The sequence below is a fragment of the Ahaetulla prasina genome, chromosome 7 (genome assembly GCF_028640845.1).
Source record: "Ahaetulla prasina isolate Xishuangbanna chromosome 7, ASM2864084v1, whole genome shotgun sequence".
Classification (NCBI taxonomy): Eukaryota; Metazoa; Chordata; class Lepidosauria; order Squamata; family Colubridae; genus Ahaetulla; species Ahaetulla prasina.
Window position 1 is genome coordinate 82755816 of NC_080545.1, and position 144179 is coordinate 82899994.

At 41.9% G+C, this 144179-nt stretch overlaps 1 protein-coding gene across 1 annotated transcript; it reads right to left on the reverse strand.

Annotated features, from left to right (window-relative positions):
* Window positions 1-9335: 9335 nt before the first annotated feature.
* Window positions 9336-87388, reverse strand: LOC131201699 (sodium- and chloride-dependent betaine transporter-like). Its single transcript, XM_058189799.1, has 15 exons — window positions 87277-87388; window positions 83570-83781; window positions 75960-76094; window positions 71814-71954; window positions 62767-62845; window positions 60008-60140; window positions 53519-53653; window positions 46231-46334; window positions 45102-45226; window positions 43979-44091; window positions 41899-42036; window positions 39428-39530; window positions 30153-30253; window positions 24388-24558; window positions 9336-15750 (listed from the first exon to the last, which is right to left on the reverse strand). The coding sequence occupies exons 1-15, from the start codon at window positions 87351-87353 to the stop codon at window positions 15601-15603; spliced, it is 1917 nt and encodes a 638-aa protein (XP_058045782.1). The 5' UTR covers window positions 87354-87388; the 3' UTR covers window positions 9336-15600.
* Between the last annotated feature and the right edge of the window lie 56791 nt (window positions 87389-144179).

Consider the following 144179-nt stretch of genomic DNA (forward strand, 5'->3'; position numbering starts at 1 on the left):
GATAGTACTTGGTATCCTCCCTCTCCTTCATTTCCATAGACATAGGCCCCTCAGGTCTCTTAGTCGCAACCTCCACCTGCTGCTAAAGTCAAGTTAAAGCCATTATTTCCCTAACAAACTGAGGCAACATGTAATGATTTGAACTGAGCTTGTTTTGATCTATCCAGACCCTTCCTTTCTTGAGACATCAGGTCAGCATCTGGTATAGACTGAGGCAGTGGTGGAATTCAAATTTTTTTACTACTGGTTCTGTGGGCGTGGCTTGGTGGGCGTGGCAAGGAAAGGATACTGCAAAATCTCCATTCTCACCCCACTCTGGGGTCACCCAGAGGTGGTATTTGCCGGTTCTCCAAACTACTCAAAATTTCCGCTACCGGTTCTCCAGAACCTGTCAGAACCTGCTGGATTTCACCCCTGGACTGGGAAGTGTTGATGGATAGCTGATTATCATTGTTGTAATAATAATAATACCTCACTCCAAACAGATGAACTACATTTCCCAGCATTTATGTTAACTTGGGATTCTACAAGGCATTAAAACAACATCAGAAAGCAAAGAAGATAAGCATGGTGGGAAGAGAAGGAAAGACTGTTGATTAATAAGGGTATATTCCATGTGGCTTTCTGGACAATTACAGCTTCTGCTATGTAGTCCCAAAGATCCTTTTTCAAGAGGCAATTGGACTTTCTTGGGGTTTTTTTGAAGACGTTTCACTTCTCATCCAAGAAGCTTCTTCAGCTCTGACCGGATGACTGAATGGTGGGGAATAGAATCCAATCAGAGCTGAAGAAGCTTCTTAGATGAGAAATGAAACGTCTTCAAAGAAAAACAAGAAAGTCCAGTTGCCTGTTGAAAAAACACCTTTGGGACAACCATGACCTGAGTGACTGAGAAGCTCCATAGACCAGGGGTGTGTCAAACTCAATTTCATTGAGGGCCACATCACGATTGGGTTTGACCTTGGAGGGCCGGGTGGGGGTGTGGCCATGGTGGGCGTGACATGGAACCGCACCTCCACAGACATGGTTTTATAAACTTATAAAAATAGGGAGGCATACATTTCTGTGATTTTGTTTTTTTAATACTTATTTGATCTACTTGATCACCTTATGACAGAGAGAGAGAGAGACCAGATCAAGAAACTGACTCCATAGGAAGACTGGAACTATAAATTATTGACATAAGCTAGTAACAGAATCCTGAAAGCCTGAAAGGTAAAATATTTTACTTTTCTTCCCTTTTATAACCTTCTGAATCAAGGAAGGCCGCCTGCAGTACACTGAAGGCCCCATTTTGGGCCTGAATGACCTCCTGAACCATTCCAGAGGCCCCATTTTAGGCCTGGAAGGCCTCCTGGATGACTCTGGAGGCCAAAAGTGGTTGCAGGAGGCAGGGGTGAAATGCTCCGGTTCAGACCGGATCAGGCGATCCGGTAGCGATGGAGGGAGGGTAGTTCAGAGAACCGGTAGCAAAAGTCTCTGCCCTCCCCCCGGCCCATGCCTACTCAATCGCCCGGTCCCCACTTGCCTACTTGGCAGCTTGCTGCTTCTTTCGGGCTCACTCCTGCCTTGCTTCAGCTGCTGCAATCAATTGCATCAGCTAGCAGCTCAATCTGCCTGCCTGCAATCCATCTCATCGATAAGCAACTCAATCTGCCTGCCTTGTCCCTTTAGTTGGGTAAGTAACTGGGTGGGGGGAGTTTTAAAAATAGTTAATTCGGTTTTTTTAAAAGAGTTTTTTTTTTAGACATAGCAATTTAAAGTTAAGGAAGTATTTAGCTGCTTTTCTATAAAATATAAATTAAATTAAATTAAATTAAATAATAAAATATTTGTGCAGCTTTCTGAGATTTGGTGTGTTTGTGTAGTGTTTCACTCTAACTACACAAACACATAAAATCTCATAAAGCTGTATGTGGCATTTTGTGTATGTGTGTGAGTCAGTTGTGTTGTGTGTGTGTAAAGTGTGAAAGTTGGGTTTTGAGCTTTTTGTGGCAGTGTGAGGTTCCTGCTTGTTGCAGGGGCCATTTTGGGTGAAGTGCAGCTGTTTTTACATTGTGTGTGAGTCAGTTGTGTTGTGTTGTATTGTGTTTTGTGTGTGTGTAAAGTGTGAAAGTTGAGTTTTGAGCTTTTTGTGGCTGTGTGAGGCTTCTGCTTGTTGCAGGGGCCATTTTGGGTGAAGTGCAGCTGCTTTTACATTGTGTGTGAGTCAGTTGTGTTGTGTTGTATTGTGTGTAAAGTATGAAAGTTGGTTTTTAGTACCTCTTATTGTTTTGTGTACTTTGTTTATTATTTTTATTATTTATTGTTATTGGCCATGCCCACCCGGTCACCTGACCACCAAGCCACGCCCACCAATTAAGCCATGCCCACAGAACCGGTAGGGAAAATATTTAGATTTCACTCCTGGTGGGGGGGAGCACCCCACCAACACCCCATTTTTGCTAGCAGAGGCACCATGGGCCGGTCCTTTGCTATTTCCATACCAGCTCCACAGGTCAGTTCTAAGTACCCCGCGGGTCGGATCCAGCCTGCGGGCCTTGAGTTTGATACCCCTGCCATAGACACTTCCACTATGTAATGGTTTCATTTTTTTTAAGGATGTGTTACGTATACATTATAGTTTCACAGGCATATGAAAAGCTTTAAGCAAACATCAGGCTGGCCTTAATTCACAGACTGAGCAAAATAAAAGAAAGGTGAAAGAACTGCTGGAGTAAAGAAGGAACAAGGGCTAGGAACTTGACACTACTGGGAAGAGTGTTAAGAAATCAGAGCAGGGTAACACATGATGGAAAACGTTACAGCTGAAAACGGCTCATGGGCCAGCTGGCAGGAAATGAGCATTAGTTTCTAGAATCATGATTTCATCTCCCTCGGGAGTTATTGCTGCCAATGGAATTGGACACTTGGACATCACTTTGCCGTCAGTTTATGAGCCATGCGTCAATCCTTTGGCAGGACGGCTGCTCAAATGACCTGTAGGTGCATCTGATACCTCTGCCTGGAGTAACAGCACCCTTGCTTGCTTCCTCCCTCCCTCTCTCCCTTCTGTTCTATTCTTATTTCTTCCAAAACGGGAGGGAGACTTTTTAAACATTTTACTCCCATTGCAAAGTAACCTCTATTTATAGTGCCAGACCAGTCACACATGCTTGTAACGCCAACAGTGGTATATTTCAATCAACTGAATCCTGTCCTAACATGTCCATGAGAGTGGAGTAATTAAGAAAGTGAAAATGCACGGACATCTTACTTTCTTACAATGCTTCTATCTGAGAGCGCTATGCTGAAGAACAAAACAAAGGAACTGCAGACAGAGAGCAGTATCCTGACCTGGGTCATAAATCAATATTTTAGTAAAAATGACTGAAAATATTCCTGCATCCCTACTGCCAGAAAAGTGGATGGGAAGACTTCTGGATTTCGTAATCCTTGGTACTGTGTGAGCTTGGTTGTTTGCAGATGTTTTATTACTTGACTAGGTTACATCATCAATCCACCAATTCTGGATTTGGAAGATAATGCCCTACCTTAAATTGTATACTGCTCCCTTCTCCAACCCAAAGAATATAAGATTCTGATGTGTGACCCACATCTGTTAGATAGAGATAAATAGAGAGATGAGAGAGAGAGAGAGAGAGAAACAGAGAGAGAGAGAGAGAGAGTGATGATAGAGATATCTATCATCTATTTATATCTATCTATCTATCTATCTATCTATCTATCTATCTATCTATCTATCTATCATCTATCCATCCATCCATCTGTATCATCTTGTGGACTATCATCTATCCATCCATCTCTATCATCTATCATCTATCATCTATCATCTATCATCTATCCATCTATCATCCATCCATCCATCTATCATCATCCATCTATCATCCATCCATCCATCTCTATCATCTATCCATCCATCCATCCATCTCTATCATCTATCATCCATCCATCCATCCATCCATCATCTATCATCCATCTATCATCCATCCATCATCTATCCATCCATCATCTATCATCTATCTATCCATCCATCTATCATCTATCTATCATCATCTATCCATCCATCTCTATCATCTATCCATCCATCTCTATCATCTATCCATCCATCCATCTGTATCATCTTGTGGACTATCATCTATCCATCCATCTCTATCATCTATCATCTATCATCTATCCATCCATCCATCTCTATCATCTATCAACTTGTGGACTATCATCTATCCATCCATCTTTATCATCTATCATCTATCAACTATCCATCCATCTCTATCATCTATCATCTTGTGGACTATCATCTATCCATCCATCTCTATCATCTATCATCTTGTGGACTATCATCTATCCATCCATCTCTATCATCTATCGTCTATCATCCATCTATAGATCTTAGGCAACAAAGCAACCATGGCTCTTTTCTTATTAAAGAGAATTATCAGCGCTTCTTAAAAAATATATAGATTTTGCTAGTGAGAACATTGTTGTGTGGTCCAATCTTGTAAATTGGTTTAGGCCCATGGGGCTCTGATTCCCCATTCCTCATTTTTAAAAAAACCTGAGGCCTTCTTCTTTCTTCTTCAATTTACTTCTGGACTTCGTTGTGATGAAGATATTTTGAATGAAGTCAAAGTGTTGATAAAAAAGATAGGCATAAAAGATTAATTTCAGCAAAAATGAGGCCACTTATTGTAAGTACTTTTCCCGGCCTCCTGTTTTGTATTCTGTAGATAGGAAGAGAACATGGCATAGCACTTAGTAGTGGTGGGACTGAAGCTTGTTATAGCAAGGGCAAAAATATGTGGTTTAGTTCTCCTGAGACAGTGCATCCATCTAGATTGCAAATGAGCAAAGCCCAATGCCTGCTAAGTCTATATTCATATTTTCTCCCCTAAAGCCAAAGATGCAGTCCAAGGAACAGCTGTAAGTAACTTTAAAGTGAGATATTGCTAACCTGCTGCTGCTCCAAAGTAGGAGTCTCCAACCGTGGCAACTTTAAAACTTGAGGACTTCAACTCCCAGAATTTGCTGGCTGAGGAATTCTGGGGGTTGAAGTCCACAAGTCTTAAAGTTGCCAAGGTTGGAGACCCCAAAGCTCCAAAGGACTCAACATTAGATTCATTATTTAGGTGAGTGCTAGCTGGCTAGAATGACTGGCTTATACCCCTCTGCAATCAGGAGGCTATTTGTTTAACTGGCCAAGTAATGAATTGCTAGTCATTTTATTAATTCTACATCTTCATTTTAGTCGAGTGGACTCTCATTTATATCTCCACAGGATGGAAAAAAAAAGAGTTCACCTGAAAAGATCTCAAAACTTGGCAAGATGCATAATTCTCTACCCCATTATGACAGTTTCTCAGAACTATTTATTTATTTATTTTATTAGATTTTTATATCGCCCTTCTCCCGAAGGACTCAGGGCGGTGTACAGCCGAATAAAACCCACAATATACACATTAAAACAAGATTAAAACCGAACATATTACAAAAGACGGCCGGAATTTAAACCAATTTAAAACCCTAAAATATAAATAGCCCCAATTAAAAATTTAATAAAACTTTTAAGCCAGTCCCGCTTGAATAAATAGGTGCGTTTTCAGCTCACGGCGAAAAGTCCGAAGATCAGACACTTGACATAAACCAGGGGGAAGTTCGTTCCAAAGCATAGGAGCTCCAACAGAGAAGGCCCTACCCCTGGGGGCCGCCAGCTGACATTGCTTGGCGGACGGCACCCTGAGAAGGCCCTCTCTGTGTGAGCGTACGGGTCGGTGGGAGGCATAAGGTAACAGCAGGCGGTCCCGTAAGTACCCGGGCCCTAAGCCATGGAGCACTTTAAAGGTGGTAACCAAAATCTTAAAGCGCACCCGAAAGACCACAGGGAGCCAGTGCAGACTGCGCAGGAGTGGTGTTACATGGGAGCAATGAGTTGCTCCCATTATTACCCGCGCAGCTGCATTCTGGACTAGCTGCAGCCTCCGGGTGCACTTCAAGGGCAGCCCCATGTAGAGAGCATTGCAATAATCCAAACGGGAAGTGACAAGAGCATGAGTGACCGTGCATAAGGCATCCCGGTCAAGGAAGGGGCGCAACTGGCGAACCAAGCATACTTGGTGAAAGGCCCTCCTGGAGACGGCCGCCAAATGATCGTCGAACGACAGCCGCCCATCCAAGAGGACACCCAAGTTGCGCATCCTTTCCGTTGGGGCCAGTAACTCGCCCCCAACAGTCAGCTGCGGTTGCAGCTGACTGTACCAGGGTGCCGGCATCCACAGCCATTCCGTCTTGGAGGGATTGAGCTTGAGTCTGTTTCTCCCCATCCAGACCCATACGGCTTCCAGACACCGGGACAGCACTTCGACAGCTTCGTTGGGGTGGTCCGGGGTGGAAAAGTACAGCTGCGTGTCATCAGCGTACAGATGGTAACTCACCCCGAAACCACTAATGACCTCACCCAGCGGCTTCATGTAGATGTTGAACAGGAGGGGCGAGAGAATCGACCCCTGAGGCACCCCACAAGTGAGGCGCCTCGCGGTCAATCTCTGCCCCCCTGTCAACACCGTCTGCGACCGGTCGGAGAGATAGGAGGAGAACCACCGATAAACGGTGCCTCCCACTCCCAAACTCCCCAACCGGTGCAGCAAGATACCATGGTCGATGGTATCGAAAGCCGCTGAGAGATCTAATAGGACCAGGGCAGAGGAACAACCCCTATCCCTGGCCCTCCAGAGGTCATCCACCAATGCGACCAAAGCTGTCTCCGTGCTATGTCCGGACCGGAAGCCGGACTGGAACGGGTCTAGATAGACAGCTTCATCCAGGTACCGGGGAAGCTGCCATGCAACCACACTCTCTACAACCTTCGCCACAAAGCGAAGGTTGGAGACTGGACGATAATTTCCCAAAATAGCTGGGTCCAGGGAAGGCTTCTTGAGGAGGAGTCTCACCACTGCCTCTTTCAAGGCAGCGGGGAAAACCCCTTCCAACAATGAAGCATTTATAATTCCCCGGAGCCAGCCTCGTGTCACTTCCTGAGTAGCCAGCACCAGCCAGGAAGGACTAACTAACCCAGCCAGCTTCCTCTTTGCTGAGCTACAGAAAAGGTTCTTTTTCATCTCCACTACAGATGGTCAGATGGGTATGTGTGTTTTTTTTTTAAGCAGGTGGCCCACGAGGTCCCATTCGATAGTTGTTTCTCTAGACCAGGGTGTCAAATTCAATTTTATTGAGGGCCGAATTAGGGTTGTGTTTGACCTCGAGGGGCTGGGTTGGGCGTGGCCAGCTCGACATCACTTGTGTCGGGGATGCCTGTGGAGACCCAAGCACTCTGCCACCAAAAACGGGCTCCCGAGCTCTGTTTCCGGCTGTGACCGACTCCTGCAACTCTCTGCCAGAGAAAACAGAGCTCAGGAGGTCTGCACATGGCCTTCTCGAGCTCCATTTTTGCTGACAGAGGCACCGTGGACCAGTCCTTCACTGTTTCCAGGGCGGCCCCGCCGGCCAGATCTAAGCACCCCTTGGGCCAGATCCAAGCCAATGGGCCTTGAGTTTGACACCCCTGCTCTAGACTGATATACTTTCTGGAAAATCTATTTCTTCTTGGCTCCAGATCAACATCTCTAGACAGACTGGAACATTTTGTGATAAACTTTCACAAGCCAGCAGACTTCTGTAAACCTTTGACACTGTGCCATACTTAATTTGGTGGTTCCTAAGAGCTAGTTTGGAGCAGAGGTTAAGGCATCAGCTAGAAACCTGAAGACCATCAGTTTTAGTCACACTTTAGACATGAAAGTCACTTGGGTGACCTTAGGCCAGGGGTGTCCAAACTTAGCAACTTTAAGACTTGTGGACTTCAACTCCCAGAATTCCTCAGCCAGCCAAAAAGCCAAACCAGAACTGGGCATGAAGAGATAGAGCCAAAATGCAGCTAAATTGTTTTTAAGTGCTGTTGTGTTTATATGTGGCTTTTTCAGCTCAGAAAATGGGCAACCTGAGCAGATTCTTAGCTGTGAAACTGCAGTACCATGACTGGCCACACGGGACAGCAGTTTTTCACATTCTATTGCGTTGCAGAGACTTGCAACTGCGTAGAGCAGGGGTCTCCAACCTTGGCAACATTAAGACTTGTGGACTTCAACTCCCTGAATTCTTCAGCCAGCTTTGCTGGCTGAGGAGTTCTGGGAATTGAAGTCCACAAGTCTTAAAATTGCCAAGTTTGGAGATCCCTGCCTTAGGCTATTTGCTCTCACAGACCTAGAAAGCAGATAATGGTAAACCACTTCCAAAAATGTTGGTAAGGATACTGATGACTTGTCTAGACAGTCATCAGGAGTCAAAAATTGACTCAAAAGTAGAGAAAAAAACACTACTCAGGTATTACTCTTCAGCTATCTAATAGGAGAACAACAATGACAAGTTGACAGGAACTAGAGGTGTCAATCCAAAATGAACTGATCGATCAAGGATGGAGTGTGAGAACAGAATGCAAAACTCCACCAAAGAGGCACCAAACCTCAAAGCTGTTCCCAAAATATCAAAAACAAATGCTATTCGACGCTGATGGATTGGTCAAGGGGGAACGGCCAGGGAGATGGGCAAAATGCAGGTTTTGTGGGAATATTTAGATCCAGCTTTGCTTATGCTGTAACTGCTTGAACTTAGTAAAAGTGAACCTTTTCACTTCACCAATGGAGTGAATTCTGAGTTCCTAAGAATCCCAAGTTTCGTGGATTCCTGACACACTGCTTTATGTGGCTTTCCACGTGTGATGAGCTAGAAAAACAAAACCCTCTACAAGTATAAAAATAAACTCTCTCCTTTATGAAGGCAGAGATTGACAATAGGAGACACCGATCGATACCTATGTTCCCCAACCCAGCAAGGAAGAGTTGATGTTATTTTCCTTTAAAGTGCTTTTAAGATTCAGCTGCGTTGTGCCCTGGTTCCCCAGGCTGAGTCCCTGCTTCTTTGATAATTGCTATGGTGAGCAACGAAGCATAAAGCAAGATAAACATTCATTGCAGATGGGGAAAAGCAATAACACCAAAAAAAAAAAAAAAAAGAGTCCTTTTTGTGGGTCATCATAATTTGATGGATTCTGGACAAAATGCAATGTGATCTGCATTCTGATCCAATACTTTGCCACCCAGAAAGGAGAATATGAATTCTAATTTACCTCAGAGTTGGCTAGCAAAATTCTCCCATTTTGCAATGCTAGTCTTCTGGGATAGAAACTAGGAATTTTCAGGCGTTCCTTTGGCGCCCATCTCCTTTCTGAACGTTTTTATAAAGGTGATGCTAACATTAATATATATATATATATGGGAATCCAGAACATGACAAAACAGTTTTCTGTGAAATTCTTTATTTTCACAATTGCTTCTGGTCTCCACATCAGCATTCTTTGAAAATAAACACGATTGAGAGATACAGCCTAGTTTTCTGTTTGGAACAAGGCTGGACAGCAAAAAATGTTTTCATCAGTTTCCCCCCATCCCTTCCACAAAAATACATGTTGTGTGAATTTTCATACATACAGATTTTGGCCCGCATTTGTTACATGAAGTTTCAGATTTTTATGATTAGCATGACTTTCATAGTTTTTAACAGATCATAGGCACTAAAATATTTCTCATAACTTTCATTTATGTCTTTAGTATCAGCATGGCTACCTTGTTGGCACAATATTATTTATCTGAGCTGTAGCACATAATAATGGCCAAGGAGCATGTACCTCTAGTTTATTTCTAGTGAAAGCAGAATGCTCTCACTTTAAAATTTATTAGCCCATTTCCGGCTCTACCAGCATCTGTGCAGAGGTTGAAGGCCAATTATAGATCTACTCTATCAATAATTTTAGCTGCCCCCAACAAATCATAGCAAAGTGACTAATTTTGATGAGGCAACAAATCAGCTGAGGAGTTCACCTAACCTTTTGTAATCGCCAAAGGTTCTCAAGTTGTGAAAATGAAGCACGTTCAATATCCAAGTTTATGGCTCAAAAGCTTCAGTGCCATCAGCTACTAATTAATTACCACATTTCTTTCTTAGCCACAGATCAGTTTCTGACTTCCAGAAGAACCCACACTAAAAGAAATTTCAACCATTGCCTTCATAAATGGGACTTTTCGAAATGGGACATAAAAGGAAATGGGACTGTATCTTATGTACAAAGAATTAGCACCTATACATAATGCACACTCATGAAATATAGCTCAAGATACTCAGAAAGGAGGAAGCTAACATAGTTTCCATGGAAGGTATTTTGGAGAAATTTCTCAATCGTGATCATCTCCCATTTAAATACAGAGGCAATGTTAATAGATGAGGGGCATTCACATTGAAATGAGCATCATGAATTATACAGAGGTTCTCTTTGGATGCAGTGAACTGACCAATTGGAATGGATTGGAAGATAATTACAGATGGAAGGTTGGTTGACTTCCAGACCTGGACCAAACTGGGATAGAAGCCATTCACTTGCTAAATATCTGCAAGTCAAAATATTGTGGCAGGCCAGAAGTAGGGCTAATAAAAAATAAATAAATAGTAAATTGGTAACTTTACATGGATTATCTTATTTGCATGAAGACGCTGAAGACAAGAATGTTTCTTATGATTTTGCTTCATAGTGGACAATTTGGAATGTATAAGTTACATAGTACATATGTGATATGTCATTAGTTCATATTTTCACACAGACAAATCTGTTTTTTCTTTCCAGTCAATATGCCAAATGAAACTGCTACCCATTGCCATTTACAGTTTTCCATATTCTACAATGCAGTTCTGTTTTTGTTTTGTTTTATAAAAAAGGCATCGAAAATGCACATAGCATGATACAGGGCATACAAAAATGCATATTTTGGTGAACATGCATGGCAAATATAAAGATCTTTTTTTAATAAAATGTGTGCTTATTAGACAAAATTTGTAAAATGCATTACATTACAATACAAAAGATGTATTGTTTTCATTGATTTTTTTTAAAAAAAATCAAAGGATCAGAAACACAATATAGCATTAAATCAGAAAAATTAAAAATTGGAAGAAACCAAAGCGTATTAATTTGGTCTGACAGGAGGAATCCTCTGCACGAAAAATGTCTGTGAAAGGAATGTTGATGGGAAAGAGTTCCTATCTCAATCATAAAATTTCTATCGAATGAATGAATGAATGACAGTCATAAGGTCACCATGCACCTATACTCATTAAAATCCCTTTCCTCCTTCCAAGTAAACTAATACGTAGTTTACAAAGCACATTGATCAAGGATTATAGATAATGGAGATTAATACAGAAAATACCCAAGTTATTCTGGACTTTGGAGGTCTAGTCCAATCACCTGCTCAAGCAGGAGACTTTATACCATTCGGGACAAATGGCTGTCCAATCTCTTCTTCTTTTTTTTTTAATTTGCATTTATATCCTGCCCTTCTCCAAAGACTCAGGGCGGCTTACACTATGTTAGCAATAGTCTTCATCCTATTTGTATATTTATATACAAAGTCAACTTATTGCCCCCAACAATCTGGGTCCTCATTTTACCTACCTTATAAAGGATGGAAGGCTGAGTCAACCTTGGGCCTGGTGGCACTAGAACCTGCAGTAATTGCAAGCAGCTGTGTTAATAACAGACTGCATTAGTCTGTTGAGCCACAAGAGGCCCCTTAAAAACCTCCAGGGATGAAGCACCCACAACTTCTGAAGGCAAGCCATTCCATCCATTAATTGTTTTCACTGACAGAAAATGTCTCCTTAATTCTAGGTTGGAACTCTCTCTCTCTCTCTCTGATAAGCTTCCATCCCTTGCTTCTTGTCCTGCTTTCAGGACCTTTGGAGAATAGGTCAACCCCTTCTTCTCTGTGGACAGCCCTGAAATATTGGAAGATTACTAGAGTCCATCTAGTTCTCAGAGACCCCAATTGCCTGAGTAGGTTTCGTTGAAATGTTCTCTTTTTGGTTGATGAAGCAGATAGCTCAAGTTTACAAACATAGCCATGATACATCTGTGAATGAATCTTAATATGTTCAATTAGACTTAGCTCTATCCTCATCTCACTGAACATGCAATGGAAGCAACACCAGATGTGCGGGTACATATAAATAAATGGAAACAGTAGGACAGGGACGGTAGGCATGCTGGTGCGCTTATGCATGCCTCCTTAGGGACCTCTTAAGAAATGTGAAAGGTCCACGGTAGACAGTTTAGAGAGGGGGTTAGAGAGACTAACAACAGGATCAGGTAGAGTGTTCCAGACATTTACTACTTATTGCAGAAGTCATATTTCCTACAATCAAGATTAGAGCGAATTACATTTAGTTTGAATCTATTGTTAGCCCTTATGTTATTACGGTTGAAATTAAAGTACTCATTCACAGGCAGGACAAGATTATGGTAAATAATCTTGTGTACTAAGCTTAGGTCGGAATGTAGATAGCGTAATTCAAGGCCATCCAGGCCTAAAATTTCAAGCCTGGTGGTATAGGGAATTTTATTTCAGACAGAGGATTTGAGTACTCATCTAGTAAAATATCTCTGAGGTGAGGTTTCTTTTATCCCATTTCTATGACCACTTTATTCAGCCCTTTTTTCTAATCTTAGATCCTCCCGTTAGTCAGTCTGGACTTCCAGTTATAATAGTTATTAAACTGGCATAACATTCTGGCAGTTGTAGTCCCTAGACATGAGATAACACTTCTGGCTATGGAAGGAGGAAGCTAGGGCAAAGAGAAGTTACACTTGAAAGAAGGCATTGTGGAATACTTTGCCAGGTTAGAAACTCTTTAGGGCAGTCAAATTCAAGTCCTGGGGGCTGAATCTGGCCTGCGGGGTGCTTAGATCTGGCCCACAGAGCCACCCTGGAAATAGTGAAGGACTGGCCTGAGGAGCCTGTGCCAATGAAAATGGCGCTCGTAAGGGCCACGCATGGCCTTCCCAAACTCCGTTTTTGCTGGCAGAGGGTTGCAGGAGGCCATCTCAGGTGATAACAGAGCTTGCAAGGGCCATGTGTGCCCGCCCCCCCGCAAGCTCTGTTTTTGCAGACAGAGGGTTGCAGGAGGCCATCGCAGCTGAAAACGGAGCTCGGGAGCCCATTTTCACTGGCAGAGCGCTCGGGCCTCCACAGGCCACCACTCGCCCCCAACACGAGTGACATCATGCTGGCCACACCCATCCTGGCCAACCCCGCCTCAGCCCTCCCCGGGGTCAAACGCAACCCTGATGCAGCATTCAATGAAATTGAGTTTGACACCCCTACTTTAGGGCAAATGTGGACTGGGAAAAGTTAATTATTCTTCAGAAACTTGTTGTGGGCTATTGTGTGTGATAAAAATCAAACCCAGCAAATTATTGTGAAATGCCTTGATTTTTTTTTCTTTCAAGGGCAGGAAATCCTCAATTTACAACAGTTCATTCAGTGACCGTTCAAAGTCGCAACGACACTGAAAAAAGTGACTTATGACAGTTTTTCACGCTTGCAACTGTTGCAGCATCCCCATTGGTCACGTGATCAAAGCTCAGGCACTTGGCAACCGATTCATAGTTATGATGGCTGCAGTGCCCTGGGATCATGTGATCTTCTTTTGTAACCTCCTGACAAGTAAAGACAACGGGGAACCGAGATTCCCTTAACAACTGTGTTACTAACTTAACAACGGCAACTACTAGGGCAAGAAAAGATGTAAAACCGGGCAAAACTCACTTAACAAATGGTTTCACTTAGCAAATTAGAAATTTTGGGCTCAATTGTGGTTGTAAGTCAAGGACTACCTTTACCACGGGTGTCAAGCTTGCCGCGTCTCATTGCTGTCATGTGACATTTTGCGACGTTTTCCCCTTTCGCGGAGCTGCGGTGGGCGTGGTCTGCACGTGATGCATCTGGCCCACAGCTGCCAGTTTGACACCCCTGATCGGTTCGATATACTTACTCTCAGATAAGGAATATAACATTTAATTTCATCTCAACTAAAGCTTAAAGGGAGATCTTAGTTCCATGTTTCTCCTGCAGTCTGAAATAGCATCGTGCAATCTGATAACAATAGAAAATTTCCTGCTTTGGGCTATATTATTTAAAGGTAGGCTGGAAGCAGGGCTGTCAGTGGCAATCCAAATGGGGACTACAAGCACACTCATGAAGCCCCACCCCTTTTTTTTACATGCATCACTTGTGCAACACATGTAAAAAGGGGGGCAAGGCTTTAATTATACAATTAAGGTCATCGTTTTGACTTTTTTTTATACCTTACAGAAACACCTCTGCTGAAAAGTCAAATTCACAAGCACTATTACAGCAAGGGACAATGACTTCAATAGTACATACAGATTCTTGGAAGCTGCATTGCTTGGGACACAGGGCATTTCTGAAAGCAGATGCAGAGAAACAAAGAATTCTGTCAATTTGTAGGAGTACTAAAATGCCATGGGAGAAATTCTGAGGACGTTTGTGCTGCATAAGAGCATATTAAATTGTCTTTTAAAAACAAATAGAGCAGTTACATAAGAAATAAAGGCAGGCAAACCAGCTCACTCTGCACAACTTGCGTTCTTCCGGCTGATTGTAAGTTGCATTTCTTATTTTTTTTACTTTTGCATTATAAATCATATGCAAGTTTTTGATCTCTGTGCCAAGATAGGTGTCCAGGAGTGGGTCATTCTCAAGTTGATGATTTCTTATGTGTTTCCCACACACACTAAGGCAATTTTGGCATTTCCTTTTTACAGCATTTCCCATGCGAGTCACATTTTTTTTGTTCTAGTTTTCCAACCACTCAAGGATGCCACACGGAGCAGTGTCAGATGAGGTATATTCAAACTGAAAGACTGTCAGTCTTTCAGTGCCAATCTTTTCTCCAAAAGATAAAGGAGAGAATGTGAAGGCAGTATCTCACAAAATTATTTTGCTTCCAATTCGCCACTTTACTCTCCTCTGGGCTGTCACCAGTCGGAGAGGTTGTTCAATCAACTTTAATTTAGAAAGTCAAAATAGATGGGTATGATGTTTGTTGAAAGAAGCCCTCACCTGTAGCAGATTTATGTAAACCATTGAGAACAATAGAAAAAAAAAAGTAATCCATCAAACTTGTCCAAGACGTATTCATCCTGCTGTCACAGAGTACACTTTTGGCTAATCTCAGAGGTTCCTGGATTAGGTTTTTTTTTTCACAGAACTGTTAACCATTTGTATCAAAGAGTGGAGGTAGCAGTGGAAGAATGATTAAAGAAAGGATGAGTCAGCTTCAACAGGATGAGTTTTCAGGTAACCTGATCGTGCTGCGTACTTAATTCTTGCAAACAGAACACAACACCATTCAAGGATAGAGAGTGCATATGCAGCATTCACAAGTGATAGCTCCATTCTCCAACCATGTCAAGGAGAAGGGTTTCGTGGAGATCTTGAGCTGTGATCCTCACCGCGATGGTTTTACAGGTCCTCTTGTGCTGATGGAAAAACAAGGGTTGGTTCTTTTCCATCCAGTGATCCGTTCTTAGAAATTGCTGACATCTTAAGAGAATAAGGAAGACCTCAGAAGAAACTCAGCCTGGATATAAGCAGAAGTCTTCAGAAATATGAAGAGAGTCTTCCAGAATGTCAGGAAGCCCTAGAAGTTGGTTTCCGTCCCTGTCTTGCCAAGCACGTCCTTGACTGGATGCTGGGATCCCATTTCAGGACATTCCCAACCAGAAGTGCCCATCAGATGCTTCTTTGGCTGGGGCAAGTCTTCTGATGGAGTAGTGAGCTGGCATAAGCGCTGTGGAAAGACAAGGAAAATGGCAGGCAGTATCTCTGTTAATTAAACGATCAAGCAAATCGACACCCAAATTAATCTGCCTCAGTTGGGGTGGATAAAGGCAGTCCAAAAGCCCATCTATGAAATTTTCATAAGGCACGTTTATTGGAACATACATTTAAAAGAGCAGACTGGAAATGGCTTAATGTTTTGTGCTATTTTGCTTTTAGGTTCACTGCTTGTTGACGTATGATAGCACACAATAAAAATCCCAGCAATGCTTACAGTGGGGATGTTTTTAATAGATTGCATACTTACAAAAGCATGGGATTAGGAAGGAAAACACACTCATTTGTTGTGGCAATTAGAGATGAGAATTTTGCTTCCATTAAGGCGTTCGGGTTTTTATTTTCCAATCTTAAATTTGTTTTGTCCCATTCCTATAAGAATTTGCTTCTTTGCTTTTAAGTTCTCATGAGAATATGCACATTGTCACTGTCATTTCTCCAGTATGTGCACGTTCATGCAATTATGGCTAACTAGATATTTTTATATTCAATTTTTAATCAGAAAAATACATTATAAAGTATGCAATATCGTTGTTTTTGGTTCATATATTGGTTTGAGCCGTGTAAATTAGATAAACATGCATTTAAACTAGCTATTCTTCCATACCCATGAGGGGAAAGGTTTCATAAGTCAGACGCCTATGTGAATAGTTCTGTCTCTAATAGCTTTATAATAATTGACAACTTCATCTTTCCTCTCCGTAATGGTCTCATGAATAAACTAAACATAGTTTCACAACCTGGAGACTCACACAGGCCATAGATAGGGCTTCATTTGGCCTTCAACTTCACTTTGAAAGCCCTCTGCAAAAATTGAGCTAAGACTCCTGAAAAATGCTATAGATTTATTCCCTGCTGGAGCCACTCATTCAGAACTTCCATTATCTGCTTCTGTAGTTCACCCAACGCTAGTCATTTGAGAAATGAGTGTATGAAGATTATCATAAAGTGTTGCATGAAGTCATCAGTTTTTTTCTGAGTACCATCTGTTCTTAATGCTCTAACAGTGTCAGCGAACCAATGGCACGTGTGCCAAAAACGGCACACAAAACCATCCCGCAAAGAATGTGCGGCCTCACTGGCTCCTCTTCCACATTCCTGTGATCACACGTGCGCCGGTCAGCTGGCTGTTGCATGCACGGGAGTGGCAGAACCCGGAAGAGTGGCGTTCCATCACACATGCGCAGGCCGGCACCTGACATTCCGGGTTGACGTTGTGTGCATGCGCGATAGCCAGCTGTTCAATGGGCGCGCGTCTATGCTGGTATCTGGATGTTCGGGCGCGACTTGCGCATGCGCGATGGAATGCCACTCTTCCGAGTATCAGCACTCGCGAGCGAAGGCCAACAGGGTCAGTACATATCTCGCGGAATGGTTTCACGTGCCAAAGGCCAGCATTCGGGCACGTCAAATGTTCGCCATAACTGTTCTAATACAACTATGGTACTACAAGAATAGAATCTCCTCAGTTCATCATGAAGATGGAAGGGGAGACACTGTTTCTATCATGGAAACTAGCATAAATAGTAAATAAAATTAATGAAACCATTTTTTTTCCAGTGAGTTGCTCAACAATCAAGATGCCCCCACTCAAATTCAGAGGTACTTGTGCAACTCTGGCTTGCTCATTTAGATTGCTACCCATCCAGTTTTCTCTACGTAGAAGAACAAAACATTGTCCTCTCCTTACTAAGGTTAACTTAAGAGCTCTTAGTTTCCACAGCTCCTGATGTTTTCTAAGATACTCTCCTTACATTCAGATGGGAGGTTTTATCATGTGAGAAGTTGCCAAACGGATGTGATTAGGCCACCTCCGCCGCAAATTGCTGTACTCCAGGAGTTGTATGCACTGAACAGTATGGCTGCTCTCTAGAGTGTTTCAAAATCATTTTTGTAAAATGATTATGTTCTCTTGAACGGTTGCACAAATGGAAATATTAGTAGTTATAGTATTTATATTATTTGTTTACAGCACCCAACAGGAGCCCTATAATCAAATCCACTGGCGGGGTGACTAATATGTTTTTTAAGGTACTTAGATAGTAGAACGTTCATAAACCAAATGTTGGTTTGAAGAGTAAAACTGGGGCTGGCTGTGCTTTTCCCTGTGGAAGTAATTTTAAAAGTTTCTAATTCTGGTAATATTAATTAACAGATTTTCTCACTATATTGTTCCGTATCTCTACTTTTCTATTAAATAATGTGGAAAATTTACTCTAGGTCAAATGGAATTTTTTGTTTTGTTTTAATTATTATGTAATAACTGATGCTTTTAACATTTGCTCCAGCTGTTTGTGTTAATTATATTCTGAGTTGTTTGTTTTTGCCTTTGGCAATAACAATAAGCTGAATTGCAAAAAGCAGCCGCAATGTAAATTATTTTTGCCTTCATCTTCTTCATTTAAGTCTTGTTACAGTCTATTACATTAAGCTCAATTCAGACTCAAGTCATTCTGTTCCACATTCAGATTGAAAGGATTCTACCCTCGATTTAATGCAATGTGGTTTTCCCCATTGCAATCCATAATATACATTTGCAGAGCTAAATACGATGGCGAATACCTCTCCCTAGCACTTAGAGTTATATAGCACTTAGACTTATATACCACTTTACAATGCTTTACAGCTCTCTCTAAGCGGTTTTACAGAGTCAGCATATTGCCCCCCAACAATCTGGGTTCTCATTTTACCCACCTTGGAAGGATAGAAGTCTGAATCAGAGGTGGGTTTCAGCAGGTTCTCACCAGTTCTGGAGAACCGGTAACGGAAATTTTGAGTAGTTCGGAGAACCGGTAGTAAAAATTCTGATTTTTTTTATTTATTTGCATTTATATCCCACCCTTCTCCGAAGACTCAGGGCGGCTTACACTATATCAAGCAATAGTCTTCATCCATTTGTATATTTATATACAAAGTCAACTTATTGCCCCCAACAATCTGGGTCCTCATTTTACCTTCCTTATAAAGGATGGAAGGCTGAGTCAACCTTGGGCCTGGTGGGACTTGAACCTGCAGTAATTGCAAGCAGCTGCTGTTAATAACAGACTGTCTTAGCAGTCTGAGCCACTCATTGGCCCCACCCCCATCTATTCTCTGTCTCCCAAGGCTCAGCTATTCAGGAGGAAATGGGGACTTTGCAGTAACCTTCCCCTGGATTGGGGAGGGAAAGGAGATTTTACAGTATCCTTCCCCTGCCATGTCCACCAAGCCATGCCACGCCCACCAAGCTACACCCACAGAACTGGTAGTAAAAAAATTTGAAACCTACCACTGCTCTGAGTCAACCTTGACCCTGGTGGGATTTGAACTACCAAACTGCAGGCAGCTGGCAGTCAGCAGAATTAGCCTGCAGTACTGCACTCTAACCACTGCGCCACTAAGGCTTTCCCTGATAGGCAACCTAAGGTAAACTCCACATGCTGGATTGATCTTATTTTTTTTAAAAAAAGAAGAGCACAAGTTTTTTCTAGATTAGACTTCCTCAGTATTGTCTAGATGAAGAATTTGAAATACTCAGCATTCACGACCCGATGTAACAGTTGCTGAGATTTTGAGAGATGAAGTCCACATGGCTGAAGGATGGCTCAGGTTGGCAGTTAAAAAGTAACTTAAAAATGACTCCCAATACTAAGGTGCTACCTCAGAGGAATATCTGCAATCTATCACCATCTTATAATGACTCCATAATCCCTTACGGGGTGGAGTCTGGGCAACTGAATGGAGGTAGCAGAGTGTTTAATGGCCAGATTCCCTTCCTGTCACCAATGCGGAGTTTTGTTTAGCAGATCTATTCTCACTGTTCATAGAGAGAGAAATGTCAGCCTCTACCTAGGATCGAACTCACTGCCTCCTGATTGTGAGGCAGGAGCTCCAGTTCTAGGCCACCGCACCACTCCTAAGAATATCTGCAATCTATGTAACATGTAAACAAACAAATGAAGGTGATTTCAAAGGAAATGGCTAGTAATTACATCCTGGTAACTCTATTATTTCTTTCAGGCTTAGGCTCCAAATGATAGAAATGTAGAAACTAAGGTTCATAATACAGGAACTACAACAGGAGTAACTCTGGCATATGCACACGTGCACACAAATTATTTGTGTCAAATAAGTGGACAGAAGTGAGAACTAATGGACCTTAGAGCAGGGTGTCCAAACTTAGCAACTTTAAGACTTGTAGACTTTAAGACCCAGAATTCCCCAGCCAGCAAGACTGGCTGCAGAATTCTGGGAGTTGAAGTCCACATACCTTAAAGCTGTCAAGGCTAGAACCCTTAGAAGGAAAGATTTGAGTTAAATTGGCAAGAGCTGGTTTTCCTTTTATTTAACAATAAAAGCAACAACCCAGGTAGCTTTTGAATCAAGCCTATAAATCAAACTGCTGAAAAGAAGATTATTTTAAATATCCGTAAGTGATATGTGAGCTGTCACCTCAGAACAAATTTCTAATCTACAAACACATGAATTATGTCTGCATATATTCTGGTTGACCTTCAGTTTCTGACAAAATGTCAGGTAGAACTTTCAAACTCAAAGAAACTGATTTTTTGGTTTAAGATGGACTCACGCACACATTCAGCATAAATCCCATTGAATTTCGTGGGATTTCAGTTTGTGCAATCTTCTTGCAGCAGCTAACTAGGTGTTCCACTATTTCTTCAGCTTCTTTCGGGAAGATTTGCTGTCTGCTTATCATTATTGTGTTTTTAATATTTTAATTAAAAACATAAAAAGAAGATTAAAAACTAGCAAGAACTAATACAAAGTAAGAAAAAAAGGAGGAAAGAAGCCAAAAGTATATAAAAAAAAGAATGAAAAGTAATAGAAAAAGACCATTTCTGATTTCCTTTGCAGTGGTTATAACTACAGATACAAAATTACCTCTTACTTTATGATTACAAAAAAAAAACCCTACTCTTTTTCCTACAATCCATTTAATCTATCTATGGACCACAAATCATAAGATCAAATGTTTCTGTTTCATGCAAAAAGTCTATACTATAAGAGGGAATCCTGTAAGAGGTTTCCAGTCAGCAGTATATATAGATATTGTCTTTTCACTAATCAAGGAAGCCTACCGTCCCTGTTATACTTTTACCTGTTATCTTATATATGATTGACAAAATAAATAAATAAATAAAATAAAATAAATTTAACCATCTCTGCAAATTCCATCCTCTTCAGCAATTGTTAATCTTGGCTCCTTTTGATCTTACCATATTTTGCTTCAAACTTCACTTCCTTTCTTTTGCTCTCTTTGTCTCATGTTATCCACCTGAGGTGGCTATTAAACCAGGGCTGGCATATAATGTCATTTGTTATTACATCAATATCGTTAATCAGTAAATAAAGGTCCTGGGGACATGGCATCACCTTTCTAAAGTCTTGGGGATGGCATTGCTGCAAAAGTTCATTTCAGGACTTGTGTGGGATTTCCCAGCCTTTTGAACTGGATTACAATTCAAATTATTCCACTAAGATAAATGTCCATTTCCATGAAAGTATTGAGTTCTAGTGTTCTCCTCTATTGTCATTCCATAATCTACATGTATCAGTAAAGAAACATCTACCAACAAGAAGAAATGGCTGCGTTTACACACTGGCTTTTGCCATGGCTTATTTTAATCATGGTTTGTGGAAACACAAATCCAGGACTTTTTCAGTGGTTAGATCAATTATAGTAGTTGAACATGTAAAATTAAACTCTCATGAACGCGTTATTTATAATGCTAAAACCAAACAATTCACATAATGGAGCAGTGTGATTTGTGAATTCGACCTATAGTTATTGCAACATACTATATTAACCATAGTTATAACCCGAAGCAAGTTTTGAATTTTACAGGCACTTCTTAGTTTGCTCAGTGCCTCAGTCTTCTGCGGTAGAGCAACAATTATAACTATGAGTGTCATTTAGACAGTATAACAATCCATGGTTGGCAGTGACTGGTTCTGATTTGTTATCATTTGCACAACGTTAAGTTTCTAACTTAGAAGAGAAAAAACGCATAGCTAGAAGAAATAAAGAAGAAATAAAAATTGCATTTTGTCAGTTTGAAAAAGGATTGGGGGTGTGAAATATTTCTTAAGGGTTTGGGGATTATTTCTCCATTCTGTCTTTCTTTATTTACACATATTTTCCACTTGATTTGATCAGTACAATGACAGTAAGGATTCCGAACAAGAGGCAGACAAACTAGATATGTTTAAAATACACAAACAGCCTTTCTAGAGAAGTCTTCGATGCACTAAGGCAGGGGTGTCAAACTTGCATCGTCACGGCGGTCTCACATGACATATCGCAAACTTCCCCCCCCCCTTTGCTAAACTGGGTGTGGGCGTGGCCAGCGCATGATGCATCCGGGCTGTGGGCTGCAAGTTTGACACCCCTGCACTAAGGGTGACAATTATCAGTAACCAAAATTGTATCTTCTACAATTATCAGTAACCAAATTTGCTTTTGTTAGTTCTTTCATGTATCAGAAGGCATTTGACTTTCTTCCATTGTAATGATGCACCAACCCAGCTTTCATGGTGTGGATTTACTTTAGGGCTTATGTTATCATGGAAAAACAATTATCCTAGGATACAGAATACATCTTTTTCAGTAATACAAACTGAAAGAACCTGTCAGCTCTATCTCTTAGGAACAATCATGTAAAATAACTAAACAAGGTTCTGTAACTTCAGAGAAATTCTGTTCTTATTACCTCTTTGACAGATCCTTTGGTTTTCAGGAAGCTGAATATAATGTAGGACGGTATGCAGATCATAGAGGACAAGGCCAACACCCAACCTACTGCAGTCCCCCACGGAGGATATTCATAAACATTGTTGTATTTGAGCGGTTGGTATCTAATGAGTGAAAACAGGAAGGTAGCCTGAGGATGACAAGAACAGACAGCATGACAGCTATGCAGTAGTGAATTAGAAGCATCTGTAAGAGATAATTAAGGAAAAGAAAAAGTGCATTTAATCAAGGACTTTCAGCATGACCTTTTTCCGCTCTGAGTAAACAGAGTCTATAGTGAACTCCAATCATATCGGCAAAAATTGAGTTGGTTATTAGGATCTGCTAAGTGACTGTTGGCTTCAGCTCAGACTTGGGCTTTAGGTTTCCATTTCCATTTTTGCTTTCCATCCCCGAGAATACGAAGTCCTCGACTTATGACCACAACTGAGCCCAAAAATTTCTGTTGTTAAGTGAGACATTTGCTGAGTTAGTTTTGCCCCCTTTAATGACCTTTCTTGCCACAGTGATTAAGTGAATCACCACAGTTGATAAGTTAGTAACACGGTCATTAAGTGAATCTGGCTTCCTCATTGACTAGCACTGATGATACGTGGTTTGGGTAATGAAACGTCTGTAAGAAAACAAGCAAGCTGGAAGAGCACCAAGCCCGCCTCCTTCATTGACTTTGCCTGTCAGATGGTCACAAGATGTGATCACATGACCTTGGGACACAGCCACGCTCATGAGCCAATTGCCAAGCATGAGAATTTTGATCACATGACCATGGGGATGCTGCAATGCTCACAAGTGTGAAAAATGGCCATACATCACTTTTTCAGTGGTTAGATCAATTATAGTAGTTGAACATGTAAAATTAAACTCTCATGAACGCGTTACTTATAATGCTAAAACCAAACAATTCACATAATGGAGCAGTGTGATTTGTGAATTCGACCAATGATTACCTATAGTTATTGCAACATACTATATTAACCATAGTTATAACCCGAAGCAAGTTTTGAATTTTACAGGCACTTCTTAGTTTGCTCAGTGCTTCAGTCTTCTGCGGTAGAGCAACAATTATAACTATGAGTGTCATTTAGACAGTCCATGGTTGGCAGTGACTGGTTCTGATTTGTTATCATTTGCACAACGTTAAGTTTCTAACTTAGAAGAGAAAAAACGCATAGCTAGAAGAAATAAAGAAGAAATAAAAATTGCATTTTGTCAGTTTGAAAAAGGATTGGGGGTGTGAAATATTTCTTAAGGGTTTGGGGATTATTTCTCCATTCTGTCTTTCTTTATTTGCACATATTTTCCACTTGATTTGATCAGTACAATGACAGTAAGGATTCCGAACAAGAGGCAGACAAACTAGATATGTTTAAAATACACAAACAGCCTTTCTAGAGAAGTCTTCGATGCACTAAGGTGTCAAACTTGCATCGTCACGGCGGTCTCACATAACATATCGCAAACTCCCCCCCCTTTGCTAAACTGGGTGTGGGCGTGGCCAGCGCATGATGCATCCGGGCTGCTGGCTGCAAGTTTGACACCCCTGCACTAAGGGTGACGTCTTCTACAATTATCAGTAACCAAATTTGCTTTTGTTAGTTCTTTCATGTATCAGAAGGCATCTGACTTTCTTCCATTGTAATGATGCACCAACCCAGCTTTCATGGTGTGGATTTACTTCAGGGCTTATGTTATCATGGAAAAACAATTATCCTAGGATACAGAATACATCTTTTTCAGTAATACAAACTGAAAGAACCTGTCAGCTCTATCTCTTAGGAACAATCATGTAAAATAACTAAACAAGGTTCTGTGACTTCAGAGAAATTCTGTTCTTATTACCTCTTTGACAGATCCTTTGGTTTTCAGGAAGCTGAATATAATGTAGGACGGTATGCAGATCATAGAGGACAAGGCCAACACCCAACCTACTGCAGTCCCCCACGGAGGATATTCATAAACATTGTTGTATTTGAGCGGTTGGTATCTAATGAGTGAAAACAGGAAGGTAGCCTGAGGATGACAAGAACAGACAGCATGACAGCTATGCAGTAGTGAATTAGAAGCATCTGTAAGAGATAATTAAGGAAAAGAAAAAGTGCATTTAATCAAGGACTTTCAGCATGACCTTTTTCCGCTCTGAGTAAACAGAGTCTATAGTGAACTCCAATCATATCGGCAAAAATTGAGTTGGTTATTAGGATCTGCTAAGTGACTGTTGGCTTCAGCTCAGACTTGGGCTTTAGGTTTCCATTTCCATTTTTGCTTTCCATCCCCGAGAATACGAAGTCCTCGACTTATGACCACAACTGAGCCCAAAAATTTCTGTTGTTAAGTGAGACATTTGCTGAGTTAGTTTTGCCCCCTTTAATGACCTTTCTTGCCACAGTGATTAAGTGAATCACCACAGTTGATAAGTTAGTAACACGGTCATTAAGTGAATCTGGCTTCCTTATTGACTAGCACTGATGATACGTGGTTTGGGTAATGAAACGTCTGTAAGAAAACAAGCAAGCTGGAAGAGCACCAAGCCCCGCCTCCTTCATTGACTTTGCCTGTCAGATGGTCACAAAATGTGATCACATGACCTTGGGACACAGCCACGCTCATGAGCCAATTGCCAAGCATGAGAATTTTGATCACATGACCATGGGGATGCTGCAATGCTCACAAGTGTGAAAAATGGCCATACATCACTTTTTTCAGTGCCGTTGTAAGTGGTCACTAAGTGAATGGCTGTAACTCAAGGAGTCTTTACAGCTGGAATGGTTATATTAATCCAGAGTGCCATGTATGATTTCTTGGGCAGTTCAGCAGAACATATTCATTTTGACTCCACAACACTTTCCATACAGGGCAGTGGTGGGTTTCTACCGGTTCTCCCCGGTTCGAGCAAACCAGTAGTGGCAGCGGCAGGAGGCTCCGCCCACCCACCCAGACGTCATCACAGACGCTCTGCACATGAGCAGAAGGTTCTGTGTATGCACAGAAGTGCCGCGTGCGAGCGCTCACAGTTTCAAACCGGTAGCGAAGGAAAGTGAAACCCACGAGTGATACAGGGATGGATTTGATTGAGAAAGGGAAGGTTGCTGTATTTTCCCTTCAAAACCCCTGATGGCCTGTCATTAAGCCTGGCAAGAATGAAGGCTGTACTGTGAAGGAGAGGGAGAATTTTGTATCAATACTTAAGAACAGATAAAGGTTACAAAGGTCAGTGTTGGAGTGGTAAAAAAATTCTGCTCCTGTGTTCCTTCTGTAAATCTAGATCGCTTGTAAGGTGCTCTCAGACTGACCTAAGAATCCACAAGAGGTCAAGTTTGAAGCCATGGTTTATGTCCGTGAGGAATCAGACTTGTTGACAAGAAATAACTCGATGCAATAGGCAGCTTTCCCCCCAAAATTAATTTTAGAAAATATATCAACTGGAAAATCCTGGTGCAGGGCTATTTGATACACAACCTAGGTCCAGCTTCAAGCGGGTGTTTGAAATGCAGTGAGTGACATGGCGCACCGCTCTTAAGGACCTGGATTGAATTACCTCCAATTTTTTGATATCTTTATAGGCACAATTTCCATGCCATCGGGTATTAGCTCAGCATTTTTTGCTCTACAGTATAAAGTGCGATTGCAGTGGAAACATAATTATTTCCCTGCTGGCTGGCAAATCTAATTATTACATCAGAATTTTTTTTTTCTGCATGAGATGAAATATATTTTTTCTTACCCTTTCTCCAGGTATTAGAAGATTGAAACACAATTCCTAAGGCATTACATGTTATGATGTTTAAATATCTGAATTTCCTCAATCAAATTGCCAGTAGTTTTCCATTCATGGATGACTTTAATTCATTGCTTTGTGGATACAATCACTTTTAATTTACTACAATTAATTCCTAATTTTTGGTTCCCCACAATAAGCATCTGAAACTTGTAAACTCTGATGAATATCAACTTCAAGGTCTTCAAAAAGTTGATCGCATCATCTGTGTATACAAAAACACTTTTGCTAGCGCTATGGCAGGGGTGTCAAACTCACATAGTCATGGCGGCATCACATGACATATTAGGACTTTTTCCCCCTTTGGCTAAACTGGGCATGGCCGGCGCGTAACACATCCGGCCCATGGGCCAGGAGTTTGACAGCCCTGCATTAAGGGGTGAAATTCAGTTTTGTTTAGGATCTGAGTTAAGGAGTAGATTAAATAAAGATTAACTAAAAAGGGGGCCAGAATACAACCTTGTTTAATTAGTAATAGCACTTAGACTTATATACCACTTTACAGTGCTTTCCAGCCCGCTCTAAGCGGTTTACAGAGTCAGCATATTGCCCAGTGGTGGGATTTTACTGGTTCAGACCGGTTTGGGAGAACCGTTAGCTCAGACTTTCAGCCGTGAAGCAACCCAGTTCTCTCTTTCTTTGAAATGGCCCACCCGCCCTCCCCTGCGTTATACGCACCTTTATTTCTACTTACGAAGCCCAGCTGATCGGGGCAGCAGAGTGGATTACCGCTTCTCAGCTGTTTTCCTTGCTCTCAGCAATGCGGAAGTTCAGTTTTCAGCAAACTGTGCACGTGCGCCCAGTGCGTATCTGGCGCGCACACTCAACAAACTGGTTGTTAAACTGGTAAGATTCCACCACTGATTTTGCCCCCAACAATCTGGGTCCTCATTTTACTAATCTCAGAAGGCTGGAAGGCTGAGTTAATGCCTGGTGAGATTTGAACTGCCAAATTGCAGGCAGCTGGCGGTCAGCAGAAAACGCCTGCAGTGCTGCATTCTAACCTCTGCGCCACCACGACCCTTCCTCTTATTCTGAGAATTGGGACTGCAACAACTCTGCTTACTGTACAATCAACATATAAATATCTTGTAGTGCATCATAATTAATCTTGTAAGACAGAAATCCATAGATGTCTTTAATAATTTCTACCACAATCCTCCCCTAGAGATCAAACTTTCAAATCTATAAAGGCAGCAACAAGGAAGCCTCGAGATGAAGAGTAATATTTTTCTGTTGGATGGTTTACAAAAATAAGTATTCCATAGTTGCTTGTTCTCTCTTGAAACATATTTCTTAGTCAATCGAAACTTGCTCTTTTTCTAAACAATCACTGAGTTTCTCACATGGACGTTTGGCACCTGGTTTATTAAAACATTTCAGAGATTGATCAGGTGGAACTCAGCAGGATTAGATTTATTGCCTTTCTTAATGATTGGAACGGCAATAATACCAATGTTTAGGCATCTGGAAACAGCGCTCAATATGTGTGAAGAGGCTGACACAGAGGACTGCTATTCTGCATTAGCTTTTCTAAGTTCTGTAAGAATCAAATCTCCTCAACTGCTTTTTCACTTTTTAGATGGGATATGAGTTTGTAACAGTGGTGAAAACTGAACAGGTTTACTACCGGTTCGCTGGCTGGGCATGTATGTGCATGCCAAAAAGAGGCATGGAGTAAGTTGAACAGTTGGCGCGGGGGAAGTTGATCAGCTGTGGCGCATGATCTTTTTTTTTTAATTTTAAAAGCATTTTTTTACAACCTATTCGGCCAAAGAGGTTGTAAAAAATGTTTTTAAAAGTAAAAAAAAAGGCTCTGACGATCGCATGGCTCAGCTGTGATTGTCAGAGCGTTTTTTTACCTTTTAAAAGCATTTTTTTACAACCACTTCGATTGAATAAAAAAAGAGGCTTTGATCCCAGCTGAGCTGCTTGATTGTCAGAGGCTTTTTTTTAACCTTTTAAAAGCATTTTTTTACACTCTATTGAGGTTGTAAAAAAATGCTTTTAAAAGTTAAAAAAAAAGTTCTGACAATCACACGGCTCAGCTGGGCATGGGCAGGGGACCAGGGATTTTTGCTACTGGTTCTCTGAACCATCCACTGCCATCACTACCAGATCCACTGGTCTGGTACGAACCAGGAGCATTTCACCCCTGGTGTTGTGTCTCCTTCGCTTTCCCTGCAGCCGGGCCCGTCTTATCTCCTTCCGAACGCTGAGGAATGTCCTGGCATGCCTCCAGGCCCCAGCCCTGGCACCATGTCCAGACAGGCCGAGGAAGAAGAAGTGCCTCCAGCCCCCAGCCCTGGCTCCATGCTCAGGCAAACGGAGCAACTAGACCCCTCCCCCTCCCCCACAGCCTGGAGTGATAGGCGGCGTCAACAGAAGGAAGGGAGGGGCAGGCCTGGATAAGTGCTGAGTCATGGAGCCACACCCCATGGCCTATATAAAGGATCTGCTTTCTGGCATTCTCTGAGTCAGGCAAAGTCTACCTTATATTGCTGAAGTCACTTCCTGGTCTCCTGCCTGCCTTGAAAACTTTGCTAGGACTTTGGCAGAGCTGCAGAGGCACGCCTGATTCGGATTTCCCTGACCCGGCCGTCAGCGGAGGAGTGGGACACGACACCTGGTTTGTAAGTTTCCAATATTGAAACTGGAGGCCTGCCAAGAAGGGACTTTATGCACTAAAAAAGACTGCTAAAATATTAAACCTATTTAATAGGCCAACAGTTTAAAAGAGATATTGGGCTTTATTTCTGGGCAATGGTTTAGGGAAGGGGTCTCCAACCTTGGCAACTTGAAGACTTGTGGACTTCAATTCCCAGAACTCCTCAGCCAGCTTTCCTGAGCTTTGATATTTATATATTGTATTGTGTTGCACTTCCTTTATTCTGGAACTCCCCTAACTACACTCTTCTTATTTAAATAAGCCCATGTCTTGATGACATTTTAGCTACCTGTAAACCATCTTTATTTTGTGCTATGCCATCTATTGATGTAAGTACCAATAAAAAGGTAAAGATTCCCCTCGCACATATGTGTCAGTCATTCCTGACTCTAGGGGGCAGTGCTCATCTCCGTTTCAAAGCCAAAGAGCCAGTGCTGTCGAAAGACGTCTCCATGGTCATGTGGCTGGCATGATTAAACACCAAAGGCATATGGAACGCTGTTACCTTCCCACCAAAGGTGGTCCCTATTTTTCCAGTTGCATTTTTTACCTGCTTTCGAACTGCTAGGTTGGCAGAAGCTGGGACAAGTAACAGGAGCTCACCCCATTACATGGCACTAGGGATTCGAACAGCTGAACTGCCGACCTTTCGATTGACAAGCTCAGCATCTTAGCCACTGAGCCACCACATTCAATACCAATAGAAAAGTATAATTGCAGCTCAGGTTTAACTGTGGGCTCCTTGGTGCTATCTGAGCTTGGTGATTTTCTTGCAGATGTTCCGTTACTAAACTGATGATGTTACCTCGTTTAGTAATGAAATGTCTGGAAGAAAACCACTAAGTTCAGAGAGCACCAAGGATCCCTTTGATGTATTTGCAAGGTATAGCTGGATCTCTATCTCTCTCTTTCTGTAGATTCCTACCTTTGGCATCTCATTGTAAGCCACTTGAGTAGCTCATGACATGTAAAAATATTTAAACTAAATTAAAAATAGCTAACCAGGATTACTACAGCGAACGATGTTAATAGAAAGAATTATACAACAATTAATAGTACCATTTCTGTAATGTCAGGCAAGGGAAATTAAAGAAGAATTTTTTTCTACACCATCACCCACCCTTGCAATATATGTGTAAAAGACACAGTCAGTGTACTTACCAGACAAAGACCAGGTGTGAGGTAGAGCCAGCAGTATTTAATCAGGGGCCAGGGTTTGTGGCCAATCATATCTTCAATATTGTCATAAAAACGATCAGCTCCTTGACCATCACAAAAGAGAACTTGATATAAACCTCATGCTGTCAAAAACCAGTCAGATAAAGGAAAAAAACCACCCCTCTGGCCTGCAATTCAACTGTATATCTTCTTTAGGAGATCAAAGCAATCTAAAACTCTCCATAGGAATCTGCTAGCTTAAACCAATTTTCTCTAACCCTCCAATCGTTCAATATTTCTCACGATTTTGGATTAGAATTCTTACCATTCTTTTAGAAAGTGTTACCTTCATGGTAAATTGGATTATGGCTGCTCTAATCATGGGCAATAGAAGTGACATTAGGCAATTGTGAGATCGCCTGAATCAAGGGTATACCTGATTTTATACCTACCACCCATTTTTGTATCTCTGCTAGTAGTAAAATTTTCTAACCGCCCACCGGTTCCACAGTAATGCGCCATGTATCATCATCTGCGCATGCCTCTCATGCATCGTGGATTGGGTTGGGGGGGGGGGCACTGGCTACCAGCTCTGCTTGTCTGGGTGGTATGGGGGGAGCTGGGTGGTATGGGGGGAGCTGCGTGAGCTATTCTGGGACGAGGCTCTTTTGTTTGCGGTCGCACTATAGCGCCATTTAGTTTCATTTACGTAACGTGAACTAAACTTATGCGCAGGTGATACAAATAGTATATTTTCAGAAATGTAAATTGTCACGGGGAATTTTATGAAAACCTAATGAAAATGTTTTAAAATAATTTTATGAAAATTTTTTAAAAAGTCAATTAAATTTTAAAAAAGGGAAGTGTTTCAGTATCGGACAAAACCCCTACCGCCCATCATGAAAGCTGGAATGCCCACTAGTGGGCGGTAGGGACCAGGTTGACTACCACCGGCCTGAATGATGGAAACTGTAGACTAACATATCACCAGGCTGAGAAAGGCTAGTCCAAGGGGTAAAGAGGCAATTCTGTCACCTTCATGAGTGATTAGAGTTTTAAACCAGGCCTCTCAGACCTCTGTACAATATGCTATCATTATTAATATTGATCATGTATGAAGAAGCAAATAAAAGGGATTTTATCCAAATTGTTAGATATAGTCAAATAATAACAGAAAAAGTCAGCACTGATGAATTTATAGAAAATCTGTAGAAATCTTTCATATTTATTTACCTCAACATCTGTATGAAGACTTGTAAAACTAATCCTTTCACGATGACAGACATACTAAAATGCATATTTAAAAAACTGAAATAAAAGGTGAACATTACAGTTTTTATTGAAACATTAGACTAATAACAATGGAATCAACTTGGTAGTAAATGCTTACTAAATTCAAGGAGACTTATGGCCATAAAAAGCCCTTATTACTGAGTCCCAGATAAATTGGACTTTAACTCTTATAATCCTTTAGCATAAAGGCAGGCAATCCCATTACACTAGTGGATATTTCTAATTTATATTTGTCAAGAAGTAGATATGGAAGAGCCTGATTTAGCAACAAAATGGCGGCCATTGCACCCTCTGACAAATGGTGCCAGTAGAGGCAATTGCATAATTTAGGGAAGAAAAGAGCTTAAGAGGCTTTCTTGTTTCATCTGAGCCTTTCTAAGCAACATACCATAGGAGGACAGTCGTGTAGTTTACGATGACAAAAAAACCCTCAAAGAATCTGGTAGGATCTTCTCTGAGTAACACATTGTATTAAAAGGCAATAAATTGTCATAAACTGAAGCTCGCAAGATGTTGACAGTACAGCAGTGGGTTGCAAATCCCACCGCTAGCGGTTTGCTCGTTGGCGCATGCGCACTCGTGCGTGTATAATGCTTCTGTGCATGTACAGAAGTATCTGGAAGAGTGGGCAGAGCCTCCCGCCGCTGCTACGGGTTCGCCCGAACCGGGGTGAACTGGTAGCAACCCACCACTGCTACAGTAACTAAAGTGATGCAGGATTGAAATTGAAGTGGGAGGAGCGACTGGAAAGATAGGTCAGTTACACAGAACCAGGTTACATGTGAGGCAAATTCCAAGCACCTCATCGATGAACAATGGTGATGTAAGAGATGAGGCTGAGGGAGGCTGAGCCCAAGGGAAGGGTCAAACATGTCATCAGTTATGAGTTCCTTTGTGCCCAGAAGAGATCCTAGTCCAGCCCACCATGAATTCCTTATTTACTTCCAAACTGCTTTGACAATTAGTAGTTCAGATTCATGCAGACAGCTTGATTAATTACAATAAATCTATCTACCCTTGTGAACTGCCTGGGTCTCCTAATTTCCCTGGCGCTTGACAGACGATGTATTAAAAACCTCTGACGTATTACTATAATCTGAACTGTTTTTTGGGGGGACCAGTTCCTCTCTTGCTTATTCATCATGCTATCTGATTTGCGTTTCAGTTCTGAATTATTTCTGGCCATGTCAGAGCAGCCTTTGACGTTTCTTTATATAACACAAAGGCAGCACTCTCACTTCATTCACGGCCATTCACTTCATTGAGATTTGATACTTGTGACCCTCCAGACCTGTGTTTCTCAATTTTTAATAACTTTAAGATGTGTGGACTTCAACTCCCAGAATTCCCCAGCCAGCATTGCTGGCAGGGGAATTCTGGGACTTGAAGTTCAGGCATCATAAAGTTGCTAAGGTTGAGAAACACTGCTCCAGAGGTTCCTGCACTGCAGCTTCCCACGTCCATCACTATCACCTGTGCTCTCTAAATCTTCTACAATAATCTCAAAGGATCTGCTCTACCCCTGATCTTGGCAGCATAAAGAGAGAGAGAGAGAGAGAGAGAGAGAGAGAGAGAGAGAGAGAGAGAGAGAGAGAGAGGTCTCTGTTATCTTGCTCTTTTGTAACCTAATCAGCAAAAGAAGATAGCATGAACCTTCACATTGCTGGCAAGTGCCAGAAGGGAATGAGTTGTGCCCAGTTGTTAAGGCAACATGAGGACGCTTGCTTAGCTTCCAAAACAATGCTACAGTTGAGAATGAATATTCCCTGGTTGCTAAGCAACTGAGTTCCAAGGCTGTAGGACCATCCTGGAAGTTATACAATCGTCTCTGCGCTAACAATAAAATGAATCTGCAAAACTGGAGGTAGCCACAGTAAACTATACTGATGTTCCTACTAGAGGTTTCCTTCCTTAATTTCCCAATTCCCAATAATAAGCGATTGCAAAAAGATGCGGTTTTAGATCCTGGCTTCTAATTTACAACAATTCCCAAAGTGTGTTAGATTTTGTAAAAAAAGCAGGATTCCTTCCACTCCTTTGCAGTCCTCACAGGCTGTCCCCTTTGGCAGTTGCAACAACAGCAGCAACAACAAGCTGGCTGGAAACTAGAAGTGCTTTCAAAGGAATAAATCAGAATGCAGTAAATCTTCACTTTTTAGCAACAACCATCTGCTTGACAGGCGGGGTGGGTGGGTGGGGGAATCCTGCCAAGCTGTGGGCGGTATTTTCGAGGCTGACAACAGACAAGCCTAGAAACATGTGTCTTTATTCGAGACATTTGCTATTACACTTCTTCGTGGTGTAAACAAAAGAGGACTTGGCCTGCCAAATCAGACACCCTGGCCATGAGTTTTTCATATCAAAACCGGGTTCCCTTGACGGGAGGATGAGGGAGAACTGAAAGAGTGAAAGATAAAGAAATCAGGGAATTCTTGATCATTTCCAGATGCCCTACTTTGATACGAAAATAGCATAGCAGTGAATGTTTTGCCTTGCAATAATTTAAAACAGCAATCGTTATTCTGGGTAAATGAGGAGAATGTTCTTTGACCCAGTCATGCATAGGGTTGAATTAGTTCTTCACCCTTTGGTTATGTTGTGGGAAAATCTAAACCCAATCAATTGGCCCATGTCTCTGGCCTCCTCCTCCTTTTCCTCTAAATAAAAGAAAGGTTGAGAAAAGCTGAAAAAATTTCCTCAGTTACAAAACTAATTTAACAACCCAGAACACATCTCTCAAACAATGATTGACCAAGACAGGCCAGCCCAGGGGTGAAATGTAAAATTTGTTACTACCGGTTCTGTGGGCGTGGCTTGGGGGGGGGTTAATGTGACTGGGTGAGCGTGGCCAACTTTTTATTTTATTTTATTTTTAAAAGCATTTTTTCTACAAACTCTTTGGCCAAAGAGGTTGTAGAAAAAAATGCTGTTAAAAGGCTTTGACGATCCCAGCTGAGCCACGTGATCATCACAGGCTTTTTTTTTACTTTTAAAAGAATTTTTTTGGCCGAAGAAAAATGCTTTTAAAAGTAAAAAAAAAACCCTCTGATGATCGTGTGGCTCAGCTGGGCATGGGGGTGGGCAGGGATTTTTGCTACCGGTTCTCCAAACCTGCCGTCATCGCTACCGGATCGGGTGCTCCAATCTGAAATGGGAGCATTTCACCCCTGGGCCAGCCCCTCTGCTAATGGGAAAGATTTTTTTTTCATTTGATTATTGGTATCCACTTTTATTATTTTTACAAAAACTTTACAAATAGTAGAGGGACATATCCAACACACCTTCTTCCTCCTATTTTCCCCAAAACAACAACCTTGTGAGGTAGGTTGGGCTGAGAAAAAGTAATTGGCCCAAGGTGATCCAGCTGGATTTCATGGGTAAAGTGGGGTTTGAGCTTAGGATTTCTAGCTTGCTTGCCTGGTGCCAAAGAGACCAAAGAAACTAGTGATACAATGAAAAATAGTCTTTCCAGAAATGACAATGGGTAGCATGATTTTACGTTACCAGAGATACAGGTAAAAATGGATTGTATTAGTGGCTAACTGGACTGAACAGGCTGTAGGAAGTAGATTATTCGGATCCTTTAAAATGAGGTTATAGCGGAGGGACATTGTAGCCCAATTGCAAAAATGTCCTACAGAAAATAACTAAATAATGAGTCTGTTCTGACCTTGAATAGTACTGTCATCGACTCACTAGTGGAAAAAGAAACCCTTCAAATTCAAATCTAGCAGCACAACAAAATAAGTGCAGTCTATTCAGCTAGGAAAAAAAATAAAAATAGGAAATGAGGTTTTCATCCTAGTTCTAAGTATTATGAAGCATTTAAGAGCCTGCAGATAGCATCTATTTAAGATGCTTAAAAATGTTATATAAGAAGTGCGCTGGATTAAATCAAAGCCCTGTCAGGTTCAGCATTTGATTCCCACAATAGCTACCAGATGCTAAAGGGAAACCCTCAGCTGTATTCAGTAATTTTTCTTGCTTTCTTCCTTAGCAACTGAGATTCAACATCAGTTCCCTCTAATGCTTTGGAAATGCAGAATCATCAGGACCAGAAATCTTGGCAGCTTGAGCCAGCAATAAGTGGAGGAAATGTGTGTGCTACTTGTTTTTTGTTTTTCCTGCTGTAAAAGGAGTTATTTCTAAGGCTCAATACTTTCAATATTCTTTTTTTTTTTGCACTGTTTTCCTTGGTATTATGTAATTATATAAGTCAGGTTGTGATGGCTGTATTTAAAAGCTGAGAAAAAACATGCAGTACTTAATTCAGATCAAAATATGAACCCTTGAACTGCATATATACCCAGTTTAATTTAGTGGTTAAAACACCAGGTTAGAAACTGGGAGACTGTGAATTCTAGTAGCACCTTAAGCATGAAAGCTGGCTGGATAATTTTTGGGCCAGTCACTCTCTCTTAGCCCAATCCAGGTCACAAGTTGTTGCTTTGGGAAAAAAGGAAAAAAGGAGAAGGAAGGGGTAGTATGTATGTTCACCTTGAGCTATTTATAAAAATAACACAGGTGGGATATAAATAAATAAAATAATAACAATAATAGTATCTAGCCCATCAGACTCCATGTTGGGACTCTTGAATAGACGGGGGCAAAAATCTGACTCCCCCCTCTTTTTTATTTTATTTTTTATTTTCCTTTCTTTTTTGGGGAAAGGAGAGTGAGTAGTTTAGGATTTGGAACAGTTTTGTCCAAATGTCTGCCTTTTGGGAGATCTAAACAAGGCAAACTTAAGGCAAGAGCTACCAAAATACTTTCAGCATGTCAATTGTCCCACCAGAGGCAAGAATACTCTAGACCATTGCTACACAACACTAAAAGATGCTTATCGGTTTTTACCACGTGCAGCTGTAGGACACTCTGATCATTGCATGATTCACCTTGTACCTGCTTACAGGCAAAGACTTAAAACCACAAAACCAACAATTAAATCAGTGAAGACCTGGACGGAGGAGGCAAAATTAAAGCTGCAGGCATGCTTTGACTGAACTGATTGGAATATCTTTGAAGATTTCTGCAGACCTGGATGAACTCACAGATACTGTAACATCATATGTCAGCTTCTGTGAAGACCTATGTGTACCTACAAGGAACTTGCGAATATACAGTAACAACAAACCTTGGTTCACACCTAAACTTAAGCAGCTACGACATTCCAAAGAGGAAGCCTACAGAAAAGGTGATAAACTGCTGTACAATCAGGCCAGAAATGCACTAACAAGGGAGATCAGAGCAGCAAAGAGAAGCTACTTTGAAAAGCTAAAGAATCAGTTTTCAGCAAATGAACCAGCAAACATGTAGAAAACTCTTAAAAATGATCACCGGCTATGGCAAACCTCCTTCCCAGGCTGAAGGTAATCAACAACTGGCAGATGACCTGAATGAGTTTTACTGCAGGTTTGAAAGGAAACTACAGCCACCTATCTCCACAACCCCCATCTCAGACACACCAACAACAGCCAAGCCTCCTACAACTGACCCCATTTCATTGGGTTCACAACCCCTAGTGATCACAGAAAAGGAAGTGCAGGACCTATTTCACAGACAAAAGCCAGGAAAAGCTCCAGGCCCAGACAAGATAACTCCTTCTAGCTTAAGTCTGTGCTGACCAATTGGCCCCATCTTCACCCATATTTTCAATAAATCACTAGAGATGTGCTATGTTCCTTCTTGCTTCAAACGCTCTACCATCATCCCAGTGCCAAGAAGCCCACCATCAAGGAACTGAATGACTACAGACCAGTTGCTTTAACATCTGTAGTCATGAAAACCTTTGAAAGGCTAGTGCTTTCCTACCTGAAAACCATCACGGATACGCTGTTAGACCCCTTGCAATTTGCATACCGAGCAAATAGATCAACAGATGATGCTGTTAATATGGCTCTGCACTACATCCTACAACATCTTGAGTCTCCAAAGACCTACGCAAGGGTCCTTTTTGTAGACTTTAGTTCAGCATTCAATACCATCATTCCAGACATTCTTCTAACTAAGCTAAACCAGCTACAGGTACCGGAACAGACTTGTAAGTGGATCACAAGCTTCCTAACAAACAGGAAGCAGCAGGTGAAGCTAAGCAAGATCACATCAAATACCTGTACAATTAGCACAGGGCCCCCAAGGCTGTGTGCTCTCCCACTTCTCTCTCTGTATACCAATGACTGCATCTCCAATGATCCATCTGTTAAGCTACTGAAGTTCGCAGATGACACAACAGTGATTGGTCTCATTCGAGACAATGATGAACCCGCATATAGACGAGAGGTTGAACGACTAGCCTTGTGGTGCAACCAGAACAATCTGGAACTAAACACACTCAAAACCGTAGAAATGGTGGTAGACTTTAGGAGAAACCCTTCCATACTTCCACCTCTCACAATACTAGACAACACAGTATCAACAGTAGAAACCTTCAAATTTCTAGGTTCTATCATATCGCAAGATCTAAAATGGACAGCTGACATCAAAAACATCATTAAAAAAGGACAACAAAGAATGTTCTTTCTGCGACAACTCAGTAAGCTCAAACTGCCCAAGGAGCTGCTGATTCAGTTCTACAGAGGAATTATTGAGTCTGTCATTTGCACCTCTATAACTGTCTGGTTCAGTTCTGCAACCCAACAAGAAAACACAGACTTCAGAGGATAATTAGAACTGCAGAAAAATAATTGCTACCAACCTGCCTTCCATTGAGGATCTGTATACTGCACAAATCAAGAAGAGGGCCGTGAAAATATTTACAGTCTCCTCGCATCCTGGACATAAACTGTTTCAATTCCTACCCTCAAAATGACGCTATAGAACACTGCACACCAGAACAACTAGACACAAGAACAGTTTTTCCCAAGGCCATCACTCTGCTAAACAAATAATTCCCTCAACACTGTCAAACTATTTATTAAATCTGCACTACTATTAATCTTCTCATAGTTCCCATCACCAATCTCTTTCCACTTATGACTGTATGACTATAACTTGTTGCTGGCAATCCTTATGATCTATATTGATATATTGACCATCAATTGTGTTGTAAATGTTGTACCTTGATGAACATATCTTTTCTTTTATGTACACTGAGAGCATATGCACCAAGACAAATTCCTTGTGTGTCCAATCACACGGCCAATAAAAATTCTATTCTATTCTATTCTATTCTATTCTATTCTATTCTATTCTATTCTATTCTATTCTATTCTATTCTATTCTATTCTAAACCCTTGCAATTGTTTGAAGTGTGATGAAAAATTATGTATCAGAATCAGACAGGAGTTGTGTTTGTCTAATGCAGGGGTGTCAAATTCAATTTCATTGAGGGCTGCATCAGGGTTGTGTTTGATCTTGGGGGAACCAGGGTGGGCGTGGCCAGTTTGATGTCGCCTGAGTGCTCTGCCAGCGAAAATGGGCTCCAGAGCTCCATTTCCAGCTGCAACCCTCTGCCAGTGAAAAAGTAACTTGGGAGGGCTGCATGCGGCCATCGTGAACTCCGTTTTCGGCTGCAACAGCCTCCTGCAACCCATGCGGCCCTCCTGAGCTCTGTTTTTGCTGGCAGAGGCACTGTGGGCCGGTCCTTCACTGTTTCCAGGAGAGCCCTGTGGGCCATATCTAAGCAGCCCGCAGGGTGGATCTGGCCTGAGGGCCTTGAGTTTGACACCCCTGGCCTAATGTATGAATTGAAAAATGAGTGCACCAGCAGGTTCATTCACTTAAAAGAATTGGAATGGGCATAGCTAAATGAGAGGTAAAAAGTGAGATGCAAAAAGGCTGACCAACAGAGAAAGAAAGAGCATCTGCTTGGAGCGGCTGCCTTGCGGGTATGTTGGATTGCAATTCTCAGAATCCCCAGCTATGCAATTGAGCAATGAGCCTTGACTCATCTAGAGAGCTGTTCTACTGTGTCGAACATGTCTTCATTCTTAAAGGGAGCCCTGTGCATCAAACGCTGCCTACATGTAATTGGAGGCCATACGTACCGTAAACCCACGCAATGCAGATGACTTCAAAGATGGCAAGAAAGAGAAGACAGGTGCCGCTGGCTGCGTAATAATCAAACAGCTGGAAGATGTACATCCCACCCTGCAAGAACCACAAGGCAAAAGGGTCAGAACCCAAAGCAACAAGCATTAAAACCATTTCATTTAATGATGACCACTTTAAGTTATGGCAGCACTGGAAAAGAAAAACATTTTTCACACTTAGAACCATTGTGGTATCCCTGTGGTCAACATGATCAAAATTCGGACCCTTGGCAATGAGGTCATGTTTTTGACGGTGGCAGGGTTTCAGGGGTCATGTGATCCTCTTTTGCGACTCTCTGACAAACAAAGTCAAGTGGGAAGCCAGATTCACTGAACAACCATGCTACTAGCTTAACAACTGCAGTGGTTCACTTAACAGCTGTGGCAAGAAAAGTTGTAAAATGGGGCAAAATTCACTTAACACTTAGCTGTCTTGTTTAACAATGGAAATGTTGGCCTCAATTATGTCATACATCGAGGACTACCTGTACATATTGTTTCTCATGCTGTGCTATAGAAATCAAAGAATGAACAAAAAACATCTCTTCCTTTAGCTTTAAAACAAAAAGCTAATGCCAAAATCTGAACCAATCAACTTCTTTGGGGAAAAAAACCCTATTGCCCCAGGAATGTTTTCAATAAATTTGCAGTCTTGTCACTTGTCTGACATCTACTCCTCTTCTCCCAATCAGTAAAAAACTTCAAGCATTTTATAAATGGCTTTTTATCCTACATCCAGTCTTGATTTCCAAAAATCATAGTTGGATATTATAGCTATATTTCTGAAGAAGCTACGAATTGGCTATCCAGGAAATAAAAAGTGGGTGTCATAACTTTTGATTTAAGGAGACCAAATCCCAGTAGAAAGCTGTACTGGTTCAAGTTTATTTTTCATATGCAGTCTTTGAAAACCTGTCATTCCCACCCCTTTCAAGATCCTGAAGGAATCTTCAGGTCCTACTCTCGGGTCAGAGGGTTGAGTTGTAACCAGTGATGGCAAGCAGTCAAAGGCCTCTTGGAGCTGTCCAAGGTTCAACAGCTCTCTCAATCTTCTTGCCTTCTTCTCCATGCAACTTTCCTTTCTCCTCTGGATAAGTGGTGCCCCTCCTTGGTCTCACACAAATTCAGTAAGCATTCTTGGTGTTTTTGAAGCTTAATTGATTGGTGCAGTTGTGTGATAGAAAGCTGAAGGTAATTATTTAGCTTATTGAATTATTACTGATTGCTTTCTTAGGACTAGTGTTATGTTTCTGTTGATTCTTCAACGTATTATATTCACATCCATTTACATACTTAAACTTATGTGGCAGCTCTCCTCTCCTTTCCCCTCCCCTCCCCTCCTCTCCCTTTTGATGTCTTCTATTATCATGGCTTTATGCCATCCCCTTTAGCTCTTTCTCTTATATAACCCAGAATAAGAGTAAGAAATAAGGAGAATAGATCTTATATCTTTGTAGCTGTCTCCATACCCACTATTACTCCTTCATTAAAACATTTCTTCATGTCCAGGATAATGAATCTCATTACCTGCACTAGGCTTTTCTCTATTTGGTTATGACCAATCGATCATTAAAGTTCCATTTTCAAGTTTCTATTAAAAATAATACCACAATGACTGTACTGATTATTGATATTCCGCACCTTAAACCCACTACGCCATCTTTCAGTAAGTACCTCTGAAGGAAGCAAAGTAGCACACTTGTTACCTGAGTAGCAATCAGAAAGGAATCAACCATTCAAGTCTGGTTAATTGAGGGGATTAATTGGGGAGACAAGAATGCCATATTTTTTTTTTAAAAAAATCCTGTTCATGTGTTGAATAAGTCAAATTGTAACCGTGCACATGTGATGCTTCCATATACGGTATGCATATCGATTAGCAAGAGTATATCTTTCCTTCCCCTCTCTCTCTCTCTCTCTCTTTCTTTCTTTCTTTCTTTCTTTCTTTCTTTCTTTCTTTCTTTCTCAATAAAATTTTGAAAGTTCATCTCCTTCAGAGAGGGACAGAATGGACTTAATCTATTTCCAGAAATTTCATTTTTAGAACTTGGAGGAAAGGTGATAAAAGAAAGATGGTATATTATGTATGACATTCTAGACGTTGGACTACAAGAATCAGTATTTCTAAATACTGACTATGTTGCGTTGGGCTGATGACAATTACAACCCAAGAACATCTGAAGCAGCACTACTTTTAAAAGAAAGCACATGGGATAATGATTTCTTGGAATAGCTGCCTGAAAAAAGGGAAGAATGCAGGGGAAGGGAAGGGAACATATGTAAATAGAATGCATTCTATGACCTCTTGATGATTTGGGTAACTTAATCATAGGGGCTGAAGTGTTGGAGAATAGTTGCTAATTTCACAGTAGTAGCATGTCATTTGCCGTTGTCTTTTTTCCTCCCCACTGACCTCCACTTCTCACCTCCGTGACCAGCAGCAAGCCAATGAGATAGCAGATCACAGCAATGCCCAGGATCAGCAGCTCCCTACGTCCTTTCTTACGGAAAACTTCCGGGAACAAGTCAACGATGGCAGTCACCAAGCTTTCGACACAGACAAACTAGGGAGGAAAGTATGTCAGAAGACAAATTCCAAAGTTGCTAGCTCTCAACTTTGCTATTCCAAAGTTGCTAACTCTCAACAACTCAACTCAGCTAGCTCTGTTTAGCTTTCTCCCTCTCTTTCCTTTTCTTTCTTTGCTAGCGATCAGTTTCCTGTAGCAATTTTAGCACATGTGCATTTCTCAACACATCCTGCATTAGGCTTGTGATATAATAATAATAATAATAATAATAATAATAATAATAATAATAATAATAATAATAATAACAACAACAACAACAACAACAACAACAACAACAACAGAGTTGGAAGGGACCTTGGAGGCAACAACAACAACAACAACAGAGTTGGAAGGGACCTTGGAGGCCTTCTAGTCCAATCCCCTGCCCAGGCAGGAAACCCTACACCATCTCAGACAAATGGTTATCTAACATCTTCTTAAAAACTTCCAGCTTTGGGGCATTACAACTTCTGGAGGCAAGTGGTTCCACTGCTTAATTGTTCTAACTGCCAGGAAATTTCTCCTTAGTTCTAAGTTGCTTCTCTCCTTGATCAGTTTCCACCCATTGCTTCTTGTTTTACCCTCAGGTGCTTTGGAGAATAGCTTGACTCCCTCTTCTTTGTGGCAACCCCTGAGATATTGGAACACTGCTATCATGTCTCCCCTAGTCCTTCTTTTTATTAAACTAGACATACCCAGTTCCTGCAACCATTCTTCATATGTTTTAGCCTCCAGTCCCCTAATCATCTTTGTTGCTCTTCTCTGCACTCTTTCTAGAGTCTCATATAAACATATATTACTACATGTCAGAGATTTTCCCATCAATCACAACACACACAACTCCAGATGAGTTTTAAGAATTCTTCCTACATGCACATGAGTCCTGAATGGTTCACGTGAACTCTAGAAGAAGTCTTCAACTTCGTAGAAGAAACCATAACTTTTGCCTATGGAGGGCTTCTAATTCTTAGGATTTTTCTGTAAAAATATGTTCAAATCCAGAATCTGGATAAAGTACTCTGCTGGACAATCCAAGAGCCTCAAGAACAACATTTAGCTGAAAGGATCAATGGTCAGCAAAAGAAACCATCCACTGGCATTATGCACCTGATGGCCATGTGTATCATACATTAATATATGAGTAAATCCTTTGTCAGCTTCTTACTTCTTTCCTAAGAGCTACTTGAGAAAAACCAGCTCATATCAAAGAAGAAAAGGCGAAAGAATCCATCACAAGAGAGCTTACATCTGCATTTGTATTACAAACAATCTGTGCATCTTAGCTGCATCAGATCAAAGTTTTGCTCTCCCAATTTATATAAGCAATTAATGCTGAGCATTACTTACTTATTCATGGGGCTCCTTTCTTTCCAAAAAAACAAAAAACTGTATTTCTTCTGCAAGATGTATTACATACAAAGATATAAAAATATTCTACATTCTTCAAATTAATGGAGTTAAGAATACATTAGAGCAGGGGTGTCAAACTCAAGGCCCAGGGCCCAGATCCAACCCATGGGGTGCTTAGAAATGGCCCACGGGCCTGCCCTGGAAACAGCCTGTGGTGCCTCTGCCACCAAAAATGGAGCTCAAGGAGGCTGCACATGAGCTGCTCGCCCTCCATTTTCAGACGCAACAGCCTTCTGCAGCCTCTTCTAGCAAAAATGGAGCCCAGGGAGGCCATGCGTGGCTTCCCTGAGCTCCATTTTTGCTGACAAATGGCTGCAGGAGGCCATTGTGGCTGAAAATGGATCCTTGATGAGTGCCATCGAGCTGGCCATGCCCACCCTGACCACACACCCAGCCACACACACACACACACACACACACACACACACCGAGTTCAAACACAACTCTGATGCAGCCCCCAATGAAATTAAGTTTGACACCCCTGCATTAGAGGGTCTAATTGTCGTTTTTTTTAAATAAAACATCATACTTGACTGTCCAGCCCCAAGAAGATCAACATAAGGAAGAACAAACAGGCCCACAGCTGAGATATAGGCATCATGGTTACTGCTTTGGGGTAAGCAATAAATGCTAGGCCAGGACCTGTCAATCAAACAAAAAGAAGCAAAGCGATGTTCTAGTAGCTTAAGGTGAGGCACTGGCATCATTTCAACAGTTATCAGATCACAGTTCTAGTTAAAACTTTATCCCACTGGATATGATGATTGGAGTTGAATGGGAATTCATGCAAAGAATACCGGTTTTCAGTTTCTGCTTTATCAAACATGCTTACTGGATTAAGATAGACAAATACACAGTTATCAGGGGCTACCTGTGTTTTCCAATCTAGTGTCTTCTGGGTATGGGAGACAAAACCAGATAAGCATGGAGAACATCAACAAAATCAGAGATATGTGAGTTTCTCTACCCGTCTTGTAGAACAGGGGTCTCCAAGCTTGGCAACTTTAAGCTTGGTGGACTTCAACTCCCAGAATTCCCCAGCCAGTGGCTAGGGAATTCTGGGAGTTGAAGTCCTCCAGGCTTAAAGTTGCCAAGGTTGGAGACCCCCTGTAGTAGACAACTTATATGGATATTCTTTAAGGAAGGCCTCCCCCAATTTAGCACAGGTGACAACTCACAGAATTCAAACCAGCATGGCCCAATCAGAAAATCAGATTGGAAAAGAGACTCTTATGTTTATGTTATGGCTCCTATTCCTACAAAATAGACCATAATTCAGTGGTGAAATCCTTACTATCGGTTCTGTGGGCGTGGCTTGGTGGGCGTGGTGTGGCTTGGTGGACATGGCAGGGGAAGGATACTGCAAAATCTCCATTCCCACCCCACTCCAGTTGAAGGATACTGTAAAATCTCCATTCCCACATCACTCCAGGGGAAGGAAACTGCAAAATCCCCATTCCCTCCCCACTCCTGGGGCCAGTCAGAGGTGGTATTTTCCAGTTCTCCGAACTAGTCAAAATTTCCGCTACCGGTTACGTGAACTACTCAAAATTTTTGCTACCGGTTCTCCAGAAAGTGTCAGAACCTGCTGGATTTCACCCCTGCCATAATTTATATTTAGCTATCTCCTTCTGCAGCCATCAGCTCCTTACCTGATTCAGCTACTTTTGAAATGGGGACACCTTGTTCCTGCGCCATGAAGCCCAAGACAGAGAAGATGGCAAAGCCTGCCACAAAGCTTGTGGCACTGTTCAGGAAACAGAGCATGAAGGAATCTCTGTAGAAAATTCCAGAAAGAGAGAGAGAGAGAGAAAAATTGTTGTCATTGGATGGTGTTAAAGATATTGTCAGAGTATGCAAGCTGTAAAGTAAAGCTGCCTTTCACAATTGACTCATGGTGATGTTGTCAATGCCAATGATGTTCAGGTGGTGCTCCAGTTGTTTTGGGATTACTCCCAAGGTACCCAGAACTATTGCTTTCTTTTGTCACCGTTGTTTTACTTCTATTTTCACATTTATTTCTTCGCTCTTAATTATTGTTAATTTTTTTGCTTTACTCCCCTTTAACTACTGTTTTTGGAAAGTATTGTTTGGGGTAAATTGTTATGCCATTATTCGAACAAAAAAGCCTAAATGTCAAATAGCTTGCTGGCCTTCGCTGTAAAGTATTGTAACAATGAAGACACCAGTTTAGTCCACAATATCGCCACAAAAAAACTTGATTCTGGGGAACTGATTCCAATTAGATTAAAGTAGATATTTTCGGCTAAATGGAAAAAAATATGATTCAATATATGGAAGTTTCGTGTGTGTGTTTGTATGTAAGCATATGAAAGGCAGGGAAAGTCCATAGATACATATGTGTACTTAAAGTGTATTTTCTTAGAAATATTGATCATTGAAGTAGAAGAAATCCATTCAAAGAACGCAAACATAAAATCATGTCTTGTTAGAATATCTTTATAGAACATATAAAATATATTAAATACACATAGATTAGAGATAAATATCAATGTATCTTTCTTTGTTTGTGTGTACATGTTTGTGTGTCTATATATTTACAGAAATGAGTAAATAGTTGTTATATGAAGCAGGCAGCAGGATAGAAGCAATGATTTCAACCATTCTGAAAGATCCTGCATTCCAGAAGAATTGTCAGACTACAGGGAAATCTATATTAAGGAATCCAGTAGATTGCAAACACAGGTGGTCAACACACAATGACTGATGCTACAAAACTCTAAAAGTCTGCAGAAATTAAAAGGGGTGTTTTACTTCTACCTGTAACAATTGTTGTTATATTTGTTGTAGCTGCCAAGAGCTGTCAAGCATCCTTGGCAAATGGCATATGAAAAGAAGATCTGAGTGCCTGCATCCATCCATACCTGAAACAAGAAAAGGACAATAATTCTACAGTCAGGAGGTAAATCATCAAGAAGAACATGTTAACAGGTAAATGCCATCCCTAGGAAAAATACTGTAGTTGGAGGAGAAGTTGATGTGGTAACAGATGTCCTTGGTTGAAAAATTCACAGATACGGTAGCTATATCCACAAAATAGAAAGGAATTTCCTACATAGGAGAAAAATCAGGGCAGATCTATTTAGATATTAAAGTATAGATACATCACACTGAAAAAAAAACGCATGTGCTTTTCTAGTAGTAACATATGGCTGTGAAAGTGGAACCATAAGAAAGGTTTAATGAAGGAAAATGGATGCTTTTGAATCCTGGTGCTGGAAAATCTGTTGAGAATACATTGGACTGTTTTTGAAGAGGAGCAAATAATTCAATATTGGATGAAGTAAAACCAGACTGCTCACTAGAAGCATTAATAATGAAGCGAAAGCTTAAAAATTGTGCATACGTAATGCAAAGGCAAGAGTAACTACTGTAGTGAAGATCCCGAGGCTTAGAAAAATTAAAGTCAATGGAAAAAGAAGTCAACAGAAGATAAGGGGACTGCTACTATCACTGATGACACAAGCAGGAACTTACAAGAACTCAAAGAAGCAGTTACATTGGACCATGAAGAGTTGGAAGTGATGGATCAAATCAAAGGGTGCATCACTGAAAAATTCACAGATACGGTAGCTATATCCACAAAATAGAAAGGAATTTCCTACATAGGAGAAAGATCAGGGCAGATCTATTTAGATATTAAAGTATAGATACATCACACTGAAAAAAAAACGCATGTGCTTTTCTAGTAGTAACATATGGCTGTGAAAGTGGAACCATAAGAAAGGTTTAATGAAGGAAAATGGATGCTTTTGAATCCTGGTGCTGGAAAATCTGTTGAGAATACATTGGACTGTTTTTGAAGAGGAGCAAATAATTCAATATTGGATGAAGTAAAACCAGACTGCTCACTAGAAGCATTAATAATGAAGCGAAAGCTTAAAAATTGTGCATACGTAATGCAAAGGCAAGAGTAACTACTGTAGTGAAGATCCCGAGGCTTAGAAAAATTAAAGTCAATGGAAAAAGAAGTCAACAGAAGATAAGGGGACTGCTACTATCACTGATGACACAAGCAGGAACTTACAAGAACTCAAAGAAGCAGTTACATTGGACCATGAAGAGTTGGAAGTGATGGATCAAATCAAAGGGTGCATCACTGAAAAATTCACAAATGGTACATGTATCAATTGAAATCTAAAACTTTTTATATCAATGTGAAAATTGTTCTCACCTAGGCTCCCTTAAAAAGAAGGAAGCAGAGTCTTGGTCCCGGTAAAATCCCTTTTATTTACACGACTGTGAATTTGTTTCATTCACAGTCAGCAAGGCCTGGCAAACAGTCTTTCAGAGGAATATTTATCAACAGAGACCTTATCTCACTTGGAAAGCAGCCAGATAACTAGTTTCCAAATGCAGTGCAAAGCAAAACTTGGCACAGAGTCTCTGGGATTCACGGGACAGATCTCCCCACTCTTGAAATGACTGAACGAACAAATTGTTTCCTGCAAAAGCCCATTCCCCGTTCGCTCCTCTTTTGTTTCCTACGGGGGTAAGCAATCACCTCCAAGGTGTGGCTTTACTCCTAAGTTGACCCTGCTTTCTTAGTTGTTCTTGTCTTCTGGCAGCACTGCGCATGCCCACACTGGGAACAGGCTCACTGCTGTCTAGCTCCCTCTTTGCCTCCAATGCAGAGCCCTCGTCTGAACTTTCCTCAGCCCCCAGGACTGGCCCATGTTCCTCCCCAACCTCCTCACTATCTGACTCTGCTGCCAGTTTCGCTGGCTGCCGGCGGGCCACAACAAAAATAACAAAAGATTCTGAATAAATTTCTCTCACTCAGATCCTTTTGTCTTTAATAAAATAATTTTTATCCTTTATACTCCTTATAGTAGTACAAAGTCCAAAGATGGGGCACGAGACAACACAAAAGCAACAACCTTTTCCAAACTGGTGGGCTGAAAAACTGCAGGGCTTCCATAATTGAAGTAGTCATTGTTTACGTTGTCCAGAAAATATAGGAGCTGAAGTCTAACGCATGTCATGTGGAAAATATTGAGTTGCAGAAGAAATGAACACACACATTCTTGAAATACTCCATAGAGGCTCTAAATAGTCTGAAACTAGACTAGCCAAAAGGCTCCCTCTCTAATGTAAACTTTCCTGTATACTCAATCAATATTAATTTTTCTAGGTTTAGCTATGTCATTCCAGGGTCAGAAGTCAAGCAAGTGAATGTGTGAGATGATAAAACAATAACAAAAATAAAACCAGCAAAAATAGCACTTTTGTTATTGTTTTAATATTTACAAATATTAATTTGTATTAATATTACAAATATTGATTTTGTAAACCGCCTGGTGATATCTCTAAGAATTAAATATAAATTTAACAAGTAATATTAATATTTGGCAGATTGATGCCATATCAAAAAGTCTTGGAGGGCACTTAGAAAATCTGAGCATTGACAACATTTCCGTCTGTCGGTTGCAAAAGGCCACACTGCTTGGATCCGCAGATATACTACACTGATACACCACAACATTCTAAGTTCTTGGGAAGAACTTGATACATATGAAGGGCAATACCAGCTAAAGAACTGGCAGCAATGATTTCACACTGTTCTAGGTATAATAATAACAAGCAAACCATTTATATATTTGAGGACTACTTCATTTGAATGTGTGTACTGGTTTTTGGTTGGTTGGTTGAGTTGTTGTTGTTTTTTACTTTTAGTTTGATCTAGATTTATAAGTATTTTATTGTTATTTTATTTGCTTTAATACTTATTGATTTAATAAATGTATTATGCTGCCCATCTCTCCAATAGGTTAACTCTAGGGAGATGGAAGCAGTGGTGAAATTCAAATAATTTAACAACCGGTTCTCTGCCTTAATGACCAGCTGGATGGATATAGCCATGGTGAGCAAAGCCACAGGGTGTGGCGACCTTGTGCACCCCCTGGGAGCAAAAGCAGGCCACGGGGGGAATGCGCCCCCCCTGTACCCCATTTTGGGGGTAGTAGGTCTCCCTAAAGCCTACTGGGGGCAAAAAAAGGCCGCGGGGGGGGGTGCACCGTATCCCCTGTGCCCCATTTTGGGCCTAAGAGGCCTCCCTGCACTTATCTGGGAGCCAAAATGGGGTGTGTGGGGACTCCTGGAAGGGGTGGAGTGCGAAGGGGCGGGGCCAGCCAGCAATTTAACTACTGGTTCGCCTGAACTTGCCTGAACCAGCTGATGGGAGGTATCTTTTGCTTGTGGTTAATTATCTTTTGGAGTGAGTCAAAAAGTCACTCCAAACTCATTATGTGACTCAAAAAGAAAGTTAAAGTTTTCTCAAAAATCAAGGATCAAAAACATGATCAGCTGAACCTTCCTCAATTCAAAATGAGCAGTGAAACACAGATTGCATCCAGTTTAAAGTGAATTATAGTAAAGAAAATTTAAAGACACAGAATTCTGTCTGCACCCTAAGAAATCTTTTTGCCGGGTTTCTCTTGCTAGGAACACCAGTCCAAATTTGGCTATTAGACATGAGAAACTTGAACCAGTTCCCAGAAGAGACATTATCTTTCTCTTGCCTAATCATTTTCAATTAGGACATGGCGAAGACATCTGTCAGTTGTTGAAAATTTAATAGAAGAAACGGCAATGCTGTGCCTTACCTGGCAATGGCCAGGTATGTCCATGCCTGTGTGCATCCTTCAGTAAAGCTGGAGCTGCTTTTTAGGAAAGGTCCTTTGCCTTTACAATGGCATGCTTGGACTTGTCTTTCAAAGATTAAATTTCCGCTAAGTCATGGGTGTCCAACTCACCACACCCTGTTGCCATCATGTGATGTTTCACCACGTTTTTCCCCTTCACGGAGCTGGGGTGGGCATGGCCTGTGCATGATGCATCCAGCCCATGGGCTGCCAGTTAGATGGAATGGGACTTTTCGGCTCCTACCCTTGGCCGCACCTGCTTCTCTGCCAGGGTCCCACCTCCACGCATTAACCTCTAGCTTTTCTCCTTGGCTGACCCGCTCCTACCTATTTGCCAAGGGTAGGAGCCATTCGCCAAGGGTAGGAGCCAACTCCCACCCATTTGCGGCCAAGGGTAGGAGCCAAAAAGTCCTAGACCTCCTAGTTTGACACCCCTGCCCTAAGTGACTAAAACAGCTTTGTCTAGGGCCGTGATGTCAAACCTATGGCACATGTGCCAGAAATGCCATGCAGAGCCCTCTCTGTGGTCGTCGGGTTTCTGAGGTGTGCATACACGCCAGCCAGATGGTTATCAGATTTTTGGCACTTTGGTGCACGCATGCACGTGTGTGCGCCTTCCGGTTTGGGCACTCTGTGCCTAAAAGGTTCACCATCACTGGTCTAGGGTCTAGCAACACACAGCACCGATGAATAATGACTAGCACAGTAGTCCAACATGATATGTACATCCAGAGGACCTCTAAAACAGTGGTCACCAACCTTTCAGACCTCAAGGACCACTAAATTCATAATTTTCAATCCCACGGACCACTAATATGATCTGCCTAAAGACCGATGTGGTGGGCGTGGCTAAGTGGTCATGTGACTGGGTGGGCATGGCCAACTCGATGCCATTCATGTTGAGGGGCGCCTCGCCAGCCTCTACTCGCCCCTCCCTTCCCAGCCACTCTTCGCCTGCCTGCTCGGGATCCTTAATGCCCCAACAGGTAGCAATTATTGGAGTTAAGCAGCCACCATGAGAAAGAGTCCATAGTTTGAGGACCCCTGATTTAGTGCAATATAAAAAATGCAAATAACTTTTCTGCGGACCACCAAAATTTTCTTGCGGACCACCAGTTGGTGACCGCTGCTCTAAAATACAGCACTTGGAAACACTGCTCATGCTAGCTGAGTTTGCTAGAAATTCGAATTCAGCCATACCTCCAGGACCACAAGTTCTCTGCCTCTAGTATTAAGTCCTGTTCAGAGATTCCTACTTCCATCCCTCACTCCTTTATTATAGCACGGTGTCTCTGAAGGATTCTCCTGACCAGCTCTCTTCTGTTTTATATGGGCTGTTAGGTTGGGCAAATATGGTGGTGGCTTTGAAATAACTTTTCTGTGATGATGTGCCTACTAACCTCATTTATTTGTTTGGATTTTTTCATTAGAGTTCCATGGTACGCTGTGACCGTTGGATGGTTTCAAAGATTACAAAACATATTGAAGAATTGCTAGCGCCCAGGTTGAATGTTTCCAAGTTATTCAATAGTGCTACCATGGGAGAGTTCTTAATGTACGTGCTGCAATTTTCCCCAACGTAGCAATTTCCAGATGCATCAGACCATAACGCTCATCATCCCCCAGCTACCAGCACAACGGTGGCTAGGGACAACAGGTGTTTAAGCCAATGCACCTGGAGAGGACCCAAAAGGGAAAGTGATAAATGGTATTTTATGCTTTCATGTGCATTTTGTTTGACTGGATTTATTAGGTCACGCTTAAGATGTTATATTACTGACAATCCCTCAGGTAAGCAGTTAAGAGTAAGCATGTCAAATAAATCTTTCAAAGATTTCTTTTCAAGCAAATGGTGCAATCATCCAGGAAGGAATTTGTTGCAAAAGGAATGAGCATGCAATCATCCACAGGGTCTGCTAGAATTCTCTTGAAAGAGTCTTCTGCTTAAGCATCGGCTTTTAAAAATGAACACTTGGAAAAATTATATGCAAAACCTGTATGTTTTAGGAAAAGAGGTATATAGGATAGGCACAAAATACATACATAGCAGGCAAAAATCAACACAAATTATCCTATGGGAATGTTTGCATAAATTTGTAGATGATGCAAAACTTTGAGAGAAAGGAACAAGACTGAATTAATGACAATAACTAAATGTAGACCAGTTCGTGCTCCTTATGTTACTTAGGAAGGAGCTCTGATCCTATGAAATTCAGCTGCCCCTATTTTATAAAACACTAAGGACATCAAAAAATCAGTTTGACCTGGCCAATAAAAGGTCATCATTTCTTTAAAGCAGCCACATCTTTTTCCAGGTCGTTGTACAAAGCCTGAAAAATGCCTCTACTTTAAAAGTCATTGAGCTCTAATGATGCAATTTAGTAAAGATGCAATGACACTTTCAGGATTGTGCAGGAGCATTGTGCCCATGAAAAGTTGGAAGCACATCAGCCAAATCCATTTGATGAAATGTGCACGATCCGCCTATTGAAATGCAATAGAAATTACTACTCACCTGAGGATCAGCCAATCTGGAAATGTCTGGGTTTAAGTAGAATATAATTCCATCTAAAGCCCCAGGGAGCGTGACTCCTCGAATTAGCAGCACAATCAACATTAGGTAAGGGAAAGTGGCAGTGAAGTAGACTACCTGGGTATAAAACAAAGATCATTAAAACTAGTGAATAGCCTACTTGGGATATTCCTACTTGGAATACTAACCAGAACTTACAATAAAGATATTCAGTATTTGATAATTACGGTGGCAAGGATTGCATACGCACAGTTTTGGAAAAATGAAAAGGCACCAACAGAAAAAGAAATAATCAAGAAAATTCTGGACTGTGCGGAGATGGATAAACTAACAAAAGAAATAAAGGAAAAGGAAGAGACAGAATACTATCAAGTATGAACCAAATGGTACGAGTGGTTGGAGAATAGGAAAACTAAATAGAAATAAAGGATGGAGAAGAGAAGATGACAAATGTGTAAAATATTGTAAATAAATAAAACTGGATGTAAAGGGACAATAAAGTCAAAGATAAAAAAGATGAGAAAAGGGGAATACATAGAGCAGAAAGTAGATAGAATGAAACCGTCATGTAAAAAGAAAACACATATAATGTGTCTATGTTATGTGTGTTTGTGCTGTGCTGTGTCGTTGTAATAAAATCAATAAAAGGTCATCATTTCTTTAAAGCAGCCACATCTTTTTCCAGGTCGTTGTACAAGCCTGAAAAATGCCTCTACTTTAAAAGTCATTGAGCTTTAATGATGTGATTTAGTAAAGTTGCAGTGACACTTTCAGGATTGTGCAGGAGCATTGTGCCCATAAAAAGTTGGAAGCACATCAGCCAAATCCATTTTGATCTGCCTATTGAAATGCAATAGAAGTTACTACTCACCTGAGGATCAGCCAATCTGGAAATGTCTGGGTTTAAGTAGAATATAATTCCATCTAAAGCCCCAGGGAGCGTGACTCCTCGAATTAGCAGCACAATCAACATTAGGTAAGGGAAAGTGGCAGTGAAGTAGACTACCTGGGTATAAAACAAAGATCATTAAAACTAGTGAATAGCCTACTTGGGATATTCCTACTTGGAATACTAACCAGAACTTACAATAAAGATATTCAGTATTTGATAATTACGGCGGCAAGGATTGCATACGCACAGTTTTGGAAAAATGAAAAGGCACCAACAGAAAAAGAAATAATCAAGAAAATTCTGGACTGTGCGGAGATGGATAAACTAACAAAAGAAATAAAGGAAAAGGAAGAGACAGAATACTATCAAGTATGAACCAAATGGTACGAGTGGTTGGAGAATAGGAAAACTAAATAGAAATAAAGGATGGAGAAGAGAAGATGACAAATGTGTAAAATATTGTAAATAAATAAAACCGGATGTAAAGGGACAATAAAGTCAAAGATAAAAAAGATGAGAAAAGGGGAATATATAGAGCAGAAAGTAGATAGAATGAAACCGTCATGTAAAAAGAAAACACATATAATGTGTCTATGTTATGTGTGTTTGTGTTGTGCTGTGTCGTTGTAATAAAATCAATAAAAACTTTTATTAAAAAAAAAACCCAAAAAAACCCACTAGTGAATAGCCAAGACTCCTGGCCTTCAGAGCTATTAACAGACACAACAACAACAACAACAACAACAACAATAATAATAATAATAATATTTTAATTTGTATACTACCCTTCTCCCGAAGGACTCAGGGTGGTTAACAGCCAAATAAAACAACAATCAAGACAAGTACTATACAAATTAAAAGCAATAACTAAAAAACTTATTTAAATTTGGCCCAACTATTAAAATACATTTCAAAACCCTAAAAAACTAATAAAAATTAAAAGCCCATAAAATCAGCTAAAATTTTAAAATTTTAGGCCAGTCCTGCGCAAGAAAATAAATATGTTTTAAGTTCGCGGCGAAAGGTCCAGAGGTCCGGAAGCTTCCCAGGGGAAGTTCGTTCCATAGGGTGGGAGCCCCCACATAGAAGGCCCTTCCCCTGGGGGCCGTCAGCCGGCATTGCTTGGCCGATGGCATCCTAAAGAGTCCCTCTCTGTGAGAGTGCACGGGTCGGTGGGAGGCACACGGTGGCAGTAGGCGGTCCCGTAAATAACCCGGTCCTAAGCCATGGAGCGCTTTAAAGGTGGTAACCAACACCTTGAAGCGCACCCGGAAGACCACAGGCAGCCAGGGCAGACAATCTCTGGCCCCAAATCTACATAAAGACTTTCAACCCATTGCTACAGCTCAAGTGGCCTGACCACAACTTCAGAAAAATCAAAATAAACTATAAAAAATCCCAACCAACCACTCTGTCACGCACACAAAAATGGATGCAAAAAATTTGCAGGGACCTAAAATACGCATAGCATCAATTAAAAACAAAGCTCTTTCCTCTTGAAATGGGGGGAAAAAATCCTAGCCCTATGTAATGCTTATGATTTGGCTTCAGTTACTTTGCATTATCACATCATCCTTAGCAGGTTAATACTAAAAGGCAGATATTATTCACCACTTTAATACCTTCATTGTCAGTTCTGAGGCTGATTATTCTCTCTGTTTCCAATAGTTTAGTCTCCTTTGGGTGCTTTATTTTAGTCCCTTTTTTCATTGTGCTGCTTTATTTTTATTACTAGTGGGTGCAGGACATTTGCATTTTTGGGTATATAGGTTTCTCATGAGGACAATGAGATGTTCTGATTTTTTTAAAAGCACATTCTACAACTGACTGTGATCCACGCAATCAATTGCCTTTTTATAATCAATGAAGCACATAATGACTTTTTTTTCATATTCTTTGGCTTTCTCATTTATCCAGTTGCACTAGAAATGACATGCCACATTATTCCGCCTTTTCTAAAAGCCATTTTGAACATCTGTCATCTCTTTTTCCATGCAAGGCTTGAATCTGTTTTGGATTATCCTATTATTTTTTTAATATGTGAAATTAAGAATATTGTTAACACCCTGTTAAATCTCCCTTTTTTGATATTGGAATGTAGATTGACCTCTTTCAATCTGTTAGCCAATATGTCATCTTTCAAATTTGTTGGCATAGCTTTTTAGAACATTTACTATTCCTTCTTCTATTGCTTGCCATGTTTCTACGAGCAGAATGAGAAAACTTGCTGAGGCCAAGTCATCGTGGCCGACTCGCCACAGCTGTCGTGTCCCACTCCTCCGCTGACGGCCGGGTCAGGGAAATCCGAATCAGGCGTGCCTCTGCAGCTCTGCCAAAGTCCTAGCAAAGTCCTCAGGGCAGGCAGGAGACCAGCAAGTGACTTCAGCAAGATATGTTTAGACTTTGCCTGACTCAGAGACTGCCAGAAAGCAGATCCTTTATATAGGCCATGGGGTGTGCTCCATGACTCAGCACTTATCCAGGCCTGCCCCTCCCTTCCTTCTGACGCCGCCGCCTATCAATTCTTCTGAAGCGAGGGTCACTCCAATCGGCAGCTGTTGGTAATAGACCTTCCTCAGGCTCACATGCTGTGGAGGAGGGGGAGGGGTCTAGTTGCTCCGTTTGCCTGGGCATGGAGCCAGAGCTGGGGGCTGGAGATACTTGCTCTTCTTCAGCCTGTCTGGGCATGGAGCCAGGGCTGGGGCCGGGAGATGCCCCCTCCTCAGCCTGTCTGGGCATGGAGCCAGGGCTGGGGCCGGGAGGCATGCTAGGACATTCTTCAGCATTCGGAAGCAGATAAGCAGACCCCGGCTGTGGTGGTGAGATCGGACGAAACACAACAACAGCCAATTCGCCATGGCCAACTCACTACAGCCAGTTTGCCACAGCCAACTCACCACTGTCAACTTGCTGCGGGATAATTCACCCTGGCCAATTCGTTGTGAGACAACTTCCCGTGGGACAATTTAACAATTCAATTTAATTATTTAAAATAAATATTTTTTAAAAAAAAATTAAGAAAAAATGCTTTTAAAAGTAAAAAAAAGAAAACCTCTGATGATTGCATGGCTCAGCTGGGCATGGGGGGCGGGGCAGGGATTTTTGCTACCGGTTCTCCAAACCACCCACCGCCATCGCTACCAGATCAGGTGATCCGGTCCGAACCGGGAGCATTTCACCCCGGCCACAGCTTATGTGAGCAGCGTGGTGGCCTAGTGATGAAGACACTCGTCTCCCACTCAGAAGGTTCAGAGTTGAATCCTAGGCAGTGGTGAATGTTTCTCTATTAGGGCACAAAGAAAAAATATCTGCTGTGGGGGGGAAAGGAAGGGGAAGTAGAGAAGGAGAAGGTGAGGAGGAAAAAAGAAAGTAAAGGAGTAGATGGAAGAAGGGAGGGAAAGGAAAGACAGGAGAGGGAGAAGAAGGATTGTTGTAAAGCAAGGGAGATGAAATGGTAGAAGAGCAACTCCAAATATACTTAAATTGTTTAGCATGAAGATTGTATTAGTATGAAAGCTAAAAGAAAATATGTATGTTAGATAAGAAACTGTACAGTTAAGATATGTCTATGAGAAGAAGAAACAAATAAAAAACTTTTTCAAAAAAAAAAGAAGAAAAAATATCTGCTGTGAACTCTGCACAGACGTCAGGAACAGCATCCGGCCAGTAAACTCTCAGCTCCATTCAGTTGCCCCAACTCCACCTTTAATCCACAAAGGGTTTAAAGGGTCATTAAAAGAAAAAAAAATTAAGACACTGTCAAGCAATGTGCTTCATCACCCTCCACCCAATTTGGTTCTGGTCTCTGCTCACAGGGGATTTGCAGATTTGAATAAGAAGAAGGAAGGAAAAAAGGAATTAACAACAGTACTTCAGTGGTGCTGGTTAAAGGTGGTGCTGGTTAAAGGTGCTGGTTACCACCTTTAAAGCGCTCCATGGCTTAGGACCGGGGTATTTGCGAGACCGCCTTCTGCCACCGATTGTCTCCCAACGACCTGTGCGGTCCCACAGAGCGGGCCTCCTCAGGGTGCCGTCGACCAAACAATGTAGGTTGGCGGCCCCCGGGGGGAGGGCCTTCTCTGTGGCGGCACCAGCTCTATGGAATGAGCTACCTCCGGGGTTATGCCAACTCCCCGACCTCCGGGCCTTCAAACGTGAACTGAAGACTTTATTATTTCACCGAGCGGGACTAGCCTAAGAACGTATTTTAGTAAAATTTTAATGGGTTTTATTCGGTCTTTGACCGTTTTAGTGATTCGGCCACTAAATATTTGCTTTTAATTGTTTTTAAATAGTGTTTATTTATTATATTTATATTATAGTGGTATGTGTATTTTAATATTGGCTGTACACCGCCCTGAGTCCTTCGGGAGATGGTACGGTATAGAAGTGTAATTATAAATAAATAAATAAATAAATAAATAAGTGCATATGGCACACTTCAAATAATGAATGAATGAATGAACATTGCCATGTGAAGGTCTCTCTTTGTCCTTCCAAAAGAAATAGCACAACCTATTTTAAATTATGGTAGTGCGGTAGCTTGGGTTTCCCACCATTCTGACAGAATGGTGAAATGTCCAATGTTGTAACAGCAGTATATGATGCAAGTACATTTTGAAATCCATATAATGGAACATCTCTGTGTTCTCCTGGAATCAATAAAAGCATGTTCTTTTCCCTGAATAGTATTCATTTGCATTTTCTTAATTCAGTGTAACTTTAATGCAATGCTAATTTAATCACACCGATGCTTTCTATTACCACTGGATCCTATAATGTAAGTAGCCAAGTGGGAATATATTTATATTCCACACTATGTGTTTTGGCTTTCAATTAAGGAATATCAGTTAAGATCTTGAATTTGCCTTGTCTGATTTATATTCCTCATTTCTATCCTGGCAAATACCAACGTGTCTTAACAAAAAATGTTAAATGAAATCGAATATTAAAAATTTAAAAACACAGATTAATATGAATAATAATGTAATAATTAAAAGTTGGGAAAGAGCTGTGTGTGGTGTTTTTTTTTTAAGTTGGGAAAGTGGAGACCCAATGCAACTTCCAAGAAATGTGTGTCATGATATGGGGAGAAAATGCAAGAGAAGACTACTGTATTTTCTGCTTGCCAAAATGATGGGCCTCTAGCAATGATGGGAGTACTGTCTTTTAATAATCAGACACTTCCTAATTGCAAATGTGCTCCTAACTATTCATAGTTTTAAAAATTAATACCATCAACTGTAAATGTGCCTGGTAGGAATTGGCAACCAATGCCATTAGAAATTGGTTAGCAGTGTAGCTGTGCATTTTACAGCAATTGCAACTTCCACATACTTTTCAAGGAGAGACCCATTTGATCTATTTGCAGTAGTCAAGTTGGCATACAGTGAAAGCATGAACAAATATTGTCCAAACCAACAAATTCAGATCCAGTTTCCTCTTTATCTATAACACCTCTCTCTTATCCAGAGGTAACGTCAGCTTGTTTTCCTCATCTAGCTCATCATTAACTTAGGCAACATTCAAAAGTATAAATGCTTCACTGAAATTGAATGGAATGATGTAATATTCCCAAGTGACCTCCTCCAGCCTAGACTATTAACCTCTGATGTTGTACGGAACATCAGAGGTTAACAGTCTAAAGATTAAACAATAGTTTCCCAACATTTCCTCTAAAAAGGGGCCCAACGGGGAGGAAAGGAATTACTGTTAACAATGTTCCTCAAACTCAGTCTCACAAATGGACTAGATGTATCATCAATAATAGTAAATTTCTAATCTTGGCTACTTCAATGGTTCTGGGAAATCCAGAAGCAGGGGGACTCTTCTGCCTCGGATTTCTAACAACTAGTAAAACCTAGAATAAGATGGTTCTACGGGAATTTTGCAAAAGTTGAACAAGACTATTGATACCTCAAATGCTAGCATACCTGCCCTCCATGAACTTTCCTATGTAGTAACTATCGTCACCTCCTACTGAAAAAATTCTCACAAGTAAATGCTATTCTTGAAATTAATGTAGGTCCACGCTACATAATGTAGGTCCACATTTTTTGATCAGGTAATATGAGCCAAGTATGGACTAGATCAATTTTTCCAACCCCGAGTCTTTCGCATATGTTGGATTACAGTTCCTATCACTGTGTACAACACTATTGGCTGTCATGGGATTTGTAATCTGAAACATCTGAAGGTACAAAATTGAAGAAGTTTGTGATGATTATTATTATTATTTTTTGCAAAGTTATTGCTATAAAAATTACGGATGGGGCTGTAATTTGACCTTTTCCTCAAGTCTTAATCCCCACTAAAATGGAACAAATTATTTCTAATATTCCCCCTCTACCTAGACATGCATATATTCCATGCATACTTTTATCCTGCTACTCTCTGATGCAAAAAGACTCACAGGACAGAAGAAAGCAAAGCCATTTAAGCATTAACCAAGCAAAGGGTAACTCCTACTTTGCCAGTGGACTTGACTCCTTTCCAGATGCAGAAATAGCAGATGATCCAGGCCAGCAAGAGGCAGAGAGCCAACTCCCAGCGCACAGTGCCCAGATTGTGAAGACCGTCTGTTATTTTCAGCGTTCGCCTCCTGAGAGGACAGATGAAAAGATGGGGGAGGTGAGGCATCTTTCTGCCAGCTCCTATTAACCCTTCATACCTGCTTCCTTGACAGCTTTTCTTCACTAAAGGTCTTTGGTTTAACTTGGCCACTACAGGTTAGACACAACAGTATCTGTCAGCCCAGGGGTGTCAAACTCGATTTCATTGAGGGCCACATCGGGTTGTGTTTGACCTCGGGGGAGGGGGAGCATGGCCAGCTTGATGTCACTCATGTTGAGGGCATCTGTGGTGGCCTGAGTGCTCTGCCAGCGAAAATGAGCTCTCAAGCTCTGTTTCTGCTGGCAATGGCACCACAGGCCAGTCCTTCATTGTTTCCAGAGTGGTCCCGTGGGCAAGATTTAAGCATCCAGTGGGCCAAATTGACACCCCTGTGTTAGCCCTTCAAAATCTTCAAGGCCAAAAGCACAAATTCTACTGTGGGAAAATGGGAGGGGGGGATTGTATAGAGTGAAGAAGATATGTAGTCAAAATAGAATTCTTTTAGAAAGTCAAGGCCATTGTGCCCTGCAGCTGTGCTGAGAAAAATGAGGAGGTATCTTCTGTTCTGGAGGATGCCTGATAGGTTCGTGTGATGGACATGTGGGTGAGGGGCAAGGACTTGAACTTTCTTTTGAGTGAGGAAAACCCAGAAGCTCTCAGATTTGGGGTTTCCTAGATGTGCCAATATGACATCTCTAATAAAAGTTGGCTTTAAGGAACTTCAAGCCACAGAGTTTGATTTCATTGGGAGTGTTACTTGGAACCCTTACAGCATTATTAACACTTATTGTAAGCAATAGTAACAGAACCTTGCAAGTTTGAAAGCACTTTTCCCTCTTTTACTTTCCAGAAAAGGATCCCTTCTGAGATGTTCCCATGCCAACTTTCCTTGTGTGGGCTGAGATACCTTTTGCATGATTATTGTCAAGGCTGTGACTCCTCTCCTGTCTCCCAAGGTCATCCTCACAGACCATTACTCGGTCTTACCAGAATAATGATAGTGCTGGTTATCCTTGCTATCCAGACTAAAGGCGACAAACTGTACAGTCTTTATTGGTGACAGAGTGTTGAGGGAGAGAGAAAATGTGTTGGGGATACTGATAAGCTTATGGATAGACAGTGGCATGTATTTCCCACTTGCCTTCATAAAATTTAGGCACTTTTCCCAGAAATTAATCAATGACTTAACTAGGTTTGAGTTGATCGCATGTATGTTCCTCCTCAAAGAGACAGCATAATGGGAAAAAGCAGCATAATATTTATATACTATAAAGGTAAAGGTTCCCCTCACACATACGTGCTAGTCGTTGCCGACTCTAGGGGGAGGTGCTCATCTCCATTTCAAAGCCAAAGAGCTAGCGCTGTCTGAAGACGTCTCCGTGGTCATGTGGCCGGCATGGCTAAACGCCAAAGGCGCACAGAACGCTGTTACCTTCCCACCAAAGGTGGTCCCTATTTTTTCTACTTGCATTTTTACGTGCTTTCGAAACTGCTAGGTTGGCAGAAGCTGGGACAAGTAACGGGAGCTCACCCCGTTACACGGCAGCACTAGGGATTCGAACCACTGAGCTGCTGACCTTTCGATTGACAAGCTCAACGTCTTAGCCCCTGAGCCACCGCATCCCCTAATACAATATACAGTATAGTTTGCCACTATGATTCAACAGGAAAAACTGGTCAATTTTTGTAATATACAGTAGATATTTTTGTGTAAAAAGCCCTAATTCTATGAAGTATTTCATTTAGAGCCTACTGCTATTATCATGTCACCATCAGGTTGCTTTCCTGCTGATTGTTTACCTTCCCTTATTAATCTAAATATCTGGATTTTTCTCTCTCTGCTATTCTCAAAATAGCCTCCTTGCCCAGCCATCCTACTGCAACTGCAGTGATATCTGAGTTCGGTATGAAACATAAGATAAAAATGTGACAAATAAATATATAATAAAGTCTACCAACAATTTACATGCCTCACATTACTTTAGAAGCTATATTTCTGGGAAGATGCTGTCCAGATGTTTAGGACGGTAAAGAAACCTGATAGGAAGAAGGAAAAAGCAACCATCAATTGCAGATGATATGGAATGCAGTAGTGCCATCTTGATATTTTTTTTATCAAGATGTATGCAATGCCTGCTTTTTCTGTAGGCCTCACCAGGGGTGAAATCTAGCAGTTTCTGACAGGTTCTGGAGAACTGGGTGATGGAAATTTTGAGCAGCTTGGAGAACCAGCAAATACCACCTCTGGCTGGCTCCAGAGTGGGGTGGGAATGGAGATTATGCAATATCCTTCCCCCAGGAGTGGGAAGGGAATGGGGATTTTGCAGTATCCTTCCCCTGGAGTGGGGAGGGAATGGAGATTTTGCAGTATCCTTCCCCTGCCACACCCACCAAGCCGCGCCCACAGAACTGGTAGTAAAAAAAATTGGATTTCACTACTAGGCCTCACTACTTCAAAAACGTGAGGATATAACCCCATGTTTTCTCCACCTGCAGCCTATGAATTTCCTTCCCTTTGAACTTCAGCAAGGCCAGCTCTATACATATCCCCTCTAAATCATAGGGAAGGGATTTAAGGAAAGGAAATAAATAACCTAAACTATTGAAATACGTACTCCCAAAACTCGATAACTGGAGAAGTGGCATTAGTATTATTCCCAGAATCGGAGACATTCAGACCGTCCACACAGTATTCTGCCAGGAGAAAAAGAGACATGTGTAAGAGTAGGAAGACATCTTGAAGGTCAACTGCTCCAACCCCATAATCAGTACAAATCTCCATGCACTTAGAACACGGGTCTCCAACCTTAGCAACTTTAAGACTTGTGGACTTCAACTCCCAGAATTCCTCAGCTAGCTTTGCTGGCTGAGGAATTCTGGGAGTTGAAGTCCAAAAGTCTTAAAGTTGCCGAGGTTGGAGACCCCGGCTTAGAACATCTATTCAGGTTCCAAACTATCTCATGTGGTACAGCAACCAAATAGGATAGGTACAGACACCAATGGATAGTTAAGACTGCAGAAAAAACAACTGCAACTAGCCTGTTTTCCATAGAAGACCTGTATATTGCATGGGCCAGAAGGAGGGCTGAGAAGATAGCTGTAGACCTCTCATATCCTGGACGTAAACTCTTTCAACTCCTTCCCTCAGGATGGCACTGTAGGGGATTGCAAGCCAAAACACTAAACACAAGGACAGTTTTTCCCCCTCGTGGCATCACTCTAAAGGTAAAGTTTCCCCCACACATGTGTGCTAGTCGTTTCCAGTTCTAGGGGACGGTGCTCATCTCTGTTTCTAAGCCGAAGAGCCAGCACTGTCCAAAGACATTCTCCGTGATCATGTGACTTGCATGACTCAACGCTGAAGGCGCATGCAGCGCTGTTACCTTCCCACCAGAGTGGTCCCTATTTTTCTACTTGCATTTTTTACGTGCTTTTGAACTGCTAGGTTGGCAGAAGCTGGGACAAGTACCAGGAGCTCACTCCGTTACGTGGCACTAGGGATTCGAACGACTGAACTGCCAACCTTCTAATTGACAAGCTCAGTGTCTTAGCCACTGAGCCACTGCGTCCTAACTCTACTGGCCATCACTCTATGGAACACCCAATTTGCTGCCTAATATGGGTTAATGTCTATTAACCCATATAGAGTAGTGGAATTGTGGAAACCTTTTGGGAAAAGTGTATATTTGAGGTTTGATGGCTAATAACACCACTTTTTTCTGGCATTTCAAGATAATCATATTCCACTGCTGAAATGGCCCAGACCTTAACCCAATTGAAAATCTATGGAGCCGATTAAAGAAACTTGTTAATCAGAAGCAACCCAGCAATAAAACCCAGTTAATAAAAACAATCATTCTTGGTTTCACATTATAACAGCTGGAGAACTAGAAGACTTGGTTCACTCCATGGGAAGACATCGTAAGGCCGTAATTCATGCTAAAGGTTACCCAACTAAGTATTAACTGACATGATTCTTTTTCTATATCTTGTTTTTTCTATGGTGATAATTTTTGTATATCTTGTTTTTTCTATGTGTTCCACTTTTCTTCTTTATACTGTAACTGCTATTCTAATAGGAAATCCTTCATAAAAGTTATTGCATTACATTCTTGATTAAATTAATTTTCTATTGATATATGATTTTATGGTACTGCTCCCCAAAATTGATATTATTAGCTAGTTTTAGAAAATACACTTTTCCCAAAGGTTTCCACAATTTTGGCCGCTTCTGTACTGTGGCTGTAATATTATTACTTATCCTTATTATCTTCTTTACTCCCTCTTTTATTGATTGTATTATATTATTATTATTATTATTATTATTATTATTATTATTATTATTATTATTATTATTATTATTATTATTATTATTATTATTATTATTATTTTATTTACACAAAATGACAGTATACACAGCAAACGAGATAACTATGCTGGATTTTGTATCACAGATCACTAGTCGAACACTTCCCAAGTGTCCTAAGGACTGCGCGATGTATCGGTGAATTATGCGAACAGATCCCAGTAAGGTGGCCTTCTGCAGCTGACCAATGGTGAGCGGCAATTGCTTTTAAGTGCTTGCATCATCATTATTATTATTATTATTATTATTATTATTATTATTATTATTATTATTATTATTATTATTATTATTTACACAAAATGACAGTATACACAGCAAACGAGATAACTATGCTGGATTTCGTATCACAGATCACTAGTCGAACACTGCCCAAGCGTTTAGGACTGCATTATTATTAGTATTATTAGTATTATTTACTTTATTCATTAAAAATGAAACCCAGTCAACTGAACATTCAAAAATACATCACAAATAGCATTGACTAGTGCTAATGGTTGATACAGGTTGCTGCCAGCATCCTAGGTATCAACCAAGTACCTTCTTAAGATGTACGATGTTCCAAGTAGCACAGTTTTTTGCAGTTCTGCTGGTGTTATTGCAGGAAGCTGCCATTTGTTGATGCATCTTATAAAATTCTTGGACATGGTACCAAGTGCTCTGATGACAATGGGTATCCCTATTATTATTATTTTATTTACACAAAATGACAGTATACACAGCAAACTATGCTGGATTTCGTATCACAGATCATTATCATTATTATTATTAATTATTATTATTATTATTATTAATTATTAATTATTATTATTATTATTATTATTATTATTATTATTATTATTATTTTATTTTATTTACACAAAATGACAGTATACACAGCAAACGAGATAACTATGCTGGATTTCGTATCACAGATCACTAGTCGAACACTTCCCAAGAGTTTAGGACTGTGTGATGTATCGGCGAATTATGCGAGCAGATCCCAGTAAGGTGGCCTTCTGCAGTTGACCAATGGTGATCTTGTTCAGCTGCAGAAGGCTATTATTATTATTATTATTATTATTATTATTATTATTATTATTATTATTATTATTATTATTATTTTGCTTTGCATATACACTAAGTGCTTTTGTACCGGAGATAAATTCCTTGTGTGTCTAATCACACTTGGCTAAATAAAGTACTCAATTCAATTCAACTTAGCTGAGATGCTTTTAGTAACATAAATGTTTCTGCTCCAAGAAAACTGATTCTGAGAGACCCTGAGGCTTTAATAAAACATCCATCCTTCTTTTTATTGGATTCCTCCTGTCTGGGGCTCCCAAACAATATGGCAGTTCCTCAAACATATATGAAATCCAGATGTCTCTGGAATGCAGATGGTTATCAAGTCATGCTGACTGTTGTAATTTAGGATTGCAGACCCAAACCCTTTCCTTCCTCTTTGCATTTGTCTCTCTGTGTACATTCTGTCCCCCTCACACCCCTTTTCATGTAAAAAAACATTTAGAGACAAGAGGGCACCACCAAAGCATCTAGGAGTGTTAGATAAATAAGAGGATGAGAGGATATTATGGAAAAAAGTGTGACTAATGCAGAGAAGAGAAAGCAGGAGAAAGGTCATGAAGCACAGAATGGGTGGCTGTCGAATACTCTGCGTACTTTGCCTTTAAGGGGCTTGGAAGTGTAAACTGGGAGGAAGGACTGAGTAGCCAAAAGGGGAAAGGTTTAGTTTGGGTGTCAATATGCTCTGTGGCGTGGAAGTTGCACACATGTTGCTACAGAACCAAATGTTATTATTTTTATGAAAGAATAACACTGGTTTTATTTCTCTTGGATAGAAAATGATGCACCACAGAAAAGAGATGGAACTGACATTGGATCAACATTCTATATTACCAGAGTCTGCCTGTGTTCAAAAAGTTGACAGTTTGGCACTTATTTTTTATTTTATTTTATTTGTTTATTATATTTTCATCCAACCTTTATTATTTAATAAGTAAATTCAAGGCAGCGGATACACATCATATTCCTTCCTCCTCCTATTTACCTCAGAACAACCACACTATGTGGTGCGCTCAGTGGTGAAATCCAGCTGGATCTACCTGGCTCGCGCGAACTGGTAGAGCCAGGGGTGAGAAACTGCACCCACCCACCGGGACATCATTACGTCCTGTTTTTGACCCTCTGCACATGCACAGAAGGCTCTGTGCATGCGCAGAAGAGGGGTGCACTCTTCCATTCCCGAACTGGTAGTGAAGGTAAATGGATTTCACCGCTGGGTGTGCTGGGCTGAGGGAATGTAAAAGCTTTCACAACTAGGATTAGAATTCACAGTCTGCTTGGTTTTTAGCCTTGGTGCCTTAATCACTAGATCAAACTGGCTCTTTTCAAGCCCAATGACTTGACAAACTAAAATTCAGGTATGTTTACCTGTAAAGATAACTTTTGGTTATGTAGTTCAGCAGCAGTTTTTACTACAGGTTTGCAGCATGAGACCTGAGGCAATTGAACGGAGGGGTTACACCATTACATCTAAGCTACTTCCAAGTCCTTCTTCAGAGAATGTAGTTATTGACATTATAGGACCCTTTGATAGGATTCCAGTGGGTTACCATTGTGCTATAATGTTGATTGACTATTATAAATGGCCAGAAGTAGATATGGTATCACATTTCGGCAGGAATGACAGAATATTGAAGAGCCGTGGTGGAGCAGTGGTTACAGTGCAGTACTGTAGGCTACTTCTGCTGACTGCTGGTTGCCAACAGTTCGACAGTTCAAGTCCCACTGACTCAGCCTTCCATCCTTCCGAGGTAGGTAAAAAGAGGACTCAGATTGTTGGGGGCAATATGCTGGCTCTGTAAACTGCTTAAAGAGGGCTGTAAAGCACTGTAAAGCGGTATATAAATCTAAGTGCTATTGCTATATTGTTCTGTTGCTTTCAGTAGGGAAGGAGTTTGTCTCTAATAATGGGAGGCAATTTACTTATGAAAATGTTTAGCAAAGAATAAAATTATGGAGGAGGACGTCAATGTATTATTATCAAGCAAATGGGAGACTAACATGTTTGAGAGATTCAACAGAATCTGAAAGATAGACTACTTACAGCAAAGTTATAAGGAAAAAGTTAGGAAAAGTTTATCATGGAACATTAACAATTATATACCATTGAATAACACAGAGAAGTACTGCATGGAAGCTCTGGTATCGAGAAGACAAAATGGTGGAATGGTTTTGATGCAAGTGTTCCTTGTATCATCATCATAATCATCATCAACAACAACAACAACACACACACACACACACACACACACACACACACACAGAGTGGATGCCAATACATGGAAGAGAGAGACCAGATGAATGTGGTTGGCTCAGAAGATCAAAGCCAGATACTGATTTAGGAGGGCATATGAGGAAAAGAGTGGAAAAGACACGAGAGAAATTTTTAAAGTATAGAGGCCAGGGTAGTGGTGCTAAGGGTTAGAAATGTAAATGTGATTGATGTGTAAAAGATTTTAAAATATAGGTACTAGAGATAAAAGAGATACAGTAGTAGATTTATACCCTTTGTAAATGTTTTAAAAGAAATGGGTTTCATATTTACAAATTGTTTGATGGATTGGGGGGGTGGGTAGAATGCTTCCCACTTTCCTATGAGAAAGGGATGGCCACAGAGAAAAACAATCATGGTTGCTATCTTGACTTTTGACACACATCTCCTTATTTATTATTTAATTAAGCAGGAAGTAAGTTAAACAAAATCAGTAACAAGTTGAAGCTGAAAGATGGGCAGTCCAAACAAGACATCTGCCAATTTGGACAAAGCATTGTGTTATGTAAAAGCTGAGTCATGCAATGTTATGAGGAAGAGAGATGTACCTTCTGCCTTTAAGGAACTTGGGAGGGTACGCCAGGAGAAAGACAGGAGTAGCCAAAAAGGAGATTTGGATGTTGAAGTACTACACTGTGAGGAAATTGCACCTGATAAACATTGTGTGAGGTTTATTACTGCCTAGGGGACACAACAGAAACATGGAAGAATACATAATATTGCATACCATCTTGTAAATTCCTTTGATAGGACTCAGCTTAATTTCTAATGATGCCATCAATGGAGGACTTAGAAGTTTTAGATTCCCTTTGGTAAAACTAGCTAAAGGATTCCCAAATACAACAAGATTTTTCAAAGGAAGTGAAGTGTCCATTGCTACTGTCTCTGGGAGGGTCTATGACAATTTGCTGAGGCCAACTTGCCATGGCTAACTCACCATGGCCAACTTACTGTCAGTTTTGGAAGACTTTTCTTCTTCTTCTTAACTGCCATGTATTTTAGCTGGGGAAATTGGGAGGGGTTGTTGGAGCAGTAGAAAGTTAGTCATAACAACATTCCGTATTCAAGGACTTTTGCCTGCACCTGCTGGAGACTGCCTGAATCCTGTATCCAGTTGAGTGTGAAGAGTTGATTGGACAATGTGATGAACTTGTGGGTGTGGGGCAGGGCTGTGAACTGTAGAGCTGGGTGTGGAAAACCTGGAAGCTTTCAGATTTGGGTTTTTCCAGATGTGCCAACATGACATCTCGAATAAATTGGAACTTTGAGGAACCTTAGGCCTCAGAGATTTAGTTCGTTGGAGGTGTTCCTTGGAACCCTAACAACCATGGCCAACTTACTGCGGCCAACTTGCTGTGGACAATTCACCACGGCCAACTTATTTATTTATTTATTTATTTATTTATTTATTTATTTATTAATTTGAGGACAACTTGCTGTGGGACAAGAAATACTAATATCAAAGAAATGGTGGAATAGAATCATTACGGAAAGGATGCAAAAGGGCGAACCGAATGAAATGTGAATGGCAAAAAATTAAAATAACTTTTTATTTACTTTAAATCATTAAATAGAATTGTTAAATTGTCCCAGAGTGGGTTGTTCTGTAGCAAGTTGGCCATGGTGAGTTGGCCATGGTGAGTTGGCCACAGCAAATTGGCTGTAGCAAGTTGTCCCATTCCCCTCTGGGAAGGCAACCCCTCTTTTACAACACTGAACCCGGGGTTTAAAAATTATCTAATTGCCCTGCTGTCTCCTAGAGATGTGTAGAGAAAAGGCTGACTACAGAACAGAAGTAGAAGGTGTGTCTACAATGGGACATACACATAAACATCTGGTGATAGGGAGATATAGAGGGTAAGGGAATGGCCTTGAGAGACAGAAGGCAAAGACAATGGTCAGATAAAAGAGGGTTGTGTTCAGGGTAGGAATGTAATGTGAGTTAATGTCTTAGACATAAAGATGAGGTGGTGGGAATGCATTCAGTCTTGTAGGATTCCATTAGTGTAGATTGACATTAAACATATTACAGAAATACATGACATTCATTTAGTCTGATCTACCCTGAAGGGCTGAATGACGGAGGATGGAGAATAACACTCATATTCTACAACCCAACCCACCCCCCAGAGAAAGGAGGTAAAGTGAACATGCAAAGCAAAACATAAAAAATGTTCAGAGGTCAACCTGAATCATTATTGGGTTGCCCTGCTTTTCCAGAGTTTATCCATTTCCACAAAATAAAACAAATAGAATTCTGCCTAAATAAAGACATGGGTACCCACTGGCATGTAAGGGGAAGGCAAGGAATTCTGCTGCATCTGATTACTATGGGGCAGACTCAGTTCATGCCATCATTCTTGAGGCCAGAGGTTGAGATCAACTTTTAAAAAATGGTCTGCATCCCAAACAATCAGACTGGTGTGCTAAGATTGTAGAGAAGAGCTTGAATTTATTGATGGGAGAATGGTTTTCAGCCATCTCCACTAAAGGAGCAAGGCGGCTCGAGTGGTTAGAATGATGAGCAGGAGGTTAGCAAGCTCACGTTCGAGACCCAAGAGCTGCCATGAGGCGGGGTTGAGTTCTCGTCCTTCACTCCAACTCCTGCCGAGGACAACTGGGCATACCCAAGACAACAGTGATGTCACCGGCTAATCCTTTCAATCTGGAAGCGCTTCAGTGCTTTTGACTAAAGTGCAAAAACCACCTCCACTAATCTACCACCCCGATATGCTGAGATCAGAAGTGTGAAAATGATAGAAGTACGACCATACCATTGTGACATACATCTCATCACTTTCATATGAGTAGATCATAATGCAAGTACAAAGAAGTAGAGCAAGGGTGTCAAACTTGATTTCATTGAAGGCCACATCAGGGTTGTGTTTGACCTCAGGGCCAGGGTGGGCATGACCAAGGTGGGCATGGCCAGCTCAACATCACTCATGTCGGGGCACCTGTGGTGGCCCGAGTGCTCTGCCAGCAAAAATGGGCTCCCGAGCTCCATTTTCAACTGCAACGGCTTCCTGCAACCCTCTGCCAGTAAAAGCGGAGCACAGGGAGGGGGGCTGCCCACAGTCCTTGTGAGATCCATTTTCAGCTGCGACAGCCTCCTGCAACCCTCTACTAGCAAAAATGGAATTTGAGAGGGGTAGCATGTGTGGCCCTCCCATGCTCCATTTTTGTTGGCAGAGGCACCGCGGGCCGATGCTTCACTATTTTCAGGCTGGGCCAGATCCTGTCCGCAGGCCTTGAGTTTGGCACCCCTGAAGTAGAGCTTACATGATGTTGGCAGGACAATCCTTTCATCATCTGCTCCCTCTTGAGCCTTAGCCTACCCAAAGATACTTCTACATCATTTTTAATGGGATGGGATTTTTATTCCAATTCACTGGAGGTGTGAAAAGTTGGCTGGGTAAGTGGGAAAGAAGAGACAGAGATGTAGCCTCTCTGCTTCCTATCCAAACAACACAAACACAAATCTGGTGGTTGCAATCCACTTATAATTTTGCAACCTTCCCTTAATGAGGAGCCAAAACAAAAAGTTCTACAATTTTAAGTGGTCTTCTTTACATAAGGAATTTGTTTTCTAAGTGAAAGAATGCCAAGGTTGTCCAATTTCAAGAAAGTTCACACCCCACATATGTAACACATTTACTGAGTCAGAGAAAGAAAACATAACATGCCATTCACCTAAAGCAGTGCTTCCTAAACTCGACAACTTTAAGATGTCTGGACTTCAGCTCCCAGAATTTCCCAGCCAGCCTTGCTGACTGGGGAATTCTGGGAGTTGAAGTCCAGACTTCTTAAAGCTGCCAAAGTTGAGAATCACTGACCTAAAGGCACTGGTGCACATATCATAAGTCCATGCTGTTTTGCCACTCAAAAGCCAGTAGATGTACTTCTTACTACTGTTGTTATTTCCTGCAGGTAGTTGCAGGCATGGGTATTCATGCACCTACCTGAGTTCCAGTAGTTGTTGCAATTGGACCAGGGTAATACAGCTGAGAAGGAGTTGAAGAGGTAAAATAGGGCCCAAGACAGAATGACAATGTAATAAATATTCAGATAAGATTCAATCACTTGTGAAGCATATCCAATTCCTGAAAGAAGAGAAAAGATAGGTGTGTTTACATAAAACATCAAGACATCAAGGGTATTCAAAGTGTGGTTTGTTCAATTAACACTTTTCTGGGTTCACGTGTTCACAACAAACTAATTATTACAGAGGTGTCAAACCCGATCATTGTGGGCCGTATTGTGACACATTGCGATGTGTTTTGCCTTTGTGGAGATGGGGTGGGTGTGGCCTGTGCAGGCCATATCTGGCCCCTGGGCCTCCAGTTTGACAGGCCTGAACTATTAGCAATATTAGCTAGTTTTTTTAAATAATATGCTAGCTAAAATTGATATATTGATATTGTTTCCTGATTGCTTATTTGTAACCTATGACTATCATTAAGTGCTGTACCTTATGATTCTTAATAAACGTATCTTTTCTTTTATGTACATTGAGGGTATATACACCAAGACAATTTTCTTGTGTGTCCAATCACACTTGGCCAATAAAAACATCTATTCTATTCTATATCCTTTGGACAACATCCAAGAGACAATAAGATTCGTCCCACTTCCCCTCCAAGGTCGGGCATAGAAGCTGAAGGAGGAGGAAGAAGAGGAAAAAATACAATATTGGTTTTGACAGCTTCTTTTTTCATGAATTTTTGGAAGCAAAACTCAGCGCAGAGTTTTATTTTGAAAACGGTGCAGTGCCCTTGATCTACCTCTCAAATGAAATTGTTAGATTGAACGTTGTTGATGAAATATGTATTTATCATCACATGCGATTTGGCCTTTAGATTGGTCATGCATCATAGCCCAAACATAACTCTTGTTTGGAATATGTACAATGGAAAGCCTGTCAGATGAATTAACTCTTCTTTGCTGATGTTTCCGGGTGCTAACAATATACATGAGAGAAAATGGAAAACTCTGGAGAAAAACAGTAGATTCAGTCTATGCAATGTAAGCCAGTGGTGAAATCCAAATTTTTTTCACTACCGGTTCTGTGGCTTGGCTTGTTGGGCATGGCTTGGCTTGTTGGGCGTGGCTTGGCTGGGTGGGTGTGTCAGCGGAAGGATACTGCAAAATCTCCATTCCCACCCCACACCAGAGGAAGAATACTATAAAATCCTCATTCCCTCCCCACTCCTGGGGGAAGGATATTGCAAAATCTCCATTCCCACCCTACTCTGAGGCCAGCCAGAGGTGGTATTTGCTGGTTCTCTGAACTGCTCAAAATTTCTGCTACCGGTTCTCCAGAACCTGTCAGAACCTGCTGGATTTCACCCATGATGTAAACTATAGGATAAGTACTTTACTTTCACACTGTTTCATTGTACTATCACCTTAACCCACCTTAACTTCAGGTCTGCAGTTTAGGGTGCAGGGGTTAGGGACCTTGTAGGCTTATTCTTTAAAATAAGCGTACAAGGTTATTATAGGCAGCTAATTTATAAGCTGCCTTATTGGTTCTTCTTTTGACCCCACTCCAAATGTTGAGACTGGCCCAGCTTGGTTAAAAAAAAAATCTGCAATGATGCAGCAGCATTTCCATCAGGACATTTCTCAATGAACATAGTCAGAAATAACACTTTCAGTTTGGCATTATAAATTTGGGGGGATAACTGTCATAATCTTTGATGCTTTGCACCAACATGCATCATATAAATAAAAGGTTTTTTTTAAAAAAAAAAATCTAGCAATATGCATTTGGGGGGAAAACTTGCTTTTCAGATTTCTCTTATAAAGTCGCTTGTAGAGCAAAACATATAAGCTAATGTACAATTTATAAACTTTGTTCATATTCTGCTGGCCGACTTCCTTACAGTTGCTCTCATTAGACGCATTCTAACGTGGATGATCTCTGTTGTATTTCTGCCAATCCTTCTCACTTTGCTGCCTGAGACAGACCCAATGAGCACCCTCCCATTCTATTTCCAGCAGCCAATTGGGACTGGCCTTTGAATTGTACTCAGCACTGGTTGTAATCCATCACATCTGGAAAACTGCAGAAGGCTTAAGGAATGCTGAACTGGCTGTGTAGCATAAATAGGAGAATGGAGAAGAAACAGCTAAGAAGCTCTACCTGATCCAGGAAGAATAAGTTAGGGGACAGAGTGAAGGAGGAGCCCAGTACTCAGCTGTGTATCCTAGCAGTACAAATGGCTGGCTGTATGATGTGTGGTGTACCATCAGTTTGTCGTGTCCCACTCCTCCACTGACGGCCGGGTCAGGGAAATCCGAATCAGGCGTGCCTCTGCAGCTCTGCCAAAGTCCTAGCAAAGTCCTCAGGGCAGGCAGGAGACCAGAAAGTGACTTCAGCAAGATATGTTTAGACTTTGCCTGACTCAGAGAATGCCAGAAAGCAGGTCCTTTATATAGGCCATGGGGTGTGGCTCTATGACTCAGCACTTATCAGGCCTGCCCCTCCCTTCCTTCTGTTGCCTCCGCCTATCAAGTTTTCTGACGCGAGGGTCACTCCAGTCTGCAGCTGTTGGCAATTGACCTCCCTCAGGCTCACATGCTGTGGAGGAGGGGGAGGGGTCTAGTTGCTCCGTTTGCCTGGGCATGGAGCCAGAGCTGGGGCCTGGAGATACTTCCTCCTCTTCAGCCTGTCTGGGCATGGAGCCAGGGCTGGGGCCGGGAGGCATACTAGGACATTCCTCCATGTTCGGAAGCAGATAAGAAAGCCCCGGCTGTGGTGAGATCGGACGAGACACAACACAGTTACTACAACATCACCAGTAGTGGGATTCAAATCCCGGAGCTACCGGTTCGCTATCGGTAGAGTGCAGTGCTTCAGCGCATGCACAGAGCATTTTTGATGACATCTGGGTGGGTGGGTGAAGCTTCCCACTGCCGTCGCTACCGGTTCTCCTGAACCGGGGCGAACAGGTAGAAACCCACCACTGAACATCACCCATAATGAATGGACACCTCTAACTCTGCAATCCATCTCTCTTCCACTTCTCTGTACACAAGATTAGAATTAAAATGGCCCTTAATCTACAAACCTCTGTTTATGTAAAATGTTATTTTGAGCCATGTTATAAATCAGAGCTGAAGGCAAAGAACTTGGGGTTGGGGAATTCTGGGAGTTGAAGTCCACAAGTTTTAAAGTTGCCAAATTTGGAGACCTCTGCTCTACTGCATCCTATGTTATTCCTATTTTCCTCAGCCCATCTTCCAGGCTGTTTCATTGTTGAAAACTGTGCTCCAGCACATCTGCAAAGCCCCATGCATGAAACTTAGGCTCATGAGAAATGATTAAAATTGATCTTTCCCATCTGCAGATTGAAATTGTGTAAATTGGTTGTTTTTGAACAACCCGCTAACACAATTGATTGAGGCTGACTAAGACACTGATTTGCAAGCAAACTATATACTTTGGAATGGTGCAACCCACTATGCTAAAATGTGTTAAGCTAGTCCATGATCTGAATGGAGCCAAGAGTCTTCTCTACTGGGCAGGATGCAGACTCTGATTTGCTGGCTGGCCAGAAGAAAAAGAATTGAGTGCATAATTAACATAAATAAAATCTAACTTTTGCAAGAGAGGATTAACCTCTACTCAAAATGTTTTCAATATCCAGCTGCTTCTGGAAAGAGATGCCTTCACAAACCTACCCCAGTTCATAATTTGCTTTGCTGCTACTTTCATCTAAATCCCATCACTGGACATGTTTAAAAGTAACCACTGGCATATCTTTTTGTTTTGATTCCAGATTCCTTTTCCAAGAATCTGCCCTTTGCTTTCTCCAGCGTCCTGGACGCGTTCCAACTCCAGGCGTGCCTTGTCCCAGTCCCCCCAGTCTGATCGTTTCTTTAGCTCTCTCTTTGGTTAGGCAACACTGATTCTACCTCCAACAGAAAATCTCAGGATGACTCACACTTTTATCTTTGAGGATAGGATGAAACAGGTGCACTGTCAGCCTTTGGCCTTCAGCCATGCCCTGTGGCTAGGAAACTCAGAGGGAATCAAATCAAAAGGTACACCAAGTTCTTGATGGAAAGTTACCAGCATTTCTGATGTACCACCAATGTACCTTCAAAGATAGGACAGATCTTTCTCCAGGCAGTGATTCCTCCTTGACTGGTGTATTGTCCCAAGGCTGTCTCCAAGAGGAAGACTGGAATTCCACAGATAAAGAGAAAGATGGCATATGGAATTAAGAAGGCCCCTGTTGGTAACAGAAAGGGAGGAAATGTTGGTGGAACAAATGTAATTTGCTAAATGTGCTTTCAAGAAGAAGAAGAAAGAACATTTCATATTAGGGTAATTATGCATATTTTCCACTAAAGTTTTGCAGCACTTGTGAATTTCTTTCCCAAAAGGTATTTAAGAGCAGGTGAGCTAAAAATGTCCCAAAGGTATAGTGAACAGACGTCCCGCTTTTTAATAATTTGTCCCGCGTCCCGCATCAATTCCAATAAGTCCTGATTTTTTTTGTTTCACTCCCATTCTGAAAATGGGAGGCGGCAACGCAAGAGGAGGAGGCGGAGAAGGGGGAGTGGCAGAGAAGGGGGCGCGAGAGGGAGGAGAGACGCCACTTGACTTCACCCGAGAGGAAGAGAAGAGCCGAGAGGAGAACCGAGCCTGCCTGGAAGAGCCGAGAGGAGAGCTGAGCCTGCCTGGAAGAGTGGAGAAGCAGCAGCCGCTCCTCCTCCTTCAGGCAGATGGCAAGACTCAGCACACATGCACAGCCCCCCTCTTCCCGCCCCCATCAATGGTGTCCCACTTTGCCATCGCTGAAATCTGGTCACTTTACCCAAAGGTGATTTTGAAAATGTAAGTTTCAAAAGGCAGTTGCCTTTTTAAAAGCACCCTTGGGACAACCATGACCTGGATGATTGAGAATCTCCACAGACGTGTGGACCAAAAATCTAGCACGTCTTTGCAGCTTTTTTAAGCACCCTGCTTTTTCCCAGAATTATGCAATTAGGACATGTTCTGCAAGATTCTTTCCAAATCCCTTTTTGGGAATTGCATCTGAAGCACTGCGCACCCTTGTTTATTAATTAAAACTATATATTGCCCATTGTCACTGTTTGAGGCAACTCTAGGAATGTGACACAAATTCTTGTATCAAGCCAAGAGTAGGCAACTCAAGGCATTCCAGATACTGCTGACTTGAAATACTGTTCTTCTTTCCAAGCAGTTCATGCTTCCTAGGAATATTGGTAGTTACTGTTCATCAACTTCTGGAGTACCACTTGCTATTTATCATTAAATCAGATCCTAATGAAAACTGCTTGAGAAAGAAGACAATGGTGAGAGCATAGAAACAGTTGTTGCTGTTAATTGCGAAGTTGTGTCCGACCCATTGCAACTCCATGGACAACGTTCCTCCAGGCCTTCCTGTCCTCTAGCATCCTCTGGAGTCCATTTAAGCTCATACCTACTGCTTCAGTGACTCCATCCAGCCACCTCGTTCTCTGTCGTCCCTTTCTTCTTTTCCCCTCAATCTTTCCCAGCATTGGGCTCTTCTCCAGTGAGTCCTTCCTTCTCATTAAGTGCCCAAAGTATTTCAGTTTCATCTTCAGGTTCTGACCTTCTAAGAAACAATCAGGGTTGATCTCCTCTAGGACTGACCAGTTTGATCGCCTTGCAGTCCAAGGGACTCGCAGGAGTCTTCTCCAGCACCAGAGTTCAAAGGCCTCAATTCTTTGGCGCTCAGCCTTTCTTATGGTCCAGCTTTCACAGCCATACATTGCAACTGGGAAAACCATAGCCTTGACTATACACACTTTTCTTGGCAGGGTGATGTCTCTGCTTTTTAGTACGCTGTCTAGATTTGCCTTAGCTTTCCTCCCCAGGACCAAGCGTCTTTTAATTTCTTAGCTGCAGTCCCCATCTGTGGTGATCTTGGAGCCCAGGAAAATAAAATCTGTCACTACCTCCATTTCTTCCCCATCTATCTGCCAAGAATTGAGAGGGCCGGATGCCATGATCTTAGATTTCTTAATGTTGAGTTTCAAGCCAACTTTTGCACTCTCCTTCTTCACCCGCATTAAGAGGAACAGTAAGGAAAATTAAAGGCCTGGGGTTATGCAGATTGTAATCCAACCAGCTAAGGAAGGCTATGTTATAGAATCAAAAAGACACTGAATTGTTATCATGTATGACTAACACCTCTGACCTTGAAAAAGCTAATGCTTTCTCTATCTCTTTGCTGCTGTTTGGTGGCATCTGGGTTTTAGCAGCTCAGAAATGGTGGTCCTAATATTAAGATTTCTCCAGATAGGGGAAATTCCAAAGCTGCAAGCATCTTAGCCAAAGTGTGATTCCCTGGGAATCAGGCCAGGTGATTCTTAACAATGTCTTTGTGGTACATGGTTTCTTTTGTTATAAACCAAAGCTAAACAAAAGTAGAAATCAGCCTCATTAATATCCTGGCAGATTCTTTGAGATGATCGGAGATGATTTATTCATTTGTTTGCTTGTTTTGTTTATTTATTTATTTTTATTTTTCTATAGCCACCCAGCTCACAAACGACTCTGGGCAGCTTACGATTCAAAAACCTATGTATTACAATTAAAATCATAAAATTTATTCTTATTTCAAAAGAATAAAAATCTTTAAAATGCAAAAAACAACAACATTAAAATATCCGAGGAAAAGGTAGTCCTCAACGTACGACCACAATTGAGTCCAAACTTTCTGTTGTTAAGTGAGATATTTCTTGCCACAGTTGTTAAGTGAATCACTGCAGGCGATACATTTACTAACACGGTTGTTAAATGCATCTGGCTTCCCCATTGACTTTGCTCGTCAGGAGGCCGTAAAAGCAAAAGACATCACATGACCCTGGGACACTGCAACCGTCATAAACGTGAGTCGCTTGCCGAATGTCCGAATTTTGATCACCTGGCCATGGGGATGCTGCAAGGATTGTAAGTGCGAAAACTCTCCTAAATCATATTTTCAGTACTGCTGTAACTTTGAACGGTGACTACATGAATTGTTGTAAGTCGAGGACTATCTGTACCATTCAAGGTATGTAAAATGCAAATGAACTCAATGGATCTTTGGACCTGAGAATGCTGAAACAACCCTTTTTGTCTATGCCAATCTTACTCTTTTCATTTGTTATCTTATCAGCACACCCTCTGTGTAAATTGCTTCCCAAGTCTATAAAACTTGGTTGAAAGTAGAATCATATAAGCCAGAGATCTTCAAACTTGGCAACTTTAAGACTTGTGGACTTCAACTCCCAGAATTCTCCAGGCAGCTGACTGGAGAATTCTGGGAGTTGAAGTCCACAAGTCTTAAAGCTGCCAAGTTTGAAGACCTCTGATATAAGCCAAAGATAGTTCATCAGCAATGGCTTTTTAATAGAGTAGACATTCCTTGATTTATGAATTTCCCACTCTCTTCCTTAATTGAAATACAAAAGCAGCATCATTAAAGTGCTGGGTTTTGTTTTTTTTAAAAAAAAAGATATTTCACAACTTGATCCCACACTTTTGACCGAGGCAGAGATCTGTGAATCAAAATCAGCAAGTTTATTTTCAGGATGTTTCATGATTCTAATCTCTCCATAGACTATGGGCAAATCCGCGTACGTTATATATAAAGAAAAAAATGGGCCTTCTTTCATGCTTGAATCTGGTACTTTTCACTGTTATTAAATTACTCTGTCAACATCTGAGACGGCGACATTGAGGCCACGCCCCTGCGTGCCATTTCAGAATTGCCACAAGTGAGGAGGAGAGAGGGGATTGCATGGGGCGCACAGATGGGTGTGAGGGGTGTCGTCCCCAGGGACTCACGGGGGTGGGGTGGGACAAAGAAGCGAGGAGGAGGAGCCAGCGGCATTTGAGGCTGGCGAAGACACCCAATACCTCACACCCATCTGTGTGCCCTGTGGAAACCCCGCCCTCCTCGCTTGTGGCAACTCCGAAACAGCGCGCAGCGGCATGGCCTCGATGTCACCATCTCGGACGTTGACACATTCACTTGATGTAGAAAATCTGGAAAAACAAGATTATGCATCAGGGCCTACAGGACTATCAGAACTGAATTAGCAAGGAAGGCAGTAATAAGAAATTAAAGTCCAGTTTCTGTTCTGAATATAAGATTAACCTCTTAAGAATTTGTGGGCATGGTAAATGAATAAAAGAGGTGGAGGGAATAGGAAACACCACAATAGCGCTTAATTTACTAAATAATTAAATAATTTGGTTCGGCAACCCAACAAGGCAGACACAGACTTCAGAGAATAATTAGAACTGCAGAAAAAACAATGGCTACCAACCTGCCTTCCATTGAGGACCTGTATCTTGCACGAATCAAAAAGAGGGCTGTGAAAATATTTACAGACCCCTCATATCCTGGACATAAACTGTTTCAACTCCTACCCTCAAAACGACGCTATAGAATGCTGCACACCAGAACAACTAGACACAAGAACAGTTTTTTCCCAAACGCCATCACTCTGCTAAACAAATAATTCCCTCAACACTGTCAAACTATTTACTAAAACTGCACTACTATTAATCTTCTCATCGTTCCCATTACCCATCTCCTTCCACTTACGACTGTAACTTTCTTGTTTGTATCCTTACGATTTATACTGATATTGATTGTTTCCTGATTGCTTATTTGTACCCTATGACTATCATTAAGCGTTGTAAGTGTTGTACCTTGATGAAAGTATCTTTTTTTTTATGTACACTGAAAGCATATGCACCAAAGACAAATTCCTTGTGTGTCCAATCACACTTGGCCAATAAAAATTCTATTCTATTCTATTCTATTCTATTCTATTCTATTCTATTCTATTCTATTCTATTCTATTCTATTCTAATCCGAGATGCAAAGTTTTGGGCCTTTATGTGAATAGGAACTTTGAATCTTCAGATTTTTCCAAGAGTTTTGGGGTATTTGTGGAGCTTAGAGTTGTGGAATGCAAGAATTTTCTCCCTTGGTCTTTCCATCCTGCATGCTACCCATCCTAATTTGCTCAAATGAACTGTCTCAGTGGCCAACCCATAAGGTATAAGCTCCATCACTTTGCGGGGGGGGGGGGGAGGAAGGAAAAGGAAACACATGCTTTGTTTTCCACACTGACCCATGTTTTCTGGACTGTTGCAATCTGTTTGCAATACAAACAATATCTGTTTGCAATACTCGCATTCTATTTCCTAGAAAAAAAACCCTGATTTTGTTTTTTATGGTTCTTTGGCTAGTCCCGGCAATAATAACTCTGAGTGAGATGCATTTTCCCATGATGGACAATTAATTGCAAGGCCTCAGCAAGAAGTCTTTCCCTCTGGCCTGAATGCTAGTCATCATTAAAAACATTAGACCTCTGACATCCTCGACTATTTTCTCAGTGCCAAGTTAAATCCGGATAACTGGAACTTGAGGCCAACAATAAAGGCGTGTTAATTTGCATCCATATTGAACCCAATGCGATACATGGAATAATGCATCCTCAGCTGTATTTTACACAAATGTGGGTCATTCCCAAACTCCAGTTTCAAGTTCATCGAGTGTGCAATATTTAGTTAGTTCATCAAGCACTTCTGCTGAAGGATAACATCTTACCAGTTTCTCAAGCACAATATGTTGTCATAGGGGAAATGTGATTTCCTGTCTCATTATTTAGTCTATGGTGACCAAGTGTCCTCCTTTAGGGAGGACAGTCCTTCTTTCATAAGTTCTGCCCTTTCTCGAAAAGTGTCCTTTTACATGTCCTCCTTTTCGATATTTGAAGACTAATCTGTAAATCTCTGTATTCGATCGATGTCGATCCGATCTGTTGCATGTGATGTATTTGACAAGATGATTCGTCAAGGCTTGGTACAGTGTGACGAGAAGCGATTATGAGACGCATGCGCTCCACACAGGAGAATTGTTTTGAAAGAGTGTGTCGCGGGCAAGTGGCTTTGTTTACTTCTTACCGAAACACGACATGGCACACACGCATGCATTAAACTCACTTCTTTCTCAGTGAAAATTCAACCATACACAGGTGAGCACAATAATTCACATTTTATTAATTCATTATCTATTTAATAATTTCCAAATATGTATAATTTTATTTACAAGTTTATTCGCTTATGTTATTGTTTCGGTTTTAATAATTAATTTTATTTATTTATGATATTTTTTTCTTCAATTTATTTGTGTCCTCCTTCTCATTGTTAAAAAGTTGGTCATCTTATTTACTCAATGGTCTACACTGAGACTGCACGTGGAATGTAGCTATAGAAATGTGAGGAATCCCTATTGAACAAGATCTGTTGTGCCATTAAAGATCCTGACGACTCTCCCACTCTCTGTAGGTTCTCCCCATGAATATCTATATTTTAAATTAATTCTCTGGCGGCAGTGTGCTCCTTTATCGTATTCATTCACTTTGGTATTTGCAATGGAATTTAGGGGATCAAAAGATGAAGCAACCCAATATTATAATGCAAGTCCCACCTCTTATGCACTATGAAGCGAGATACCCCTATATAGATAGTCCTCAACTTTCAACAGTTCATTTAATGACCATTCCAAGTTACAACGGCGTTGAAAAAAGGGACCGATGACCGTTGTTCACAGCTGCAACCTTTGCAGCATCCCCATGATCACGTGATCAAAATTCAGACGCTTGGCAACTGTTTCGGACTTATGGCCACTGATGTGTCCCAAGGTCACGTGATCCCCTTTTGTGACCTTCTGACAAAGCAAAGTCAATGGGGAAGCTGGATTCACTTAACAACCGGATTACTAACTTCTCATCTGCAGTGATTCACTTAACAACTGAAGGAAGAAAGGTCATAAAATGGGGCAAAATTCACTTAACAAATGTCTCACTTAACAACAGTAACGTTGGGCTCAGTTGTGGTCGTAAATCGAGGACTACCTGAATAAAGGGAAGTCCCTGTATTGTGACAATGTGCCATAACAGCCACAAAGGCTATGTTAGTTTATATGTCCTATTGTTTCTCCAAAAGATCAAGAACCATACCTAGCACTTCCTCCTCCAAATTCTTCCACAAGTTAGACTGGAATGGGAGAGATGGGCAGAGGGGAAGTTCACTCTTACTCATTGATATTTCATGGCTTGCATTCTCCCTGTATCTGTTCATTTCTTTAAATACTACACCAGTGCTGCTCATATAGACTCTTGCCAAGTATAGTAGATATATAAAACTCCAGACAACAGCTGCTACTATCAAATAGTCATAAATAGAAATAGGAATATTTATGACCATTTGACATGGTCATTAGCCATTCCCATTCTGTGCCCATTCTACTTCTTCCCTAGACCAAGGATTTTAGCACAGTTTTAAAACAGAAAGTCTAACATATGGAAGGCTGTACAGATTTGTGATTTTTCCTGCTGATAGGAAAATGTGCGGCTTGTAACATTTTGCACTGCCAGCACAAACAATGTGCAAACAATCTGTCACACCAGATATGATGATGAGATGTTATCTGATGATTCACAGGTTGGTCCAACAGCCGATGGTTTTATTATGAGTTGTTCATTTTACATTGTAAATGTTTATAGCCAGTTTTATGCTTTAATCTCTCTATTGCACATCGTTTGCTAATCGTTTGCAACTTCACATTTGTTTCAAAGCTCTTGCATAATAAGCAATGGTCCCAAGCAATTTCATGACACTGACAAATTATGAATATTGGATACTTACCACCTCCGTTCTTGTAGCAGAGATAAGGAAATCGCCAAACATTTCCCAATCCGATGATCTCTCCGGCCACAGAAAGCACATACTCTACTTTGTTGGTCCACTGGCCTCTTTCTTCTAGTTCATCCTTCCCCTTCCGTGGTTTTGCCTTGGTCTCCGGCACAATCACAGTCCCATTGAGCTCCACATCCCAACTCTTTTTGTTCCCCATGGCCCTGAAAGTTTAGGGAAGAATGAGAGGATCACATCTCCACACAAAATTAATTTTTTTTTTGGCTCAGTCCATATAAATTGCAATTCAGTTCCCATAATCCTCCAGACAGCATGGCTTTCTAGCTGGAGAATCGGAGAGTAGAAATTGTCTTTCAAAATGACTCTGAGGCTGTGGCAGTGCTGAATTTACTATGCTGATAAATACCTATTCTGAGATTATTGCATTAGCCACAGGTTTTCATGTTCAGTTGAAAACATTATTTATCACGTACAAGCTTACAATGTAGCACTGTGATATGTCAGAAACAGCCTTGCCAAATGTTACTTTACTCATCCAATCCAAACATCTAGAGAAGGTCTCTAGACAACCTCAGTCTCCTGGGGATGACCTGGATATCTTTTGCAACATTAGCGCTCATTCTCTGGAATGAGTCTCTACTAAAGGTATGTTACTTTGGCTTTGTCCCACTTTGCATTTCATCATCATATAAAATTATACACTGAAGAATAACAGGTTCAAGTGGGTTATTTTAACTCTCTCTCTCTCAACACTCCACCTCCTTCCGTTTCTTTCTTTTTAGATCACTCATTTTCCTTGCATTCCAATTTTAGCTTTCCAAGACAAATTCTCTTCCCTAATTTGCACCTTCCACTGATCAGAATTTTTAGAATAACAGAGTTGGAAGGGACCTTGGAGGTCTTCTAGTCCAACTCCCTGCCTAGGCAGGAAACCCGACACCATCTCAGACAGATGGTTATCCAACATCTTCTTAAAAACTCCCAGTGTTGGAGCACTCACAACTTCTGCAGGCAAGTTGTTCCACTGATTAATTGTTCTAACTGTCAGGAAATTTCTCCTTAGTTCTAAGTTGCTTCTCTCCTTGATTAGTTTCCACCCATTGCTTCTTGTTCTACCCTCAGGTGCTTTGGAGATCGTGGAAAAGTTTTCCAGATGGCTGAGATACTTCTTATCTACCACCAACTTTTGCACTTTCTTTTCCATTTAGTTTTTCATCAACACATTTGTACTTGTTGTGCAAATCAACCTTATTGTGCCTCAGTCACCTCACCCTGCATCTTTTGCCAGGAACTCCAGAGATCTTTCTTACAGACATGGTATCTGGCTAAGCAGCTAAGCTGAAAGTTCACTCAAAGCAGAATCCTCCTCCAACTTATTCCTTCAGTGCTCAACAGATTGATAACAGTGTTTTCTAAAAGAACCTTAGTTGAGCTGTCACTCTAAATTGTTACTACAAATGCAAATCATTCAGCACAATGGAGTTTTTCCCCCCCATATTGAAATTATTGAGATGAGCATCAGTTCACTGACACATTAAGGATGAAACAAAGTAAATCTACATTACTATTTTAATTACTGTAACACTATTACTGTTTTAATAATTATTTATTTTAAGAGGATGGTAACATGATCTTTCTCATTGACGGCTCAAGTAGCAGACTCACCCAACCAACTGGAAGTCAATAGATTGCTGTCCCTAACTTTATGATCTCCAGGTTTATCTTCAAATCACTCTAGATTACCCACTTGGGAAGTCTGATGTGCTATAAAGTGACAGAGCTCAAGTCTGCCTTTCCTTCACCATGCTGGCATAAATTTCTTGGCCCTCTTGTAGAATCTGAAATCCGAGATGCAGAGCCACAAATTCAGGGAGGTAGATTCTACTGGAAGAAATTCCTAACAGTGCTAATAATTTAACAATTCTGCAAAGAAGTGAAGGAACTATTTTTCACTGGATGTGCTGAGATAGACTCCAATCTGCATCTTCTGGGAATACGTTAGTTGGACTTGTAGTGAGAAGAGTAGTTTGACCTATGAATTGGTCCCAACTTTCCATGGTGAAATGCCAGATAAACTGTATTTTGACAAAACGATTAAATTAGTGGACCAGCAAAATGCCGTGGACATACTATACTTGGACTTCAGTAAGGCATCTGATAAAGTAGACCACAACCTACTTCTTGGTAAGATAGAAAAAATGTGGAATAGACAGCATCACCACCAGATGGATTCATAACTCATTGAGATAATCCTCAGTGGAACTACATCTACATGGGAGGAAGCATATGGAGGTTCTGTCTTAGGCCCAGTACTCATCAACATCTCCATAAATGAAGTTAAATAGATGAGGGGATAGAAAGGGAAATCATCAAGGCAAAAAAAAGCCAATGCTATCCTAAGCATCCTAAGCAACAAAGATGATTAGGGGACTGGAGGCTAAAACATATGAAGAATGGTTGCAGGAACTGGGTATGTCTAGTTTAATGAAAAGAAGGACTAGGAGAGACATGATAGCAGTATTTCAATATCTCATGGGCTGCCACAAAGAAGAGGGAGTCAAACTATTCTCCAAAGCACCTGAGGACAGGACAAGAAGCAATGGGTGGAAACTGATCAAAGAAAGAAGCAACTTAGAACTAAGGAGAAATTTCCTGACAGTTAGAACAATTAATCAGTGGAACAACTTGCCTGCAGAAGTTGTAAATGCTCCAACACTGGAAATTTTTAAGAAGATGTTGGATAGCCATTTGTCTGAAATGGTGTAGGATTTCCTGCCTGGGCAGGGGGTTGGACTAGAAGACCTCCAACGTCCCTTCCAACTCTGATATTATTATTATTATTATTATTATTATTATTATTATTATTATTATTATTATTATTATTATTATTATTATTATTATTATTATCTGCATCAACAGAAGGACAGTATCAAGGTCACGTTAGTACCTCTTTATCCTGCTTTGGTAAGGTCACATTTGGAATACTACATCTAGTTTTGGTCAATAGAAAAAAGATGGTTAAACTTTAGAAAGAGTGCAGAGAACAAATATTATTAGGGAGCTGAAGACTAAAGCATATTATGAATGGTTGCAGGAACTAGGTATTTCTAATGAAAAGAAGGACTGGGTGACATGATAACAATCTTCCAATATTTGAGGGACTATCACAGAGAAGAGGTATTTCCAAAGCACCTGAGGGCAGGACAAGAAGTAATGAATGGAAACCTATCGAAGTAAAATCCAACCTAGAACTAAGGAGAAATTTCCTGACAGTGAGAACAATTGATCAGTGGAACGGCTTGCCTCCAGAAGCTGCAGATGCTCCATCACTGGAGGTTTTAGAGAAGATATTGGACATCCATTTGTCTAAAATGATATAGGCCAGTGATGGCTAGCCTTTTCTGGACCAAGTGCCCAAAGCGTGCACACGCACCCACAACCCCAAAATGTAATACATGTGCGGCCCCCTGCATGTGTCCTGCCCCCCTCCACATGCACGTGCCCCCCACATGCGCCCCACCCATTCACGTATGTGTATGTGACTCCCCCATGCACCCTGCCCCCCCACGCATGCATGCACGCCCCCACATGCACCCTGCTCCCTGCGCATGTGCGAGCACCCCAAACACACACCCTGCCCCCCCGTAAATGCACAGCAGAGACCCAAAGACCACCTGGCCGGCGGGAGGTCCACGTACATGCATGGTGGAGCTGAACTGGGGTGACAGTTCGCGTGCCCACAGAGAGGGTGCTGCATGTCACCTCTGGTACGCATGCCATAAGTTCGCCATCACAGGTATAGGGTCTCCTGCTTGAGCAGGGAGTTGGATTAGAAGACCTCCAAGGTCCCTTCCAACTCTGTTATTCTGTATTCTAAATGAAGATAATGGAAGAGTGATTTCACAAGCATAAGAATTAATACCAAGCAGTCAGGGAGTACAAAGTTCCTAATCAATGTTGCATGGTTTATATTTCCCCAAAACAGGAAAACAGACCATCCACAAACTCCAGTCCTGCAAAATAAAGGACCTCCTTTCAAATCATTTGGCCCAGAACCAGAAAAAGCTGGCTAAGCTCTCAGAAGAAGCCAAAATCCAACATCCAAGACATGTCCAAAGCTGATTTTTAACTGGGGCAAAGTCTTCACGTGGAAGGGTAGAACAGTAGAGAAGAAGTGGGCATACATACCCACCCGAGGCAAAATGGAATCCATTGGGTAAAGCTTAGTATGAGTCAGAGTCTTCAATGTCTACAATGGTGGCATCAGAAAAAAAGATAAGGTTTGGTAGATCTGCATTCAGCTATTTTCCCTCAGTGTGAAAGTGTTATAAAGGCAGATTTAAGCCCTGTCTAGGCTTGAGGGGCTATAAAGGTGTTATAAAGGCAGATTTAAGCCCTGTGGCTCAGGGGCTAGGGCACTGAGCTTGTCGATCAAAAGGTCAGCAGTTCAGCGGTTCAAATCCCTAGTGCTGCCGTGTAATGGGGTTAGCTCCCATTACTTGTCCCAGCTTCTGCCAACCTAGCAGTTTGAAAGCACGTAAAAAATGCAAGTAGAAAAAATAGGGACCATTTTTGGTGGGAAGATAACAGCGTTCCGTGTGCCCTTGGCGTTGAGCCATGCTGGCCACATGATCACAGACACATCTTCGGACAGCACTGGCTCTTTGGCTTTGAAACTGAGATGAGCACCGCCCCCTAGAGTCGGGAACAACTAGCATGTATGTGCGAGGGGAATCTTTACCTTTTTTAGCATAGAATGAGACTTGCAGAATCCAAGTCATATGCCCATATAATTATAGTATGAACAGTAGGGATGTGCATGCAAAAGTTACAAGGGTTTATTAAATAGCCAGGGCGAATTGAAATCACAGCAAGAATTAAAAGAACAGGGTACAGACATTGATTAGTGGCCTTACATGCAAATACAATCAAGATATAAGACAGATTTAACACAATACAGATTCCAAAGAGAAACACACGAATTAAATAAAATTCTTCAGGGCACGGAAGACAAATTGATAAATAAATAAATAAATAAATAAATAAGAAAGATCCGAATATGCCAAGACCTGCATGTGTATGTGTGTGTGTGTATGTGTATGTGTGTGTGTATATATATATATATATATATATATATATATATATATATATATATATATATATATATATATATATATATATATATATATATATATATATGTAGGTCTTTGGTTATTCGGGTTTTCTCCTGCGTAAAATTGGAAGTGTCTTGGCGACGTTTCGACGAAGTCTCATTCGTCATCTTCAGGCTTCAGCTTCGTGCTTCTGGGAGCAATGTGTGATTGCAGCTGTTTCTTCCTTTTTAACTGCTAGAGAGGGTTTGAACTGATTGGGTGGGAGCTTGGCTGTGCTCTGATTGGATGGGGGTTTTTTTGTGCTCTGATTGGCTGGGGGTGTGTCCTGTTTGGGTGGGGGCTTGGTTGTGCTCAGATTAGTCTGAGTTGCAGGGGGATTTGAGCTGGTGAGCTGCACTGCTGCTGTTTGGCTTCGTGGTCGTGGTCGTGCTACATCTTCATAGTGGGTGTCAGTCTGCTGCATGTATGGATTGGAAGAAGGAAGAAACAGCTGCAATCGCACATTGCTCCCAGAAGCACGAAGCTGAAGCCTGAAGATGACGAATGAGACTTAAAAGACACTTCCAATTTTACGCGAGAAAACCCGAATAACCAAAGACCTACATACAAACACCAAAACCTCAGAATATATATATATATATATATATATATATATATATATATATATATATATATACACATACATATATGTAGGTCTTTGGTTATTCGGGTTTTCTCCGCGTAAAATTGGAAGTGTCTTGGCGACGTTTGACAAAGTCTCATTCGTCATCTTCAGGCTTCAGCTTCGTGCTTCTGGGAGCAATGTGTGATTGCAGCTGTTTCTTCCTTTTAACTGCTAGAGAGGTTTGAACTGATTGGGTGGGAGCTTGGCTGTGCTCTGATTGGATGGGGTTTTTGTGCTCTGATTGGCTGGGGTGTGTCCTGTTTGGGTGGGGGCTTGGTTGTGCTCAGATTAGTCTGAGTTGCAGGGGATTTGAGCTGGTGAGCTGCACTGCTGTTTGGCTTCTGGTCCTTGGTCGTGCTACATCTTCATAGTGGGTGTCAGTCTGCTGCATGTATGGATTGGAAGAAGGAAGAAACAGCTGCAATTTGCTCCCAGAAGCACTGAAGCTGAAGCCTGAAGATGACGAATGAGACTAAATGAAGCGCCAAGACACTTCCAATTTTACGCGAGAAAACCCGAATAACCAAAGACCAACATACAAACACCATGAAAACCTCAGAATATATATATATATATATATATATATATATATATATATATATATATATATATATATATGTAGGTCTTTGGTTATTCGGGTTTTCTCCGCGTAAAATTGGAAGTGTCTTGGCGACGTTTGACAAAGTCTCATTCGTCATCTTCAGGCTTCAGCTTCGTGCTTCTGGGAGCAATGTGTGATTGCAGCTGTTTCTTCCTTTTAACTGCTAGTGGGGTTTGAACTGATTGGGTGGGAGCTTGGCTGTGCTCTGATTGGATGGGGTTTTTGTGCTCTGATTGGCTGGGGTGTGTCCTGTTTGGGTGGGGGCTTGGTTGTGCTCAGATTAGTCTGAGTTGCAGGGGATTTGAGCTGGTGAGCTGCACTGCTGCTGTTTGGCTTCTGGTCCTTGGTCGTGCTACATCTTCGTAGTGGGTGTCAGTCTGCTGCATGTATGGATTGGAGGGGTTTGAAATGGCTAATGTTGCAGCTGCGGTCTGGCTTCTGGTCCTTGGTCGTGTTTCCTGATCAGTGTGGGTTTGGGTCTGCTTTCTGGATGGATGTGTGGTGGTGACATCCTGTGTGGACCTCGTGAGTGTGGGTCTGGTGTCATTCCTCGTGTTAAGGACTCGTTTGTCAATAAGGGCGGTTTCCAAATGGCTGGTAGGCGGGAGGTATCATCTCGTTTGTTCGTGCTGTGTGGGCGTTTTTCTATCTCGATGGCTTCTCTGATTATTCTGTTGTTAAAGTGTTCAGTTTTGGCGATAGTTCTGGTCTTTTTAAAGTCAATATTGTGTCCTGTGGCTTTAAGGTGTTGGACCAGGGAAGTCGCCAAGACACTTCCAATTTTACGCGGGAGAAAACCCGAATAACCAAAGACCTACATACAAACACCCGCGAAAACCTCAGAAAACATATATATATATAATTATTTATTAAGATGCAAAATGGAAGAGGAGGTAGTCAAAGAAAATAGGATAATCTGGGGAAAAAATTTTGGATATAACATTGAATTAGATAAATGAGAGAAATTATGGAATAAACACTACAAACTGGCATGTGTGTGCAGGTATGTGTGGTATGAAAGAGAAAAAGGGAGAGACGGGGGTGGGTGGGATTTAATAGCATCTCTGAAGTCCATATTGCCAACATGACAAGCAAGAGAGCATCAATAGACAAGATAGTATTTTATTTATTGTGTATCCAACTCTTTGTCATATCACCTGACTTTAGACATATCAAATGGTTTAACTAAAACAAATTAAAATCAACATAAATCCACATCTTCCAAAATCCAACCCCATCAATTTGCTGAGAAAATGATAAAGGCTACAACCTTGTTCGGAAATGAACCCATCCCAAGTAGAAAAAATTGAGCAGAGGTAGAAGAAAGTGTCTTGTGAACTGGGATTGCAAGAAAGGATGGTACCCTGTTTCCCCCAAAATAAGACATCCCCTGATAATAAGCCCAATCGGTCTTTTGAGCATGGCAATAAGTCCAAGTGCTTATTTCACGGTTCAAAAAATATATAAGACGGTCTTATTTTCAGGGAAACACTGAAAAGGTAGGTACCAGACTTCAGAACTGGATATGTCCCCAACTACCGGTATCCTGTTTTCCAAATTACAGGGGGGAAAAAACAAATGAAATTCTAGGCCTTATATTTCTAGACATAAAAATTTGACACATTCTGTTTTCCAGGAGCCTAGACTGAAATTTGATTCCATAATATGCATTTATACTGTATTTCACTAGACTAGAAGTTAGTACAGGTCGTCCTCTCTCACAACAATTCATTTAGTGATTGTTCAAACTTGCAACGGCACTCGTTTTTCATAGTTATGACCTTTGCAGCATTCCTGTGAACACGTGGTCCAAATTCGGATGCCAAGACAATGGGGAAACCAGATTCGCTTAATAACCGGATTACTAATCTATCAATTGCAATGACTCACTTAACAATCGAGGCAAGAAAGGTTGTAAAATGGGGGAAAACTCACTTAACAAATGTGACTCAATTGAGGTTGTAAGTCAATGACTACCTGTAATATGGCTGCATGGGTGCCGGGACATTCATTCCTCCTCTAAATTCCTTGGACTGTTCCTGTGTTAAATCTGGCCCTGTTTAATCTGTGTTTGGTTTGTTATCCACCAGATCAAGAATACTCGGGTGTCCTTAAAACATAGTTTGCTTGATAACACAATTCTCCAGTTTTGCTAAGTTCGTCTGCAAAACTTCGCTAGTAGCTTAGGCTTTGAAAAGGGCTTTTGTGTACATTCTTCTGATAACGCATTGGTCTGAATGGATTGGGACTGGCTAAACTAAGTAGTCTGATACAGAGTCATGAGCAAATACAATCAGAAGGCAGAAGGTTTGTCACAGCAAACTACATGTTCATAATAAACTTTGAGCCCAAAGTTTTATAAATTAACTGTTTCTAGGCCATGGTTAATGCAGAAGTGGGCAGTTAGTTGCATCTATTGAAAATCCAATGCTTTAAACAAACTGTTAAAAATACACACACACACACAAAACACAATTTGCAAATAATACATTGAGACGGAAGCTGACAAATAGCAGCTTCTAAAGCTACACGGGCTTCACATCAGGGGTGAAATCCAGCAGGTTCTGACAGGTTCTGGAGAACCGGTAGCAGAAATTTTGAGTAGTTCAGAGAACTGGCAAATACCACCTCTGGCTGGCCCTAGAGTGGGGTGGTAATGGAGATTTTTGCAATATCCTTCCCCCAGGAGTGGGGAGGGAATGGAGGTTTTGCAATATCCTTCCCCTGCCACGCCCACCAAGCCATGCCCACAGAACCTGTAGTAAAAAAAATTGGATTTCACCACTGCTTCAGATATACATATTCATACACACAATTCTATTTTATTCCACTAAGTTTATATTAATAAGGCAACATATTTTTCAGTTGGAATACCTTTTAAAATGTACCCTCCATTTTAATTACTGGAGGAAGCATGAACTATACATCAAACAAATACATAAAAATGCTTTTGTGCAGAACTTTCTTTAAGGTACAACATTTTAAATAAATGTCCTTTTTAAAAGAGAATTCCCTATTTAATATTTATATGATATATTATTAAAATGCATTTTAAAATACACTTTATGCAGGCTTTTAAAATGTACTCTAAGTGCTCTTTTTTAAAAAAAACACTATTTTTGGTATACATTTTTCATAAACAAATGTGGATATGTGTGTACGATTTGAATTAATTACTTGGAAAAGTCTTCATTCACTTTCGTCGTCAGTTCCTTGGCAATGAAAGTCTGTTTTGAAGTTCTTCAACTCCATTCCCATACAAGTCGCTGGAAGACTTCTTTTGCAATCCATTCCATTGACATTTTCTGTCTGCAGCAGGGATGTCAAACTCGATTTTATTGAGGGCCGCATCAGGGTTATCTTTGACCTCAGGGGGCTTGGGTGGGCGTGGCCAGGGTGGGTGTGGCCAGCTTGATGTCACTCGTGTGAGGGGCACCTATGGTGGTCCGAGCTCCATTTCCTGCAGCAACAGCCTCCTGCAGCCATCTGCCAGCAAAAAAGGAGCTTGCTAAAGCCGCAGGCAGCCCTCGTGAGCTCTGTTTTCATTGGCAGAGGCACTGAGGGCTGGTCTTTCGCTGTTTCCACAGTGGCCCTGCGGCCCAGATCTAATCATCCTGCAGGCTGGATCCAGCCTGTGGACCTTGAGTTTGACACCCCTGGTCTACTGTGTAGACATACAGACAAGATGGGTATGTTTGGGGGGGGGTGTCTTTGTTCCTTTGATTTTTGCTTAAAAATAAGCTGGTGGAGATTCTCGAAATGTTGATTTAACAACAAGGAAAGTGAGGTCAAATATTGACAATGCGCTCAACACCGAGCGTTAAATGACTATACAGAATTTCTATAGATGGTCCATTCAAGAAAAATTAAAGAGCTGTCATTTGTTAATGATACATGGACAGACAGATACTGTTATGGCCCGCCGGCGGCCAGCAGAGCTGGACAGTGAGGAGGTTGTGGAGGAACTTGGGCCAGTCCTGGGGGCTGGGGAAAGCTCAGGTGAGGGCTCTGCATTGGAGGCAGAGAAGGAGTTAGACAGCAGCAAGGCAGAGGAACAGCTGGAGCCTGTTCCCAGTGTGCGCATGGGCAGAGCTGCCAGAAGACAAGAACAACTCAGAAAGCAGGGTCAGCTTGGGAGTAAAGCCACACCTTGGAGGTTATTGGCTCCTCCCATAGGAAAAAAAAGAGAAGCAAACAGGGAATGGGTTTTTGTAGGAAACAATTCATTCATTCCATGACTCTGAGAGACTCTGTGCCAAGTTTTGCCTTTTGCCTCGTTTGCCTCATTTGGAAACAAGTTACGTGGCAGCTTGCCAAGCGAGATAAGGTATGTGATAACTATTCCTGTAAAAAACTGTTTGGACAAACTTGCTGACTGTGAATGAAAGTAATTCACACTCGTGTAAATAAAAGAGGTTTTGACGGGACCAAGACTCTGCTTCCTGATGTTTAAGAGAGCCTAGGTCAGAAGAGATATGAGATTCAACATGATAAAGCATCAATACTTTTATAGTTTATCAGAAATGACACCCAGCCGAGCTAATGTCTACTTGGAGTTCTCTGGAAGCCAGTGAGCCAATGTTTAGATCAGGACTGCCAGTCCTGGCTCTGGCACAACTCCAGTAGTAAAGTCCAAGTCTGAGGAACATACAGCAGAAAGCTAGAGGATTACAGCAACTTTGCTTTTCATTACAAAGTGTCTGTAAGAACTTACATAGATTAAAATGATTTTCCATTTATTTATTTATAAATTTGTATGCCGTCCAACTCCCCTACAAGGTGACTCTAGGTGGCTTACAGGTTATAAAACAAATTAAAAAATAAATTAAAAAATTAAGACAACATAAACAATATTATTAAGAACTATGCTAAAACTGAGCTAAGACAGCTAAAAGCCAGACGGGGTGGGGATGAAGTCTTCTTACTCTGTCAGCCATCTCCAGCCATGAGCAACCTCCTTGGGGCTCCAGGTCAGCTGGCAAAGCTGGGTTTTGATACCCTTCTGGAAGGCCAAAAGGGAGGGGGAAGTTCTCACCTCCAGTGATAGAATGTTCCATAGCAATGGGGCCACAGCAGAAAAGGCTCTTCTCCTTGACCCTGCCTGCTTCACTTTAGCAGATGGGATCTGTAACAGGCCTCTTCCGCTGGCACAAGTAGGGTAGCCTGTCCCATCAGGGATAGACAGCTCCTCGGATACCCTGGTCCCATGCCATGTAGGGGGTGGGTTATTGTTTAAAGTATTGACAAAATTATTTAAAGTCTCTCTTGCAAATTTACCGGCACATCTTGTCCATCTTGTGACATCTTGTGACATCTTATCCTGTCATTCATGCTTTCATCACCTTCTGTTTGCATTTGTACAATGCCCTCTAGACCACAGGTCTCCAACCTTGGCAACTTTAAGTCTTGTGGACTTCAATTCTCAGAATTCCTCAGCCAGCTTTGCTGGCTCAGGAGTTCTGGGAGTTGAAGTCCACATGTCTTAAAGTTGCCAAGGTTGGAGACCCCTGCTCTAGACAGTTTGTCCTTGGACATCCAGATGTTGCAACTGTTTCAGAATTCAGCAGCACATGCAGTTTCGAGTGCTCTGAAGTTCATCCAAGAAACGCCACTGGTGTATGAGATGCATTAGCTCCCAGTTGCTTTCTGGATGCAATTCAAACATCTGGTTATCACCTTTACAGCCCTACATGGGACCGAGCCAGATTATGTGTGGGACTGCCTTTCCTTGAGGGTATCAGCCCATTCTTCTAGTTTAGGATGGATGTGCTCCAGGTCCCCTCTTTTTTTTTTTTTTTTGAATTTATATCCCGCCCTTCTCCGAAGACTCAGGGCGGCTTAAGCAATAGTCTTCATCCATTTGTATATTATATACAAAGTCAACTTTTTATTGCCCTCAACAATCTGGGTCCTCATTTTACCTACCTTATAAAGGATGGAAGGCTGAGTCAACCTTGGGCCTGGTGGGACTTGAACTTGCAGTAATTGCAGCAGCTGTGTTAATAACAGACAGACTTAGTCTGCTGAGCCACCAGAGGCCCTCCCTTAAATGTTGCTGATGGGATCTCAGAGCCTTGCCCGCTCGGTGGCTGCCCCACTGCCCTGACTTTGGAGCATCTTCTTATATGAAATCCAGGAATCCCTATCCTTTTAGCCTTCTGGAGGCTAGAGCATTGGGCTAGAATGGAGGTTGAGCTGCAATGAAGTTTGGTCTGGCAGAAAGGGGAATTTTGTTTTTAACCATGTTTTTATGGATTGTTGTGAGCTATCTACAGTCCTAGGACATAGGCAGCCATATGTCCAATAAATATATAAATCTGCAGCAATAAAGTATACAGAAGCTTATTCAGCAGACTTATAAACACATGGGGGGAGGATGAGAAACTTATGGAAAAAGATACTTTGCCAGATGAAATCTTCAGTTGAATTGTTACTTAATCAGAGACCATTCCATTGAATTACTTCTGAATGGATATGTATAGCACTGCACATTTAAGACTCTAAGACCATAATTCTCTAACGGCTTGGTTCAGTGTTTCTCAACCCCAGCAACTGTATGTAGACTTCAACTCTCAGAATTCCCTAGCCAGGATGGGGAAGATCTTAAAGTGGCTGAGGTTGAGAAACACTGGACTAGGTTATTCTCGCAGGCATGTACAGTATTCAGCGTTGAAATTATTCCCGCAAAAACAAAGATCCTGCTTAATGCACCTTTTTAAAGATAAGTCAAAGGCTGGAATTTGTAATAATGTAAAATTTATAACACATTTTTCTGTATTCTCACTGCCAGTTCCCACTGAATCTAACAAATAAGCAGATTTTGGTTTCTAAATGACAAATCCTTGTGGATCCAAAGCATATAAGCTAACTTGTTGCAGGATAAAATTGCTCCAGCAGCATACAAGAATTCAGTTCCAAGGGTATATATTCAGTTATTCTTAGCCCTGCATCATACAGTCCAGAATTTGAGATGTCAACTTGCATTCCCTTGAAAGCAGAACCAATGGGAAGGGACAATTCCCCAACATTTCCAAGGCTGTTAAATTCCCCCATATACTCCAGCCATATGTTATTCATAAACAGTCATCTGTATGAACTGAAAACTCATTTGATTCATGCCTTCTCAATAAACCTCCTCTGTCCCTAGAGTCTTCCAGATGCTTGTTGTGTTTGCTGGGAAATGTGGCAATTATAATCTAATACATCTGGAAGATACTATGTAGATTCAGGATACTTACAGTATGCACAGATTTAAAAATAATTACTCTTCAGAGTTGGTATTTTGCTAATTTTTCCAATGCATCAAGTTCTGCATCACCTCCCTCTCCCAGGAAAGTAACAAAAAATGTTTTTCAAAGTATGTTTTGCAATAAAATTTATTTACACGTGCCACCATCCCAATAGATTATTTTTTTAAAAAACTACTAGTTTTGGGGGGGGGGAAATACACACCTAAATACACACACAAATATATGGAATGATCATTCATCTCTGCTTTTTAAAAGAATCCTACAGTCAAGAAAAAAAATCAGAAATAATCCACTAGACCAGAAGAACCTGTAGAGTAATCTACCGTCACTTGCCCTCTCGTAGACATAATAATTTCTTCTTGTATCCTTGAAACATGAGCAATAATAATAGACAGTGTTTCCCATCACATGAGAACAATACAGCTATTAAAAGTCATAGACACTGGTATCAAAGATCTGAGTCAATCTTTCCATACTAAATGGTCCCCTTTTGGGCATGGGGCCAGTCAAAGCCAACTAGAGCAGGGGTCTCCAGCCTTGGTCCCTTTAAGACTTGCGGACTTCAACTCCCAGAGTCCCTCAGCCAGCAAAGCTGGCTGAGGAACTCTGGGAGTTGAAGTCCGCAAGTCTTAAAGGGACCAAGGTTGGAGACCCCTGAACTAGAGGTAGCCCAACCATTAGCCAAAAGAAGCAACCGCCTCAGAAACAGCATTAACACCTTCCTGGCTATAACTCCTTGGTGGCCCAGCCAGTCCTTCTCTTGAGGGACATGGCATTATCTACGCTGTGCAGCTTCTGCTAAGGCTATGCCGTGTGGAAGGTCATCTCCCTTGGCCAATGCTAGAAAGCCAAGTGGGCCTCCCACAGGCTTTGATACATGGAGTAGAAGCGCTCCTTGCTTCCCCTTAACTTCTGTTAAGTTTGGAAAGTAATAGTCATCAGGTTTAGAACCTGCTTTCATGAAGTCCTCTTTGTCAAACACATTTGTCAAGTGTGGCAGGACACAGAAAGAGTCAACACGGTTTCTCAATCTAAGACAAACCAGTTCCCAGCCCAGATTTCCAATCCCACTTATCCAATCCCACTTATCCGTGTTGAACATTTATTTGTCACCCTTGACTTTCTTGAACATTGCCTGCCGGCATCCCAGCCTATCTCTCCTTTCCAAAAGCAAAGCCTCTTCCTGCCTCTTTCTCCTGAATCCTTGCCACTGCTGGCAGCTCAGCGTTCCCTACAATGCTGTTCTGTGCAGAGCTGCAAAATATGCATTAGTCTCTTCCCCCTCACACACCCCAATTCCCACGTCTCCAGGGTCTTGCCTCATCTCTTTGGCTCCGTTGACTTTCTAGTTTTGCCCAAAAGATATCATCAGGAAAAAAAAGATTCCTGGAAGCTACCCTCAAACCAGCTCATTTGCTTCAGCTGAAGCCCCTAATAAAACAAACCAGAGAATAAATCCCCTGGAAGACCTGGCTTTTCCCACTGAGTAAACTAATGATTGGGAGGGAGTTGAAAGTTGCTTTACACTACTGCTCGTCTTCCCTCGCACGCAGATGTACAAGTTCGGTCAGGTTACCAAACATGGAAGGGGCAAACACAAAAGTCACTCACCTCTGCTCTTAACTTGTTCCCCTAGAAATCAGCTGTGGAATAGAATGAAAAATTAACAGGGGAGGTTCAGGGCCATGTGGAGAAGAAGAAGAAAAAAAGCGTTGTTTGAGCAAGCAGTGAATCTGCTCCTCCCTTTCCCCTCCCCCTTTCCCTCCCCTACACTACAAGTGATTTCAAATAAATGATCACCCAGAGGTCTGGGGTGGGTGGAGGTCTGGAAGGAAGCATGTGCCTGCTTGTTTGGATGTTTGGTTGCAAAGGGAGGGAGGGACGGACGGACGAGGAAGAGGAGACACCCACAGCTGCTCCAGTCTCATAATATTTCTCCCCTTTATGAAGTTATGCAAGAGGGAGGGTGGATGGGGATGGGACCTGCTGGCAGACAAAAGACAAAGAATTAGCTTCTTAGGGTATTGACGAGGGAAGGAGACTGGCGTTTTGTGCATTCTTGCAAGGATCATCTTGGGGTCCTTGCAAGACCCCAAGACTGGGGTTCAAGACCACAAATACAGCTCTGTGATGTAAGTGTGTCTATTTATGTGTGTGTGTGCCTGCCTGCCTGCCCCCTTTTCCCCCCCTGCATCTGGAACATTGCGTTGTGGATTTCATTTGTATTCCCTGCCTTGTTTCCTTCAAGAATTTCAGGCGTGGATATTAGCCCTACAATAGCCCTTTGAACGAAACACAGCCGAGGGCAATTGGCAGACTTTCCTCTTTGACAGGGGAGCTGAAGAGAGTTTCTCGCATTGAACTATCTAGCTGTCTTCTGTTGTTGTTTTTTCCCTGCCCGGCCAATGTTCAGAGAATGCTAGGCAAGAGGCACCAGGGGGTTTCTAATATTTAACAGAATAACAGAGTTGGAAGGGACCTCCAACCCTCTGCCCAAGCAGGAAACCCTATACCATTTCAGACAAATGGTTGTCCAATCTCTTCTTTAAAACCTCCAGTGATGAAGCACCCATAATTTCTGGAAGCAAATTGTTCCACTGATTAATTGTTCTAACTGTCAAGAAATTTCTTCTTATTTCTAGTTCAGGCCCCTCCTTGTTTTGTTTCCATCCATTGCTTCTTGTTCTGCCCCCAGGCGCTTTGGAGATAGGTTGATCCCCTCTTCTCTGGGGCAGCCCTTTAGATATTGGAAGATGGCTATCATGTCACTCCTAGTCCATCTTTTCATTAAACTATGTATGTATGTATTTATTTATTTTATTTGTCAACAAATATAAGAAAACAAGTAACAGAGTAGACACAGACATGGACACATGGAAAATTTTTGGCACAAAAAAAAGGATATAAATTGGCAAAAAGTAGCCATAAACGCATAGAATGATTACATATAATTGGGAACCGTAGGACAGGGACAGTAGGCATGCTGGTGCGCTTATGCACGCCCCCTTAGGAACCTCTTAAGAAACATGAAAGGTCCACGGTAGACAGTTTATGGTAACAGGTATGGGGATTAGAGAGACTAACAACAGGATCAGGTAGATCAGCAGTTCTCAACCTGTGGGTCGTGACCCCATTGGGGGTCGAATGACGATTTGCCAGGGGTCACCTAAGACCATCGGAAATATGGGAAGTATACTTGCGAGTCGAAGAATTGCGCTCCAATGGTTGACTCCACAAGCCAGCTGCAGGCTCTTCAAATCGCTAGCTGAATTCGGCTTCAGGCGCGATGAATTAAAAAAGAGAGAAATCTTTGCTCTGATGTCTCCCTCTCAAGCCAGCTGCAATCTCTCCCAATTGCTAGCCTAATCTGGCTTCAGGCGCAATAAACTTCATAGGGGAGGAGTCTCCACTTTAATGCCTTCATCCTCAAGGCAATCACAAGCAGTTCAGATTGCTACCCAATACGGCTTCAGGTGCGATAAATTCAAAACGAAAATAATTTTACGGTTGGGGTCGCCACATCGTGGGGAATTGTATTAAAGGGGTCGCCACATTGTGGGGAATTGTATTAAAGGGGTCGCAGCATTATAAAGGTTGAGAACCACTGAGGTAGATTGTTCCAAACATTTACTATTCTATTGCAAAAGTCATATTTCCTACAATTAAGATTAGAGCGAATTACATTGAGTTTAAATCTATTGATGGCCCTTGTATTATCATGGTTGAAATTAAAGCATTCATTTACAGGTAGAACATTTTGGTAAATAATCTTATTTATTTATTTATTTATTCATTCATTCATTTATTCATTTATTTATTTATTTTGTTGAATACATATTAAATAATATATATATAAGTATAAGCGTGAATTGAATACATAAAATGAATACAATTAAAGGGAACATTAGAACAGGGATGGTAGGCACGCTGGTGCTCTTATGAACACCCCTTACAGACCTCTTAGGAATGGGGTGAGGTCAACAGTAGACAGTCTTAGGTAAAAGTTTTGGGGATTTGGGGATGAGACCACAGAGTTTGGTAGTGCATTCCAGGAATTAACAACTCTGTTACTGAAGTCATATTTTCTGCAATCGAGATTGAAGCGATTCACTTTAAGTCTGAATCTATCGTGTGCTCATGTATTGTTGTGGTTGAAGCTGAAGTAGTCATTGACAGGTAGGACATTATAGCAGATGATTTTATGAGCCACACTTCGGTCATACCGAAGACGCCGTAGTTCTAAATTTTCTAAACCCAGAATTTCATGTCTGGTGGCATAAGGTATTTTGTTGCGAATGGAGGAGTAGAGGACTCTTCTTGTGAAATATTTCTGCACACGCTCAATTGTGAACTTGAAAATAAGTTCGAGGCTTTCTAGATCAAAGATTTCAAGCCTAGTGGTATAGGGAATTTTATTTTGAGCAGAAGATTTGAGAGCTCTCCTAGTAAAATATCTTTGGACCCTCTCTAGACATACCCAATCCCTGCAACAATTGTTCATGTGGTTTATATAATGCAGAAAAGCTAAATCCCGCAAGGTCACAGATAATGAACCTCTTTACACAATGCTTTATAATGTAGCCCACCTCAATACTGTCTTCTCAAAGCCAGTTCTCTCTACAATGGTGGTTCTTTTGCTCATGCACAGAAGATCATACAGCTAGCTGGTGTTGGTGGAAGAGACATGTCCCATCACGGAGTCTAAGAGGTGTGGAAGATACTAATGACATCCCGTTCTCATGAAATATACCAGGAAATATCTTAGCTTCCATGAAGTACACAAGGAGGAAAGTTGACACTTCATCCAATAAAGGTCCTTCACCCCTATGTCAAACATATCACTAAAGTGAATAATTTTCTAGTAGATATCTACCTATTGTTAACTGAAAATCAGACAGGAAATACTGACTAAGAAAATAATTCAAAATTAAGTTTCAGAAATGTCTTTACCGCCATTTCTTCTTCCTTTTCCTTTTTTTAAAAAAAAAAATTAAGATAGGAGGTAGAGAACTTGACAACCCCAATATCTAAATTAATGCTTGTTCCCATGACAGCCTACTTTTGCATAGACAACATCGGTGATAAGATGTAGCTGGAAAGGGAGAAACTTCTCAGTGTAGCTCTCCATTTATACAATTCTTTCTCTGGAGACCCCTGAGACTTTTAATTTTTCTAGTTTTTATTTATTTATTTATTTATTTATTTAATCATATTTATATACCGCCCTATCTCCCGAAGGACTCAGGGCGGTTTACAGGCACTTAAAAAACACATAAACACATAAATACAATATAAAAACAATTAAAAAACTTATTCTATAAGCCCGTTAATTAAAATATAAACCCAATTAAAACCCATAAATTTAAAATCTAGCTCAGTCCTGCACAATTAAATAGGTATGTTTTAAGCCCGCGGTGGAAGGTCCGAAGGTCCGGAAGCTGACGAAGTCCGGGGGGTAGTTCGTTCCAGAGGGTGGGAGCCCCCACAGAGAAGGCCCTTCCCCTGGGCGTCGCCAGACGACATTGCCTCGCTGACGGCACCCTGAGGGGGCCCTCTCTATGAGGGCGCACGGGTCGGTGGGAGGGATTCGGTAGCAGTAGGCGGGCCCGTAAATAACCCGCCCAATGCCATGGAGCGCTTTAAAGGTGGTCACCAAAACCTTGAAGCGCACCCGGAAGGCCACAGGTAGCCAGTGCAGTCTGCGCAGGATGGGTGTTATGCGGGAGCCACGAGGGGCTCCATCTATCACCCGCGCAGCCGCATTCTGGACTAACTGCAGCCTCCGGATGCCCTTCAAGGGGAGCCCCATGTAGAGAGCATTGCAGTAATCCAGGCGAGACGTCACGAGTGCGTGGGTGACCGTGCATAGGGCATCCCGGTCCAGAAAGGCGCAACTGGCGTACCAGGCGAACCTGGTAGAACGCTCTCCTGGAGCGGCCGTCAAATGATCTTCTAGAGACAGCCGTTCATCCAGGAGGGCGCCTAAGTTGCGAACCCTCTCCATCGGGGCCAATGACTCGCCACCGATGGTCAGCCGCGGATTTAGCTGACTGTACCGGGATGCGGCATCCACAGCCACTCTGTCTTGGCGGGATTGAGCTTGAGCCTGTTTCTCCCCATCCAGACCCGTCGGCCTCCAGACACCGGGACAGCACTTGATAACCGTTGGGGTGGTCCGGTGTAGAAAAGTACAGCTGGGTGTCATCCGCATACAGCTGGTACTTCACACCGAAACCACTGATGATCTCACCCAGCGGCTTCATGTAGATGTTAAACAGTAGGGGCGAGAGGATCGACCCCTGCGGCACCCCACAAGTGAGGCGCCTCGGGGCCGACCTCTGCCCCCCTGTCAACACCGACTGCGGCCGGTCGGAGAGATAGGAGGAGAACCACCGATAAACGGTGCCTCCCACTCCCAATCCCTCCAACCGGCGCAGCAGGATACCATGGTCGATGGTATCGAAAGCCGCTGAGAGGTCTAATAGGACCAGGGCAGAGGAACAACCCCTATCCCTGGCCCTCCAGAGATCATCCACCAACGCGACCAAAGCCGTCTCCGTGCTGTAACCGGGCCGGAAACCGGACTGGAACGGGTCTAGATAGACAGTTTCATCCAGGTGTAAGGGAAACTGATATGCCACCATACTCTCTACAACCTTCGCCGCGAAGCGAAGGTTGGAGACCGGACGATAATTACCTAAAACAGCGGGTCAGGAAGGCTTCTTGAGGAGGGCCTCACCACCGCCTCTTTCAAGGCGGCCGGAAGACGCCTCCACCAAAGAAGCGATCGTAATCGCCTGGAGCCAGCCTCGTGTCACCTCCCGGTGGCCAGCACCAGCCAGGAGGGGCACGGGTCCAGTAAACACGTGGTGGCATTCAGCCTACCCAACAACCTGTCCATGTCCTCGGAGCCACAGGGTCAAACTCATCCCAAACAATATCGCCAAGACCACCTCGAGCATCTCACCCGTCACCGCAATCTTGGTCCAGACCATCCCGAAGCTGAGCGATTTTATCGTATAGATAACCGTTAAACTCCTCAGCACGTCCCTGCAACGGGTCATCCCGCTCCCCCTGGTGTAGGAGGGAGCGAGTCACCCGAAACAGGGCGGCTGGGCGGTTATCTGCCGATGCAATGAGGGAGGAGGCGTAGCTACGCCTCGCTTCCCTCAATGCCACTAGGTAAGTCCTAGTATAGGACTTCACTAGTGTCCGATCAGCTTCCGAACGGCTAGACCTCCAGGAACTCTCTAGGCGTCTTCTCCGGCGCTTCATCCCTCTCAGCTCCTCGGAGAACCAAGGAGCCGGTTGGGACCTGCGCCGGGTCAGAGGCCGCAAAGGCACGACACGGTCTAAGGCCCCCGCCGCGGCCCGTTCCCAGGCCGCAACAAGTTCCTCAGCCGAGCCGTGAGCCAGACCCTCAGGAAATGGCCCAAGCTCCGTCCGGAACCCATCCGGGTCCATCAGGCGCCTGGGACGGAACCAACGTATCGGCTCCGTCTCCCTGCGGTGGTGAATGGCGGTCAGAAAGTCCAGGCGAAGAAGAGAGTGATCTGACCATGACAAAGGTTCAGTGACTATTTCCTTTAAGTCCAGATCTCTCAACCACTGACCAGAGAGAAAAATCAGGTCCAGAGTGCCACCCCCAATGTGAGTAGGGCCATCAACTACTTGGGTCAGGTCCAAGGCCGTCATGGAAGCCATGAACTCCCGAGCTGCCGTCGATGGCGAGCGGAAGATGGCAAGTTAAAGTCCCCATGACTAAAAGTCTGGGGTCTCAACTGCCACCCCAGCCAGCACCTCCAGGAGCTCGGGCAGGCGGCTGTCACGCAGCAAGGAGCCAGGTACGTGACCAGCAAGCCCATCTGACACCTATGACCCCACCTCACAAGAGGATTCACACCCGGCAATCTGAGGTACAGTGGTCTCCTCGGCTCTAGACTCTCTTTAATAACAACCGCCACCCCCCCACCCCTACCCTGGGCCCTCGGCTGATGGAATGCACGGAAACCCGGTGGGCACATCTCGACCAGGGGCACGCCCCCTTCAGTGCCCAACCAGGTCTCCGTAACGCCTATAATATCCGCGGCACCCCCCTGAATCAGATCATGTATTAGGGGGGCCTTATTGGCCACGGACCGTGCGTTGCATAACATCAGACGAAGGCCCAGGCTCTGAGGGTCTTGACCATCCGGGGAACGGGAGAAGGGAGGGGGATCGGGGCGCGCGATCGCCTGCAGACATCGAGCGCGCGCCCCCCCAGAACGATACGGTCCCCCCCTTCCGCCATATCTGCCCCTCCCACTTACCGTGCAAATGGAACCACCCTCACCAAAAGGAACGAATCCCCTATAACCTCCGAACCCATTACTGAACCGCCACGAGCAGCGCAAGGACTGGCTCCCCACCCGCGGGCTACTCCCAATACCCGCCCTAACCTCCCACCCCCTCCCGACGGGTTCTCTCCCCTACCGTCAATCCCTCCCCCCCCTCCCAACCCTTAAAATCCCCATTAAAACTCCCCTTAAAAAATCTCTTAAAACAACTAATTAAAAATCCCCTAAGCCTCCTATTTTTAGCATGCCACCCCTCGGGGGTCCAAAGCCCCGCCTCCAGGTGGGCCCTCGATAGTATGGAGGCCAAACCCGCGAGAGGGGCATCTCGCAGGGCAAGAAGGTCAGCCGCCGTGGCGTTCGCATCACCAAGAAAGTCCGGCAGGAGGCCCATCCTGGGCGGTCAAGATGGTAACAGATGATACAGTGACCACAACCAGTCTGTCAGTCAGTCCTGATGGGAAGCAGTCAATAGTGATCCTCGTGGGGTGAAAACAAAACCACTCATTCAGTCAGTTCACCACCCCCTATAAATAGTTAGGGGTGGACTAAGGAAGAAGGAGGGGGGGACGGACCGATGGTAGAGATGTTAAACAGGCCATCCGCCGCCTTGAAGCGCCGAGGCAGGCCGCCGCCACCGGCCACCTCCGCCCGGCCGTCGCCGCCGAAAGCGTCCCATCGCCGCCGCATGAGGCCACCGACATCCCCCCCATCTAGGAAGGGACGCCAGTCACTCCACCGACGCCAGCGCCAGACGAAGAAGCCAGGCCGCCACCGCCGCCAGAAAGCCAACAAGGCCGACGGGGGCCCGGTAGGCCCTCCAGATCTCCACTGGGCGCAACTCCTCCGGGGCTCCTCCCCTCGCCCCCGAAGTCGCCCGTCATCCATCTTCCTCCACGACTGAAGCCTCCTCCATCAGGGCGGGGATCTAAGGGGGCCCAAGGTGTCAGAGGCCCCCGCCGCCGCCGTCGCCGCCGCCGCCAGAATGCCAAAAAGGGCCGGCGGCAGCCCGGCAAGCCGCAGGCCGCCCAGTAAGCCGCCCGGCTAGCTGCCAGGGCCGCCACTGCTTCCTCCCACGGGCGGGGTCCAAGGGGGCCCTGAACATCAGAGACCCCCTGTCGCCGTCGCTGCCGCCGCCGCCGCCGCCGCCGCCAGAAAGCCAACAAGGCCGGCGGCAGCCCGGCAAGCCGCCCGGCAAGCCGGCAAGCTGCCCGGCAAGCCGCCAGGATCACCGCTGCAGCAGGACGCTCCGGGGCTCCTCCCAACGCCCCCCGAAGTCGTCCTGCGCCAAGTCACCCCTCCTCCGGGTGACTGGATGTTCTTCCATCAGGGCGGGGGCCCAAGATGTCACCAAGGCCCCCCCCAGAACCGGACAAGGCCCGAAAAGGCCCACCGCCGCTCCCCCGATCAGCAGGGCGGCGCCATCTTGGACATGCTCAGTTAAATATCCCAGTTAGCTCAGTTAAAATATAGTCTATTTTTTCCTGTAGGAAGTTAGCACCCACCCCTCTCCTAGAAGAAGGAAATGTTTAAAAAGGCAGAATATTATATTGTCCCTGGATGAGAAATGGAGAAACATGTTTTAAGGACAAAAGCAGCTCCCTGCAGCTTCCTGCCTCCCCCCACCTTTGTCAATGGGCCAGAGGCAGAAACTCATTCCACCCCCACCCCCCACTTTCATTAATGGGCCATCATCTGCAACACAATAGGACCCATCTTGCAACAGAAACTCTGCCACATGGTAAGATTCAAACAAGCTTGAGAGACAACCTACAATGTTAGCTAAGACCCCTAGACCAGGTGTCTACAGCCTTGGCAACTTTAAGACTGGTGGACTTCAACTCCCAGAGTTCCTCCGCCAGCAAAGCTGGCTAAGGAACTCTGGGAGTTGAAGTCTACAAGTCTTAAAGTTGCTAAGGTTGAAGACCCCTGCCCTAGAGTTTGACAACCAATCAGGATACATTTCTTGTACAGGAACAGGAAACATTAAGGTGGGGCCCCAACAGAGGGTATAAACTCAGGCACTGTCAGCATCTTGTTCTTCTTTCCTCTCTTTGGTTCTTCACCCAACACCTTGAAGCATGCAATCGCCTTTTCTACTCAAGCCACGTGATTCCTTTCCACCATTGAACCATCTTTCCAAGCAGTCTCCATGTTTCCAGTGTCTTTTTCCCTACTTGGAACTGAACCCAGAAGGATATTTCTTCCAACAGTCCTGCAAATTTCTGAACTGTGGAAGGATGTCTCATGGGACCCAGAGAGGGGTGTGTGTATGTGTGTTGAATATTATTTTTCCAAAGCCAGAGAGAAAGGGTTTTTGGATCACTTATCCCAGTGGTGGCAAATGTTTTACTCACCGAGTGCTAAACGGGTATGTGCTTCACGCGCTTTGTGTGCGCATGTGCTATCTGTGCTAATGCGCAACTCCTCCCCCATGCATTGCACAACTGCAACTGCACCATCTGTAAATGTGTGTGGCTTATGTGTGGCTCCCCCCCGGTGTGCTGCAGATGCAATCGCGCCATCTGTGCATGCACATAGGTTTCACACGGCTCCCCCCGCGCTATGCGCTCAATTGCACCATCTGCGCATCTGCACAGTTTTCATGTATGGAACGCCATCTGTGCATACACGTGCTGTGTACAAGTACTCTTGCATGCATGTGCAAACATGCATTCATGCACAGGAGAGCTCTGAAGACCAGTTGGGTCCCCTGGATTGCATGCATGCTTGCATACCGGAGGCCCGAACACCAGCTGGGATGCATGTGCATGCACAGTTGCAGGTGAGTTAGGCGACAGCTCGAGTGCTGGAAAAATGGCTCTGCATGCCACCTCAGGCACGTGTGCCATAGGTTCGCCATCACGGACCTATCCACTCACTGGTAAAATCGCACTATAATACATTATCAGTGTGTGTTTAACTTCTTTGTTACATGCCTGAAAAGTTTATCTGAGAGGTGGCATATAATATATATATTTTTAATTAAGTTAAAAATTATTTAAAGAAGTATCAAGACTGCTGAAGGTTCAATAGTTAGGACATAGATGAATGTTCATTAGATGTGGCTTTTCTAACGTTGTTGCGTTATTTAAAATATTTGAAATAAAAGCTGGGGATGAGCGAACTTTTGAAATTCTCCCTTGAATGGGTTGGGCAGGGAGATAGGGGGCCTATAAATGAGGTTCCATTTCTGAAGAAAAATCAGGTTTCATGATTTGAAAGTCCTCTTCAATCTTCAACAATTCAAGTAGCGAGAAGCATCTGTACACAAAACTACATCTATTATGCCAGCCTCAACTTCATAGAACGGGTATCAATATTTGATATGTCTTGACTTCTGCAAAGTGCTTTAAAGGAGACTACTTTTCAAAACTGTCCAGAAAAAAAGAATGGTGTAAAGTTAAATTGTAGGGTTATTTTTTTAAATTCTAAAGTTGTTTAGATGAGCAGGTGAGACCCTTTTGAAGATGCCTCAATTGCTAAACCTAATTTTTATAGTTAGAATAGAACAGAATAACAGAGTTGGAAGGGACCTTGGAGGTCTTCTAGTCCAACCTCCTGCTTAGGCAGGAAACCTTACACCACTTCAGACAAATAGTTATCCAACATCTTCTTAAAAACTCCCAGTGTTGGAGCACTCACAACCTCTGGAGGCAAGTTGTCTCACTGATTAATTGTTCTAACTGTCAGGAAATTTCTCCTTAGTTCTAAGTTGCTTCTCTCCTTGATTAGTTTCCATCCACTGCTTCTTGTTCTGCCCTCAGGTGCTTTGGAGAATAGCTTGAGTCCCTCATCTTTGTGGCAACCCCTGAGATATTGGAACATTGCTATCATGTCTCCCCTAGTCCTTCTTTTCATTAAACTAGACATACCCAGTTCAGTGGTGGGTTTCAAATTTTTTTACTACCAGTTCTGTGGGCATGGCTTGATGGGCATGGCATGGCATGGCTTGGTGGGTGTGGCAGGGGAAGGATATTGCAAAATCTCCATTCCCATCCCACTCCAGGGGAGAGATGCTGCAAAATCCCCATTTCCTCCCGATCAGTTGGGACTCAGGAGGCAGAGAATAGATGGGGTCGGGGCCAGGCATAATTTTTACTACCAGTTCTCTGAACTACTCAAAATTTCCGGTTCTCCAGAACTGGTCAGAACTTGCGGAAACCCACCTCTGACCCAGTTCCTGCAACCGTTCTTCATCTATTTATTTAGTTATTTAGAGCAAGCTGGCTTGGGTGTTCATACAAACGCAAAAGCAGAGTATGAATTCAATAAACAGACAAACAAAAATGAATGGATCGTTTCATTAAATTTCTCCAGGGGAGGGAAAAGTTCTCCAACAGGGTCTCAAGGGAAGGACCCTCCCTTAGGGGTTATTCAATCCCATCCACTGTATCCTTCTCCCGCCCCCCAAGGATGCCTGGGAGATGACAGAAAACTGAAGAAATCGTATCACCTTTGTTCTGAGTCAAGTGCATCGGAGCAAGATAGATAATGACAGCTGAGAAATTGCGCAAGCTATTTCAAAGATCTTTGTATCAGAAGATCAAACTCCCCAAAGGTTGTATTTCTTTATCATGGGTTATATTAAAGGATTGATAGAGCAATTTTAGTTGGGAAGTGGGCATAAACTGACATTGCAAATAATCCATTCCACCCAAGCCCTGCCTACTAATGTTGGTCAGGGGTTATAGGAAGGGAGGGTTTTCTGAAAGGAGGCGAAGGAATTTTGTGCTATTTTGCCTTTTCTTCTTATACCACTGTAACCAGCAAGGGCTGCGTTAAACATGCCAGCAACAGAATGCTATGGATTTGAACTAAGGCCGCTTGGAGCAGTAAAAGCATTTTCAATTCTATAGATAACACCTGAATCAGTTTTTATTCTAATGATAGAACCACCTCAACTAAGTTATACACTCCAAACCAGTGGTGAAATCCAATTTTTTTTTACTACCGGTTCTGTGGGGGTGGCTTGGTAGGCATGGCTTGGTGGGTGTGGCAGCGGAAGGATACTTCAAAATCTCCATTCCCACCGCACTCCAGGGGAAGGATACTGCAAAATCTCCATTCCCACCCCACTCTGGGGCCAACCAGAGGAAGTATTTGCCGATTCTCCAAACTACTCAAAATTTCCGCTACCGGTTCTCCAGAACCTGTCAGAACCTGCTGGATTTCACCCCTGCTCCAAACACACTTTCCTGTAGGTTCATCTACACCCATAATGGCGAACCTATGGCAGCTCCATGCAAACCCATCTCTCAGTTTCCCACAGCACTAAGTGTGGCAGCTCTGAAGATCTAAAAGAAAAGATGGACTCCAGGGCTGACAAGAAGAAGAGAACAACCATCAGGAAAGCTATAGTAGTTTCAATTACAGTGGTGATGGGAGGGGGCGGGCGGGGAGTATTGGAATTGCTGAATTTACGGGACTGCCTACTGCCACAAACAGCCTCCCACCAACCTGTGCGCTCCCACAGGGAGGGCCTCCTTGGGGTGCCGTCGGTGAAACAATGTCGACTGGCGACCCCCAGGGGTAGGGCCTTCTCTGTGGGGGCTCCTGCCCTCTGGAACGAGCTGCCTCCGGGGCTTCGCCAACTCCCTGACCTTTGGACCTTCCGCCGTGAGCTGAAGACTCTTTTATTTCATCGAGCAGGGCTAGCCTGATTAAGTAATTTTAAATGGGGTTTTAGTTTTTTGTATTATTTAGTTTTTTAATATTTTTAGCCACTATTTATATAAATTTTTAGTCTGTTTTTTAATGTGTATTTATTGTATCTTTTAATTGGCTGTTAATCGCCCTGAGTCCTTCGGGAGAAGGGCGGTATACAAATGCAATAAATAAATAAATAAATAAATAAAAAGAACTAGGTTAGGGACAAATCATCACAATCTATCTAAGTCATAAGAGTCAACAAAGACTTGAGGGCATACAATCAATCAATTAATCAATCAAGGTAATCTTGTTAATCTCATGCTCTCCCACTTGGCTGGGATTATCTCTGAGCATTTGGAGCAGGGACTTCTTAGAACTGCCATCTTATATCTCTGCATGGTGCACAGTGTGAGAAAACTGATTTAAAATCTTTTAAAACACAAGACTACAACTGCTAAAGATGTAACTATAGAATTTCCCTAAGAAGAAAAATGTATCAACTCAAATCAATATTATGGGCACTTAAGCATCAGTTCATATTAATTTGTTGCACCTTCTCAACCATTTCAATTGATCAATTTATGATGAAGTTGTTATGTGGTTGCATATTTATGAAACATCCTTCTACAGTATCTACTACTGTTTAGTATCTATCTATGGCCTGAGGTTTAATCGATCAATGCATTATTTTCATGCATTTATAGTTAGATTATAACTAGAGTTATAATCTATAAGAAGAAAACCTTTAAATGAATGTGGCATTGGGGCAAACCTTCAATATGTATTGACTAATTCAAGCAGTTTATTTAAATGATTTCTGAGACAGTACAAATATATGCATTATATCAAATTATGTACACATCTTAGATAATTTTTGTTCCAAATTGCACAAATTTAACATGTGTTTAATCAATACGTTAACAGATTATTGGGCAAATATTCTTAATTAAAAAAACAGACCTCAGAAGGGAATAAATATAATTGATTTGCTGGCCAAGACTGGTTTTATAATATACCATAGACAATGAAAAAGTATTCTAGTTTATAACGAAAACAAAGCACATACTCAACCAAACCTTCCTAAATCCCATTAATCTCAATGGAAAAAATAAACATCTCATAGTGACCCTTTATTTATTTAATTAATCTTCATTTAAAATATCACTTCTGCTCTTATAGTTACCAGTCTACTAAAATAGATTGTAATAAATACATTGAAAATGGACCTCTATCGTGTTTCCCCGAAAATAAGACCTTGTCTTATTTTATTTTTTTTTGAACCCTGAAATAAGCAGTTGGCCATATTGCCATGCGCTCAAAAGCCCGATTGGGCTTTTTATCAGGGGATGTCTTATTCTGGGGGAAACAGGCAGTGGTGGGATTCAGCCAGTTCGCACCACTTCGGGAGAACCGGTCATTAACTTTCTGAGCAGTTTGGCAAACTGGTTTTTAGAAGAAATCATTAGGGCAGAGAACCGGTTGTTAAATTACTTGAATCCCACCACTGGAAACAGGGTATATATCAGGGGTGAAATGCTCCAAGTTTGGACTGTATCGCGCGATCCGGTAGCGATGGGGGCGGGTAGTTTGGAGAACCGATAGCAAAAATCCCTAGCCCCTCCCCCCACCCATACCCACCCAATCGCCCAGTCCCCACTCGCCTACTTGCTGCTTCTTTCAGGCTTGCTAAGCCTTGCTTCAGCTGCTGCAATCAGTTGCGTCAGCTAGCAACTGAATCTGCCTGCCTGCAATCCATTTCATCGGTGAGCAACTCAATCTGCCTGCCTTCAATTGGGTAAGTTACGGGGGGGGGGGAGCTTTAAAAAAATAGTAATTGGTTTTTTTTTTAAGGACAGCTTTTTTTTAGACAGCAATTTAAAGTTAAGGAAGTTTTAAATTTAGCTGCTTTTATCTAAAAATATAAATAAAATAATAAAATAAAATATTTGTGCAGCTTTCTGAGATTCGGTGTGTTTCTGTAGTGTTTCACTCTAACTACACAAACACACAAAATCTCACAAAGCTGTATGTGGCATTTTGTGTGTATGTATGAGTCAGTTGTGTTGTGTTTTGTGTGTGTATGTAAAGCATGAAAGTTGGTTTTTGAGCTTTTTGTGGCTGTGTGAAGTTCCTGCTTGTTGCAGGGGCCATTTTGGGTGAGGTGCAGCTGCTTTTACATTGTGTGTGAGTCAGTTGTATTATGTTGTGTTGTGTGTGTGTAAAGTGCAAACATTGGTTTTTGAGCTTTTTGTGGCTGTGTGAGATACCTGCTTGTTGCAGGGGCCATTTTGGGTGAGGTGCAGCTGCTTTTACTTTGTGTGTGAGTCAGTTGTGTTGTGTTGTATGTGTGTAAAGTGTGAAAGTTGGTTTTTGGCACCTCTTATTGTTTTGTATACTTTGTTTATTATTTTTATTATTTATTATTGGCCACGCCCACCCAGTCACCTGACCACCAAGCCACACCCAGCAATTAAGTCATGTCCACAGAATGAGTAGGGAAAATTTTTAGATTTCACCCCTGGTATATATACATTATAAGATTTCTTCAAGGAAATCAGGACACTGCACATATATTTGCAATGCATATATCTGAAATTGTCTCAATGACCCAAAGACAACAGTCTAGCCACCATGCTGTAACAAAATTAGGATGATAACTTAAATGTTCCAGCTCATCACTTATAGGCAACGATCCAAAGTTGTTTAAGCTCGGTAAACAGATTTTCTTTTTTTTTAAAAAAATCTAAAATTCTAAAAAAAATCTGGCAATCTAAAGATACTCTCATACCTTTTTATTCAGTCAGCATGCACAATAATCTTCTTATTTATTGTGTACATTTTACACCCCACCCATATTGTTTGCCAAGCGATTTCTTGCAGTGTCTTAGCTTCCAGCATTGGGAAATCTTTGCAATGTCACTAGAAAGGTAAAGTTTTTAAAACAATAAAAACAAGGGTAAAGGAGACCAGAATGTGACCAGATCCATGTGACCAGAAAGACAAAAATAGAGTATCAAAAAACAGCTACTGCATTATGAATACTGCCATTTTCATTTCCATTGGCTAAGACCAGAAAAGCCATATAACATGTTCTCGGTGCTCAGAGAAATTCCTAGAACAGTGTCTACAATATTATATTCTGCGAGAAAACCCCTTTGAAACCTGCAGTTCGAGATGGGTAAGCACTTTGGGGTACATATAAGCACCAAGATGCTGGAGGGCAATTCCATTGCCATCTGTCAGTTTCTTACCTCCTCTGACTGTAATTAAAAACGAACATTTGAATGTTTTTTAAAAAAAGTTAAACGGGAAGCAAGCTTGCCCCAAAGCAAAGCACCAATCTCTAGCATTCTGTGGTTTTATAAAAATGTCTCTTGGTCCAATGTAAAGTGACACAGACCTTCTAAGAAAATAACATTGGCAAATAGATGTAACGCAGTGCTTTCCTTAGAAATGTGCCTTACTCGTTCCCCATAATGAGAGGGTAGCATGGCAGACAATATCATAGAACGGGGTGTCAAACTCAAGGCCCAGGGAACCTGCAGCAGTGGTGGGTTTCAATTTTTTTTACTACTGGTTCTGTGGGTGTGGCTTGGTGGGTGTGGCTTGGTGGGTATGGCATGGCTTGGTGGGTGTGGCTTGGTGGGCATGGCAGGGGAAGGATACTGTAAAATCTCCATTCCCTCCCCAATCTAGGAGAAAGTTCCCATTTCCTCCTGATCAGCTGGCACTTGGGAGGCAGAGAATAGATGGGTACGGGGTGGTATTTACCGGTTCCCCAAACTATTCAGTTTCCGCTACCAGTTCTCCAGAACTGGTCAGAACCTGCTAAAACCCACCTCTGGCCTGCGGGGTGCTTAGATCATGGGGCCACCCTGAAAACAGCAAAGGACTGGCTTGCAGTGCCTCTGCCAGCAAAAATGGAGCTCAAGAGGATCCTCCCAAGCTCCGTTTTCACTGGAGGGTTGCAAGAGGCCCGCGCAGCCAAAAACAGAGCTCGGGAGGCTTGTTTTCGCTGGCAGAGCGCTCAGGCCACCACAGGGGCCCCCAACACAAGTGACATCGAGTTGGCCACGCCCAGCCTGGCCCCCCAAGGTCAAACACAACCGTGATGTGGCCCTCAATGAAATCGAGTTTGACACCCCTGTCATAGTAGGAAGAGGAGAAGTAGGGGAATAGCCTCTGACCGAATTTACCTCCTGATATATATAGATATATTTGGTGACTGTATATTATACAAGGGCATAATAAAATGTACCAACAACCAAAAGCCATCAGAAACTGAACCAGTGAACTACGGTCCTTTCCTTAGATATATCCTAGAGATTTTTTTTTCCCATCCTGTTTTTAAATATTAAACTTTTATTGAAGCATTTTGAAGCCCTGTGTGTCAATGCCATCGCACAAATTGCTAACTAGAAAGGTTATTTGCTTTTTAAATAGGTTTTTTTTTGCGTAATCAGCTTTGAAGAAGCACATGATAACAATGTGAAAAAAAGTGCTATGTCATTTGTAGCTAGCAATCCAAGGTGTCCATAATCTGACTTCCAGCCCTTTTTTCTGGCTTTTCAATGGAAGTTGGCCTTTCAAAATCAAAACCTAATGAAAAATATAATGAGGACAAAGCTGGCTGTTCCGTGGAAAGTTAGAAATTCATTTTGATTGGTCCATATGATAAAATATTACACTATATGAGGAAATTAGGAATTAAGGATGAAAAGGTTTGTCTTTAAATTAAAGGGTTGCAACTTGGAAAAAAGGGAAAAAGAGAAAATTAATTGACAATAATGTAAAATTAGGGTTAGGGCAAATGGTAATATTGTTTATATATGGTATAAGAAGTAGGAGGAAAATAAAATAAAAAAGTAGAGAGAACGAATATTATGGCAGAAATGGAAATATACAAGTTGTGTTTGGAGATATTATAAACTGTACAATACTCTGTCAATACTCTGTTCATAGAAAATGCAATGTTTGTTCATTTGTATGTGTGTTTGTTTAAAAATAAATAAAAAACTTTAAAAAAAAGAAAAGGAAATTTATTTTGGGACATACCCTTAACCAGCCACAGCAAGGTTTCTTGCAAACCTTTCTGGATCTTTTAACTCCTACCCAGAGACAGTCGGCAGTCTGGAATCCAAACAGTTATTTTATTTATCATAAAGATTCAAAGCTTTATTTACTCCCTCCAGTAAGCCTACTATAAAGCACACAAGATGAATTCCTGAGTCCTATCTAAATGTCTTATCTGAACAGATTGACAAGTAAGGCATCTCATCAGTCCTTAAGTGGAGAGGGGATAACTCTCCATAATGAATTAATGGTCTGGCTGGTAATTTGATTTTCTTTTAACTGTTCTTCTGTTTCTTCCAACTATCACTAATCCTTAAGTTATATAACTTTAGTTCAGTAATAATTGCTCTATTATAGCTAATAAAACAGGCTGACATTGTGACAAAATAGAATTTCAGTGCTCTGTAAGACATCCCCATCTTCAGGAATTTTCTTTCCTTGCCAAAAAGTAACAGGCTTAAGTCATATGTCCTCTTTTAAAGAAAATACGCAATTTCTGCCCAACTATCAGTTAATAATATGAGTGGTGCTGTGGCCTAGAGGTGGAACTCTCACCTCTGTCAGGCCTGGAAACCATACTAGGCTGTAGGTTTCCAGACGCTGCCACATTTCTCCCCTGAGGGGAAGAAGGGGGGTTGAGGGGTATGGTAACATTCTTCAAGCGGTCAAGGTCGGATTGTATTCACATCTGCAGAAGGAGTGGCAAGAAGAGGTTTTGAATAAAGTGGAAGAACGTTGGACCATATGACCGGCAAAGGGGTTAGGGGGGTGGGACTCTTGGGGTTTGTATAACTGGGAAAAGAATCCAGAAGTTTCAGTTTTGGAATTTCACTCATCGTGTGCCAGTTTCCTTATGCTAGTGAAGAACTTTGAAAGACAATGGCTTCTGAGTTTTTTTATGCAGAGGAGGTTTTTCTGGAACCTCACAATCAGAAGCCTATAAATTCAATCCTAGGTAGAGGCAAATATTTCTCTCTGGGCACAATGAGAATATATCTACTGAATATAATTCCACATTGGCAACAAGAAGGGCATCCGGCTAGTAAACATTCAGCTCCATTCAGTTGCCCAAACTTCACTCTGCAAGGGATCATGGGATGATTAAAAGGAGATGATGAGGATGATATCAGCTAATAATAGGTAATCCCATTGAATATTTCAGAGACCTGCAGCAGCATTAGCTGCTCTCTTTCTCTTTCCTGACCACTTATTTTTTGTTGAAAAATTCTTTTCTTTTGAAATTACTCACCTGGGTAAATCTACATGAATTCCAGGACTGATATAAATCACACTCCAGTTTGGATCCATACTGGGAAAATGGTGCTGGTAAACAAGGTGAGGTAAGCAAGGTGATGCACAGCTTCTTACTTGCATGATTTCCAGCAAATTTCACCATATCTTTTCTTCTCTGAAGGAAATTTTCTGGTTTTAAGGTAAAAGTAAAGGTTCCTCTCGCACATAGGTACTAATTGTTATTGACTTTAGTGGGTGGTGCTCATCTCTGTTTCAAAGCCGAAGAGCCAGCACTGTCTAAACACCAAAGGCACACGGAACACTGTTACCTTCCCACCAAAGGTGGTCCCTATTTTTCTACTTGCATTTTTTACGTGCTTTCGAACTGCTAGGTTGGCAGAAGCTGGGACAAGTAACGGGAGCTCACCCCGTTACACGGTAGCACCAGGGATTCGAACTGCTGAACTGCCGACCTTTCGATTGACAAGCTCAGCATCTTAGCCCCTTGAGCCACTGCGTCCCCTGGTTTTAGAAAGAAGCAAATTCAGAGAGATGAAGAAGATGCTTCTAATGTCATATTTCTCCTCTGGACTCATGAAACCCACACATGCAGTTGAGTAGTCACAAAATTGAGTTTAAATAGTAATAATAAACTTAATCAGTAATCACCATCAATTAACTATAGTAGTGAGGGTTGCTTGGCACTGCTGCAGCACAGACTGAGTGGGAACTCTTACCGGGGTGCTGCTGTTGGTATGTATGTGGGTTTCATGAGTTGTGTGCATGCATCTCTTAGAGCACGGGTGTCAAATTGATTTCATTGAGGGCCGCATCAGGGTTGTGTTTGACCTCATGGGGCTGAGATGGGCATGGCCAGGGTAGGTGTGGCCAGCTTGATGTCACTCCTGTTGGGGACATCTGTGGTGGCCCACGGTGCTTCTGCCAGCGAAAAGAGGCTCCCGAGCTCCGTTTTCACTGGCAGAGGGTTGTAGGAGGCTGTGGCAGCTGAAAACAGAGCTCAGGAGCAGTAGTGGGTTGCAAATCCCATCGCTACCGGTTTGATCGTGGACACTCATGCGCTCATGCATGTGCGCAACACTTCTACGCATGCACAGAATATCCAGGCAGGTGGGTGGAGCCTCCCACTGCTGCTGCTACCAGTTCACCTGGGGTGAACCAATAGCAAATCACCACTGCTCAGGAGCCTGTTTTCATTGGCAGAAGCATCATGGGCCTGTCCTTCACTGTTTCCAGGGTGGCTCTGAGGCCAGATCTAAGTACCCCACAGGCCAGATCTGGCCCTCGGGCCTTGAGTTGGACACCTCTGTCTTAGAGGTCAGAACTCAGCCTCAGAACAGAAATATGGCATTGGTCCCTGCTTAATTCTGACTATGGTAGTACCAGGCAGTCTTGTTGCTACAGTTCATACAAGTTGCAAGCTTCTGCCTTTTTCTTCAGATAGCAGACAGGACTCTGGACCATACAGCCTCCAGCCCATAAAGGGTATCTCTGTCTAAAACAGGTTTAATTCAGTTCCCTCCTCCTTCCACAAAAGTTTTAATTAATATCTGTCAAGTTTCAAGCTGTACAAGGTCCATGACGGCTGTTAACTTCATTAAAAATTCAAATTTAAATTAATGGTAACTATACTTCACAGTATATCCAGAGAAGAAGAAAAGAAAGGTGGGATGAAAGAAAGGGGAAGTGTTTTGTGTATTTTATTTCAAATTTTTCTTTCATTACAATATCAAATTCCAAATAAAGAAAAGACGTGCTAGAAAAATTTAATGCTTACAATATATTGATTGCAACTATCCATTATCGATGAATTTATATTATAATGAGCTTATATTACAGATAGTTCTCATTTAGCAACCACAGATGGGACAGCAACTTGGTCATTAAGTGATGTGCTCCCTAAGCCAAAAATCTTACAACTGCAACGATGCTTATGATTTTACTTTAGCTGTCCTTTTCCCCATTCCCCCATCTTTTGGAATGCCCATTTTGGTGCCTGGATAATTAGCAAAAAAGGGGTTGATGTTTGTATTTACATTCCTTGAAGAGGAAAGGATTACAAGAGAGTAAGCTGGTACGCAATAGGGTATGCACATCTAAAAGAATGTGCTGTTTGCCTTGAGTGGCTCTCAGCTATTTAGGACAGAGGTCTCCAACTCATGGTCCTCGACCCACTGCCAGGCCTATTCACAACTGGACCATGTGATTGGAGGACTGGCACACACATGTGTGTGCAGCTTGACTTGTGGGAGGCACGGGCTGGTGCATGGGCACAACTTGCACAAGTCGAGCTGTGTGCACAAGCACGTACATGCTAGCATGCCACTTGCACAAATTGAACTGTGTGCATGCTGGCCCCCCACTCGTACTGCCCAGTTTTCCTCTCCCCTTCCCCCTGCCAGGCTGCCAAGCCACAAAGGTTGGGCACCGCTGACTTAGGAGGCAAAGAAAAAACAAGGTTGTTTAAGTGTTTAAAGTATTGTCAGTTACAGGCAGCATCTGCCGGCAGCCGATTAAGGTCACAGAACTGAGTTTATTAACTTGAGGTTATTACCTTTTGGAGAAGCAGTTGCACTGTAGAAAAAAGCAGCTCAAAAAGAGATTACTTGTTTAGGCAATTTCTTTGCTCTGTGAAAGTAAGGGGAGAGAAAATGGGACAGACACAGAACAATGTCTGTAAAGGTAGAGAGATAACAGAAAGAGGGAGACACACAGAGAGAGACTGTAATTTTGTAAATATGTAATGTAATGAGAAAGTTTTATAGATCAGTATTAAATACTGTACTTCTCGAAATATCAGTTTAAACTTGTCCTTGCCTCTGTAATAGCAATAACACTTAGATTTATATACTGCTTCACAGGGCTTTACAGCCCTCTCTAAGTGGTTTACACAGTCAGCATATTGCCCCCAACAATCTGAGTCCTCATTATGTAATGGTCATTATGTCCATAAAGCTATAAACCAGCCTTTTCCGATGTGGTACCCTGAATATGTGCACCTTTCAGAAGTCCCGAATGATAAGGCTAACTATGAATTCCTTCAGTCATGTTTCATATTTTGGCAGGAAGTCCATTTCAAAAAAGTTTCCACAATGAGCATGGCAAATGTAACAGACTAGTCCAGGTTCTCTTCTTACTGCATAGCTGCAAAAGATTCCAGATCTTGCCAATCGTAATGGCAGTTCCCTTCTCTGTCTCTCCAGCAGCCAACTTTGAATGCGGTTTGAATATCAGTATTAACCACACAAAAAAGACATCTAACCTGATTATACCCATCTGTGGAGTTGCCACTTTTTGCTGTCTTAACTACCCTTGGTGTTCTACACATTGATCTTTTGATGATCTTCCCGCTGATTCAAAAGTGAATGACTGAAATCTACAAAGGTGGGACAGTTGATAATAAGGTCTAGATCAGTGGTGGGTTTCAAATTTTTTTACTACCAGTTCTGTGGGCGTGGCTTGGTGGGCATGGCATGGCTTGGTGGGCGTGGCTTGGTGGGTGTGGCAGGGGAAGGATACTGCAAAATCTCCATTCCCATCCCACTCCAGGGGAAGGATGCTGCAAAATCCCCATTTCCTCCCGATCAGCTGGGACTTGGGAGGCAGAGAATAGATGGGGGTGGGGCCAGGCATAATTTTTATTACCAGTTCTCTGAACGATTCAAAATTTCCACTACCGGTTCTCCAGAACTGGTCAGAACCTGCTGAAACCCACCTCCAGTCTAGATGTAAAATATTAAGTTTTAGCTTCCAGTTTTCCTAATGTGATTTAATGCTTCTTCAATAATCCTAAACATTTCAACCTCACAAAAATCTAAAATTTATGTATTTTCTATTTTGCCTATGTCCTCCCCTGTTACCAGTATCTGTTATCAGGTAGTATGATGTAGGCTGTGCCATAACATCATCACACAAATTATTAAAATTACATTATCATAACAAGTGTGATGACACTTGTCATCTATTAAAAAGGGGCCATAACAATGCCAGTACCATTCTGCCTTGCTACATTGTAAAGTTGTGATATTACTGGAGAGAAATTCTAACACAATCTTCAAAGTATATCCTTTTACAATAAAAATGTTAAGTCAGGGATATGAAAAATAAGCACAGCCTATTCAACAGACAAAACTAATGTGAAATACAAATGCAAATTGATTGTGTTGGTGATAGTCTAATGAAAGCTTTTCATGAGAAAATAAAGAAAAATTAGCTACAGTTTGTCAGAATTTGTTGCATCACACACAAGCAGGCTATTAAGCAGGATTCAAAAACATCTTTATATACATAACAACACATAAGGCATACAATACCCTTGTAGGGTGTTCCACACTATAGAGAAGAGAAATAGCAAGTACAAACACAGCACAAAATGGAGGAGGCAAAATGGAGGAGGGAGAAGCTGGTGTCCTCAAGCTTATATACAGAACATTTAAGCCACACCCAGGCTCCAAACTGTGTCTTATGGTCCCATACAACAAATACTGTTTCAGTTACCAAACAGCCCTCATTGGCTGACCTGTTGCTATGCCCTGTTCCAGTTCATGAATATACTCTGACACAGTTTCTCATCCAGTCAACATTACATAATTTCTGTTTCTATCCTTAATATTGCATGTGCAGATTTAAAAAAAAAGAAAGTTACCAAATAATAGTATCAAGGAAGTTCGTGCATGTTCCAGCAATGTCCAAACTGCAGAATTTCCTTTGGAAACTGAGGATCTATTGTGCATGAAAACTGAGTTATATACTCTTATATACTGTTATATATTGTACAGTATTTAATAACAGCAAACACAAACATATACCTCAGTACTCATCGTTAATTAGTTCCAGCAGGCATGATGAGTACCAAAAACAATGAGTACCAAACAATTTTTTTCTATAAGGAATAATGTAGTGAGCTACAAGGCAACCAACACTGACAAGTTCTAGCTTGTGTATTGAGTACCAAACAAACAACAAGTACCGGGACAAAATTTTCACATCAAAATGCTGTTAAGTACCAAATTCAGGGATGAAATCCAGCAGGTTCTGACAGGTTCTGGAGAACCAGTAGCGGAAATTTTGAGCAGTTCAGAGAACCAGCAAATATAACCTCTGGCTGGCCCCTGAGTGGGGTGAGAATGGAGATTTTGCAATATCCTTCCCCCAGGAGTGTGGAGGGAATGGGGATTTTGCAGTCTCCTTCCCCTGTCATGCCTACCAAGCCACACCCACCAAGCCACATCATGCCCACCAAGCCATGCCCATGGAACTGATAATAAAAAAAAAATGGATTTCACCACTGACCAAATTCAATAAGTTTCAAGGCACTTGAGTACCAAGGTGCTACTGTACTAATCTTAAAAAGATCAAAGTGGAGAAAATGGGATTTATTGCAAAGAGCAAGGTGTATGGTGTTGTATCATGTGCATTTTTGTTTTATGAATCAAGCAGAATGTGAAGATGATGATCAGTTTATACTTTGATGTCCCCCAGATTGTAGGGCTAATGGTAAAGGATTGTGGGGGTTCTATTCTGAAGGCATCAGATCGCCAAATCTCTTCACCATACATCTTGATTTGCATGCCATAGCAACTAAGGAAATACCTTACTTTCAACTATCCTGGTTTGCCAATCAATATTTACAATATGTGAAGAGAATTTAGAATCTTTAGAATCTTTAGAATTTAGAATGTTTGGGAAAGCAGTTCTCATCATTTCCTGCCATATTATCTGGGCTGATGGAAATTGAATTCTAAAACATTGGACGAATATCAGCTTTAGGATTCACATTGTTTGTAGAGCAAAATGGTAATACTTCATCCATACAACCATGGCGAAAACATGTCATATGCAAACCAAGTTACAAAGAAATCCACCGATCCTAGATGGAAACTTCTTCTCAATCAAATAATTCAGATACATTTACGCATATTCAATTTTAAGTTTGCATCACATTTTGGACATCTAAAATCAACCAAAAGGCTTTGGGAAAAAGATTGAACTCTTCCTAATTACCGAACTTGAGAGTCTAGTTATGGAACTTAAAAGTCCAGGCACAGATTTAGAAGCTCAAAGGAACTAACATCATATCCAACTATTTTGACACATACTAACCCCATGATAGTGAACCTAGGGCATTCGTGCCAGAGGTAGCACACAGAGCCCTCTCTGTGGGCACGTGCACCATCGACAGCTGGTCTTCTGCTTTCTGGCGCACATGTGCGCGCCAGTCAGCTGGTCTTTGCAGGCACTGGAGCGCTGGAAAACGGCCTGAAAACTGCCAAAAAATAGCCATTTTTGGGCCATTTTCCGGCTGTTTTAGGGGCTGTTTTCAGGGTGTTTTTTGGGTCATTTTCAGGCCGTTTTGGGGGACTTTCTTGGCCCCAAAAAAGGCCTTAAAATGGCCCGAAAAATGGCCAAAAACAGCCAAAAAACAGGCATGCATGCATTGGCCAGTTGATCTTCAGGTTTATGGTGCTCTGGCATGCGCACATGCACACACATGCATGCATCTTTGGGTTTGGGCACTTGGTGCTGAAAAGATTTGCCATCACTGTACTAGCCTATAACCTTGACTAGGACTAACATATTGGTGTTGAAAAGCTCTGCACAACCAGTAGATGGCATCAAGGAGACAAAGAAAATAATATGTCTTTGTTGCCCTCTAATGGCTGTCTGTAGGTTTGTATGGTAGCCATTGCTTTGATGTAGTGTGTCTTGTTTTCCCAGCAGTGCCTAGCCAGCATGGGAAAACAAGAAACAACTTCCACTTGTATAAAACCGGGATAGAAAATACAAAAGCTATTTACATAGAGCAAGGCAAGATTTTGGGGAATAGGAATATGAATTCCCATCCAAACAAGGCAGGAAGGACCAGAACTGTACAAATATCATACCAAGGATCCTGGGAAGGAATTATAAAAAAGACATGAAAAAGAGATATGGGAAAGTAACTAAGGGATTTTGCATGTTGGGAAAATATTGCAGAAGGGCATAAAAATATGCAACTTATTTATTTCTAGACAGGAAGAATAAAACTAATTTTTCTTTATAAAGCAATGATATCCTAAAAGAAGGGTTTTAATAGTTTCCTATGTTTCATAAGGGGACACAGTGGCTCAGTGGCTAAGACACTAAACTTGTTGATCAGAAGGTCGGCATTTCAGCGGTTCGAATCCCTAGCGCCATGTAACGGAGTGATTTCCCTTTACTTTGCCCAGCTTCTGTCAACCTAGCAGTTCGAAAGCATGTAAAAAATGCAAGTAGAAAAATAGGGACCACTTTGGTGGGAAGGTAACAGCGTTCCGTGCGCCTTTGGCATTGAGTCATGCCAGCCAAATGACCACAGAGATGTCTTCGGACAGCACTGGCTCTTCGGCTTTGAAACAGAGATGAACCTGCCCCCTAGAGCTGGAAACGACTAGCACGGATGTGTGGGGGAACCTTTACCTTTACCTTACATTTCATAAACTGAACATAGAGAATTGCTTCACAGATTACTTCAAATTCAATAATTTCATAAGGCAAAAATATGTATATGGCCATTTACATAGAACGTAAATACCAAACATAGCTTACTTATATACAACAAAAGCCACATATGGCACATTAAGTCTACTTTGGTATCAATAATTTATATATTGATTAAAATTTAAATGAGAGGCAGCTTGTGAGAGAGGTGACAGTTCATGCCTTCTAAACGATGAAAAAAAAATCTACTTAAAAGGATAAAAGCAGTACCTGTTGAGGGATTATGGCTTAATATATAGAATGTGCCTTGTTGAAGAAGGCTGCAATGTGTGTATAAACCTCAACGAAGATTTAAGTGGCCCACTGAGACGAGTGTTTCGCAGCTCTAGACCATTACAAATGTGATTTTTACATCCTTCATTTACAAGAGACTGACTACAATGTACAATTTTGCACACCATTATCTGAATAACAAAGGGATCCCAAGGGCTATAGCCTATACCAAATCCTGTTTTAATTTGAAATCATCCTATTATTCTAGCAAAAAAACAACAAGATTTCCCGCAGTCAACTAGAGATCCTCCCTATTGCTCCCAGACACAGCCAAGCTGTCCTTTACTCAATGCACAAATTCAGAGTTTCATTAGCTATCATTAAAAAAATGGCTAATAAAACACTGTGTGTCCTTTCAGAGGTTGAATAATGGATCCCAGCAGCAAAATTACTGGCTAAGAATACAAATCGTTACACTTCAATGATACCTGAGAATGTGACTCCCCCTTTCTCTGACCTGTGATAAAGATCGCATATAAATAATGCATCTCTTCCTCATGTACCCATCTAGCATTCGATATAATAAGGTATCTCACCAATCTCCCAATCCTTCTTTGAAACTCTGCAAACACAGCATATTTATGGTCTGCTCAGAAACGACGAGATTTCTGTGGTCCTTGGTTTTCTTGGTTTTCGCCTGACTGTCCTTAGGCCATAATCCAGGTTTGCAAAGCCCAACTCCCATTGTTAATTTCTGCATTTGAACTCTAGTAAAACCACGTGGCGTTCTCCCTATTGAGGGGGACACAGGTGTGAGGTTACATTTTGGCCATCGAACAATGTAACATTGCCTCGGGAAATTTCTCTGGGATAGACATGTGAGATCTGCTTTAGATTTAGATTCTGATCTTTTAAGTGTACCAGAGTCACCTAATGTAACCTCTCTGTATAAGTTTCGGCATGTATCAAAAATACACAGGATTTCATGCGTTCGTCCTGCCACTAGCAAGCTTTCTCGGAAATCAGAGCTCCCAAAGAAATACCTCTGCAATATAAATTTAAGCTGTCAGTTCTTCTCTAATGATCACTGGTGGCAACAGAGCAAGGCTAGATAACTTCTGCCTCTTCAAGATTCAAGGGAGAACAGGATGTTACAGTCCCTGAGGGAAAGAACAAATTAAAACCCCTATTTCCATTCCAGATATAGACATGACCCAACTGCTAATTGACTCTTGGAGGCTGGCAGTCTCTACTATACAGCATGTGTGGACAGCACATTGGTTTAAAGGATAAGGCATCAGGACATTCAGTTCTGTCCGTCAAAGTAAGAGTTCAGTAGGAACAGCCAGAACAATACTGGTGCTGCCTTTTAGCACCTGCCGTTGAGCAGCTGCCTCACTATGTCGAAGGGTAGGTCAGGTATTGCTTGGATGCCAACATCAATCTATTCCAGCCACTATACCTTAGGAAATAGTGCTAGCAATAACAATAATGAAGGTGAAGGTTCTCTCTCCGAGCTTGTGGATTGGTTTCTGAATGTTTCGTTACCAGGTTAAGTAACATCTTCAGTGGAGTTTAGGGGATAAATTCAGTGGTGAAATCCTACCGGTTCGCACCGGTTCAGGAGAACTGGTAGTGATAAAAGCTACTAGTTGGTCCGAACCAGTATTTCCGATGATCAGCTGTGCCACACAATTTAAAATTGCTAGAAAGCAGGGAATCCAGCTTTCTGGTGAATCTAAATCGTGCGGCACAGCTGTTCCCCCCACCCACTGTTTACTTATCTTCCCAAGCCTCCTTTTTCCACATGCAGCGTGTGTTTCGTGCATACTGTGCATGCATGCACATGCAGCGTGCATTTGGCGTGCACGCACACAGTGTGTTTTTGGCGCTCACCGTGCGTACATGGGTGGCAAACCGGGGAGGATTTCACCACTGGATAAATTCCCCAAAACTGTGCTGTTACCTAGCTTGGTAATGAAATGTTCGGAAACCAACCCACAAACTTGGGGAACAAACCTTCACCCTCATCCTACCCCCGAGCTACAGATATTTGCCACTATTGCAATAGTGCTTAGCAATAACACAGACTTATATACCACTTCATAGTGTTTTAGAGGTCTCTCTAAGCGGTTTTGTTGTGGTCCGCCAGCAGCCTGCAGAGCTGGCAGCATAGTCGGACAGTGAGGACCAGTCCTGGAGTCAGGGGAAGGCCCAGACAAGGGCTCTGCATCAGAGGCAGAGATGGGGCCAGGGCCATCTGGGAGCGATGGGTGGACTCAGGACCCTCCAGAGGACAACAGAGAGGCAGAGGAACAGGAGGAGCCTGTTCCTAGTGCACGCATGCAAAGAGCTCCCAGAATGCAAGAGCAGCTAAAGCAAAACGGATGACTCAGGAATAAGGCCAGGAGATGATTGCCCCCTCTCATAAGGTTTAAAAGAGCAGAAACAGCTCTTGGGCTCTGTGTAGGAAAGCAACGTTGCTACAATTGTTTCTTGAACTTCGGGGGTTTCTTGCCAAGAAAAGCTTTTGGCAGGGTGTCAAAGAAGACAAAGGTTTGTGATAAGGCTGAAGGACTTTTTATGAAGGTCTTTGTTCTGGACTTAATTTGGACTAAGCTGAGAATGAAGTAATTCTCAGCTGTTCTAATGAAATATGTTTGTTTCTGGTAATTGTGTCTGGTAATAACTACTTGGGCCTAGGTCACAACAGGTTTACGGAATTAGCATATTGCCACCAACAATCTAAGTCCTCATTTTACCGACCTCGGAAGGATGCAAAGTTGAATCAACCTTGAGCCGGTCAGGATCGAACTCCATTCTAACCACTGCACCACCACAGTTCAAATGTTGGGAGTTGTGCTCTAACAAACATTTGGAAAGCCGCCATTTCCACACCTCTCCTATAACCTCCGCTTATTCAATTGAACTTAGCATTCACAGCAAATATAAAGTCTTTTTTTTTTTTTTAGAAATCTATCCATAAACCACACCATTTCTTAATTGAGGTAGTTATTTCAAATGTTACATTAAAATAACCTCCTGAGCATCAGGATGGAGCAGTTTAATGATGTACCAAAGAAGCACCCACTTTTCAGAACTTGCAAAAATGTTTTTCTGATTATAAGTAAATACAGGGGCAATTGGGAGCAACAGCCGTGCAAAATGAAATATATTGTTGTTCTTCTATAGCCGAGAGTTAATTGAATGGTAGCAATAAATACAATCATTGCTTTTTTAATTTGGAAATTTTACAGTGTGACCGAGGTGCAAAGGTGGACACATTATGGTTATACATGGTTCCTGAGCTGGGGTTTTTTTTTTTTTTGGTAATCTCAGAGTTTCAGATCACTATCCGAATCCACCGGCAAAACATTAAGCAATGTAATTTTTCAAGACTTCTTTAATAGCAAAAGCACTTAGACTTAGATATCGCCCAGTGATGGGATACTGCCGATTTAACAACTGGTTTGGTGAGCATGTGCTTTGTTCATGGACACTTGCTTTGTGCACACATGTGCCTAAGGCACCTGCGCACCGTGCTGAAAATGGAGCATTTAGAAGCTCAGCTGCTTACCTTCCAAGTCAGCAACAATAAGTAGAACAGCAAGGAGTGGGGAATCAACTGTGCCAAGCAATTGAGATGAGCTACAAAGCAGGAAATAAATGACATGATTGAGCGGGGGTGGGTGGGCAGAGCCAACTGGTCGTCAGAGCTACCGGTTTGCCTGGGTACTTTATGGGTAGTTTACAATGTCAGCATATTTCCCCCAACAATCTGGTCCTCATTTTACTGACCTCAGAAGGATAGAAGGCTGAATCAACCTTGAGCCCATCAGGTTCAAAGTCCAGGCTATGGCCAGAGTTAGCCTGCAGTATTGCATTCTAACCACTGCATCACCATGGCTTCCTTAAACTCTCAGTTGCTTCTGATTATATTGATGGTGATATCCTTCTGGACTGGTTTCAATGTTTACAAGTGGGAGGCATTGTGCAGCAATGGATCTCCTTTTTCCTCCAGGGCCATTTCCAGCTGATATTAGAAGAGCTCTAGGCCAAAACCAGTTTTTCAGAGTCCATCAGAACTCTATTGAGTTTGTGGTGGCACAGTGATTAGAGTGTAGTACTGCAGCTACTTCTACTGACTGCCGGCTGCTTGCAGTTTGGCAGTTTGAATCTCAAAGTTGACTTAGCCTTCCATTCTTCCGAGGTGGGTAAAATGAGGACCCAGATTGTTGGGGGCAATAGGCTGACTCTGTAAACCGCTTAGAGAGGGCTGTAAAGCACTGTGAAGCGGTATATAAGTCTAAGTGCTATTGCTATTGCTATTCTTTTCCTGCTCTTATTTAATGTTTCTATGAAACCACTGAGTGTTGCCATTTATTGGGAAAGACCAGAGATCTTCAATATGCCAATGGTATCCAGCTATACATCTCCACCTTGAGTCAATCAAACAAGTTCTTTCAAGTTCAAACAAGTTTCAAGTTCTTTGTTTTTAATACTCTGCGCACCACCCAGGATCACTGTCATGAGATGGACAGTTACATAAATAAATAAATCAAAATTGAATTGGGTTTTTTTTCATCTATTCTGTTATCCTATTATTCTATTGCTTCCTTTGGCTCTGAGTGTTTCTTGTGTTTTGTTTTTAGTTTTTGATTTTTATGCTATTATCCAATTATAAACATCTCCTACTGAGTAATTAATAAATAAATATCTGCCCTGTGCTTGAAAGTAGTCAGTTGAAAGGGTTTCTTGGTTGTGCCATCCAGTGGTGGGTTTCACATATTCTTACCATCCGTTCGGCCCACGCACTTTCCGCACATGTGCTTTGCTCATGCATGAACCTTCTGTGCATGCGCCTGGCCTCGAAAACAAGACTAAAGGATGTCTTTACACTGGGGTGAGTGGGCGGGCCCACACGCGATCTCCGCTACCAGTTCGCCTGAACCTGGATGAACTGGCTGAATCCCACCACTGGTGCCATCTAATAGATCTTATCTAGTTGATCTGGTCAGAACCAGGTGTTAATTATTTTTCTAAGATAGCACATCTCTCAGCTTGGCCTATGGTATGGTGCAATGTGGCAGACAGCATACTTAGCAAAAGGAAGCAGCAACAGCACATTGAAGATGCCCAGCTGGCTGGAGGAGCAACTCCTTCTGTGGAAAGCTATCCCTAAACACGTTAGTCTATGTGCCTTCCTCTCCTGCTGCTCAGCTTGCTTTGTCCATCATCTGCTTAGGATACCAGATGTTGCCTACAGCAGGGGTCTCCAACCTTGGCAACTTTAAGACTTGTGGACTTCAACTCCCAGAATTCCCAAGGTTGGAGACCCCTGGTCTACAGGATTCCATTTTGTCCTTTCTGAAATGAAACTTCTGTATTGAAACCACTGACAGAGTTTTAGAGTAGAGTGTCATCAGTATGCTGACAATACTTGGCTCTACTGCTCCTTAAGTATCCAATTTGTAGAAAGTAATCAATAACCTGGAATGTTGCCGACCACAGTTTGAATGAGAGAGAAGAATCTGAAATTAAATCTAGACAAGTGAGAAGTGGTTACATAAATAGGAATGTGCACTCAAAGGTTGAGGCTCACTTTGTTTTGGATGGTGTTGACTATCACAAAAACAGTAGGTTCCAAAACTGGGTCCCCGAGAAGTTACTGAAATCACGGGCAGCAGTTGTATCAAGGAACACTTTTACACAATTGCATCTAGTAGACCAGCTGAATTCCTTCCTGAGCCATCTGGATTTGGCAGCTGTATGTTTGTTGCCTGGATTGCATAACATCTTGATTAATGCAACATATTCTACCTTGGGGTACCCTTATAAAGATTTGAGAAATTGCAGTTGGTCGTAAATTCAGCAGCTAGTCTACCAGGAGATATATGATGCAAAGAACATATAGAGTTGATACTAAAATATTTGCACTGGTTGCCAATTACTTGCCCAGCACAATTCAGTTTGTGGGCGTTGATTCTTAATACTCTAAGTAGCTTTGGGCCACGTTATTGGAGATTGAAACATTATTTGTATAATTATTAGGGAAGCAGATTCTATAATTATACTACTAAGGAGTTTTATTTAGAAGAAGCATATTAGAGAAGTGTTTCTCAACCTTGGCAACTTTAAAATGTGTGGACTTCAAGCATGCTGGCTGGGGAATTCTGGGAGTTAAAGTCCACATATCTTAAAGTTGTCAAGGTTGAGAAACACAGCATTATAGGAATAAATAAAGTGTAGCTCAGAGCTAACTACATCCTATCAGAAGAAGAATCACAAGTTCATGTACTCAGTGCATGTAGCAGATCCAGGTAACGTCATTCTGCTGTCACTTAGAACAGGGGTCTCCAACCTTGGCAACTTTAAGACTTGTGGGCTTCAATGCCCAGAGACTTCAGTTCTGGGAGTTGAAGTCCACAAGTCTTAAAGTTGCCAAGGTTGGAAACCCCTGATTTAGAAGACCAGTTGAGCCTTTGGCGAGGGAGAGAAATACTCCTCACTTCATTCCATCTGGTTTGTCCCATTGCTATTTTTTTATCTTTTAGGTTTCATTGGTTTTACTGTAATTACGGTAATTCTGTCAGTCAAGGTAGACTTTGTGCTGCCTCTGAAGTACCCTAGGACTCCATTTCCCAGAATTCTTCATGGTGCTGCTAGCTGAAAATCCCGTATTTGTAATCTGTACACTTCCAGAAGGCACCAGGTTGATAGAAATTGCATGAATAATAATGTGTTGGATGGATTGAATGGGGTGACTTCATAAACCTGCTTATATTCCTATTAACTCAGATCACATTTTTTGGTAAACACATCAATTGAATGCTGCCAGAACACAAATGAAAGTCTGATGCTTCAATTCAGTTTCCTTTAAAATAGGCACTAATTATATTCACATCTGAGATATTAAGAATGGATTTAGTTATGTATTAGACATATACTTAGATACCACAAAATGAGACATGCCTCAGATATTTAATGTTCCGCTACTGTATAAGCAATGCCTTTCAGTTTGGCAACTTGCATGGACTTCCACTCCCAAAATTCCTCATTTGCACGTAATTTATTTTGTATTTACTATTTCATTTCTATACCATCCATCTCACCTAATTAAACTATGTAAAATGTCTCCAATTTCATTTCTGTCCTTGGCTATTTGTATCAGGCATGTCTATACGACTAATTTCAGTAAATAGGATTTTTCTATGTTACATATTCTCAGACTCTTTTTCTTTGTCAATAAATGGTAGTTCAAACATTAGGAACAATAAACTGCTAGTTTAGCAGTTACCTTGATTCCACCCTTCTACTTCTATTCACTTCATGCCAACTGGCAATACTCCCCTTCTAGCTCTTCTCAAAAGAAATTCTAGTCCAGTTTATAATCCCTCCCAGCTGACTTTGTGGTATTGTATCTCTTTCCAAAAGTCCTATTAAGAGATTATTCAGGTAACTTCCTACTTTTGCTAGAGCAAAGGCAAAAGTCCATATTGGGGCTTTCAGCTTTATCGTTATCTACTCAGATATCTTCAACTGATAAAGATTTTGTCAAGTAATTTATAGTGAGAGAGAATATATCAAACAAAGTATTGTCCTAATACCAAACACAGCTTTTGAATTCTCATTTGGGAGAATGTGGAGTGTCAGAAATAGAAGACATTGTATATATTCTATTCAATTGCCAGTAATGTGCCTCAGCTCGGACTCAGTACTTACAGACACTACTTGAGAAAACCATATCCTGGGACTCTAACGATTTTTTTTCAGGGCACAAATATATATGTAGTCACTAGAACTGTTAGGTTTATAACAGTGGTGGGATTCAGCCAGTTCGCACCTATTCGGGAGAACCGGTTGTTAACTTTCTAAGCAGTTCAGAGAACTGGTTGTTGGAAGAAATCTTATTTTGTTTTTTTTCCACTTTACAGGGCTAATCCTGTAAGGAAGGCAGGAAGGAAACATTCTGGTGGTGTTTCTAGCCTAATCTTTATTGGCTTCCTTACAGAAACTGTTTCACTAGTTAACCCTTGTTACATTGCAACAGCTAAGATGAAGCTCTCATCAACGCGAGTGATGTTGAGTTGGCCATGCCCACATTGTCACATGACCACCGAGCCACATCTACCCAGCTGGTCATTAGGACAGAGAACCAGTTGTTAATTTATTTGAATCTCACCACTGGTTTATAGTCAGGGCTGTCCAATAAAGAACATGTATTACAGACCACATTGGGATTCATGCAAAGATGATGAATTAACCTAAACACATACTGACTTTGAACTTTAGTATTCATTTTATTATCCATCCTTGGATTCTATTTTATCTTATTCTACTTTTACTTTACTCTTTTATCTTCACTTTATCTTACCCTACTATAGTTTATTCTATTTTATCTCATTGTAGTCTATCTTATTTCACTGTATCTTACCTTAACCCCCATTTTATTGTATTTTACTGTGGCTGATTCTCATGCTTTGATATGGTCAATTGACTAATCAATAAAATATCATTGTACTGTTTTTTAAAAAGCTATTTTCATTTGGATGCATGATATTCTGGTCCATTGGTACATAAGTGAGGAGCATCTATACGTTCATCATGTTGCCATGGGTGACAAGTATCCAGTTTTGAAGGGATTGCTGGAGAACATTTGCTAAAAAAGAGAAAAGTTTTGCTGCTTTGTTCTCTTCTCTTCCGTGTTTCCTAGAAAGGAGTAAAATCAAGTATCAGAGGTTACGGTCAAACAACAGTTGCTATGGAAGTTGGATTTTCCCTGACATTCAAAGCAGGAATGACCACAAAATGTCCATCTATGAGGCTGTATTGTATTTTACGGAAAATACTATTTCCTGCAAGATAAATTTGATCCAGTTTCAGCATGACAAGTTCCATCTTGGGCAAGCTGGCCTAAGATGGAGGATCCATTTTGAGGACATCTTCTCAAATAAGAGTTAACAGGCTATCCTGATAGCATGGGAAGGGGGGGATATCTCAATAAGGCAATAGATTTCCAAAAGCAGCAATTCATCTGATGTAAATTAGTAGAAAAGGATCCCAAGACTAAATACATCATTCTTGTGTTGAATCACATATGGGTTTGTTTGTTGTTGTTTTTGGAATCTTGACCGTGTTGATATTGCTCTCAACAATTATAATTTTTCTCCTTGCTAGACAAAGTTTATTTATTCTTAGACCAGATTCCTCTCTCCTTTTTACCTCACAATATAAGAAGAGCTCAGATGCTCAACATTTATCTAATCCAGCTTTCTGTTCCCTTGACAGATGAGTAACCTGTAAGATGTCCTACAGGACAATTGTTCCATGTGCTTATCTTCCTTCTTAGCCCATTGCAAATGGAGAAGAAGATAGGGGACAATTTCTTGAAAATTTAAGAGTACAAATGGGTGAGCTTTCCCAACGTCAGTCTGCAAGCTGGAGCACATCTAGAAATCAACTCAGCAGGATGTTTGTTTATTGATGGTTTATTGATACAAGCTGCAGAAAAGAATCTGGTTTCAAGCTGCAGATCAGATTGTGGATTCTTCCTTTTATGCTCCTGTGGAACAGGGAGGAGCTGGCTGAGTCTCTTCATAAGGCCCAGCATGGAAATTATTAGGAAATCTAGATTAGTTTTTTTTTTTAATTTGCATTTATATCCCGCCCTTCTCCGAAGACTCAGGGCGGCTTACACTATGTCAGGCAATAGTCTTCATCCAATTGTATACTATATACAAAGTCAACTTATTGCCCCCCAACAATCTGGGTCCTCATTTTACCTACCTTATAAAGGATGGAAGGCTGAGTCAACCTTGGGCCTGGTGGGACTTGAACCTGCAATATTGCAGGCAGTTGCTGTTAATAACAGGCTGCATTAGCCTGATGAGCCACCAGAGGCCCTGGTGATGCCCCTTTCGTTCTCCATTATTTCATTCTAAGCATCAGCTAGCTAGCAATTTTTTAGGGTTCACATAAAACATAATCTGTTTCTCGAAATAACACATTTTGTAGCTTTGCCGATGGAGATTCTCACTCATCCAGGTCACGGTTGTCCCAAAGTCAGTCATGTTTCAAAAGGCAACTGGAGTTTCTTTGTTTTTCCTTGAAGACATTTCATTTCTTTAAATCTTTCTATTCTCCACCGTTCGGTGAGAATCTAAGAAGCTTCTTGGATGAGAAGCAAAATGTCTTCAAGGAAAAACAAACTCCAGTTGCCTTTTGCAAAAGCAACTTTGGGATGATTTGGTAGCTTTCTTCATGCTATTTTAGAAGACATTTCTAAGATAAATACATTAGTACAATTAATACATACATTTTCTTGTATGCTGGTTTAATTAACATGGATGTTTTTGTTTATGATTTTCCACAATATACATGTTTTTAATGTTTACGGGGTGTTTTTTTTCAAAACTTGCACAAGAAATTTTGAAAAATACAAATCCTGAAGGATACTGACAGTAGAACTCTTGCTCCAACTATCAATAAATATTATTCATAGGGATGACCACAGGGGTCAAAAAAATAAAGATGATGACCACCATTAAACGAAAAGATGCCTGGCCCTACAATGCATGTTAAAAAGGAAAGGCTTTACTATCATGGGCGTGCATAAGCGCACAAACGTGCCTACCGTTCCTGTCCTATTGTTTTTCTTTTCTTCTTCCTATATACATATATGCTTATACCGCCTTATATTTACTCATATATGTGTTTATATATTATATAATCTTTTTGTATGATACCTACATACATTGTTATGACAAAATAAATAAATAAATAAAAATAAATCATAAACGGGGTCGTCCCCATTACACACACCCTCCTCCATCTTGGATGCTCCTGTTTGATGAGTTTACACAAGCAAGATATTTTTCCCCATAACAATTTCTAAGAAATATTGCAAGAGAGGCAAAATCCCAATAACTTGAGGGTAATTTGACTCATTATTCAAGAAGCAGCTTCATTTACTACTAAGCACAAACAACAATCAAAGCATCAATTCTCCGCGAACCCATTTGCTAAGGCTCAGAATAGACTTATCACAATTGTCTCTGCTTTTCATTTGTTCAATAAGAAACCACTTACTAAAAAGGAGGTGGAGAAAAGAATAATGCTACCCCTCTGCAAAAGGAGATTGTTAAAACGTTCACTTTCCCAAATTAAATTGTGTATGCTGAATGATTTGCTGTTGAAAGGCTGGGAGAAGAAAAGCATTCGGGCTGCCTTCAAGCCTCTTGTGCTATTTACTTTTATTTTGTGGTAATATTTTTACCTTGCCCTTTAGACAAAAGAACGCCCAGGACTTATGAAAGTGCAATAACAAAGGAAAAAGCCCCCACAGACTCCTGGTTATATTTTTAAAAAATATACTAGGAAAAGAAAAATAGGAATGCAAGCACATTCAAAGAAACGCATGAAATATATTATGCCCTTGTAATGACCAGCTTGAAATGACCCTGTTTGGGAGAAGGAGGGAGAGCAAACTAAGGAAGAGTTACTAAGTCGAGCCAAAAAGGCACAGACAGATGCAATAACTATAGACCAGGGCTATCAAACTCCTGGCCTATGGGCTGGATGCATCATGTGCTGGCCACACCCACGCCTGGTTTAGCGAAAGGGGGAAAAGTCCCGTTATATCACATCAGTGGTGGGTTTCAAAATTTTTTACTACCAGTTCTGTGGGCGTGGCATGGTGGATGTGGCATGGCTTGGTGGGCGTGGCAGAGGAAGGTTACTACAAAATCCCCATTTCTTCCCGATCAGCTGAGATTTGGGAGGCAGAGAACAGATGGGGGTGGGGCCAGTCAGAATTTTTACTACCGGTTCTCCAAACTACTCAAAATTTCTGCTACTGGTTCTCCAGAATTGGTCAGAACCTGCTGAAACCCAACTCTACATCACATGATGCTGCCAGACAGCGTAAGTTTGACACCTCCACTATAGACGGTTTTCGACCTACGACCACTCATTTAGTGACCGTTTGAACTTACAACAGCGCAGAAAAAAGTGACTTATGACCAGTTTTCACACTTGCAACCATTGCAGCATCCCTATGGTCATGTGATCAACATTTTGGACACTTGCTTGGCAACTGGCATGCATTTACAACGGTGGCAGTATCCCGGGGTCACGTGTTCATCATTTTCTAACCTTCCCAGTCGCCTTGCAACAAGTGAAGTCGATGGCGGAAGCCCAATTTGCTTAACAACCACATGATTCACTTAACAACCGCAGCGATTTGCTTAATGGCCGTGGCAAAAAAAAAAAGAAAAGTCATAAAATGATGCAGCACAATTCACCTAAGAACTGTCTTGCTTGGATGGGCTCAGCTGTGGTCATAAACTCATGACAATTCTCCAAACTTTTCTGGAGATAACGTAAGTTGGAATTATTCTGCCTGGATATTTTTTTTCTTCTTCTGCAGAGGTAAGCACCAGATCCAAAAACATTGAAGAGGCATTGAGTGTTCACAAGAAGCTGATGGTGGGGACTGGGGGAAACTACTATTTTCCAGGATGTGTTTGCAATATGCATTCATCGTAGAACTTCTGCAATAGTTCATTTAAGAGCACCATTGGATTTTTCTTTCTTTATTTGCAACATCACTTTTATACTAAGATTTATATTAAATTCATACTTATATTGAATGGGATGTGGTGGCTCAGTGGCTAAGACATTGAGCTTGTCGATCGAAAGGTCGGCAGTTCAGCGGTTCGAATCCCTAGTGCCGCGTAACGGGGTGAGCTCCTGTGACTTGTCCCAGCTTCTGCCAACCTAGCAGTTCGAAAGCACGTAAAAAATGCAAGTAGAAAAATAGGGACCACCATTGGTGGAAAGGTAACAGCGTTCTGTGTGCCTTTGGTGTTGAGTCAAATGACCACGGAGACGCCTTTGGACAGCGCTGGCTCTTCAGCTTTGAAACAGAGATGACCACCACCCCCTAGAAGGGAACGACTAGCACATATGAGCGAGGGGAACCTTTACCTTTACCTTTATCATACTTATATTAAGATTTGAGGAGCCATGGTGGCGCAATGGTTAGAATGCAGAATTGCAGGCTAATTCAGCTCAATGCCAGGAGTTCGATTCTGATCGGCTCAAGCTTGACTCAGTCTTCCATCCTTCCAAGGTCGGTAAAATGAAGCCCTAGATTGTTGGGGGAAATATGGTGACTCTGTAAACCATTCCGAGAGAGCTGTAAAGCACTGTGAAGCTATATATAAGTCTGAGCGCTATTGCTATTATATTAAAATTCGTGGTGATCAGTGGTTAGAATGCAGAATTGCAAACTAATTGAGCTCCCTGCCAAGACTTCAAGTCTCACCAGCTCAAGGTTGACTCAGTCTTCAATTATTCTGAGGTCGGTAAAATGAGGACCCAGATTGTCAAGGGCAATAGGCTAACTCTGTAAAGCACTTAGAGAGGGCTGTAAAGCCCTGTGAAGTGGTATATAAGTCTAAGCGCTATTGCTATTGCTTTGCGTGGTTTTTCAGAAAAAGGGTTTTGTATTGAAAACTGAAGCAAGGGAAGATGTGTGGTTATACTTCTCCCTAGTTCATTATTGTCCACATTAACTGTCAGCTAGTCTGCATGTCTTCACTTATTTTTAACTCTCTTTAGACTAGCCGGGGATCTACTGCATGCAGATCACGGAGCATTGTTTAGCACTGTGCGTGCATACATTAACACTCTCTCTGATCCTTAATAAATTGTATTGCTACTGCAGTAAACATCATTTCACGCACATGTATATGTGTCTATGGACACACACACACCAGGAGATTGGATAGAAAATAATTGCTGAGTGCCCCCATCGTATATAACCCAATGGTAGGGACAAATTTGCAGGGCTGGCACAAGTGACAATACCATTTCTTGCCAAATATGTGTAACACTGATGGACTTTATCTACGGCATAGATGAGTAGCTTCTTATAAAGATTAGAAACTCAAAAAGAATCACCGCTTTTTAAGTAACTAATTAAGATGCTATATTTCCTGCATTTGTTTCTACATTTTGATTTGGGGGGTCAGCACACCGCTGCTCAATTACAGCTTGTATGTCACTCGTGGCATTCTGAATTGATTTTAAAGTGGGTAAATGAAGGTCAGCTCCTGTCGACTTGATGAACACATCCATGTAATTTTCTTGGCCACATTCTGGAAGTTGTTGGCTAATGCTTATTTTTTTAAAAAATCAGTTTCGCAGTTTGCCCGAAAGCCCTAAAATCAGTGAATCTGGTAGCTCCTTTTCAAACAACTAATTTTACTAAAAGCTATACGCTTTTAATAAAGTCGCTTCATCAGACTCAGAGGCTAACCTGACATATGAATTCTTGCACAAAAGAATTAATGGGCTCAAGTCTGACATCAGGATTCAAAAAAAGACAAAATAACATTGGAGCAGTACAATCTCCCCTGAACACTTCATGGCAGATTTTAACAGCACAATTGAGATCACATTCATCACTGTTTCTCAACCTTAGCAACCTGAAGATGTATGGACTTCAACTCCCAGAATTCCCCAACCAGTATAATTTAGCTGGCTGGGGAATTCTGGGAGTTGAAGTCCACACAACTCCAAGTTGCTAAGGTTGAGAAATAAGACATACATCAAAAGGTTTTGGATTATCTCAAAAGATCTCAACAAATGCCGTGGTTTTTAAAATACATTATTATCATTGTTCATTGTTAAGGTATTTGTAATCTGCCTCACAGATATTCACACTCTCTTCTACCCCACCTCACCCCAATTTAAAGCTTACCTCAGTTTATCTACTTGATGCATTTAATAAAGTAGGCTGCGGAGCACAAAAGCTTTTGCCTTTTAATAAATGTACTGGTGGAAAAAGTACTACCAGATTCCCCTTGATTTTTATCCACGTAGACCTCCTACAACGCCTACAGCTCTAGAATTTTCCTGAAAATCTTTTTTTGAAGTAAAAACAGGTCCCTTGGAGATTATAGTCTTTCCAGGTAATCTGCTCCCTTGTTGCAAAGGCCATTTGAGTAGGTAGAGTACTAATTCCCTGTTGCTATATTTCAAGAAGATAAGAATAGATAATTTATTCTTGGTCATTTTCTATACTGCGGTAGAAAAGTTTTTTAAGAATTTGGGGAAGCAGGAGAGAAAGACTGCTCAGAATTTAACGTATTCAGCTGGGAAAAGAGAAAAAGGAGATAGATACAGATACTGATTAACAGAGTTGGAAGGGACCTTGTAGGTCATCTAGTCCAACTCCCCACCCAAGCAGACCCTACACCATTTCTGACAGATGGCAGTCCAGTTTCTTCTTGAAAGCTTCCAATGAGGAAGCTCCCACAACTTTTGAAGGAAAGCTGTTCTATTGGTTGATTGCTCTCACTGTCAAAAAAATTCTCCTTATTTCAAGGTTGAATCTCTCCTTGTTCAGTTTCCATCCATTATTCCTTGTCTGGGCTTCGGGTGCTTTGGAAAATAGCTTGACCTTCTTCTCTCTGTGGCAGCCCCTAGAACACTGCTATCATGTCTCCACTGGTCCTTCTCATCACTAGACTAGCCATGCCCAGTTCCTGCAACCCTTCGTCGTATGTTTTAGCTTCCAGTCCCCTAATCATCTTGGTTGCTGTTCTCTGCACTCTTTCTACAGTCTCAACATCTTTTTTATAATGTGGTGACCAAAGCTGATAGAATATATAGAATGGGATATAGGATTTATAGAATCCTATATCTGTAGGATACAGGATATATTCTATAGCAGGACTCTCCAACATTGGCAACTTTAAGACTTATGGACTTCAACTCCCAGAGTTCCTCAGCCAGCAAAGCTTCTGGGAGTTGAAGTCCACAAGTCTTAAAAGTTGCTAAGGTTGGAGACTCCTGTTCTATAGGATGTAGGATTCTGTAGCAGATAGGATTAAGCAATGGAATTAATTCACTTGAGCTCAACATATACTATGGATTTTGGAGAGGTCATGCAGGCTGACCAGCACACTGAAGAGGAGACCACTGTTGGGAGTTGGACTGCCCCACAAGATTCGTGGCTACCTTCCATTTGTACAAGTATAGATACTGGCATGGTATAATGCATTTAGAAGAGGTGCTTCACAATATGTGTTAGTACAACCGAGCACTTCTCCTTAAATCATTACAGCAGATGCATAGCTGCTTGTGGGTATGCATAGTGATACCTCCACTGGGATCCTCAGCAGGAACGAATGATGCACACACATACACATGCATTCCAATTACTGCAAGTGTCAGTACTTTGTAGAAAGCGGGCACCGTGCGCTAGCACACTTTGTAAAGCATCTCTCTCAGCTGCTTTGCGCAGCCCTAATAAGTTCTTCAATATCAGGGTGAAATAGATTCAAGAAAATAGAAGAATTCTATGATTGTGTCACCACGAAGCTGTATTTCCCTATATACCATCCTTCCATCCGCTGAGTTGATTGACTCTATACGAAGCACTCCAAATGAATTCTTATTATGTTAAAATGATGCTTTGAAGTAAGGGTCATAAGAATTATGTTTGCTATTCAGGGGCTATTTTGGACTCCGGGACATAAATCCTGCTGCTACGGAAGACTCTGCATACACAATGACTCCACTCCAAGTTCATTTAAATTGTTTTTGGCTATTGGTCACTAGGAGAAACTAATGTACTAGGGACATCTTGTGGTGGATAGAATTAACTTTCCAAATTCCTCTTCAAATACAAACCAATTACTCATTTTCTGATGTCATTCTAAGATACTTTCTCTTCTAAGCTCTTTTCTGGCTGTCGAAGAAATGCCAGGTCTCCTGTGGGCACTTTATAAATATAGATTAATGTTTGGTTGGGATTATTATTTATTCAAATTTGGGACACTCCCCCAACCACAAGGGACTCTGGCAGCGCAAATGATCCATTCTGACTCTGTCTGATAATCAATTGCAAACATCTGGGCTGAATCTAAAAAAAACCCCATCTGCTTCCCCACTGCTCTTTTGGGATGAAGGAAACACGTTTTAGAGTAAGGGTCTCCAACCTTGGCAACTTTAAGCAAAGCTGGCTGGGGAATTCTGGGAATTGAAGTCCGCCAGGCTTAAAGCTGCCAAGGTTGGAGACACATTTTAGAGGACACAACTGTTCTCCAAGAGAGCAGCTTGCTTCGAAGCAGCCAAACGGTTCAGACTGACTAAGTAGCTGTCTCTTATCTCCTTTCCTTTGCGGTTTTAGGGGGATTGCTCCACTCTGCCTAATAATGGCACTGGGCCTGCCGTTCTTAATGAATTTGGTATTCTTTAAAGTGTCTCAGGTTGCTCATTCAAAAGGATGAAACCGGGAGTAAGCCAGGACTGCAAATGCCTGCATTTGGGTTCAGTTAATTGTACAAGGGGAAAAAAAGCAGGCTAATGAAAGATTCCATTTCGAGGCATGCTCGGCAATTTGTGAGGCTCAGTGCCCATGCTAATCCCACTGTCCGCTGCATTTGGTGAAGATGAATGTGGCTGTTATAGGAGGAAACCAAGGATAGGTATGGATTATTAGCTCCTTTGCCTTTCTTTCTAAGGTAAAGATAAAGGCTCCCCTCGTTTATATATGCTAGTTGTTGCCGACTCTAGGGGTCGGTGCTCATCTCCATTTCAAAGCCGAAGAGCCAGCGCTGTCTGAAGACATCTCCGTGGTCATGTAGCCAGCATGACTCAACGCCAAAGGCGCACGGAACACTGTTATCTACCCACCAAAGGTGGTCCCTATTTTTCTACTTGCATTTTCTATGTGCTTTCGAACTGCTAGGTTGGCAGAAGCTGGGACAAGTAACTGGAGCTCACCCCATTAGGCAACACTTGGGATTCGAACCGCTGAACTGCTGACCTTTCGATCGACAAGCTCAGCGTCTTAGCCATCGAGCCATCACATCCCTAACAACCACATAGGATAGAATGTTTAATTTAGGATAGATAACTTAGTGCATACCAGCTGTTTTGGATTTCGACTCCCATAAGCCTCAGCCAGTATGAATAGCAGCAAGAGATTATGACCATTGTAGTCCAAGTTCACTGAAGGCACTAAGGCAGGTGTCTGCAAACTTGGCTCTTTCAAGTCTTGTGGACTTCAACTTTCAGAGTTCCTCAGCCAGCTTTGCTCTGGGAATTGAAGTCCATAAGTCTTAAAAGAGCCAAGTTTGCAGACCCCTGCACTAAGGGATCTGCTTTGCTGACAGATCTATCATAGTGAAGAGGTAGAAGATGAAAAATGGCCACTGCAAGATATTTTGCTTGTTGGAGACAAAACCACAAAGATAGTTTTCAAGGCCATTATGTGCAAGTCAAAAGACAGAATGTCCTGATTACTACATGTAGGAGTCTTTACAGGAGCTTTTTATATCAGCTTTAAAAAAAAACAAAAAACAGTTCTCCTTTGATCTGTATTGGAATCCTCTTGATTTCATGAAAATACCCATTTAGATTTCTGGACCGCCATTTGAAAGTGGTTTGGTTTTTCTTCTTTTAGGACGTGTTTTTTTTTTTTTTGATGTTCTAATCCTGTGATGGCGAATCTATGGCACACATGCCAGAGGTGGCACGCAGAGCCCTCTCTGTGGGCACATGGACCGTAGCCAGCTGGTCTTTTGGGTTCCATAGCACGCATGCGCACCAGCCAGTTGGTGTTCATGTGAAGACCAACTGGCCGGCATGCATGCCAGAGCAGCAGAATCCGGAAGAGAGCAGCTGTCTGGTGCGCATGCATGTGAGGAAACCCAGAAGAGCAGCTGGCCACCGTGTGCATGCGCACTGGCTAGCTGCTCTCTTCCGGGTTCTGGTGCTTTGGCGCGCATGCGCATGCATGCATGCACAAGTGCGCACGTGCTCCAGTTTTGGCACTTGGTGCCAAAAAGGTTATCCATCACTGTTCAAGTCTCTACTGCAGCTCTGCTAACTTCTGGTGGACTTTCATCTCAATC

What these genes read in the sequence shown, in the direction of transcription:
- LOC131201699 (XM_058189799.1), bottom strand. Translation starts at nt 87,353, where the DNA reads ATGCGTACCAGAGGTGACATGCAGCACCCTCTCTGTGGGCACGCGAAC. An exon ending in TTCAAAAGTAGCTGAATCAG is followed by an intron (nt 44,092 to 45,101) that starts GTAAGGAGCTGA and finishes TTTGATTGACAG; the next exon opens with GTCCTGGCCTAGCATTTATT. An exon ending in TCTTGGGGCTGGACAGTCAA is followed by an intron (nt 42,037 to 43,978) that starts GTATGATGTTTT and finishes TTTCCTCCCTAG; the next exon opens with TTTGTCTGTGTCGAAAGCTT.